The sequence below is a fragment of the Gossypium hirsutum genome, chromosome D05 (genome assembly GCF_007990345.1).
Source record: "Gossypium hirsutum isolate 1008001.06 chromosome D05, Gossypium_hirsutum_v2.1, whole genome shotgun sequence".
In the NCBI taxonomy this organism is placed as follows: domain Eukaryota; kingdom Viridiplantae; phylum Streptophyta; class Magnoliopsida; order Malvales; family Malvaceae; genus Gossypium; species Gossypium hirsutum.
In genome coordinates this window covers 22,999,553-23,143,731 of record NC_053441.1, presented here as the reverse complement: position 1 = coordinate 23,143,731, position 144,179 = coordinate 22,999,553, and the positions used below count along the sequence as shown (strand labels likewise).

The window sequence follows — 144,179 nt, the reverse complement described above, 5'->3', positions numbered from 1 at the left end:
TAATTTTTCAAGTTTCATAATTCCAAAGTATTATTTCATCAATATTTTCAAAATTTATATTCATAAATAAAAGGGAATTTGATTATCAATTTTAAATATTAGTGTGAGAAAAAATTATAAATATCAAAATAGATTTAATTGTGGAGTGAAAAACTTCAATAAAAATGTATCATTGTGAATTTAATATTAGGAAATGTGTGATTTTCTTTTTCTTAATAAAAAACAAAATATTGCAGAAAGAAGAAAGAAAATGGGATTGCTGGATTTCAATTTCAAAACAAATAGAGAAATCTGACATTAAAATATTAAAAACAGTAATTATAAGATAGTAATGAAAGACAAGGAGTAGTAGGTTTTTCAGGCTTTTAACAAAGTGAGCCCTGCCCCCTGTTTTCCTTTTCTTTCTTTACAAGACCTTACTTGTATCTTTATTTCTTTTAAAGCATTTTTTTAGAAATTTTGGTCTTCCTTTTATTTATTTAAGTAGCATTTCTAATTGGAAAAACATTACAAAATCACATTTATGATATAATCACTTTGTTTTAATAGCCCTATGAACAGTCAAATTTTTTACTATTATTAGCATTCATCTTTATCACAGAATGATGTTTCATCCATTGAAGAAGGAAAAACCTTATAATTATATTTCTGCCATTGGAACCCACAAATAAAGTTTAGGTATTCACAACTGGTTTCAATGGATCAACCAAAATACTAACAAGTTAGAACAAAGACAGCAAACAAGCTAATAACACAAGCTGCAAAAAAAAGAAAAGAAGAGAAAAAAAGGATGAAATCTAAGCTGGTGTTGTCTTCCTTGAAGAGGTTCACACTGTGGAAAATGTGAGCATCAAAATGGCCAAAACCAAAAGCCATTATAGCTAATATTTGAGTCCCATCAATCACTGATGTGTAATGCACTCCAGTACAATTTCTTCTTTATTAGTACCGGGATTTTGTTCATTTCTAACCATTTTCTCATCTTCTTTCTTCTTACCCCACAACACACTGTAAAGACCACCAACCAGTAGGACAACCCCGGCAACACTGCGATATTTTAATCATTTTATTTTGAAATGATGATTATGAAATATAAGTATCAAATGATTGGACCAAAAAAATTTCATGATCGAATGTTAATCTGCAGATAGGGAGAGTAATAGTAAGTACCTTCCCCAGTGAAGGGTTTCCTTCCACAAGAATGCAGAGAAGATTGCTGTTATGACTAGAGCTAATGGAGTGAAGATTGCTGTGAAAACTGGACCTTTCTTCTCTATAGTCCATACTTGAAGCCAGTATGTGATGCCAGCAACAATTACACCCTGCCAATATCATTTTACAGTCAGCTAAAGTGCCTAAAGGGGTTGTAGATATTGGGATTCTAACCATAAACCTGTTGGTTGTTGCTTCTTAAGAGTGATCATATGAACACCAATGCTAGGCTTCTTGTTCGAGGCCATTTACCTACTTAGATAAGCACTTAGTAATCTAGAATTTACTGTTGAACATGTGGTGCAAGTGGCACAATCACTAGAGTTGGTTTTGATAGGCTCAGAAATTAGAAGGATTTCCACAATCTAGTGCGATAAATTTGGCCTAATAGGTTAAAGGACTTCTTTTTCTACGACGTGCAATGAAAAGGGTAATATATGAACTTACTGGATGGTTCTCTCTTTGGGGTGCTGTAAAAAAGGTCCATAGTGATTGGTTTGATGACCTTCAAATTGAGGCCTTCATGATTGTTATGGAAAAAAATTTAATGGCTGTTTTAGGCAATAACATGTCTCTAAATATGTTAATTTGATGGATTGAATAAGTATTAACCATATGCAAACCAACTTATAATAGATGAGATGGTTAACTTACACAATAGATTACAGCTAGAAGATGAACATCCCATCCAAGTTTCCAGGCTGATGGATTTCTCTCTGCTGCAATTGCCCAAATTGCCGATTGAATGCAACTAAAGAAGCATTGTAGAGCAGTGAGGCGTAGTTTGGCCGGATATTGCTTCACTATGCGACCCTAAGATCGAAAACATGTCGTCAAAGGATAATTAAAGGGATCATGAATGAAAAGGAGAGCATGTTAATTCAGATCAAACCTGCAAAACAAGCCACATGGACCATGCTGTATTGGCTGAAAGCATGATAAGGCAACCTTTTATCCACACTCCAACAGGGTGATCCTTAGCAATGGAGTCTGCAGTTTGGTTTTGAGTTTCCGGATACCAGTTCATGAACTTTATAGTTGGCCCCTTAACAAAAGCAAACACCAAAGCTCCTGAAAGACTGATTACTGAACCTAACACCTTGGCTAGTCCTGGAAATTTTCGTACCGATATGCTTTCCATCCTGAAATATTCGAAGTTAGTCCTTTAGCTAGTTAAAGAGATATCGAATATATATTATCTTTTTCATATTTTTGAGGAATACCTTAAGCAAACAGCAATGATTAAGGTAAGAACAGGAATGGTGTTGGTTGTGGCAGCAGCAAATGTTGCAGTGGTGTATTTTATTGCAACAGAGTAGAGATTTAAACTCAAGGTGAGCCTGAATGAAGTAGTGTTAAAATCTGAATTATGGGTGGACATTGGATAATAACATCAAGTAAGATTCAGTTTGTACCCGCATAACGAAATCAAGAAGATCTTGATGATTAAATTGTATGATAGAGATGTCTGCTTACTGCAAATTACAAGTTTCCCAAACTAAAATGAGCAAAACTAGGACAGATTGAGGGTTTATGCAATCAAGAAATATATTATGTACAAGAGGAAACCTTTCAAGGAAGAAAGCGAATGGTGCTAACGTGATCGTGGCAAAGGCTTGCCGATACACCACAAACACATAAGGGTTCATTCCTTTGGAAATTGCTGCTTTTGAAAACAAGGCCATGCCTGCATATATAAACTGTACAAAGAGCATTGCAATGTAAGGCTTATGGTTTTCCATAAGCATTGCATATTTAAGTATGCTCTTCATGTTGTTATCCCTCTCAGTTTCCTTTTGTCAGTCTTCAATTGATAAGCTCTTCAATATATAGAGAAAAAAACAAAGCACTCAGTAGTCTCCTTTGGCACTTTTTTCAAAAATCTTTTTCTATATTTATTTCTTCCTACATGTCAATACTAAGTTAAAGTGGAATGTGTTTCTGCTTGATTGAGAAAAACACTTCAAAAACAGTCATCTGAGTCTTGTCATAGTGGCATGGTGGACCACTAGAAAAACACTTTTTCCTACTTTTCATGACTCAAAGCATGGGTTTAATGAATAGTAGAGTGAAAAATTTACTTTTACTAGATATCTGCCATAAGCAAATTCAGCATCTAATCCTTTTCAACCAACATGAAAGCTTGCTTAATAGCATGGTGGTGGAGGGATAGTTATCCAAAGGCAATGGCAAATATGGCTAAGAGCGTCCTCAAGTTTGCAAATTGAATACCAACTAAGAAGGATGGGGGGATATGCACTGAAGCAAAAATAGTACAACATCCAATTACACAAAATGGAGATGAAAGTCTACGTTGAGCTTAGTTCTTGGGCTAGGTTAGACCAGGCTAGTCTATGCTACGCTATGCTATCCGTAGTTGCTTATGGGATGCTACCCTGCAAGAACCCATTGTAATGCAGAGTGAAAAGAATCAGTTCCAATGGCTTTCAGGGACCCTGTAGTATGACAGATTGGGAAGCAAAGAACAAGGCTTTATGCATATGTGTTTTTTAAGACCAAGGCTGACAGACAACTTGTTAATAAAGTGTCCTCCCAAGTCCTAACACTATATTTCAGGCATATTTAACACATCAACCAACACCAAGGTTTCTTCTTGGGAATCTAGTTCAAAGTTTCACTTGCCATGTGAAAAACTCTTGAAAATTTTGTGACATATTTAACATATAGACCAACTAGTTGTTCAGAGTCTCACTTGAGTCAAACCATTACAACCTTGTCCGTTTTCACTACTTCCATGAACCGAAAATCTCAATAATGATGCACTATAAAAGGTACAGCAAGATAACAAGATAAACACATCTACAGGATCCAAAACTAGCAAATCTTGGTTGAAGTTGCCTGCTTGTCAGTAAAAAATTTCAGACACCATGATATGATCATCACAATCTTTGTCCCGGGGTTTCGATTTATCGTACGATACAAATTCGAGGTTTATGATCTTGCAAGTTGCACTTGTGTCTCCGTGTTGAGTATATCTTATATCCCAACATGAATCATTGCAGTATTTATAAAGTCAATACAAGAATCATGAACAAAGAAGCAAGCCTTTGTTTTTTTTTGTGGTGAGTTATGTAAGAAAATGAGCATGTGAGGTTATTGCAAAGCTGCTTACCTGTCTTTTTCTAGGAATTTAGACATGTTTTATTTTGATTTCACAAACAGTTGAAATTTAGAACCCACTGTTTGCAGACAATAATGGAAGCATTCCACCAGCCATGCTAGGGCACGTTCCTATTTATGATTCGTTTTTTGAAGGAAGACCTCTACGTAAACACATCCCTTCCAAACCACTCACTACAGCAAACAGATTTCTTCATCTCAATGTGTTTGATCTGTTCTTCATTAACAGTGTCATCCATTTCACCATTTCTAACCATATTTTCTTATGAAACCGAAACCAAAGAGAAATTAGGCACGGTTGCTAATATGATCATTGAAACTCAAATATCATATAGCTGAATTCCCACTTATCCTGATATGGTAATGAATGGCTAAAAGCAAGGAATCTTAAAATGGAAGACATACCTATAGCTGGTCTAATCAATAATCCCATACTTAAATCCAGGGCCAATTTTGGAGCTAGATTTTGGTCATTTTTAAATTAGTGCAAGTAATAAAAAGCTTGTCTGATATCACATAGACATATACACATGATATTTCAAAATATCAGTCTGTTTTTAGACTTGTTTGAGCTTATTGTGACAGGAGGTTAAATAAAGTAGTTCAAAAATAGAACTGTAAGGGTACAAAAGTTCCAACTAAAAGTATATAAAAATAGAAATGTAAGCTCTCCTCCTTCAATAATGCAACTTCATCATTTCAATCCTCTCCCCTTTTTTACTTTCTGATCCTCAAGTCTTTCAACGTGTTATGTTCTTTCCTTTCTGCTTCCATGACTTTCCTTTCAATGTAAGTCATCATCCCTTACCATCCCCTTTCTGAATGTTAGGTATCATATACGCTTTTTTTAATCACATCGTGTTTATCGTGGTTGCGAGCATAATGAATATTATCGTGACGAATTGCAGCAGCCATAACGTCGTGCTACATTCGTTGTTTAAATGTCGAAAAATGGAATCTTTGTAATGGCTTGAAATTTGCTTTTGACAACTGCACCTAATAAAGTAGTTTCTTACTTGTAGAGCAATTTAAACACAAGAGCTAATATCCCTAAAACCATTACCTGAAGAACCCAAATAAGCAAATAGGATCACATGTCTGGATCACCCACCATTGTCTGCCAAGCCAGATCTGCTGAGTCATATCAATGGACATGGATGTAGGGCAAAAAGCAGCTACACTAAAAATGAAGTCATTGATGAAGCAAGGCTTTGACATTGAATACATACAAACCAGGATTAAGATTGAATATGATGAAGAGGGAGTTTGAGGAAGCACAAGCTTGTGAAAGAATTGAGCACGTGTTCCTGTTTAGTCACTGTTGGTCGATAGCCAAATTGCAAGAGTGTTGAGTAGTGAGGCCTACCACTACATTTTTCCATGAAAATATGTTCTGCTTTCAGTGCCCATCTTGTGACAGGTTACACCATTTAGTCCCACTCATTTCCACTCTGTACATGCAACCGATATCTACTCTTCGTGAGATATGGAATAAATAAAGTTGTAGTCTTGTCAATAGAAGTTGAAACAGTTAAATCTTTTATTTATAGCCAATTCGATTCTATATAATCAAATTCAATATAACTACAGTGTAGGGATATCGAAGAAATATTAATTTCTGGCCATGGGCCAATGATAATCTTCATGGATTATAGAACATCACTTACGAAAGTGATGTCTGATTATCAAATTATGGGGCACACTCATACTTAATGTGTAGAGAAGTGGTTCAATCCTCTTAGAGTTGCTCCAGTACAGAATCACCTTCCTTTTTTTTGTAATCCAAAAGTCGAAGCTTTTCTGGAGTAATCTTATCCGTTCAATATTTGCTTGAATAAGTTGACTTGTATTTTTATTTCACGATAAAATCAATAAAGTTTTGAACCATTAAAAGCCATACCTATTCTAGAAAGATTCTTCAGTCAAATATTTTGATTTTTAGGATTTTTTAATTTATAAAGTTATTGATATCTATTTTTAGATTGTACTACATCTAAATTAAGAGCTACTAGTTGTGACTATTCTGTCTTATACCTTAGCAACACAAAGTGGCTATTATTATTACCTTCAATTGGCTTTAGAGATATTCTCTTAGAGATTTATGAGTGTAATGGAGACTGAAATCAGTTTTATCCAAATAGTTCCTCTAATCAACTTTGGGCAATAAGAATGGAAGCTTACCTTGAGGATTATAAAGTTCTTTCGCTGCCAAATAATCCAAATCAAAAGCTACAAAGAAAAAAAAACATACAAGTGCGGGACTATATCAAAGAAGAATACATGGGAGACAAAGCATAAAGGTGTCCATTTTATTAAGAGAATTATATTGTAAAGGATGAAAGAGTTTGAGACAACCTAAGAATTGCTAATTGGCATTGCCAACAAGGTAAGGTTGCCTGGAGCTCAATTTTTAGATTCTATAATTGTTGAGAAAATTCTTGCAATGGTTCCTAAAAGATATGAAGCTTCAATAACCTTCTTAGAAACACAAAGGATTTATCAAAAATTACTTTGGCATAGCTGTTAAATGCGTTTCAAGCTCAAGAGTAGCAGAGACATATTGTTGAAGAAGCTTTGCCAGACAAAAGTAGGAAAACATAAGAAGAAGATTGACAGAAAAACTGAGGTGACATTTGCTAAAAAATCCACAATCGGAGTAAGGGTAAGAATTCAAAGAAAAAAATACCCGCCTTATCAGTATTGTGGTAAAATAGGTCATCCACCGTACAAATGTAGCAAACGCAATCAATTTGACATGAAATTGTGATTTGCAAAAGCAACTTAAAGAAACATGAAGAAGCCCATGTAGCTTATTAAGAAGTGAGTTTGTTGCAACGTGTTTTTCAACTAAAAGTTGTATAGAAAGCTTGATTTTTAGTGGCATATCGTTAATTTAAAAATTTAGAGTAAAATTTATTAATAGTTTTGTTTTCCTGAAAATATCACCAACTAAAGGTGTTATGAGATTTCCAAAACGGAGGAAGTTAAATTCATGGTATGTTAAACCCTTCAAAGTCCTAAAAATGGTTAGAGAAATTGCATATAAGATAGTGTTACCACCTCAACTATTTGGTGTGCATTATGTGTTACATGTTTCTATGTAGGGGTTCAATTATTAACTGAACCAAATTACTATTAATCAGATTACTCGAAATGTTAAAATCTTTAAATTGAATCTAAATATTTCAGTTAATTTAGTTAGTTAACCAAAATTTATATATTTTTATCTTTTGGTTAAAATAAGTATAAAATATATTTAAAAAATACATTAGTTCATTTTTTTAATAGTTAAAAAATATATTATATATATTATTTATTTTGATTAATATAAAAAATAATAATTCAAAAATTACATTGCTAATATAAAAAATATTTTTTATATAATATATTATTTATTTTGATTAATTACCTGATTTTGAACTGAATTAACCAATAACCAGAATTGTAAAAAATTATTAATCGACTTATACATTGTTAAATAAAGCCTCGTGGAGTTCAAGCCTCTACAAGTTCAAGAGGATTTGACGAATCATGAAATTATTCATCGAAAAGGACGTAAAACTATTCCTTCCGTAAAAGTTCAGTGGAGCAATCATACGCCAAGAGAAGATACTTGGAAAAATGAAGAAAATATGAAGAAACATTATTCTTACTTATTTAAAAAGGATAATTTAAGTTAATACCCGTAAATTTTTATGATTTTATAATTATATTATTACCAATTTGAGTAACTCTCTTAAACTTTGTTTTTCTATTAATTATTAATTATAAGAGGTTAGAGGTGATTATAGAAAATCATTTTTTTTGGAAAAATAAAAGAGAAGGGAAATTTTGTTTTTGGTGCATATTGTTTAATAATAGCATCAATTTTTGCAATATATTTCCTAGGTAATGTGGACTCATTTACTTTAAAAAGTTTATAAATTTTAGATCCCTACATTTTAAATGATTCTTAGTTTCGTGTTCTATAACTCGAGCTATAGTCTTTTAAAATAAATATATATTTTTAGTTCACTTTTATAATTGATGTCTAAAAACATTGTTTAAATTATGCTAATTTATTTAATCTTGGATAAGTTTATGAACTTTTGGAGAAGAGCCAATGTTACAAAGGGAAAGAGGTATGTATAACATTATTGCTATATTTGATTGGCCATTTTTATGGAAGTAATATTCACCCAACTCTCTTTATAATTGTCACGGTCTATAATAACATTTTACTATAATAACTAAGTTTACAGTAGAATGGTTTTTTTTTATATTTTTTATTTTAACTCTCTATAATAGATTTTCACTTATAATAACAAATATAGTTATGAAGTACATTATTTATCAAATGAGTTCTCTGTAACAACATATTGTCTAAAATTTTAACTAAAATTATATTTATTTCATATAAACAAGCTTATTGATTATAATTTATTAAATAAAAATTATCTTAATTAAAATATTACTTCAATAAAATATTTAAATATCACATTAAAAATTCTATAATAGTCTTCAATTACAAATATCAAATTAATAAACTGTTAAGTTTCCTGATTAAATATTCTACTACGAATTTGGAACAATATAAACTTATAAATTGATTACTTGAATTTAATAACTTGTGATAAGTTAATTAATTTAATTTGATAACTCGTTAAACTTGTTAGAATTATGAACTTCATAATTAATCATGTGAAAGAATGTAAAACAAAATATGCATAAAAGCAACAATGCATTCACTTACTATATGTCTTTTAATTTTGTTGATTTGATTCTCACTTTCTTTTTTGAACATAATTCTCATTTTCTTTATTCAACAAAAATTCATCATATGAATTCTATGGTAAATTTACAACAAGTATCTCTCTATAACAGAATATCGTTATAGGTGTATAATAACCACATTTCTATAATAGATAAAATCTTGACAAACAAATCAGGTTGTTATAGAAAGGATTCACGGTAAATAAATGAGTTTAATGCCTTGTATTTGATTGACAAATGAGATCATCGACCCTACTAATGGGTTATAATAGTTAGTTTAGGCCTGGGAGCAAGTTATAATGGTTAGTACAGGCTCCACTAACAGGTGATAATAGTTAGCACATACCCTGCTAGCGGGTTACAATAGTTAGCATAGGCCCTACAACCAAGTTATTATAGTTAGTTTTGCTATTATGTTGAAATTTTACTTATACCTTTAATATAAATATATTGTTTTAGTGATATGTATAGATGAATAACTGAGTCGCCCTTTAATCTTAGGAGCATCTTTGATGTTGTCGTATTGAAAACATAAATGGTATCATGATTTATTATTTTATGTTTTTTTTTCTTTCTCAACTATCCTCATTTATATATGTTAATAGTAGAACGATACTTTTAACAACTTATGGTTATACTTACTGACCAATAGTCGTTAATTCTTTTATCCCCTTTTCCTTTTCAGATACATAATGGAGAAGTCTTAACATTTGGGAGCTAGAAGGTTTTCATGGCAGCCTACTTTAGCATTTTAATCACTCTTTTTTTTTAAAAAAAAACAACAAGACTCTTATTTTGTATAAGTGGTATTAAGTTCTTACTTTGTCTAACTTATCTTAAGATTACTTGTTTTCATAATCATGTTTTTCTTTATGTGAAATGTTTTTTTTTTATATCATCTTAAACAATACTTAAATTATTGAATATTGTACTAAGACGATATTGCTGTATCATGATCCATCTTTGGGGCGTGATGATTGTTGGAAACTATGTCTGTACAAGCCCAATTTTTAGCCCAAAACCCAATTAACCCTAAACTAAACAAAAACAATTATAACCCAGCAAACCTCAGCCCAATAACCTACCCAAACCCGAATAGCCCAATAACAAACCCAAAAATAAACCCAACAGCCTAACCCAATTACAAACCAAAGCCCAAAGCAGCAACCCAATACCCAACTAAACCAGACCCAACAACCCACTAACCCGAGGCCCAATGCCTAGGCCCAATAAAAAAATCTGCCTAGGGTTTCAAAAAGAAACCCTAGCGCCGCACCTAGGCACTGCCGCCCCTCTGACTTTTGGTCTTCTGCCACTGCCGCCATGTCACGTCGCCACCGCCCCGGTCACGTTGCCACCCCCACTTGCGCCATTACCTGCAAAGAAGAGAACAAGCAAACAAAGAACGCAGGCAGTAGAAAATCGGCTATAAAAGCCAACAAAAATGTAACTTTGTTTCTTCTTCTAGCGATTTTTGTAACACGAAATAGAGATTAGCTAAAAGAAAATAAAATACAAATCATTCAAGGTGATTTCACCATACTATTTCTCTGTTTCTTGTTCCTCTTTTCGCAAATTTTTTTTTATTTTATTTTGATTTTATTTTCGTAAGAAAATAAAAAAGGGGGAAGAAAACTTTACCTGTGCCGCGCCGGAGGAAGAGGAGACGAACGGTTCTCCTCGTTCTTCGGGTTTTAGGCTCGTTTTTCCGGGGATTTGGCCTTGGGTTCACGTCCTAGAGACGTTTGGCTTCAAAAAGGGGACCAAAAAGGTCTGATTTAGAACCTTCAGCCGCCACACACGGTGGCGCTATGGCGGAGGCTCGCCGGAATCCTTGGCCGGACCATGGTCGGAATTGGGGCTTGAAAGAGAGAAAAGAGAGAGTTTTCTCTCTATACTTTTTAAAAAAAATGATGAAACTGTTTTTTTTAGTTTATTTTTAATATTTATATTAAACATGAAACGGCGCCGTTTTGGTGAGGGGATCCGCGCGTCGACCCGACCCGCACCCAAGGATCCGCGCGTTTTCGTTTAAGGGTCTATTTTCGCAATTAGTCCCTTTGATTTTGTGGCACTTTCAGGACAATTTTTCGCATATTTGCAATTTCGGCCATAAGTTTCTCTTTTGTTTAAATTTGGTCCGTGACTATGAGTTTGGACTTCGCTTGAACGGCGTCGTTTGGTCAGTGTGGGATATTTCCTAATTGGCCCTTCTATTTTTCGCGCGCCTCACATTTTGATCCCTTACCCTATTTTATTTTTGATTTCAGCCCTGAGATTTCGCTTCAGTTTTGATTTAGTCCTATTATTATTATTATTATTACCTACTTATTTATATTTATTTTATTAAAATTTCGGTATATGTATAAATACGTGCATATATTTTTATGATATAATACATTATTTTTGTAACATATATGTATATATGTATATATATTTTTATATATATATATTTTACAACTTATATACATATCTATATATATATTTTCATTTTCATAAATATATACATATTTATTTTTTCTTTTATACATTTAAATATACTTTATATATTTTGTTAATTTATATATATACATATTTTAGTTTATGCCTATATATATCTTTTTATATTTAATTGTATTTGTTACTTATTTATTTCATTTTCGTTATTATTTTGAATGAATGTTTTAATTTATTTGTTTATATATATTGTTATTTTATATGATTGTAGGAATGACTTTTATTTATTTTATATTGTTGCTATTACTCGTATCATTTTTTATTTTTATGTGTATTATGATTTTACCACGTATAACAACAATGTAATTTGCTTTCACATTTTTTACTACAATTTTCGTGTTTTATTTTACGCGATATAACAAAATTTGTTTTTTAAAAAAATATTTCGTGTTTAGATTCGAAAGGATCATACCCTAACTTACTGGGTTTCGATTTTCATAATAAATCGAAATACACGAATCTTTTCAAACTCAAGTTTTTAAACGATCTCGGGAATTAAGAAAAGATCGTGCCCTAACTTACTGGGCCTGATTTATTTCTAAACCCGAGATAATAAAATATCTTTTAAATAAGCATTTTTCATCCGCGTATCGGGAATTCGAGACATTGTGTCCTAACTTACTGGATATGATTCTCTATCTCGAATAACGTGAAATATCCCATTTTTCCTGAAAATTTTCAACGTTTTAATACAAGGATCGTATTTTTAAAATTCTTCAAGGTTCTCAATTTTCAACATTAAGACATTAAGTAATCAACTAGGTACCAATTTTGGGCGTATCGAGGGTGCTAATCCTTCCTCGTGCGTAACCGACTCCCGAACCCGTTTTTCTGAATTTCATGGACCAAACTTGTTGTTTTAATAAAATCAAACCGTTTATTAAAAACAACCCCTTTTCGAGGTGATCCAATCACACCTCATAAAAAAAGAGGATTGGTAGTGACTCCCGTTTTTTTTGTTTTCGTCAAAACCCAAGTCGACCCCGTTTTCCATCCAAAAAATGGTGTCAACAGCTTGGCGACTCCGCTAGGGACTTTAAATAAGAGAGTCAAGCCACGAGTTGATTATTTCTTGTCTTTTTGTCGAAAGTTGAAAATTTGGTTTAAATATATGATCCTCTCATTGCGGTTTAAATTTATTTTGAGTTATAATCATGTTTTGTATTTTAAATTTTTATATATGTCTGCACATTGCATTGCATGACCGTTGGTTACACCTTTTAAGTGGGAGTGAGAAGCTACTCCTTCGTGAGGTTTTCACCTCCGTGCAGGATAGCTGATCGCTTTCGGGATACATTCGTACCTATGACTTCGTGAGATTTTCATCTCCGTGCAGCTATAGGGAAATGTATTCCCCTGAACCGAACTCGGTCTGTATGAGCCTATAATGGGTGAAGATCGAGGAATCTGCTGGTTCAGGTCCCTTATCTTTAGAACCAACCCTCATATAGTGGACTTAGGAACCTAACCTAGATAGAGCCACTCCAAACCTCTAGTAGTCACCCGACTAGGTGCTTTTTTTTCTTGTTTGTCTCTGTGTTGTACTAACATATCGTGTTTTGTTTTGATTATGATTGCATCGCATCTGCATCTGCATCTTAGGAAAGAGATATTGATTCAAGTCCGATTACTAAATTAGAAAGCTTGTCATGGAATACGGATTCCTTGATAAAGTGGAAAACAATACGACTTCCCAAATATATTTTGAGAAACACAAGAAGGGCGATGAAAGAGTTCGTGATCTTTACTTCGTGGCCTAAGGGTTCGAGACGATTATCCAAAAGCCTTCGACAAGCTGACGAGCCTTATGAAGATGGGCAGATAATGGATCGCGACCAAGATCAAGAAAATGAGCCAGCAATGGCATCTATTGGCAAGATTACCTCAAACATGCGGATGAAGAAAAAGACCGATGTTGTTTCTTAGAATATAAGGGTGAGGTCGTACATGTATCCATTTTATGTAAGGGAATTTGCTTTCTAGAAAAGTTTCCTAAATGTAATTGAATCAGAATCAACGTCTCTTTAGGCATTCATTTCATGCATTTGCATTACATTGATGCATTAAAATCCATTGAAAGAGTCTAAACGAGTAAATTTATTTCAGCTAACCTGGAAACCAACCTACCAAACCAACACCCTTGCACTACCGGAACAGGAACTAAAGAAATGGATCAAAGATTAGAGAAACTGGAGCAAATGCAGAAAGAAATGCAAGAACAGCTACAGGTGCAAATGAAAGAACATATGGAAAAGATCCAGAAAGACATGGTACAAAAGATGAAGGAGTCTCAAGATGACTTAATGACTAAATTGACGCAATTAATAACCAAGGGAGTGGATAAAAGGGAAAGGTCCTGTGATTTGCGATGAAGAAGAAAATAATGATGAACCACTTTTTCCTCCAGGTTTCATGCCTCCGCATGCGCAAGTTCAGACTGAACCACATCCACGAAGACCTTCTGTTTCGATTAGGCCTCAGCATTTTCAAGGTGATGCTTCAATGCCGAAGAACCTTCAGGTCAGATCTGGTTCTAGTCCTGACGATAATCTGGTTAATTTTGTTGTCCAGGATTTCGATGAAGTAGCTGAGAAAGACAAGGTGAAGGAAGAATTACCAAAGCAGTTTGAGGAGAAATAAAAATGGATTGAAGAGAAGTTTAGGGCGATAGAAAGTATCGACAACTATCATGGAATAGATGCGAAAGATATGAGCTTAGTTCCGGATTTGGTGCTTCCTTACAAATTTAATATGCCGGAATTCGAGAAATATAATGGGACCAGTTGCCCAGAAGCCCATATCACTATGTTCTGCAGGAGAATGACGGGGTATATTAATAATGATCAATTATTAATACACTGCTTTCAAGATAGCCTCACAGGGGCAGCATCTAAGTGGTATAATCAATTGACGCGTACCCAGATTAGTTCTTGGAGGGATTTAGCACAAGCCTTTATGAAACAATACAGTCATGTAGCTGATATGGTCCCTGACAGAATTACCCTGCAAAATATGGAGAAAAAGCCTAATGAAAGTTTTAGGCAATATGCACAAAGGTGGAGGGAGATTGCCATACAAGTTCAGCCACCACTCCTGGAAAAAGAGACAACAATGCTCTTCATCAATACGCTGAAGGCCCCGTTCATTATGCATATGTTAGGAAGTGCAACAAAAAGCTTTTCTGACATAGTTATGAATGGTGAAATGATTGAGAATGCTATAAGAGCCGGAAAAATTGAGGCGGAAGAGAGTGATAAGAGGTCAACCCCAAGGAAAAGAGAAAATGAGGTGAACAACACAGGTTACTCAAGGTCAGTAAGCCATCCAGGTAAAGGGGTCGCTAGTCAACAAGGTTCATCAAGACAAGAATCGTATGTGAAGCAAGGCACTGAGAACCTCCAGTTCACGCCAATTTCGATGTCGTATAAGGACCTGTATCAAAGCTTATTCAACGCACGTATTGTCGCCCTTCTCTACACGAAACCTCCACAGCCTTCGTACCCCAAATGGCACGATGCGAATGCACTATGCGAGTATCATGTAGGAAATACGGGGCATTCCATAGAAAACTGCATTGCCTTTAAAAAACTGATTGAAAGGCTTATTAGTATGGGCGTCGTTAAATTTGATGATTCCTCCACTACGAAAAATCCATTACCCAATCATAATTGACGAGTGGAGTGAATGTAATGCACAAGCAACTGGAGAAGAGATCTTATTAGATGTTCGTCCTTATAAACTTGGGAGTGTTCTAAAGAAACCTCTGTAGTATTTAGAGCTTACTCAGAGTAATATTCAAAACACTTGTTGCTTTTAGCCTAAAGGCAACAAGAAATCTTTTGTGAAATAGGCTCATGTCTGAACGTCATTATTTTAATTGAATGCATCTTTGCGATCTTTTGAACCAATATTCTTTCATTTCTTGAATGATTATTCTTTTATTCTTTTATCCAAATCATTTTTTTCATTCATAATCACACTGTGCAGATAATTATTCTTAAATTCATACATTCTTTGTATATTCTTTTGTACCTACAGTAGGGCCCTGGATATTAACGACATGAATGACACTACTACAGACTTAGAATCTCCTTTTGAGCGAGAAATGTGTTTAGAGGGATCTCACGACTTTGAAGATGACATAGATTGTAGCCTATCCCCGGACTTGTTGAGGATGGTAGAACAAGAGGATAAACAGATCCTACCTCTTAAGAAATCATTAGAAATTGTGAGCTTGATGAAGACTAGAATTGACCTGACCACAGAAACGAAGTAAGACCTTGTTGAGTTACCTCTAGAGTTCAAAGATGTCTTTGTATGATCATACCAGGGTATGCCTCGATTCTTAAAGCCTGTACAACAGCACGATGGTAGAAATTTACAGTGCGAATGATGCAATTCTTTGCCAGGGCAATGCCTCTCTCGTTGAGTCAGCATAGCTTTGCCCATTTGAAGTCGAGTTTTCATCCCTTCAAGATGTTGTTGGATTTTGTCCGGATTAAAGAGGAAGATCCAAAGTTTTCTGTCGTAGTTGCGTCCCAAAAGGGCTCTATGAAAGAAATTTGGTACCAAAGAAAGTTTTTCGCATACAAGATGAAAGTTAAAGATCTTATGTGGAAGACTTTAGAATAATATTGATTCTGGTCGAAAAACATGACCAGGACTTGCCTAACCTCATGAGTTTAGACTTAAAAAAATTCAAAAAAAAAATCAATAAAAAAAATCAAAAAATCAAAAAAAAAAAGAAAAAAGAAAAAGAAAAAAGAAGGAAAAAATAGGGAAAAAAGGAAAAAAAAAGAAAAAGGAGAGGTCAAGGCGAAAACCCGCAAAGGGCGCTGTGACTAAAGGTGGATCTGAGTTGAAAACCCGAAAAAGGGCGACTCAAATTTTGAGCAAAATGGGGCATGGACATCACCATTATCGAAGACTTCTAATGGGCATTGCTTCATGGATCAAGGTCATCCTATACTGATACAGAATTTCAGAGAGGATGGTATTGGAAAATGCATTGAACTTAAATGATAGCACGATAACTGATGTCTGAAATCAATTCAAAAGCGGACACCACGATTTGTCACTGAAGGTCCTAGAGTTGAACATCGAAAATTGAAGGAAAATGACTGAAACTTACAATGATTGACATGATAAATTACCATTTGCCCTCATTGTTTGTCGAACATTTGTACCGGGGCAATACCTTTCTCTTTGGTTTGCGGGGTTTAGGTAGTTTTACCTATTGAAATCCTTTTTCTCCGAGTATTAGTTGAGCTAGAATTGGATGAAGCAGAATGGATCCAATCGCGATGCGATCAGTTGAACCTAAGAAAAAGGTTAAAAGCTATTCTTCAGGGTCAGATGTACCGAAAACAAATGATAGGAGCCCATAATAAATAGGCTCGTCCTAGAGAATTCCACAAGAGGGCTGGATGTTGAAAGAAGATCCTTCTTCAACGAAAGGATTCTAGAGGGAAATGAATGCCAAATCAGGAATGTCTCTATGTTGTAAAGAAGACATTCTTCAGAAGAGCACTGATCCTGAGTGAGATTGCTAGTCCTATAAACTCGGATACGGTCAAGAAATACTTCGTTTAAAGAATGAGAGATGACCAAGAAGAAAACTCGCAAAGGGCACTTTGAGTAAAAAAGAAAAAAGAAAAAAGAAAAGAAAATGAAAATGAAAATGAAAATGAAAGAATGAAAAAATGAAAAATGAAAAAGGAAAAAGGAAAAATGGAGAGGCTAAGGGGAAAACCCGCAAAGGGCACCTTAGGCCAAAGGGGATTTGAGTTGAAAACCCGAAGGCCGGCTCAAATATTGATCAGAATGGGGCATGAAGTGATCAGATTGGAGCAGGTGGTGATCTTACTATACCTAAAAGGGTAAGGAGACATCTTGGGGCATCGACAGAGTCCTGTAGATCCCCTAAACACATGGTCTTCAGAAAGTTTGTACAGAGAAGTTCAAGCTGCGATATCTGGGGCACCTAGTCTTTATTCTATTGAATTTGTTCTTGAAATACTTTATTCTTTTTCAAGATACGTATTCCCAATTAATTTCTTTTTTTCCTTGATAATTTATTCATTTCGAGCTTGCTCTCAAATCAATTCTATTTTATCCATCGTTATATTCTTCTTGCAAGCATGTTGCATTAGAATAATGATACTTTCACAATGGAAGTTTTGCATATTACTCTAGAAGTTTCTAAATAATATAGGAACCCGAAATAGGACTATTGTTTAGAAAACACCAAGTTTAAAGGTTGAAATATCTAAGAAGGAAGAGTCTAAGTTAAAGCCTCTCTTTTCAGATTTTGTTGTCCAAACATTGACTGAACAAAACGACAAGATGTCGTGTTGGTAGCAAAGCTTCAATGAACCAACAAGTGATGTTCACCAGGCAAAAAGAAAAGGTCTTCTGGGAGAAGAAAATTTTGCAATTGTACATGAGCATTTGGTATGACACCTTGGGAATGGGGTAAAGGACCAAAGAGCTTTACATTCTGTATCCTTGAATTGCGATAGGAGAAGATTGAGAAAAGCCATACATTTCTACCCTTGGGTTACAGTGGGAGATTGATGGTGCAAATTTTATGTCCCAGTGGATTGAACTTTGACGTTCACAGTGGGGGGCAATCAGATTAAGTGTTTCTTTGGATATGCTAGCCGAGCAAGAAGGCGGTGTAGCACGTCAGTGATAAAGCCTTAATAAGCTTTTGTGTGATGATAACCTAAGCATTAAAGAATCATTTTCATGACATTTTGCATGTCATTCATACACATCTAGTTAGGAGCATTTGATTCGTTCTGATCATGTCATCCTCATCACTAGGCACAATTAGGTTCATAAAATAGAACATACAGGTCATGTTCCCCAGAGAACAGATCAATGAAGACATTAGATCTTGCTTTCTTGTACTGACTGCGAAGCAGATCAAAGACAACAGATCTTGCTTTCCTGCCTTGACAGTGAAGCAGATCGAAGATACAAGCTTTGTCTCCATCAGTTGCGGTGGAACTAGTTGATGATAGCAAGTCTGGCCTTCCTGCGTTAACAGTGAAGCAGATTGAAAACAAAGTATTGTCTCCATCGGTTGTAGTAGAGCTGATTGAAGATAGCAGATCTTGCCTTCCTGCGTTAACAACGAAGCAGATCGAAAACAAAGCATTGCCCCCATCGGTTGCAGTGAAGCTGATTGAAGAAATGATCTTATCTTTCTGAAGTTACAGTAGAGTAGATCGCACCAGGTCTTATTTCCCTGAGATTACGGTGGAACAGACCGAAGAATTGCAGATCTTATCTCTCTGAGATTACAGCGGAGCAGATTGAATATAGTAATCCTATCTCCCTGAGATTACAGTGGAGCGGATTAAAATAAAGGATCTTATCCCTCTGAAGTTACAGTAGAGTAGATCGCACCAGGTCTTATTTCCCTGAGATTACAGTGGAACAGACTGAAAAATTTCAGATCTTATCTCCCTGAGATTACAGCGGAGTAGATTGAAGCTAGTAATCCTATCTCTCTGAGATTACAGTGGAGCGGATTAAAACCAAGGATCTTATCTCTCTGAAGTTACAGTAGAGTAGATCGCACCAGGTCTTATTTCCCTGAGATTACAGTGAAACAGACCGAAGAATTTCAGGTCTTATCTCCCTGAGATTACAGCGGAGCAGATTGAAGCTAGTAATCCTATCTACCTGAGATTACAGTGGAGCGGATTAAAACAAATGATCTTATCTCACTGAAGTTACAGTAGAGTAGATCGCATCAGGTTTTACCTCCCTATGGTTACAGTGGAGTACATTGAAGCTAGTAATTCTATCTCCTTGACGTTGCGGAGTGGGTCGAAGCGCCAATGCCTATACCTCTGTAGTTGCAGTTGAAGTTACAAGTCTTATCTCCCTGACGTTGCAGTAGGACAGACTAAAACCACGAATCTCGTCCCTCTAAAGTTGCTGCAAAGAAAATTGAAGCTACAAGTCGGATCTTGTTGAAGTGCAGTGGAGTGGATTGAAGCGACAAGACACAGTGGATTGAAATAAAACTACTTGAAGTGAATCGTCAAGAGAGGTCAAGACTCGGCGAGACCGGGCAAAATTGGGCTTTCTTAGTCTTTGCTCTGTTATCGTTACACGACAACGAGCAAAGAGGGGCAGCTGTACAAGCCCAATTTTTAGCCCAAAACCCAATTAACCTTAAACTAAACAAAAACAATTATAACCCAGCAAACCTCAGCCCAATAACCTACCCAAACCCGAATAGCCCAATAACAAACCCAAAAATAAACCCAACAGCCTAACCCAATTACAAACCAAAGCCCAAAGCAGCAACCCAATACCCAACTAAACTAGACCCAACAACCCACTAACCCGAGGCCCAATGCCTAGGCCCAATAAATAAAAATCTGCCTAGGGTTTCAGAAAGAAACCCTAGCGCCGCACCTAGGCACTGCCGCCCCTCTGACTTTTGGTCTTCTGCCACTGCCGCCACGTCACGTCGCCACCGCCCCGGTCACGTCGCCACCCCCACTTGCGCCATTACCTACAAAGAAGAGAACAAGCAAACAAAGAACGCAGGCAGTAGAAAATCGGCTATAAAAGCCAACAAAAATGTAACTTTGTTTCTTCTTCTAGCGATTTTTGTAACACGAAATAGAGATTAGCTAAAAGAAAATAAAATACAAATCATTCAAGGTGATTTCACCATACTATTTCTCTGTTTCTTGTTCCCCTTTTCGCAAAGTTTTTTTTTAATTTTATTTTGATTTTATTTCCGTAAGAAAATAAAAAAAAGGGAAGAAAACTTTACCTGCGCCGTGCCGGAGGAAGAGGAGACGAACGGTTCTCCTCGTTCTTCGGGTTTTAGGCTCGTTTTCCGGGGATTTGGCCTTGGGTTCACGTCCTAGAGACGTTTGGCTTCAAAAAGGGGACCAAAAAGGTCTGATTTAGAACCTTCAGCCGCCACACACGGTGGCGCTACGGTGGAGGCTCGCCGGAATCCTTGGCCGGACCATGGCCGGAATTGGGGCTTGAAAGAGAGAAAAGAGAGAGTTTTCTCTCTATACTTTTTTAAAAAAAATGATGAAACTATTTTTTTTAGTTTATTTTTAATATTTATATTAAACATGAAACGGGGCGTTTTGGTGAGGGGATCCGCACGTCGACCCGACCCGCACCCAAGGATCCGCGCGTTTTCGTTTAAGGGTCTATTTTCGCAATTAGTCCCTTTGATTTTGTGGCACTTTCAGGACAGTTTTTCGCATATTTGCAATTTCGGCCATAAGTTTCTCTTTTGTTTAAATTTGGTCCATAGACTATGAGCTTGGACTTTGCTTGAACGGCGTCGTTTGGTCGGTGTGGGATATTTCCTAATTGGCCCTTCTATTTTTCGCGCGCCTAACATTTTGATCCCTTACCCTATTTTATTTTTGATTTCAGCCCTGAGATTTCGCTTCAGTTTTGATTTAGTCCTATTATTATTATTATTATTATTACCTACTTATTTATATTTATTTTATTAAAATTTCGGTATATGTATATATACGTGCATATATTTTTATGATATAATACATTATTTTTGTAACATATATGTATATATACTTATATTTTTTTTATATATATATATTTACAACTTATATACATATCTATATATATATTTTCATTTTCATAAATATATACATATTTATTTTTTCTTTTATACATTTAAATATACTTTATATATTTTGTTAATTTATATATATACATATTTTAGTTTATGTCTATATATATCTTTTTATATTTAATTATATTTGTTACTTATTTATTTCATTTTCGTTATTATTTTGAATGAATGTTTTAATTTATTTGTTTATATATATTGTTATTTTATATGATTGTAGGAATGACTTTTATTTATTTTATATTGTTGCTATTACTCGTATCATTTTTATTTTTATGTGTATTATGATTTTACCACGTATAACAATAATGTAATTTGCTTTCACATTTTTTACTACAATTTTCGTGTTTTATTTTACGCGATATAACAAAATTTGTTTTTAAAAAAAATATTTCGTGTTTAGATTCGAAAGGATCGTACCCTAATTTACTGGGTTTCGATTTTCATAATAAATCTAAATACACGAATCTTTTCAAACTCAAGTTTTTAAATGATCTCGGGAATTAAGAAAAGATCGTGCCTTAACTTACTGGGCCTGATTTATTTCTAAACCCGAGATAATAAAATATCTTTTAAATAAGCATTTTTCATTCACGTATCGGGAATTCGAGAAATTGTGTCTTAACTTACTGGATATGATTCTCTATCTCGAATAACGTGAAATATCCCATTTTTCCTGAAAATTTTCAACGTTTTAATACAAGGATCGTATTTTTAAAATTATTCAAGGTTCTCAATTTTCGACATTAAGACATTAAGTAATCAACTAGGTACCAATTTTGGGCGTATCGAGGGTGCTAATCCTTCCTCGTGCGTAACCGACTCCCGAACCCATTTTTCTGAATTTCATGGACCAAACTTGTTGTTTTAATAAAATCAAATCGTTTATTAAAAACAACCCCTTTTCGAGGTGATCCAATCACACCTCATAAAAAAAAAGAGGATTGGTGGTGACTCCCGTTTTTTTCGTTTTCGTCAAAACCCAAGTCGACCCCGTTTTCCATCCAAAAAATGGTGTCAATAATGTCCATATTGTAGTAAACATATAACTGTTTTCTATGTATTTGAACGATTAATAAATAGATAAAGTTAATTTCACATTTCACTATTATATCTTTTATGTTTTTGTCTTTCATGTTTTGCTTATATAGCGAAATTGTGACAATCAAATATTAGCTTATTGATTGTCTAAGTTCAAACTGATGATAAGTGGCACGGTAAGAATGTTTACATTGCGAGAAAGACAACTTACTTCAGTAGATAATTTAAACCAGTTCGTAATCTCGTAAAAGAATCAAAGCGAACATTTGGTTCAAATACTTAGAAGGATTATTATGTCGTCTACAATTCCAATTAGGGAGATGGCTAGCCATGGCTATTGGAGCAGTTAACTCTACAGATAGAGACATAGATGTACTCATTGGAAGAATGATACATTGGATTGGACCCAAGTTGAATTAATTCTGAATTCGTTTGTCAATTGATTCACTTGTAATGTTCATGATGTGACTTACTTAAATCCTGAGTTAGTCACTGACAATGCGTATGTAACTCATGTACTTTGATATAAGTGCAGGCTTATTCCTTAAAAATGATTGAGCTGATAGCTAGTAGGTTGGGTACATAACTTGTATATGGCATGGCTTTACTAGCAACAATAGAATTCATAGCTTGATTAAAGAGTTAATGATATCCTCTCATTAGCATTGTGTGGATTGATAACTATGGAACATGGCTATGAGTTGCTTATTTTTGAACGAGCAATTTATCACAGTCATTAGTTGACAGTGGTCATATTAATCATTAAAAAGACACAATGGTGTCAAAAAGATAAAATATGATTGTATTGAGTGAACAGATTTAACTTAAAGGAATTAAGGATATCGTATGAAGGTAACACACACATGAAGAAGACATTGGACAAAGCAGTTCAATGAATTATTTTCGTAAATAGTATACAATAAGGAGTTTTCAATAATGGCACTTCTTGTGAACTGACTCCATGATTAAGTAAATTTCGAATTATCAGAACGATTCTTCTTGACGTAATTGCAATTACTCGAGCCTAATTGTATATGTCTGATTGGTCATTTCACTAGCTCAACAAAAGCTCGGTCGAACTATATTTGAATCAGAAGAAAATTCTATGACTTTGAAAATAATTTAATTGAGTCGATTTATTCAATGATGAATTAAATTAGGCAATTGTGAGAATTTGTTCAACTAGAGAATTTGATTAAAAAATTATCTTGTTGAAAAATTAATTTTATTAAGTAAAATTAAATTAATAAAATTAATTAAAATAAATATTATATTTTTGAAAATTAATTTTCAAGTCAGACAATTGGCCCAATGGGTAATTGAACTTGAAACTTGGACCTGATATCAAAAATTGGACTTGAGAACTAAAAACCAAGACCAAGACCCAAAACTGGTTGAACCGAACCCGATATATGAAACTGGGCTGACAGTTCAACCGATGGTTGGACTGGGCTGGTCAGGTCGTCACTAGCCCGGACTGAACTAGTAGCAGTCGAAATGGTTGTCGCACCAACCAATCATGCAAATGCCTAGCTGATGGTGCCCCACCATGGTGGCAAGTTGTTCAAACAACCTGCTAGGGGTCTTAGCCAACCCCATTGGCAACATTAGGCTAGGCGTGCGGACGCTTAGCCGAGGGATGTTGCACCCCATGTTGTTGGTCGTGCGAACTACCAGCCTAGGCAGGCACCTGTCGATCGGGAAAAATGGGAGGTTGGGTGTAGGGTCAATCGTTCGAATGGCCAGCTCGCCCCAGCCATGACGTCGACAACCTCGCATGGAGGCGTCGAGCCAGCCAGGCCAATTTGGGAAAAATGAGATTCGGGGTGTCGAAGGGAAGTTGCCCCGACGATGAGATCACCGGGCACGATGGCTATGACGGTGGCAGCGGTTCTTCAGTGCTAGAGCAGTGGAAAATTTATTCTCTTAATAGAACTCTACCGAGTAACTTGACTTCAAATTAACTTTTCTAAAAATAATATTATTTTAATAAATTTATTATTTATCTTGATAGTATTTTATTAATTTAATATTAATGTGAAATATTAAATTTGATTTAATAATTATCTTGATAGTATTTTATCAATTTAGCATTAATGTGAGTAATTTCAATCCTAGTTGAACTCTCTCTAAACTCTCTCTATATAAAGAGAGCTTATGATACGGATGAGTGGAGAATGGGATCATAATTTTTCCAAGTCGCAGATTTGACTTAAGGCTCTAAACATTTGGAAAAAAACTTGGATTTTGACACAATGTAGTGTGTAGAATTCCTACGGAGCCTTAGGAACAAGAATAATCCACAACCCTTTTCAAGTGACTCTAATTTCCCTTCCAAGAAAGAAAACTTGATAAGAAAGTTTGAAAATGATTCCAATAATCTGAAAAAATGGTTAAAACTCTTCTAAAAGAAAACTCAAAAAAAAAATTGAAAAGAAAAACCTAAAGAGAATTTATTAACTAAAAAGAGAAGTTGTTGAATAATAATGAATTGATTAAATTGTGAATAATGAATTGATTAAATTATGTAAAATGTAAAGGCCTATATAGGCTAACTAAATAAATCTAAATAGAACTCTTAAGCATACCAAAACTCTAATTAATCTAAACAAGAAGTAGTTTTAAAATAAACCTTCTTGTTGACATAAAACTCTTAAATAACTTAAAATACTTAATAGTTATAAAAATTAGGAATAAATAATAATAAAATATTAAGATCTGAAAAATAAAATATTTGGCTCATATATAATAAAAATTAAGCCTAAAACTTAAACCCAATATGATTTAAACTCCAATTAAAAGCCTAAACTCGTAATTTCTGTAATAATCTCATCTAGAAATTTTGCTCGCACAGTCTTCACTAAAACGATTATAACTTGAGTTCCCGAACTCGAAATCAAGTGATTCAAAGTGCATTTCGAAGCTAAGAGATAGGTATTCGAATGCTATGAAGACATCCAAAAATGTTTGGGTCCCACCCAAAAATTTGCCGCAAGTTGAATAATCTTTTCAGCTTGAAAATTGATAGCTTAGTTGAATTGACTTTAATACATTTCACCCATTCCGTGCATGTATCATTTCTCGTTTTCTCGAAAAGATTCATTCTCGCATATTGGTTTTGATCGAATCTTAGTTTGATTTGTTTGACTTTTGACCTTATTGTTGGGTCCTGAGGTAGTGTAAGCCCACCACATCTATAGGCCTAAAATTGGGTCTTGAGACTTTTATCAACCTAGGTCATTATTCTCACACACTTTAATTTAAGAAAAGTTGTAGAGAAGAAAATCTTTGGAAAATTCGTTCCAGAAAATTGATAGAGATATTTTTTGTTATTTACAACTTGACCCTAGAAGTTTAGTGAAATTAAGAAATTGCTCCACTGGTAATTTTGTGAAATTTTTTTTTGATTCGGAGCAAATCCACACTCAGTAGATGTGAGCTTGAGGATAGTGGAGAAGATCACTCGGTTGAAACGTTCATCATAGAAAAATAAAAAATGTTCGAATTTTAATTAAGTGTTTATTAATTTAGACAACACAATCAAGTTCTTGTTTTGAACTTTTTTTAAAATTCCAGTTTTTCTTTAAACCTATTTTCCGCTGCATTTTTCAAACTTAACCTTCCAACAATTTCATTGTAATATTATACCTGAAATTAATGATTAAATAAGAAAAGAAAAAGGAATAAAAAAGGATTTCAATATAGAGATTTACATGAAAGTATGTTGCAAATATGTGGTTAAAAGTTGAAATTGGGCTTAACTTTTTAGAATTTGCTCATATAAGGATCAATTTTTTTAGAATAATCATAAAGAGCTTAACTTTTACAAAACTGCTCAAATGGAGATCAAAATTTTCAAAATGATCAAACAAAGCCAATTTTTTAAAAAAAATTATAAGGTTTCAAATTGTACCTTTATCATTATATTTTTTCAATATTTACTTAAATTTTACTACAAACTGAGTTAAAGTATGTGAAAAATCTATATTTAAGTACTTTTGTAAATATTAGACCCCTATGTAAATAACCCTAATTTAAGCATTTAACCCTTATATGATAATCATGTGATTTGATAATTAAAAATTATGCTCATGAATTGGTTTAAAAATTATGTTAATGACAAAATAAAGTTTATGAATCATAAAAAAAATAAAAAATAAACAATTATAAAAAAACTAAATAAACATTTTTTTAGTTTTAGATATAAAATATAAATAGTGAACAATAATTATACTAAAAGTAAACAAAATAAAACATATTTTAAATAATCAATTAAATTAGAGTTAAATGATTCATAAATGAATTTATCGAATCTTTAAAATATTATTCTTATTCGCTCAATTTAAATCAAATTGTTGATAAATTCTTTGTCGCCAGAAGTACTCAAGTTCAAACTAAAGCCTTTCACGGACGGGAGGCTGGTCCAAATTCTCATAATTTATTGGGCTAATGTTGCCTGAAAATGTGCAATGAGTTCTAAGCCTATTCCAGTTTCCTCTTTTCAATATTTAGTGAATAATTCTACTTAATTTTCTAAATTAATCCAAGATAATTATTTTATACACTTGCCAGTAAAAAGACTTCACAAGTAGGTTCTGGGACGTAGCTATGGACTGGCAGGGGCTTTAGTCTCCCTTAAAATGAAAAATTTTCTATTTAAACCTTTTAAAATTTTAAATTAGTTAAAGTAAAATTACACTTTGATCATCTTAAAAATAATAAAAATTAGATTTATCGGCTATTCAAACGGTGACCCTAGAAAAGAATTTCTGACTTCATCCCCGAGCGAGTTTAGGTTGATACCATCTATTTTTATAATATAATAAAATAATAATAACAAAAACACTTAATATTATCTTAATACCGTTTATGAAAGTTTTTTAATCCAAAAACACTGAAATTCTCAGGAGAAAAAGAAAAATTTCATAGTAGGTGTCACTCAATTTACATATTTGGATTGATAATGAAATAATGGAGGAAGATGGAATTATATAGAAATAATTATATAACCTAAAAGCTTAACAACGTAATAATATCTCATTAAAAACTCATAACACATCCTTAAATATCTTTAAAGTGGATATACAAATAACTTTACTTTTAATCCATTCCATTTTATATATTTTATATTTATATGGCTTTACTCCGACAGCTACGTTATAACTCCACCACTACCAGCCTGGACGCTTTCCTTATCCTCTTTTATTTTATTTTTTCTTATTATACTCACTTTGCTTTATTTTTCAACATTTTCTCAATACTGGATAATATATTTGTATTTTTTTAATTTTTTATGTACATGATGTACGAATTGATTAGATGTTTACCATTTGAATATTATTTATTCAAAATTATTTTTGAACAAAAAAATTTATGAAATGTTTGGTAAATAGAGTTTTGGACATAAATGAAGGATCTAATTGCAATGTTTGGTGAATAGAGGTTTGTAATAGCTTGTTGAGCTAAAACCTCTAAAACAAAAAACGCAATTGATTGAGGATGAGATATGTGGAATGACATATTTGACCATGTTTGATCAAAAATTACTCATTTTGCCACATGCCCTCAAACTTAATGAGATATGTGATGTATCTATATTTCTTGAATATTTGTGTACTCCGAATTAATTTTCAATTTACTTGTGTAAAATGATTTCTTATGCAACTTTATATTAATTGAAATATGCTAGTTGACAAATTTATTCAGAGTGTGACATAATTATCACTAATTTACATACTAAGAACATGACATAAGTATCACTAAGAATATAGTTTACAATTATATTGATACACTATTAATATTTATCAATTTTCACAAGGTTTATATTTGCAAATGAGGAAGTTAAGAAATATGTTTATTTAAATTTTAAAAAATATATTCTCTAATTAATTCCCATAATGGATGCTTTAATTCTTTGATAATTGCGTTTTATTTCAATAATTTCACCGCCATGTCATTATTTGTCATTTTACACATATCAGCTTTCAGCTATCTATTAAGTTTTACTAAACATTTTTAAATAAACAATTAATAGAATCGGTTGGTCAAACTAACTACTATAATCAACCATCAGCCAATTATGAAACAGCTTTAGAATAATAATAATAAAGTTAGAAATAGAAGCTTAAACTCAAATTTATGGTGGATGAATAAAATAGTGAGATAATTGAAAACAAGTAGCAACTGCCTTGCAGCCCTAGGTAATGTACAGCTCGGTTTCAACGTTGTAAATAAGCAATAATTGGAGTATAAACAACTTCAAAAATGTACTCTTTAACTATAGTTTATAATTTTATATACCAAATTATGTAATACAGGATGTGGAACCATGCAAAGCTTCTAATTAAAAAAGCTCTGACAGAGTACATCACCAGTAACAGTTTTTAAAGAAATATATTATTGTGGTGCTGCCATGATTCTTTGCTTAAGCGATAGCACAGAGAAATGATTGTTTGGGTGTTGTTTCTTTCTGAAAGTGAGAATAAATAATAGATTTCAGATGTATAAATTGATGGGTACTTTAAGTATTTAATATTAATTAATAATTAGCTTATTGGTAATAAATACCACAAATAAAATGATTGGAATCCTATGTTTAAAGAAACTAAGATCTAAATCCAAATACCTTCCTGCATTTGTTTACCACCCAATTTGCTCTTTTCTCTCTCTCACATGTATAAACCTTCTTAACCTGTTTAGGAGAAAAGCTTTTTTTCTTTTGTAGAATTACAAAACATATATTTATTGAGGTAGAATAATTAAATAACAATATTTCATTTTCTTTTCACTAATAATTTAAAACCATTTGAGTTTACAAATATCTTAACACTCATGTTCTGTTTCTATGAAACACTAAAACAAATTTTATTATTGTTATTTTTAATTCCACAAATATTCATAATTTCACCTTTTCTTTTTAATTCTATCAAGTGACTCAAAATATTCATAACATCGTATGTTGCGGGGCGTGCTCCGCATCTATTGAACAGTCTACAAACACTTAGAATGACATTTGACGATTTATCAAGAAGAGGTAAATCAGAAGCGACGTCACGAATTTTAGTATGATTAAACCTCTAATCTTAGTCTATTTAAAGGGCCTTTTGTCACCTTGATTTAGACACGCCAATTAGCAATGGCTTTTCTTAAGGTCTACAAAATGTAATCGCATATGAGTTTTAGTGAGACTCTTGTGGTAACTATGGAGAGAATTTTATTCCCGATTTAGGGTTTTATTTTTGTGGTTTGGGTTTGTACATTTGGTACTTTTAAATTTATTTCCTCCATATTGTATTCACGTTTGTTTACCTATTTAGTGAAAAGTCGATACTTTCTTTGTCTGTGATTTCTCCCTCTTTAAAGGTTTTTCCATGTAAAATATTTGTATTCTTTCTTTTCCACTTTTACCATTTCATTGTTTGTACGAGTCAATCCCCAACATATATATATAATATAAAAACCGTTCTAATTTTAATCTAAGCAGTAGTTTACATTTCTTACAAGAAATAAAACCATTAGTTTTGTACTGCCATGTGATGAATCACTACATCCAGAAAGTGAAAGGCACCTTATATATTAATGGTGGAAAAAGTGGGGAAGCTACCCATCTCTATTAATCTAGCTGCCATGGATACATACATAATATAGTTTGCCCAGAAATTCTTTTTAAAGGGTCGAAATTAAATTATAATTTTTACGATCGTAAAAATATAATTTCATTATTTGAATAGTTTATATTTTTATAATTTTTAAATGGTTAAATCAAAATTTTATCATTTTTAAGGGGTCAAAGTATAATTTTATCTTTATTAATTTAAAATTTTAAAAGACCTAATTAAAAAAATTTCTATTTTAGGGGGACCAGGCCCTATTAGCCCGCTACATAAGCCCTTGCATTTCTACAATAGCCTTATTATCTGTTAAATTTTTGGTGTTTTAAAGAGGTGATATTGTACACTTATAACGACATTAGATATTTAGATCATATTTGAATTTTTAAAAATTTTAAATTTAAAAAACTATAATATATTATTAATATTATTAATTAGTGAAATTTAGAATGCATCTTTAATCAAATTTAAAAATATGATTTCATTAAATAAAATTTAAACATTTTATTGAAATAATATCTTAATTTTTTTATTTCATTTGAAAATTGAATTAATTATACTAAAATTTAAAATAAAAGATCCTTGTAGAGAATTAATTTAGTAAAAATTATATTTTATACTTTGTACCTATTGTTGTAATAGAGGTAAAAATAAAACATAAAAAATTACGTCAGAGGGTAAAAAATGATTTATAAATTCTTTTGCGAGAGATAAAATACAATTTTAACTTTATATTATCATATAATATAATTTTACACAGTTTTAAGAATTTAAATAATAATTTTACCTTTTCTGAAGGACTGCCCTATTATAGAGGGAGATTAGGTGTACAAGTACACGAAAACATTACAATTATTAACATCAAAATTTATATAAACATATAGTATTTTTAATCATAATTCTAAAGAAAAAAATACAAAATAAATACGTAGCTAAATCGAGAAAAACGAGAGAAAGAAAGAAAGATAGATAAATGTGACAAGTATTGTTATAAATTAGTTACGTGCGCTTGACCCCCTCTCCATAATGGCAATGACAGAGCTGCCCCATTTCTCCTTGATGTTTACCTACCTTACTTCCTCCACTTAACCTCTTCTTCTTGTTCTTCTTCTTCTTCTTCTTTCCTTTCCAGTATTCGTATTTTTTTTACTGTACTCTTCCTTTTCCCTTAAATTTTGCTACCTTCAATTGTTCGTTATTATACTAACATTTAAAGTTGGGTTACTCTTATTATTGTTAGTTTTAATTAGGGTATTTACTATGAAATTAGAACAACTGGGGGATCAAGTAGATGACAAGTATTTTTCCTTGCGTGTATGTCTTACTTTTTTTTTTTGGGACAAAATTGCGTGTATATGTTAAATATATATTATATTAATCACCATGTATTATGGTTATAATGTCATGTTGATTATTATTGGGTCCCTCTTTCTTGCATTATATAAGAATAAGCCTGCACGCCTATTTCATTTTCTTAATTTCTTCCATCAATAATTGAGTAATTAAGTTGATACCATTATTATCCTTGGAGCAACTTTACGATTATTTAATTTCTTCTCTTAATAATATATATTTTGGAGAATACAATGAAATTCAACCAATTTCTGGGGTCGTTTATAGCTATGACAAAACGATATTAGTTCAAAAATAAAATTAAATCAGTTCACTTACATTTGCATTTTTTCGTAAATTTTTATACAAGGAATATTTCCACGGTTCAATCATCCTATTTCATATTCTATTCACTTAGACCATGAATGTCAAATTTGGCATAAATTTAAAATTTTTATCTATTTATTTTATGTAAAAAAACTTTCAGACGTTCAATAAATATTAATATATACATTGTTTTAAATCGATGTGATAGATATGTCGTTTGAAAATTTATATGCATGACAAATACAGTTATATTAATAAATTCAATCCTAGATCCACTTATATATACATGTATATATATGTATTTGTTATGCAAGGTGATAAAAAGATAATTTTTTAGATATAAAATATAAAAGAATAATTATATTTAAAAAGTGATAGTAATTTTTAAGGAAATGTTAAAAAGAGTAGATAACTATTTTTTAAAAAAATAATTACTATTACAAATATAGTACATTCATAAGTACAATACAAGATAAATATATACCTGATTAATTATAATGTAAAATCAAACAAATATAAAGCATAAGGGATGAAAAAGTGGACAAAATCTACATACAACATGCGCATATGTTAAACTCTCCATTGGTTGATCACTAACTTGTTTTTAATGTTGAGATGTTTCAAAAATGATAATAGGAAGTTTAATTAGGAGTTGGATTTTTTAGGTGGGGAGTTTAGTCAGATATGTGGGTAAATTTTTTTTAAAAAAAATTGTTATTTTATAAAAAGAAATATTAAAAGACATAGTTGTCCTATTTTATTTTATATTTAAATTTTGTTTTCATTTTCCTCACTTAAATCCTATTTGAGTGGAAAAAGAAGGCCATTAGACAATGCATTGGAGTAGGGTTTTTTTAATAACTTAAAGGGGTGATATGTATAACAAAAAATTACAATTCAATCCATTGAAATGATTATAAGTAAAAGTAAAATTATAATTACAAATAATGCAATTAGATTAGAAAAAGATAGAATCAGATTAATACACATTCGAATAATTATAATTATAATACAATAGATTAAAATTAAAATATATACGAATAAGGTTTAACACTTGGTAATAGTTTGTTTAAGATGGTAGGTAAGCTAAAATTTTGAAAATGTGGAAAATTAGAAGAAGAGAAAAATTTTCATTGGTGCATTTGGTGAGAATGATAGAAAAAATATTTTTTTTCCGTCATTTGTAAATATGAAAGGGAAAAAAAAACTTCTAATCTTGTAAAATACATACTTAACTCTTATGTATTTCTCAATTTCATAATTTCTTTTATCATTTTAATTTAGAATGATTTACTTTTATTCATTAGAATGAAAAATTGTTATTTTTCTGTTTTCTTTTCTTTCTTACTAAGTACATTTAAAATATACTTTTTTACTCTTTTATGGACCCTTTCCACTACATCATCCATGGTCATTTTTCCAATTATTTAATGATATGTCAACAATTTTTTTCATGTCTTTGACACATAATTCCGGTAATTTTTTTACCCTAAACCCTAACCTCGAATCCTAAACGGATTTGGGTTCGGGTTCGAGGTTGAAGTTTAGGGTTAGGGTTCATGGTTTGAAGTTCAGAGTTCAGGGTTCGAGTTCAGGATTCAGGGTCATGGTTCAAGGTAAAAAAATTACCAAAATTATGTGTCAATAACATGAAAAAAATTACTGAAATGTTATCAAATATTTGAAAAGAGACCATAGATAATGTGATGGGAAATGTCTGTAAAATAATTTACCATAATTGATTCATGAAGGTATCAACATGAAAAAAAAAATTTAAACATCATTTTTGACAAAAGTAATTTAAATACTAAAATAAAAAATATGTAAATACCAATTTGTCAATTCAGTTTTTAATTTATTGATAGAATTGCAGTCTTTTATAGATATTTTTTTATCAATAAAGATGTAGATTTAGATAAATAATTGATGAAAGTCAAAATTTCACACCAAAGTGTATTTATGATACATTTAGGGCTTAAGAAATTAGATTGGAAGATAAATTGCTAAGATATTCAGTAGTTACTTGAATTTGTTGGATAAGATAAATTACAAAAAAAAAAATTGATATTAAATTTAGAATTTAATCATTAAATTTTTATGTTTAATTATTTAATTCCTTTATTTTATATTTCAAAATTGAAATTTAATTGTTAACACTATTAAAATTATTTTATTAACTGCATGTTTATTAGGACTAAATCAAAATTTATGAAGAGTATAAAGACTTATGACATGTTTTAACTTTTTTAAAATTTAAATAAAAAAAAGTAAGGGGAATTGTGCATATTTTTCTAAAAAAGCTCTATTTTTATTTACCTAGCTTGAGAGGAAATTTGGATAAAAGAAATTTAAAAGAAAAAGTATTTAGTATATTATTGGTGGACTTTTTTAAATTCTACAAGCGTAGAGTGATAGATGACAAGTATTAAAATTTTAAAAATTAAATATATATATATATAAAGACACATAACAATTTTTTAAAATTACATTTAAAATAAAAAAAATACACAGAAGATTACACGTAGCATATGGAAATCAACCTTATAGATCCCCTAGCTAGTAAGGGGGACTCTTTGTCTGATATCTAATTTCTTCTCTCTCTTGATTCTCTTTGTAGCTCTTTATAGTACCTTCGCCAACTCCTCCATTCGTGTGAATCGTCGTCTCCACTGTTATCCGCATTTTACCCTAAACATTTGGTGCAACGAATCTGGACAGCCATTCTAACAAACTCAATCATTTCTTAAATAACCTAGAACCAGCCACAAACTGGTGCACGACAACCATTCCCTCAACCACAACCCATACAATCTGTATAACCCTCATTACCCATATTAAGGAAACTATTCTCAGTACCCCCACCTAGGTATTACACCAACACCCAAATCAAAAACCCTGCTTACACCATTCACGACGAGTAGGCTTCACAGAATCCTAACTCTAACTCGCAAAAATTACTTGTATTAGATAGGGCATATCTAATTTATTAATTCAATGAAAACCAAAATAATCATAAACATTATTTTCTCTTCATCAACATATATATGATATTTGTTAGCAGATTCAACAAAAATCTTATCAAATGTTATGATAATGTCAGAGATTACAAATTCAAATTTGATCGGATATACTAATATTTTTAAATTAAATAAACCATTTTTACTAATTAAATCCATCTTTTTATCCATAGAAAAATTCATAATTTTCAATGTTTCACTCAACTAATCCAATCAACCATTGCGATTAGAAATTTTTACCACCGCTCATATTATGTAATCCTCTCTTTCTTATAATTAAAAAAAAACAGCATAATAGTTTTTTAACCCTTTTAGCACTCCATTTAAATTTTCGTTTTTTTAGTCATTCAACTTAAATTTTTTGTCAAATCGCCCCAAAATGGATGAAAAAACTAATTATCGTTAACTTTGTTTATGTGGCATACACATGAATTGTCACGTGGATGATATGTTAACATTTAAATAATTTTTTAAAATTTTAAAAAATATAATATTAGTTTTAAATATTTTTATACTTTTTAATAACTTTAATGATTTTTTTAAAAAATATTTTTTTATTTTTTATTTTGAATTTTTAAAATTTTTAAAAATAATTAAATGCTGATGTGTCATTCACGTGGCAATCCATGTGTATGCCATGTAAGCAAAGCGAAAAAACGTTAACTTTTCTATTCATTTTGGAGTGATTTGATAAAAGAACACAAGTTTAAAAGCTAAAAAAAGTAAAAAAAATTAAATAGATGATTAAAATAACTATTTTGTAAAGTTGGGGGGTCAAATAAGTCATTATATCAAAAAAAATGTTTGCTCTTGCTTGTTAATTATCATCAATTATTTTCAATCAGAAAAAATATCATAATTATTAGTATTAAAAACCTAGTTTTTTAAAAGTGGTACAATTAGACTTGATAATTGGTCGGGTCAATGCAAAATTGTAGACCTATTTTCTAGATCCGAGCCTGGCCCAGATTAAAAGTGCTAAACCCGAGCCTGACTTGGCCCGCTCGTATTAATTTTTTAGATTATTTTTTATACAAAATAAATTTAAAAAATATAATACATGAAATACACTAAAAATATTAAAATAGATATTTCCTAGCAAATTGAAAAATACATTAAAAAAGTCTTTATACTTAAATAACACTAAGATAGTTACAACTTAGCAAACAAATGTATGTAAAATAGTAATAAAATTAACAATAAAACAATAATTATGTAATATCCAAACAATAACAACAAAATAGTAGTATAATAGCGAAACAACACATTTGGGTCAAGCCAGCCCAGGCAATAAACCCTACCTAAGGCCCAGTTTATCTAGAAAATGGGCTTTAGGCTTATATTTTTTTCTTCAAACTCTCTCACTTTTCATGTGGGCCTTCGAGCCTGGACGAGTGATCAGACCATGATCAATTCTACGTACAATATAGAGATTAAAGTCAACCATGAATATGATCTAAAATGAAATTTTAATTTTAAAATTAATTTAAAAAAGTTAAATTACGATCCGAGCCACCCGATCGCACTCAACCATTATGATATGTTATAAAAGCAATGTCCCTTTCCTATGGTTTAGAGAAAAAAATAGAGAGAGTATGTCATTGCCAACGAGATTTCTATAATTTTTATACCGGGAGGCTCAAGCCCAAACTATTTCAACTTCATAAATGCCTTTTGTCTTCAAATCCTTTATGACTTGGTTTTTAAATTCTATTTTCTATATATAATTCTCTAATTGTTTAATTAGTAAAATTAATTGGAGATGTTTAGGCTTGGACTAATAATAATAATAATAATAAAGAAATTTATGAGATTGAAAGGAACGAGCCATTGGTGTTAGTGGGGTGGACCGATAATTTAGGGGGGGTCTCAACATCAAATTAATTAATGAGATGGGAAAAAGAATGAAAATGAAGTGACATAGAAGGCGTGGTGGATCAATAATTTACTATTTTCTCCATATTAAAAATAAAAATAAACACAAAGAATATAAGGAGGGATATAGAACGTTTGAATTTAGGAGGTTCGTCAAGACTAGTAAAATGTATTGAGAAAGGTGCCGGTGCTCGCCTTAAAAGCTTCCTTGTGAATATGGAAATTGGATGTGGTTCAACACTTGCTTCAAATCTAAAACGGTATTATTTTTATGTATGATATAGAGATTGTAGTGTCAATTGTATCGATTAACACGTATCATTTCGATTTTAAATTAATATAAAGTGGTTTAAGTTATTGAACTTAATCGGTACCAGTTGTATGTAATAGTATTACAACACCACGTGGTAAATGATGGGTTCATCTTCCTCTAATGAGAGAAGATTCTACATGTCATAAACAGTTAATTAACATGCAAGATGAGCTGATAACGGTCCTAACAAATAAGAGAGAGACGTCACACCATTAAAATCAGTCAACTAATTGTTGAATCTGAGTAACTAATGAGCAATTTAATCCCTTTTAAAATAGAAATCACAATTTAGTCCTTATACTATTTTTTGTTTGAAAGAAAAATCCTTATACTGTTTGAAAGTGTGTAAAAGCCGATGTGGTAATATATATATAGTTGTGAAAAACATGGGTTGAATTCAAAATTTAAAAAAACTTAAAATTTTGTTTCGAAAAACATATAATATTTTAAAATTTTCAAAAAAAATTCATAAAAATTACAAAAATTTTCAAAATTATAAAAAATTAATATTTAAAATTTTTCATTAAAAATTCTTTTCTAAAATTTGGAGTTTTTTCATATTATATTTTTTGGAAATTTTTATTAATTTTAAAATTAATTACTATAATTGATTTTTTTTCCAAATTTTGTAACTTACTATTTGAATTTTAGAATATTTTTATAATCTTAATAATACATTTTTATGATTAAAGTTCAATTAATTGTGATTTGCATGTGATATTGTTTTTCACACCTACACTTAGTGAAGTCATTTTCAATTATGTTGATTTCCTCTTCGAATGCCATAGGGGTAAAATTGTCTTATTATTTTGAGAGAGACTAAACTGCTTTGTATCGTATATTAAAATAATGGTATTGGATTATCCTTTTCGTATATTATTCAAAGTCTAAATTGTAAAAGAAATAGAGGTAAAGGGGGGTAATAGTAATTTCAAACTTAGGTGTAGCAACGGCCACTGAAATCCAAAACGTCCCAAAAAGCAAAGCTGACCTACATGCCTTAGCACCCAACTTAATTTTCCCATCGTCGCTATCTGTAGCAGTAGCCATTGCTGCTGATAACTTTTATTGACATATTATCTATAATATTTTATAAATAATTATATTTCACCCTTTTTTTATTATTATTCATGATAATTCATCCAGCTTCTTCCACTTTTTTTTTTTTTTTTGTTTTCCCCAGCAAAAGAGAAAAACAACTGAAGATCCCTTACAGATTAAACAATATTAGAAAAGAAAGGGAAAAAAAAAGTTCTCGTTTGCAAATTGCTTTTTATTTTTTTATTTGAAGGGTTGAGATTGATAGGCAGATCCACACCCCAAAAATAAATAAATAAATTCACCATCCATCTTCTTACATAAAAAACCCTTTGATAATATTCACCTTTCACTTGTTATACTTAAAATTTTTTTCCTTCTTCTTCTTCTTCTTCTTCTTCATATTTTGGTGCTGTATGGAGTCAAGTATGGTAGAAGGGTCAGCGGAAGCGGCAACGACGGTGGCTGGAATCCATGAAGGAAGTGAAGGTGAAGAAGATAGAGGTAGGGTTGATGAAGGTGATCGGAGTTTTGGAGGAAATCGATGGCCTAGGCAAGAGACTTTGGCTTTATTGAAGATACGTTCCGACATGGATTCCCTTTTCCGGGATTCAACACTTAAAGGTCCATTGTGGGAAGAGGTTTCCAGGTGATGACCAAATACTTGAAATTCTTTTTCCTTTCTTTAGCAAATCTGTTCAGCTGATCACGCGTGCAGATCACTGGATTTTGATTTTCAAGCTGAATTTTGGTTTCTCTTTCAAAGATACATGAAGTTCATAGCTTCGTATATACTAATAATAATACTATTGATCATTTTTCTTGGAATCCGAGAAAGTGGAATTCAGTTTTTCAGTTTTCAGTTTCATGGGATTCAGTGTTAAACAAACTGGGAATTGAATTCAGCTTTTTTAATCTTCTCAAAGTCTATTTCTTTTCAAGCATTTAAAACTTAAAGGTTCCACAACCAGAAAGAAAACCCATATGCTGATAATGGTGGGTTTTTTTTCTGAGGGATGGTTTATTTTAGCTTTTGTCCATTTCAGTAAAGAGGTTAACAATAAGGCCTAATAAATGTCTACATGTACTTCCAACATGGCTTGTGAGTTTCCCATGTGACCTTAGTTTGCTTAGGTTTTTTCTTTTTTTACCTTTCCTTTGTTCCTTACTTTCTAAGTTGTTCTTGGTGTTTTAGTTTGAAGGTTTATTAATGTCGCAGAGTGCTTTTTAAACTATATTCTATTCCGTATTGCCGAATTTGAGATAGATTTTAAAATAGCAATAAAGTTGTTTTTATACCAGGAAACTAGCTGAGCTTGGTTATCATCGAAGTGCTAAGAAATGCAAAGAGAAATTCGAGAATGTTTACAAGTATCACAAGAGAACCAAAGATGGCAGAACCAGCAAAGCTGATGGCAAGACCAAGACTTATCGTTTCTTTGATGAATTAGAAGCCTTTCAAAACCTTCATTCACTTCATCCACTGTCACCTCCTAAACCTCAAACTCCAACCCCAACATCCGCTTCTGTCATGAACCCTACCAATGTACCTCAATCCCATGCCACTGTACCTTCCATCAACCCTACCTTGTCTACCCAACCGGTTCCTCCTCTCCATTCCATTAATCCTTGTTTCTTTAATATTTCATCCAATCTTTTCTCCACTTCCACCTCTTCTTCGACCACGTCCAATGATGATTCGTACCAAGGAAGCAGTGGGAAGAAGAGGAAATGGAAGGAGTTTTTCAGGAGGCTGACCAAGGAGGTGATTGAGAAACAAGAGGAGTTGCAGAACAAGTTCTTGCAAACCATAGAGAAATGCGAACAACAAAGGTTGGCTCGTGAAGAAGCTTGGAGGGTGCAAGAAATGGCAAGGATCAACAAAGAACATGAGCTTTTAGTCCAAGAAAGATCCAAGGCTGCTGCCAAAGATGCTGCGGTGTTTGCATTCTTGCAAAAGGTATCGGGACAACAACCCAACACGGTGCAAGACAATCCTCAGCCTCAGCCACAGCCACCTCCTCCGGCGCAGCCGATGTTAGCTCCGTTATCGACGCCTCCTCCTCCTCCTCCTGTGCAGGTGCAGCAGCCAAAGACACACCCGCCGCCAACTCAAGCTTTGAATTTTGATACCTCAGAAATGAGTAATGGAGGGAATAGTGCGGTTTCAGTTTCACTTTCACCGAGTCCTTCACGATGGCCAAAAGTTGAAGTTGAGGCTCTTATAAAGCTTAGAACTAATCTTGACATTAAGTATCAAGACAATGGACCAAAGGGTCCCCTGTGGGAAGAGATCTCAGCCGCCATGAGAAATCTGGGATATAATCGGAGCGCAAAGAGATGCAAAGAGAAATGGGAAAACATTAACAAATACTTCAAGAAAGTAAAAGAAAACAACAAGACACGGCCCGAAGATTCCAAGACATGCCCATATTTTCACCAGCTGGATGCCATCTACAAAGACAAAATAAGCAAAAACGGCAACTCCCTCGCCACTTCATCACCTTACGGTGTCAAGCCCGACAGCAGGTCCACGGTGCCACTAATGGTAAGGCCCGAACAACAATGGCCTCCACCGCAAGGAAACAACCACCAGGCCGAGACGGTGGCGATGATGGAAGAAGAAGCTGACAAAGGCAATGTGGGTCACAACAACAATCACACCCAAGAAGAAGAAGAAGAAGAAGAAGAAGAAGATGGGGATACTGAAGATGAATATGAAGGGAATGATTTCGAGTTAGTAGCAAAAACTGCTCCAATTGGCAGTGGCGGCGAGTGAGACAACAAAGGGAAGCTTCTAATCAAAGATGACATCAACTCGGACACTGACAAGGTGGTTTTACTACTATACTATATTTTTACTTTGGTAAAACAAAAAAAAAGAAGAAGAAAGGAAAACACACACATACACACACCATAGCTTATCCTCAAAAACATGAAATTTGTCTTTGACTGAGAAGTAACAAAATTTTGTTGGTCTGAAGAGGGGAAAAGTGAGTCAGATTCTGATGAATTCAGCAACAAGTAGTGGGGGTGACATGGATTAACAGCCATGCACATGGGGTGTAATTTTATTGTGGGGTTAAATGTTTTTTCTTTGTTATAATTTATTATTTGATTGCTAAATAAAAATGTTAAAAAGTGTGGAGTTTGCACAGTATCATTAAAAAATAAAATAAAATAAAAGCCAATTAGCTCTTTGTATGATTGTATTCTTGGGAATAGAATTTTTATTTTCTTTAATTTATTTCAAAAGAAATAAAATAATAAAAAGAAGTTAGTGCTGTATCTTTCTTTCCGTTATAATTGCTGCAAATGTGTAAATGGGAGACGTGGCTTTTAGTGTTTTGTTTTGGAGTGACAACTGAATAATTGCCACATTTCTGCTTAATTCTCCACTCATCTCCTTTGCTTCCACTCTTATCCTCCTCCACTACTACCAAAAAGGCTTAATTATTTTTTACTTTATTCACTTAATTAGTCTTATCAAAAGCTCAATTAAATATCTGCATTAGAGTGTATGCAACCATTTCTAACTTCTTTTCTAAAATAAAAAAATTAAAAAAAAGCCCTATTGCACTAATTGATACAAAATTGTAATTTTTAAAAACAATATACTTATTTTTATTTTATTCAACTCATATTTTAGGTTGAGAAATCAAAGTGGTGCAAAATTCAATGAGCCGGATAGGATTTATATTAAATATTAATTAATACCGATGATCGAATCGGTTAAATCATCGGTTCAATTGACTTGTTGGTTAAATGATAGGTAAATTAAAATTTTCAAACAAGTGTTGGACAATAAATGCTAGCACCCAATCTTTTTTTATTTTTAATTTCTGTAATTTTTTATTTTTTTCCTTTTTCATTTAAAATCAAGATTTTATCTTTATTATCGACTACCAATTTTTGGTATCGTGTTCATACTGTCGTATTGTATGATCCCGATTGCTTGCTTTCTGTTCATATAATGCATACGACTCTGGTTGTTGGTTGGGCCGATTCAATGGCTCTATACGAATTAGTCGTTTTTGATCCCTCCGCTCCCGTTCTTGATCCAATGTGGAGACAATGTATGTTCGTTATACCCTTCATGACTCGTTTAGGAATAACCAATTCATGGGGCGGTTGGAGTATTACAGGGGGGACTATAACAAATCTGGGTATTTGGAGTTACGAAAGTGTGGCCGGAGCACATATTGTGTTTTTTGGCTTGTGCTTCTTTGCAGCTATCTGGCACTAGATATATTGGAATCTAGAAATTTTTTGTGATGAGTGCACAAGAAAACCTTCTTTGGATTTGCCCAAGATTTTTGGAATTTATTTATTTCTCTCAGGAGTGGCTTGTTTTGGCCTCACGTGCGAAATTATAGAATATCCCTTTTAAGATCAAGCAATTCCATCGAATTGAGTATGACTGTATGTGTGATAGCATCTACTATACCAGGAATATCAATGAACCCGATTATTGCAATTGCTTAGGATACCCTTTTTTAGTTTAACTTCTAGAATCTATTTCTTAGTTCAAGGTCCTTCTTTATTAACGTATGCTTCTAGGATACATTCTCATTTTTAAGCATGAAACGCATGTTTGCATATTCGTCCATAGGTAAAATCGGATATGTAATTATTGGAATAATTGTTGGAGACTCAAATGGTGGATATGCGAGCATGATAACTTATATATTGTTCTATATCTCCATGAATCTAGGAACTTTTGCTTGCATTGTATTATTTGGTCTACGTACCGGAACTGATAACATTCGAGATTATGCAGGATTATACACAAAAGATCCTTTTTTGGCTCTCTCTTTGGCTCTATGTCTCTTATCTCTAGGAGGTCTTCCTCCACTAGTAGATTTTTTTCGGAAAACTCTATTTATTCTGGTGTGGATGGCAGGTAGGCCTATATTTCTTGGTTTCAATAGGACTCCTTACAAGCGTTGTTTCTATCTAGTATTATCTAAAAATAATCAAGTTATTAATGACTGAACGAAACCAAGAAATAACCCCTCACGTGCGAAATTATAGAAGATCCCCTCTAAGATCAAATAATTCCATCGAATTGAGTATGATTGTCTGTGTGATAGCATTTACTGCACCAAGAATATCAATGAACCCGATTATTGCAATTGCTCAGGATACCCTTTTTTAGTTTAGCTTCTAGTTAGCTTCTAGAATCTATTTCTTAGTTCAAGGTCCCTCTTTACTAACTAGAATCAAAGAATTAGTAGATCTATTCTGCCCAAAACGGGAATGGGCCAGGGTTATGAACTTATAATCTATAACCTGATGATAGAGTTGATTCCATGATTATAAGTTCATTCCATACCAGACCAGACCGAAATAGGGCTATATACGTTCTCATTATGAGAAGGGGTCATTGCGCGTATCTAAATAGATACTATGTTTATATATCGATCCCTACGTCCCATTTAGGATTAGGAATGGGCGTTCAGTTGGTCTGATTTGATTAAATAATTTATTAAAAAAACGATTCAGCGGTCTGTACCAGTTCAAATTAGTGTATCGACTGATTCTTTGTCCAATCAATCTAACCTACCAATGTAATTCGATTTCAATAACGTTGGAATACACGTCATATGTTCATCCAAAAAAATAGCAAAAAAATGAACTCTTTGAATGGAAAATAAAAATCAATAAAACAGTCATATAAATGCTATTTTTTTTTTCAAATCCATGCTCTATTTGTATTTAAAGTTGTGCAAAATATTTTATATCATTATTTAAATAAACAATAAAAAAGAGGGGTATTAGGCCTTTTATTTTAATGATATAGAGTAAATGATAAGCTAAGATTCAAAAACATTTTCATATAAGAATTGATAATATTTTAATTCTCATTATTCTCGTCACAAAAGTTTTCACGATAGTTGTCACCTTATAGATGTGGGTCATAACAAAAATATAACATTTTTTTTGTTTCAATTTTCAATTTTTACTAATTTATAAGTATTATGTCAGTTTTAATTTTATGCAACAGATGGAAGCAATCAAACCATCAAAGTTTGATTCCACTTATGGAATTAACCAAATTTTAAATTAGGATTAATTAAATGAAATAGCATAAACATCCACCTCATAAAAAATAATGAGATAAGTTATTAAGAGGCCTAGAGAAGTGAAATGGTTAATAGCCTTTGAAAGAGGGACCCTTCCCTAACATGAGTAAACCTAACCCTAATAGGGTCCTACAAGAGGAATCTTCTAAATCATCTTCAATAATACTAGTAATAATGTATGAGATAATTATTAATGCAAGCCTTTGTTGTTGACTTTCCTCATTGCCATTATCTTAATTTCTACTAACTATATTCATTTTCCACAAATTTAATCCATTGTCTCCTCATTTATTGTGCAAATCTAAATTTTCATCCTACATTTCATGAATTCCCACTCTTTAACTAATATTTGGGTCATGGTCCATTTTTCCTCTTTGCTTTTGCCCATTTTGTTGGCAATCCAAAATCTTGTATCCCTCATTAAAATTGGGGTGATTCATGCCCACAAATTTTGAGTGGTCATCCTCTTCTTTCAATTGGATATATCATGCATAGACATTCGCCTATACAATCTTTTTTCTTTTCTTTTTTCTACCCAACCTAAAATATAAAAAAATTGAAATTATCTAAATTAAAATTATAAAAGCTTGAAAACATATTTATGTTTTGCATGGAATAATATTTTTTAGAAAAAAAAACCTTAGCTTCTATCTAGCTGGCAACCATGAAAATGATTTTCTCAAGTCATTTTCATACTCTCTTTTTTTAATTAATTTTGGAAAGGCAAAAATAGTTTCCAATTAAAGCATCGTTTGAAAAAAAAAACCGAAAAAGTTAAATACAGAATTTTCGATATTGAATTTTATAAATATTGAGTTATAAGGTTTTGGAATTTGAGATTTTAATTTTAGATTGGTAGATTTGGTTTTATTTTATTAATAAAAATTAAAATATCGAATATACTTATATTGTTTGATGATAATTAATCTTAATTATTTTAAATAATTTATTTTGTTGTTTTGGACCAAAACTAAATATAATAATTTTGGATAAAATTAAACATAACAATTTGATTATTGTTATGAATATCTTATTAAGTGGATATCCATCATGATCAAGATAAAGTTTTGATGTATTTTAAATTCTAATAGTTATTAGAATTAGATCTCTACTTCTTTTATACTTCTTATGCCTATAAATAAAGACTCTGATGAAGCATTGTGATCATTCATTTGATTAATAAAGTACATTCTCTATTTCTTTCATATTTTATTTGTTCTTTATTCTCTCCATCTTTCTTTATTTTATAACTATTATTTTATTTTAAAATAAATATATTTATGTTTTTTTATGATAATAAATTTTTATTTTTGAAATAATTTTAATTTTAAGAAGAGCTATTATTTAAAACAAGTTATACCAACAAAAGATAACTATGTTGAGAACAACTCACATTTGGAACAAGTAAGAATAAATCTTTTTTCAGAACAACCAAAAGAAGAAGAATTCATTTCAAAAGATGTTTCACATAATACCGCTTCACCAAAGTAGAAGAAGTGAAAACAATCCCGAAATATGGTAGAGTTCTTGGGTTGTCTTCATTGTTGAAATGTTTCGGAGAGTTTGGTTTGGTTCATCAAATATAAAGGTACTTAAGAGGTTTACTCTTCACTTTTTCCTATAACATTGAATGCTTTTCCCTTTTTCTTGTAGAAACATAGTGAATTTTTATTCACTTTTCATCATTGTTAACAACTTAAACTCTTTATCATAAAAAAGAGCATTGATGTCTTTAAAACTGAAACTCTCTTATTATTTTTATTTAATGCCTATACCTTTGTAACTCATCTTCCTTACGCACCTACAAATATAAGTTCGTACAACTCATTTAAGGACTTTTTGGCATTTTGGACTCTCAAAGCTCTCTTTAAAATCCTCTCAATCTATTTCTTTATTGAACATGATCGTCAGTCATATTTTCCTTACCACCACTTGTCATTGCACTTAATATTACTGGAGTTGCTCCAGCCTTTCTCTCCATATTCTTTCAGTACATCTCATTCACTTGTTTGTAACGCTTCCTCTCTCCACTAAACAACTCTCTACACAGACTACTTCATGAGCATTAAGATGCCAAGTGACCCAATTCTTACAAAACATTAACCAATGAATTTTATGAAGATCAAGGACTAATGAAGCAATTTATTCAAATTTCTTTTTGTGTGTCAAAAACAAAATTACATTGAATTATGAAAGAAATTAATTAAATAAAAATTCTAAAATATCTTACTGAGAACTTAGAACTATTCCCATATTGAATCTAATTTTCAATCAAAACCAGCGGTTATTTGTATTTCTCAAAAACCCCCACCCACATCGCCATTCAAGATTTCTTGGCCCATTATTGGCCAAATCACTTGGGCGCTAGGTTCAATGTGAATAGGATCGCTGAGACATGCTTCTTAATTGAAAAAAAGGTGAACCGTGGAAATACATGCCGCTCAGCCAAAGAAAGATGATGGAGAGTTGGCCGAAATGGGCATTAAATATTTTGGGAGAAATCTCCTCCAAATTACTGGTATGACTATCGAAATCGTGAGCACCGGCATGTAGGTTACATATCCAAGTGGTAGTATCGGGTCTCTTTATAACTATTGTTGTTGCATATCCTTCTACTGGATTTGTAGCGAAGTTAACAAAAGGGCTCATGCTCTTATAAGGGTAACTTAAGTTGTTTAGTCCTTATTCTTTTAATTATTTTGAACCAAACAAAATCATGAAGATTGAAGGGAAACATAATGATGAATTATAAGTTTATAATATCATTTTTTTCAGAAAGGGGTTCCTAAGATTGCTTTAGTGCATCTCTAAAATCTCAGGTCTGTTCTTTCCCAAAGCATAAACCAAGAGAGGTAACCATGATTTTTGTTTTGCTACTAGCTTTTGGCTCTGACATCATGAATTTTTACTGAGCAACCAGAAAACCTGACACTAAGAAAAAAAATTTTTAAGTGAAAGAAGGTTAACTCTATTCTGTATAAAATAATGTCACAGGTCTCAAAAAAAGAAAAAGAAAACATTAGTAATTGATCAAGAATCTGGCGATGAAACTCAGACTGGTAATAAGTACTTAATCAATACTCAGAATTCTTTAGGTCTTTGGATTAACAAACTTAGAAGATTCCTTTTCAAGTGGAAAGAGGTCCCATGATGACTACATGTGAATTTCTGTCAAAAGACTGCAAAAATGGCTTTGATTCTGCCCCTTGTCTATGCTTATTTGTTCATTATTCAGACTCACCTCATCTTCTTCTCAGCAACACCACCATTTGCATTAAAACCCCACTTATATGGGCTTTTTTTCCCTCACATGAGGAGGAGCCTAAGCTAGCACAATGGGAGGTCTTTGGTCAATTGAGATGAGTGAAAAAGACAATAAAGAAACAAGAATATAACAAACATGCTAGAAATAATTACCATTTCTAACATTTACAACCACTATGGGCACAAAAACAAAAAATACAGCTCAGGTCTCTTTCGTTTTCCCTGTTTATTACTTGTTCTTATTATGCGGAATGAGATTTTGAACCTCTCTCTCTCTTCTCATCTACACCTCCTCTTAAACTTATTTTATCTAGCCCCCAAAAAATAAATATAATGAAAATGAACATATAAAATTCCACTGACCATATGCTACACCCCCACTAATATTGTGTGCTCACCTTTAAAAATTCAATTCAAATGCTTCCACTCCAACCCATCACTCACATGTGCCCATTGACACTGGTTTGCTGGCTACAATTTCATACTCACCCCTTTCATCTTCATCTTCATCTTCATACTCGTCATTGCCGTCTTCGTCCTGATGATTTTGATAGCTTTCTAAGTCTTCGGGGTCGCGGCGGTGTTGATGGTCGGGATCGGAAGGAGGAAGAGGGGGCCATTGCTGCTCTGGGCGTACCATTAATGGGACTGAGTTCTGGGGTTTGAATTGAGTGGAGGAGCTGTCATGTTTGTTCTTTTCTCTATATAAAGCATCAAGTTGGTGAAAGTAGGGACATGTTTTGGAATCCTCGGGCCTTTTCTTGTGGTTATCTTTTACCTTCTTGAAGTACTTGTTTATGTTCTCCCATTTCTCTTTGCATCTTTTAGCATTGCGATTGTAACCAAGCTTTTTCATTGCAGCTGATATCTCCTCCCACAATGGTCCTTTAGGACCATTATCATGGTATTTAGCGTCAAGCCTAGTCCTCAGCTCAATCAATGCTTGAACCTCAACTTTAGGCCATCTTGAAGAGCTTGGTGTGCAACTATGGTCGCCATTATCCGACTTTGACGCCACCTCTAAATTCAGCATTGGTTGCTGCGGTACTAGTGGTGGAGGCGGCTGTGGAGCAGGCACCGACAATGCTGCTGCTGGCGTCGCTGCTGCCGCCACTACTGACACAGGCGGTTGTGGTTGCTGCAGTGGATTACTTTGCGGCTGTCCTGGATTTTTCTGTTCAGATAATTTTTGCAGCAACGACATTAGTGCAGCATCCTTGGCAGCTGCTACTGATCTTTCTTGGGCTAATAATTCACGCTCTCTATTTATTCTTGCCATTTCTTGCATCCTCCAAGCTTCTTCACGGGCCATTCTTTCTTGCTCACGTTTCTCCAATGCTTCCAAGAATTTCTTCTGCATCTCCTCCTGCTCATGAACCACCTCCCTCATCAGCCTCTCGAAGAAACCCTTCCATTTCCGTTTCTTCTTCCTCCGACCTTCCAGTTCCAAATCCGATGAGGTCGATGAGGATGTCGAATTCGACATTTGATCTGCCGAAACATTAGGAAAAGAAGGGAGTGTGGGTGTAGGGTTTATATTTGTTGGTACAATGTTTTGAGGCAAACTGGGGAGGGCTGCTGCTGATGGAACAGTAACATTAGGGAGACTCGGAGCTGGCATTGTCGCCTGAGGCTGAGCTTGCTGCGGTGATGTGGGCGCCGCCACGGCTGCGGTTGCTGGGGGGGACTGAAAGGAAGGATGAGTTTCGAGGGCTAGTAGTTGATTGGAGAAACGATAAGTCTTGCCATCTGATTTACCCGTTCGGACATCTTTGGTTCTCTTGTGATACTTGAAAACGTTCTCGAATTTCTCCTTGCATTTCTTAGCACTTCGATGATACCCAAGCTCTGCTAGTTTCCTGATATCAACACAACAAGTCAGTAGATACAATAACTATATTTAACCTATCTTCAGTTCAGCAAACCCAAACGATGCTTTTCTCACATAAAATAAACTGAATTTCATATATTTTTCAGACAATGAAATTCTAATACAAGTAAAAATATGAGAAAGGTGAAGACAAAAAAGATGATAGAAATTGAAGACAAATATTAGAAATCGAATATGACGTGACTGAAATCGCAATTAAATTAAAGCTCAATGAGCAAAGGGAAAAGGGGAGAGAGAGACATGGAGTGAAAATTTATGAGCAAAATTCAGCTTAAGATTCCCTGTGAAAATATTGGGAAAAGCAAATGCCAGAAATGATAACAGCACCCAAAAGCCTCCAAATATCTTAATCATATGGACATTGAATTCTCCTTGAAAGATGCTGAAATTCTCTCTCAACTTCAAATTTTCATTTTCCAGCTATCCAATTTTCAAACAAAGATGAACTCACAGAATATATTTCTGGCACTCTAATTCCAAAGCACAGATCTCCATTCATTCAACTCAAATTTTCAAAAGGAAAAACAAGAATCATCACCTGGAAACCTCTTCCCACAATGGACCTTTCACGCTAGCGTCACGGAAAGTAACATCCATATCGGACCTTATCTTCAAGAGTGCCAAAGTCTCTTGCCTCGGCCATCGGTTGCCCCCGAAACAACGGTCACCTTCATCAACCCTAACTCTATCCTCATCACCCGAATTGTTATTATTATTCCCGTTGGAACCAAACATGTTGTTGGCTGCTACACCACCGCCTTCACTGCTTCCTCCATCACGAGCTCCGCCGCTTCTACCCATGGAAACGGCACCACCACCACCAGCAGTAGTAGTAACGTTCCCATCAGTGCCACCGCCGCCGCTTCCAAGAACACTAGCAGTTGTGTCACCACCACCACCCAGCATATATGATTTTGCAGATACGACAACTTCTTCTTTTTCTTTCTCCTTGTTTGGCCCCGCCTTCGCAAGAGCTTACAATTTACTTGCAGCTTTCAATGAAGAAAGGGGGAAAAAAGTTAAAAATTTAAATAAAATAAATCTGAAAAATACATATATATTTCAACTTTGTATGTTCTATCTATATCTATCTATGAACAGAATTTTTTCTTTTCAAAGAAGAGACGGGTTTGTATATATGGGTGAATTTATTAATTTATTTTGCTTTGTGGGATCTGCTTGTCAATATCAAGATTTTTTTTCCTTTTTTTTTCAATTAAAAGTTTTATTTTTTTTGTGGAATCTTAAATTGATATTTATTAAAAAAGGCAACCTGTAAATAAAAAAATGTTTGTGTTTTTTTAGAAATGAGGATCTGTATATATATAAAATTTCATAATATGATAAATTTATATGAAATTATTATCATTTTATTTCCATGTCTCATAATTAGAGAGATGGTATTATGTAATAATTAGAGAAATGAAAAAAATAAAAAAATTCCAAAGTTTTATCTAACAGCTGCACAAACAGACGATGGTGATAATTAGTTGGTTTTTGTCTGTCTTCCTTTATTTAGCTAAAAGCCGGCCGGTTTTCTTCAACCTTTTTTTTTTTTAAATAAATAAATAAATTTATTTAGCTTTAATTTCATTCATTTCCGCTTGGTTTGAATAAGGAAATCATTCAAATTGAAGTTTCCTGTTTTTGGGGATTTTCCATAATTTCAATGACGTTTGGCAACATTTTCACTTAAATCCCTAAAATACCCCTAACATGGATCCCAATAAATTTCATCCGTAACTTTAATCATTGAAGCCAAATATATATTATTATCATTACCAAATTTCTACTTGGGACTTGGGTGATTACTTTTCTTTACAATTAACTCTCTTCAACTTTTCAATCTTTTATTTTACTTTATTTTATTAACATTGTAGCTTTAAAACAACTACCTATTTTATAATCGATTTAATCAACACGTAGTTGAGGTTCGAGATTCGAGTTTTGATTTATTTTAACAAATGGGTTCTTCTTAAGGGTAAGCAGGAAAATTCGAAAAACCAAAAATTAACTTGAACTAATGTGTTTGGACGGTTTATGAAATGCTAGTTTTAAAATGTGAAACCCAAATCATTTCTATTTTTATTTATTATATAATTAATTTTAATATTTTATGATATAAAAATAAAATTATTATATTTACAGTAGTGAAAATAATTTAAAAGTTTTTGAAAGATTATTATTTTCTAGAAACATTTATGAAAATGTTTTTGAAATTTTGTCAAATAATATTCAAAAAGCCATAAGTAAAGCTCTTTTTGTTAAAATAAATCTAAAAGCTCAAAACAAAAATATTAAGTAATATAATAGACAGTTGAAAAAATTCAAAAGACTCAATTAAATCAAACCAATAGAACCCTAATTTTCCCCAAATTTATTATAAGTAATCAGTAATCGAGTTATTTTGCATTGAAGTTGATTTAAAAAAACTATGAAAATTTTAAAAAATAAAAAACTTTTTTAAAGAAACATAATACAATCTTAATTACAATACAAAATAATACACGTTAGAAGCATTAGCCTTTCAAATTTTCAAAAATACAAAATACATTCAAAATTATTAATAAATGGTCGGGTATTGCATTCCTAATGGAAAGACTCAAATTTAAACTTTAGAGACTACATTATTAAAAGAGAAAACCACAAACTCTAAAATAAAAAAATATATATAAAAAATACATTTAAAACTTAAACCGAAATAAATATTAACTAAAAATTCGCACATAAATGACATAGGATGAGACTCTAACATAAAATTTTAAAGATTTTTAAAACTTCAACCATACAAGATACTGTTTAATTTAAAGAATTTAAAAATAACAGTTGAAAGAAAAAGATTACATGTTTTTCCCATCCCGTCAAATCAAATTAACTTTTTTTCTATAATTTTATAGTAGTAGCATAATAAATGGATTTCATAAAACAATCAAATAAAGGGTTAAATTAATTAAACATGCCTAAAAAAAGTTAATTAGTAAAATAAATTAACTTTTTTTAAAAAAAATTAGGAAAATAGACATTCGGCTGAGCATATTTTTTGCATGGTTAGCAAAAAAGTACATCCAGTTAGACACGATTTCATACACTCTCTCTTCACAATCGACTTATTTTCTTAAATTTTTTTAAAAAATAACGTATTTCACCGATTAAAAAAGGAAACCGCATATTTAACCCAAAAAAGATTAAAAAGAAAAAAAAATTGTTATTCAGAATTTGAAATTGCTGGGTGGGACTGTGGTAAACAAATTAAAATCTTGAGAATAGAAATATATTGGTGTATAAAAGAGTTAAAAGATAATGTAACAAAAAGACATTTGCAAATTGCAGTGGGATCCATGGTTGAATTAAACTGGTTAGATGGTGTAGGGTCATGTTATTAGGGGCCAACCCATTTATGAAATGAAGTAAATTGGTGCCCATTTTTCTGTTAGGTTGCAACCTACCGTAATTATTATTATATTATAAACCATTTTCATGGCTACAATTCCATTTATCCCGTAAAATCAAATTTTAATTTTTATTGTGAAAATTGTGGGGGACCATTTCACTTGATTGGGTCAATTGGAGTGTTTCACTAACTTTGTCTTAACAGAGGTGACTTGTACCATACAATTAGTGTGGGACGTGACTCGCACGGCTACCTATCCATATCAACGTGTTTCAATTAACTTGTTTCTTTATCTATTATTCTCTTTTTTTTTTAATTATTTCTTATTTTTATAATATTTAAAATACCAGTAAATTGAATCCATTTTTATTTAACCAACATCAACACTTCTAAATTAACCCCTTATTTATTGCTTCTTATTTAAATTCTATCGCCCTTTTTATCATTGCACTTGGCATCTGGAGAATGAGTTGTTGACTGCTATTTTCTAATTTTATTTTAGGGTTAAGATTTCTCATTTTTTTTACTTAAGCTCTACAAGAAAAAAGAAGAAGATAGTTTTATGCCCAATAAAGCTTTAACATGATAAGATTGAAATATGGAGAATCCCATCCTACATAAATTATTTGTGAATTATTAGCTCATATATATTCTCATGGAAAAAAATATATTTATATTGTTGTTAGTGTAGGAGAACGTGGGTTCAAATGTATTGAAACGCATTATCCTCCTATTTAAGAGTTGAGGAGAAAAATATGAGTAATTTTAGGTATTGTATCAAAAAGAGCATACATGATAAGAACTTATAACCAAATTAATGGAGTGTTATCTAATCTCATTGAATTAGAGACCTTTATCAAAAGTGGCAATTGAAGTTTTATCAAATTTTTTTTGTTTTAATTTTAATAAATAGTCAATTTTGAGTTTAATTATTTTGGGTAACCAATGTAATTAGTGAATTTAATTGAATTGAGTGTAATTAAAGTACCTAATAGAAGTATTTATAAGCTAATTTGTGGCTTGATTTTTTAAAAAAAATTCAAGTGTGAGCTTGATCTCGGCTTGGTCTAGCGAATTTAGATGACCTATTTCACTATTTTAAAAAATAAAATATTAAAAATATATTTTATATTAAGATACATGTTTATAACTAAATTTAAATAAAAACATTTTAAATATCGTTAAGTACAGAAAATCATTGTTTAAACTTAACTTGAATCAGGTACGTACACTCTCTAAATCTAGTAGGAGTTGAAAACACGAAGAATTATAATTTTCAAGATGTATTCAGATGAAATTTTTAAAATGGATAAGATTCATTAAATTATAATTGTAATTGTTTTAGAATAAAAATTAGGTTACTAGAAATTCTTGAATTAAACAATAAATACAAAAGACAAGTAGTTGTTTTAAAAATAAAAACTATAAAATATGCAAAATGAAATATGAATATCATTAGATTTATAAAAATATACAAATATTTTAAATATATATTAGAATTAAATAAAATGATATTATGATGTTTAAGGTTTTTTTTCTTTTCTTTTTTTTTTTTTTTTGCAGTAGGGTGATGTGTATTAAATAAAAGTAAGATTATAAGAAATGCTGGTAAACTATCTTTTTAGATAGAATTTGAACAAGGAATTTGAGTTACTCAAAATTAGAATTTAATATTTAAAAACACATTTATAAAATTAGAATTTTTTTTGATAGATTTACTTGTAGAATATAAAAATAAAATGGAAAAGCATAAAACTTTTGGGTCAAATCTAAAAGGGGTTATAAGAAATGGGCAAGAAATGTTGGTGAAAAGATGAATATAAACCTTTAAAAAATGATAATTATTGTCAGTGAAACAGGTTTTAATGTTTTTAATTAGTTCAAAAAAACATTTTTTAAAATTACATAAACTATGCATTGCCATCAAATTCAGTAACTCAATTATTGGTAGAGGTTAAAAAGAGAATTAGGTTGGGGCCCATTCAATCAATACGGCATTCAATGCACGAATAATCAGAGTTTAACATTCACATGACGAAGTAAACACAAAAGGACTCTTTTGTAATTTAATATATTTAAGTAAACAATATTAATAAAATCTCTAATTAAGTTAAATGATTTAACACTACTTTGGTCTTTCCAATTAGCATAGATTTGAAGTTTGGATTCATACCAAAAAGCTTTATTTTAATTTTATTAATATATGTTATTTTTTAAAAATCTACGTTTAAACTTAAATTTTTAATTGTTTTCAAAGTTAATGAATACGTGTTTGTTTGTAGAATCTAAAATTTTCATTAATGGTAAATCACATCATTTTTCTTTTTCTTTCTAGGTAAACTAGATTTTGAAGTTAGGTTAACCAATTTCGCCAAAAAGGAAAATGTTAGTTTGACAATTACCATAAAAATTCAGCCTTTTTTTCTTTTTCTTTTTATTTATTACCAACAGAGGTTTACTTTATTTTTAAAGATTATATTTTGTACTAAAATTACGAGAATGTAAATAATAGTAAGTTAAAAGAAAAAATTTTCATCCTTCAATTAATTTTTATATTTTTTAAAAAATTAAATCATTTTTTATCATTTTAAAATTAAAATGTAATTTTACCACATATTAATTTAAAATTTTATAAGTTTTCAAAAAGCCAAAAGTAGGATTCTCGGTTAGTCAAGGCCCCTTCCAACATATTACATTGTCTTATTTATTTAATTTTGTTGGAATGTAAAATTCAAATGTAGAGGTCAAAGTGTTCATGGGTCGAGTTGTACTTAAAAGATGATATTAACAAATTTTATACTTGACCAAGTCCAGCCTGGTTCAAAATATAGGACTAAAATTTTGTCCAAACCCATCCATTTTTGTAAATGATAGTAAAATTTTATATAGACATCTTAACAATTTTTAATATTGATATTATAGTATTGTATATTACTATAGATCTTATTTTTGTACGGGTTATAAATTACATAATGTTATATATTAGAAACTAGAAGAGGAGCTCGGGCCAAGCATCAAGCTTGAGCTTTGAATGTTTGATCCCGATTTCGACCCCTATTTTAAACAGGTCTAATTTTTTGTCCAAACTCATTTATCTTATATTCGTTTATAGATGTACTCACTTGTGATGTTTATAATGTGACTTACCTTAATCCCAAGTAAGTAATTGACTATGTGTATGTAACTCATATACTTTGATATATTAAAAACTTGAGTTCAATTGATAATAGAGTCGAAAGCTGTTACGTTGAGTATACGATTTATATATGACATAGTTTTGCTTACAACAATGGAATTTATAACTCAATAAAGAATAAATGGTAGCCTCTCATTAGCATTGGATGGTTGATGGAAAAAATGACGAATGATTTTATTACTATTTGTTAGTAATAGACTTTTTTCATGAAAGAAGGATCCAAATGGTTACCATAAGATAAAATAAGATTATATTGGGTGAATAAATTTAACCCAAAAAGATAGAGAATATCTTATGAGAGTAACACACTAATGATAAGGCTACCGGACAAACATAACTATAAGTTATTTTTGTAATGATATATAATAAGAGAGAGTTCAACATGGTACTTTTAGTGGATTGACTCTATGATTAAATAATGTTGTAATTAATAGATAAAGAGCCAGAGCTTAATTATAAATTATTTAAGTTATAATTATATATGTCCAGTTAGGTCTCTTCACTAACTCAACACCGTCCTATACAAATTGCATTTGGACCTATACATTGAATAAATAAAAATGACGAATAGAGAAATAAATTGCATGAAGCAGCATTTTCTCGCATCAGAAAGAGATGACTTAATAATTCATTTAATTTAATTTAATTATTATTTAATTAATTATAATTAAATAACTGAAGTTCAAAATGAAAATTAAATTAATGAGTATTCTAGTATGGTAAAGTCGTCATGACTTTAATAAAATTAGAATTAAGTTGAGAAAATAATTTAATTGAATTAATTAATTTAATTAAGTAGGTAAATAATATGTGGGGAATAGAAAATTAATTATTGTGTTGAGTAAATTTATATGGGTTGGTTTAAAGACTAGATAATACATATAATTGTATTCAATATATGAATAAGCACAATGAGTCATTTAATACAAGATGGGTGGCATCCCTAGGTTCCCAAAGGGGTGTGCCACCCACCCTAGTCAGTCCAGTGGGATTGAGTATTTTTATTAAAATATTATTATTTTGTCTCCTCTTACACAAGTAGAACTCTTGTGATTTTTCCTTATAAGTAGGGACTATGCGTTAGGTCAAAATATATCATGTATTGAGCATAGTAACTCTACCTGAAATAGTGAGATTTATCATTCATAAATAAGTTATATTTTCGTGAGAACTTAAGTTAGGTTTTTAGCCCATAAAGAGATTTAAATTTCTCCACTAGAAAAATAGAAATTTTCATTGTGTGAATCGGTATGTGATATTAGAGTCCACTCCGTAAACAAATCGAGGGTTCGATAATAACTGATAAGATCATGTTGGTTGAAAATTGGGAAACGGCTAGGGCCGTTAAGTCGAAAACATAGGTAATAATTGTGTAAAGTTTATTGTTATAAAAAAACACAAAAACTCAATTTTAAAACCAATTTAAATTTGCATTGTGAAAAGAAGCGCGTATCTAAACTGATTTTTCTACATGCTGGACCCTTGTTATAGATACGTTCTGGTATGTCAATTTTTGTAGCATTGGTTTGAACTTATGTTAGTATGTTTTTGGAGTCGGCATGTTGCCTTTTTTGCCTAAAATTTGGATCTCATAGTAAGTATCAGTAAGTAGGAGTGACTCGTATTGATACATGGCTTAGAAAATATCAATATATATATTTATAAGTATTTGTCCATCAAAACAAGAAAATATTGAAGAAAACATTAATGTATATAATGGACTGCAAGTTCTAAAAGAATTATATCTTAAATTAATAATCTAATTATTTATTAAATTTTATTTATTTAAATTATTTTAAGAATAATTATTATATACTTATATTATCTAGAATAATGTTCTCCAATGTGTACAATTGAATATATTATAAAAACCATAATCTTGAATGGTTATTATAAATATTAGTTTTCTAATAATTAAAACAATCTATTTACATCATTATTTACATTTATCATCCAATAATTAAGTAATTAAAAATATATTCTAATTTAAAGTTAAAAATAAATAAATTTAAGGTCATCAACTTTTTGACTTATATCTCCTTATGAAAAGTTTTTTATAACAACTTTTATGCGTAAAAAAAAAAATCTAACCCAAATTTAGAACTTTAAAATTATAATTAAATATTTTCAAATTTCACCTAAGGAATTTTATAAAAAAATATAAAAAGTTAGTTATCAACAATTAAAAAATAAATCTTAAGAAAACAAATATAGTTTTTTAATTCAATAACTTTGTAAACCGTTTTAAGTAGAACTATTTTAATTTGTATTTTTTTTCTTTAGACGTGTTTTGTTTTAAATAAATATTAAACATAATTTTAATTTTAAAATTAAATTAAATTAAAATTTTAGAGTATCAAAAGTAGTGAGTTTAAACTATCTACATCAACATTAATCTTAGACCTTATAATATATATGATATAGAAACCTCTGACTTCCTTTGAAATTTTATTGTTTGTTTATATTTAAAGGTCAAACTATTTCAATGGGTCAAAGCTATTTTATTTTCTATTTTTGGAAATTAACAAACATGTTTTTTTATTTAATTTAATTTTTATTCATTTTGATAGGAGTAGGATGAATAAAAAGTTGTATTTTATGCTTTTATAGTTTTAGATATGAATATATATATATATATGGTTTAATTCAAAAATGCAACGTTCGCGTCAAAATATAAGTAACTATAATTTATTTTTATAGATAAACAATTTTACAATTTAATTACAATTAAACTACATTTTAATCTAAATATTTTCTGAATTTATGTATTGACAAAGTGATTTATTTTTATGAAAAAAATTAAAATATATTTCAGTACTATTTTAAAGTGTAAAATATTAATATTTATCCACTAATGACTAAATTAGAAGAAAGTGTCGAGTTGGGTTGGAAAGGGATAGTTTCGGGCAAATTACATATAAAAGCCCGTTTTTTAAAAAAATTATCGAAATGGGCCCGGTAAATCGGAATGGCCTTATTTCCCCGAAAGCGTGTCCACGTCAGCGCAATGTCGGGGGACGTGGCAGGAAAACGCATCCCTGAGGAAACGCTTAGCCTACGTGAACAGAAATTGCTCCCTTAAGGGCACACTTTATGTCCAAGTAGGCAAAACGCTTCCTCAAGGACGCGTTTTGCCAGTATCTCCTGCGATTAGGGTTTTGGGTTATTGGTTTAAGGTTAGGGTTAGGGTTTTGGTGTTTTTAAGTTTAGAGTTTTAGAGAAAAATTAAATAAATAAGGGATTAGGGTTTAAGGTTTGTCAATTAAATTAATTATAAATTTTTCAAAATTGGATTAGGTTTCGTGTTTATTGTTTTTTAAGAAAAAATCAATTAAATTAGGGTTTAAGGTTACTTAAGTAATTTAATTCATTTTTTAAAAAATCAAATTAGGGTTTATAGTTAAGGGTTTTTAAGGAAAAATCAAATAAATTAGGGTTCAGGGTTACTTGAGTAAATTAATTATAAATTTTTATAAAATTAGATTAGGGTTTAGTGTTTAGGATTTTTAAGTAAAAACTCAAATAAATCAGGATTTGGGGTTTAGGGTTACGTAATTAAATTATTTGTTAATTTAAAGAAGCTCCCACGTGGACGCACTTTTGCTACAGTAGCTCCTGAAAAAATAATTTCAGATTGCATAAGTTACAGCAAAAAAAATTTAGAGAGGCTAAGAAGGATAGAAAGTGAAGATGAGTGAACGTATTAGTGCTGTTATTTACTATGATGGTGAGGTTTGCCACACCGAGAACGGTGTTGTTTTTTTATCGGAGAATACAGTGCGATTGGTTTTTAACTAGAACATAGATTTGACAGATTTTCGTAAAAGAATTAGGCGTAAAATATTCGGAACGACGCCAATGAAAGTTCTGTCTATTACGTATCGATTTTGTGCTTCTGTTGATCCGGTGACATGACTCGTTTGACATAAAATGTGCTCGTAGCTTGGAGGCAATGGTGCAAACTCATCTCGCTAGTGGGGCCAGTCAACAGAAGTTGTGCGGATAGTGTAGGAACCCAGGCCATACAAGCCGATCATGCCCAAATCGCAATAGTTGAACGTTATTGTAAAAAACTTTGTATTATTTATATTTTTTAAATAAAAAATTGGTACAAATATTCAGAATATTGACTTATTTAAAAGAAAATCTGTTTTATTAAAAATATTAAAGTAAATTACAATTATTTTATTCAAAACAACGTTTTATTTTATTAAATGAAATAAAATAGAAATATTCAACATATTGTTTTATTTAAAAGAATTTCTATTTTATTACATCAAATAATATCAAAATATTCAAAATGTTTGTACAAATAAAAATCAATCTCCGTGCCCGCCGGATTCAGTACCATATGACGGTCGTCAACGGTTAAGTGCTGGATTCCTCCTTTGTCCAGCTTCCGACGAGGGTTGTGGTTGCTCCGGCGGGGATTCTGGTTCTTTCGGTAGGGGATCTGGTTGTTGGTGTTGGGACGATGAGCCACCTTGATAGAATAGTGACTGTGGAGATGTTTGCATCACCAACAGCGAAGCTGTTTGAAACCCATACGGTAATCGGGTTTGGTAAAAAGAAGAGCTCCCTGACGGCCTCTCTTGCGATCCTTCGTGCCACACTGGCCTATACATCGGCGGTCCACTCGGCGTAATCGAAAATGGAGATGAACCAGACCATTGACTCCAACCTGCCATAGGACTAGAAAAAGGAAACATATAAGAGTTAGGATACATAAAAGGGCTAGGATACGCACCTGGCATCATCTGAAAAGGCTGTGCTGTGGGTATCATCGGTTGAACTGCTGGGTCGGGTGAATGTCTGGGCCTCGTTGATGGGCTTGCGTTGTCGTCCTTTCTTCTTGGATTTAAAAGGCCACGTCGTTCCCTTTGGACACACAATTACCGCTGCCTCTTCTTTACCGACAGTAAATACGGCTTGTCATGGGTCCTAAACCATGGCTTGTATTCTGGCACGCACGCTAACTCAAGAGAGGTAGGTAATCGAGCATAACTTGCCGGATGGTTCCACCTAATTAAATAAATTTTTAGCATTCGATTATATTTTAAATCTACATAATAATTGTAAAATCTAATATAAAATTTACCTCGTTATGAGTGGGAATGTATACAGGTGGTCCACTTGAGGACGTAAAAATGGAAAGCGAAACCCTGCCCATGACTGCAGTAGTGACAGGCAACTTCTGATTTTCGCTTTATTCGGTCGCGTCGCCCCGCACATCTCCCGGTACAATGTTGCCAACACGGTAGACCCCCAACTAAATTCACCAGCTGCTCGAAAATCAACGAGTTTCAGCAGCCATCTTAGATGTACGAGGTTCCGTGACAAGTCCGGCATCAGATAACCTCCAATTATCTGAAGAATGTATGCTCAAGCATATTAGATTCTTTCTAGTTCGGTTGAATCATCATCCGGATCCGAGAATGTGTCTCGTAACCAGCCTATCTTGATCCGACCTCCGTTAATATTCTTCGGAATAACGCCCAAAAGCTCAAAGCATACTGCTCCTCAATCACCAGATTGAACAGACCCGGTGACTGCGTATCCGTCCACCGGCAATCCCAATTGCAAATTGACATCTTCCAAAGTGATAGTGCACTCTTCACATGGAAGATGGAATGTGTGCGTCTCGGCTCTCCACATCTCAACCAACGCACTGATAAGTTTCGGGTCCAACTTGCATCCCCAGCCTACCGTCGCCACGTGCCAAAAACCTGCCTCCCGCAGATCACCACGTGCCAAAAACCTGCCTCCCGCAGGTAATTCTCTACCAACGGTGATGGAGGACCATGCATATTACGGATATAGCATTGCAATATCCGATCTACAAACTTTTATAACAAATAATAAAATAATAATTTAAAATTGCATAAATAAAAAAAAACCTTAAATAATATTTAAAAATCAAATTTAACACTTACTATTTTCATTTGTTCGATGGATATGTGCTTGTCATCAAGACGAATCAATTCTTCGGCCATTGCTAAATTGGTACAAATTTTTACGATTTAAAAAAAATTCAAAAAATAAAATTTAAAACTTTTAAAAAATAATTAAAAAATTAAAGCTCTTTTAAATAGAAATTTGAGAGGAGTTTGAGAGAATATTAGAGAGAAATTGAGAGAAAGGATTTAGTTGTGAAAAAAAATGAAAGGGGGATTTATATATATATATTTTTACCGTTGTGGGGGTCACCAATGGTAAAAAAAGCAGCCATTGCTACTGTTCACGCGTGGGCAAAACGCGTCCCCAATGAGGCGCTTATGTGGCAGGAAAACGCATCCTTGAGGGAGTGATTTCTGTCCACGTAGGCAAAACCCTTCCTTAGGGATGCGTTTTCCTGCCACGTCCCCTGACATCGCGCTGACGTGGACGCGCTTTTGGGAAATTGGGCCATTCCGGTAATTTTTTCTAAAAAAGAGCTTTTATATGTAATTTGCCCGATAGTTTCTCCCCTACTGTTCATCAACCCACTTGCATTATTTACGGCTTGAGATGCTTCAAACTTCAATTTCTCTCTCGCCTTCTTTTATTTTTATTTATTACTAATACAATTTTTAATATAAAACTCAAAAAAAATCCTTAAAAAATTTCTAAATAAATTTAATAATAAAAAATACAGTGTGATTTTTTCTACTTTTGGGTTTATTTTTTTATTTTATTTGCAATGAAATAAAAAAAATTTTATCAACATTTTGAAATACATTTATTCAACAAAATGAATTTATAGATAATGTATAAGTAATTCATTTACGTTTATGAACAAACATAAAAGTAATTCCATAAACAAGTATATATATTTATGAACAAACATAAAAATAAGGTTGAAGCTTAAAATTTTGTATTAAAATTAAAATTTTCGGATCGCCAATAATTCATTTAATATTTATGAACAAATACAATGAAAAATAAATAAACAAATCCATTGAAGCTCGATTAATTTACTACTCTACTCATATTTGTATTAATTCTCTGTCCCAAATCTTTTGAATATGTATATATTTTCAGATAGAGGTTCGAAGTTGTAATTTGTTGGGATGAAGATCATTTTTATAAAAGAAAATGAAAAAGCATGTGTGTGGAGACATTAAATGAGGAAATAGTGAGGGTGACCAGCTGACTTTTGTTTATATCCATACATGCATACACACACATACATTATATGTATATATTGTGTATAGGGTGTAAATAAATACATATTTGGTGGACCATAAAGAAAAGTTACAATAAACATAGAGACAAAAAGGTTTTACTTTCACATGGGGATGATGGGGTGGGCATATCATGTGAATTATGTACACTTATATATATATGCTGTCTACCATGTGGTTTCATCTCTACATTTATCTCCCCACCAGCTCACCCCCAAACCCATCCACCTTCTTTGATTCTCATTTTTTTTCTCTCTCTTCTTTTTTACAAGTTGACAATTTTCGTCCTACATGTCTAATAATTTAATAGAAAATATAATAAAAATTGTTAAATTATATAAAAACTATAAATATAGATATAAAGGAACAAGGTATAAACATATCCACTTGCTACTAGTTGGCGACTGCTGTAAAAAGCAACCATCCAGTGCAATATGTATCTTTTAATCTTTCTTTCTTTCTTTCTTTTTAAATAAATAAAAAATAAAAGGTAATGAGGCAATCACTTGAATGTGACTCATCAGCATGGGCTAAAAATAAAATGCTTACAATGACTTTTCAAACAATTATGACAGCTACAATAGTTATCCTATTGCTTCTGTTGTTTTTTCTATTTATAATGTTTGTTTTGTCAAAAACACTCTTCTTATTTATTTATTTACTCTTAAAACTCTTCGTATTTATAGTCAATTAAATTTTAGTTCGATTAATATATATATTGTTGTCAATGTGAAAGGACGTAAATTCGAGTATGTTGAAGAGTATTATCCTCCTTTGTATGTATTGAGAAAAGAGCATTGGTAATTTTAAATATTGTGTCACCTATAATGAAATTATTAAAAAAAAAAAAGAAGAAGAAGAAGATTAAAATGGAAGCAATCACCAATTACAAAGCCATGTGCCCCAACTCACTTAAATTATTAGCGTAACATATGTATGGTTGCAGCAGCCGTTTATGTTCAGTTTTAAGTATAATTAGAACATGAAAGCATGTGTTTGAGGTATCAATGACCCTAATTTAAAAGCAAAATAATAATAATAATAATAATAAATATTAAAGCTAAATGGTAAATGATTATAAGGCTTTTTCGCCCTTTTCTTTTTTCTTTTGTAATGTGTTTGGAATATACCTTGGGCTTTATTTGCATCTAATTCTTTTGTTTTTTCTTCTAAAATACAAACCAACTAATGTTGGAAGTCGTGTTGGTAGCTTCAAGTTTAGGGCAATGTTGTTAGACATCAGTTTGGAGAAATTAAAAATTGAATTAGCTTAAGAGTAAATCACTTGGAATCACTAAAAAATGAAAAATGAAATAAAAAGTTGACCATATCAAACTAATTGAATCAGTTTATAATTTTTTTAGATTATATTTTAAATTCCTTATTTATTTAATTATTCTTTGATTTTAAAATATTGATTCAGATAATGTAAAGAAAAAACTACTAAAAAATCAAATCTATTAAATTAAAAATATAAAGATTATTATATCATTTTAAAATTTTATAAAATTCATTTATTTGTTTTTTTTTTAAAATTATTCACTCTCCTAGCCCAATTAAATTTCAAATTCTTAATTAGACTATATTTTAGAAAACTGAATTACCCACTATAATTTCTCACCGTTAAAAAAATTATTCACATTTTTTCCCAATTCCCACTCAATGTAATTATTTCTCAAGGAAATATTATACCGCACCTTTTAAAAAAACTATTCACTTCATGGTATAGATCCATGTTATCAATCTATTGTGCTAACCCTTTATTCTAATTACAATTATTCAAACATATATTATTCCTATTTATAGTTACTGTTGTACTTATTCTTATAACATAAAAAAGAAATTCTTAAATATAAATTTTATAAATTAATGGTTTCTCTAATCAATTAAAGAAGTGTATAAAATCAAACTAGATTAATTTACACACTTGATATAAACATATCTTTATAAAAAAATTATATAATTGTTTGAATTGATAAATTTGAAAATTTGAAAATAATTGTATTTTATGTTCAAGTCCCACAACGTATAGATATTTTTCTAGATTTTGAGTTTAAATATAGTAATAGATGCCAACAATCTCTTGGTACGATGACAAGAGCATTATGTTATAGATATGAGAGCTTGGATCCGATCCCAAAATGACCCCATCCCCTTCCCCAATTATACATTTAGAAATCAAAAAAATAAAAACATCGTGTCATAAAATTATGAGTAACAATAATTTAATTTTTTTAAAAGTAAAATTATATCTATTTGTTATCTCTTTTTTCTCTTTTCTAGAAATGGTAGATACATATTTTTTAATGCTCTTTACTTTGTATCTCACTTTCCTTTTTTATATTTATATAATATTAAAATTTTAATTCACATAATTGATGTACATGGTGTTAATTGTTAAATTACAAATAACATGTTTAATTTTTGTTTAAATTACAACCTAGCAAAACAGCACTCACCTCCGTCTATATATTTTAAATTATAAGAATTTTGTCTAGAGAACATATATTTTGACAAATCAGATGGCCCCAAAAGAGCCAATGAGAGCACTAAAAAAGCCCAAATTGAGCAAGAAAGAAAGAGCATTGGCCCCAGGTGTTTGATAGACATGTTACCATGAGGAAGAAATTAGGGAGACTACCAACAATAACATTTCTCCAGCTTTTTTTTAACTACTTTTTATTTATCAGCCTTTTGAAAAAATTAAATCACTTTTTTAAAAACAAAAATTATGACTAAAGCATTGCAATCAATGTGGTAGTACACGTGTATATTATGTTGACATGTCACTTTTTGTTTTATATGTTATGTCAACAAATGGTCTAAAAATTATTAAAAAAATAAAACAAAAATTCATAGAAAATAGCATGAAGTATAATTCACTAAAAAAAATTAATGTTTTAGTACGTATTTCTATTAAAAATAATTTGACTCTTTCTAAAAAATTGATAGTCAAATTCAAGTCATTTTAAAAGGTTGAGGGTCAAATTTAACTTAAAAAAAATATAAAGATCAAATTGATTAAAAAATATAAATACTAAGGACTCAAGTTGACATTGTACCTTTCTCTTGTTTGGATACGCTATGTAAAAATTTGCAGGATAGGAAAATAAGCAACATCTTGAGGGTAAAACAGAATAGGTATAGGGTTATCTTATCTATAAGGTGTGCTAATAATAATATGAACTCTTGCGTGACTCCTGTTACAACGATATGCATAGTTTTATTTATCATATCTTTTTTGAATAAAATTTAATTTTTATAAGTCAAATTTGATACAGATGGCCAGATATAAATTTAAATTTTATTCATTAAATCTAGTTTGTCTTACACCCTTTATAATTTCAAAATCATGCATATCCATTTGTCCCTGTTATTTGGTTATAATAATATATATGTTTGGGTTCTTTTTTATACATAGTCAATTATTTTCTTCCATTTTCATATATATCTTTAGATTTTTTTTTAGATCAATTACAAATTTTGATATTTAGCTAGAACCATTAGAGCTGTGTGATTTGAATCTCGACTTGAAAAGTTCGAGGTAAAACTGGGGATATGTGGGAGTGGAAGATCGAGAGTCGAACCTCTTGTATCGTTGTGTTTTCTACATTAGTGAATTTCTCCTCTTCTGCCCGTGGTTTTTCCCGATAAGAATTTTCCATGTAAAACTGTGCATTCTTGTTTTTCTTTTTTACTGCTTTGCGATCATTCCTACTTTCATTATCGACGTATAGTATGACGAGAACTATAATGAATTCATAATATATATTTATTTAATTTATTTAAATATAGAAAAGAAAAAGGTTTGGATTATGCATTTCTCTATATTACAATGCACGAGTCATATAAATGAAACTGATTTATGTATGTATACAACTTTTGATATATATTTTTAAATTGTAAAGCAGAATGATAAAACTATGCTTTTATCTTCATATATTTCAAAATAGAACTGTGCTCTTTTTAAACTGTGGATCATGAAAAGGAAATAAAGTGGTGAAAGTCGACAAATTCATGATTCAGATTTATTGTTCATGGTGCATTATTAGTCTCATCATTAATTTTGTTAAATCTAAAAGCAAAAAACAGTGTTTGAAAGATACCACCATAGCACTACTATACAATTATGAGCACTACCCCCAAAATTTCTTTTTTAAACTTTTCTTTTAAATTTTTTTATTTATATTTTCAATATATTTGAATAATTACAAATGAAAAAGTTGTAAGTACGTAACATTTGGTTATTAATCCAAAGTGATGAGTTATGTGTTTGTACAAAAAGTTATTATCTTATTCAAGTAATATCAAATGATTAATTATGTGATTGTAAATGGATGTGAATATCCAAATAAGCATCTATTGGTTAATTATGTCTCTATGAAAAGATACGGAAATTTCTATAAATAGAATACAAATTTTATTTGCATGACATACCACAAACGACTCCAAAGAATTCAAAAACAAAGTTCATTTTTTTTTCATTCTAATATTAGTAGATTATTCTATAAAGATATTGCTGTACACCATTTAGTGCTCATTGCAAAACACATTTAATCATTGTACTTTCATTGTATTCTCGAGGTTTATTTGATTTTAACTTTTTTGCACATTAAAATATAGGTGAGGCGAATAAAACTTAAAAAAAAAAAGAGAAATGATTACACACATTGAAACATTTATTAATTTCTCGTAAGTTTATTTTTTATTTCCACATACCAACAATTTTAAGGTTTGATTTTCATAAATTTCTCTTTTGTATTCACCACACATTTATGGACATTAAAAACCATTGCAATCAGGGGCGGAGCCAGAAATTTTTTTGAGGGGGGTCGAAATAAAGTTTATATTTTCATGATAGCAAAAGTTAAATTTCACCATTTTTATAATATTTTTATAATTTTTAAAAGATTAAATCAATTTTTTTTCATTCTTGGGAGGCCAAAGTGTAATTTTATCATATACTAATTTAAAATTTTTAAAATTATAAAAGGACTAAAGGTGAAAATTTTTATTTTTTTAGGGGGCTGCCAACCCCCTTTGGCTTCGCCCCTGATTGCAGTTATAACGTTAGAAATACATCAAATGGATATAAACCCAATTTTCCTAAATGGTAACCTTGATTAAGAGGTTTACATACAACAAATCCGACGTGTTTATTATAAAAGGAAAAAAAATAAGGTGTGTAAATTTATTAGGTCATTGTATAGCTTATAACATGATCAAGTCTAGAAAGAACATATTAATTAAAAAGTTTTGACATGAAAGACTTGGGTGTTGCAAATGCCAGATGTTGCACGTTTTGAAGATACTTGATGGACTTGTGTTGTCTCAATCTCATCATGTTGAAAAAACTTCTTCGAAATTTTTGTGAAGATCACAATAGTATTGCAAAATATTGATGGACTTAGTACATCTATCAAATAATAAAGGTGAAGAAATACACTAATTGCAATATTCTAGGAAGCTTAATGTGCACATTATGAATTGCACAACACTCTGAGTAAATTTACTAATAATTTCAGATAGAATCATAGAAAGAAATAAGAAGGGTACTCAAATATTTGAGGTACACGATAAATAATGAACTCTACTATACAAGATACCTTGCAGTATAAGAGCGCTAGAGTGATGTAAATTGAACATTCGATAGTAAAGATATAATATCCCCATGAGGATATGTTTTTACGTTTGCTAGAGCTATAGTGTATTGGGAATCCTCCAAGCAAACATGTATCACAAGATCCATGATGGAATCAGAGTTTATCGCTCTTGATTTTATATATACTAGTTTCTAATGTTAGATGCAATGCATGTTAATTTACGTGTTTATTTTTTAATTAATTTTTAAATAATATAAAAAATTGGAATTATATAATAAAGCAAACTATAGGTTTTTTTTTGAAAAAAATATAAGAAAAGGTAAAACAACATGTAGCAATTATAATAATAGTTAATGATAAATTTCAAAACAAACCCACAAAACATTTTTCACTTATGCAAGTAAATAAAAAGGGAAACGATTTTAAGATGACTTGTTTCATATAATATAAACATATATAGAAAAATTAAAAATTTTATTTAATTTTTATGTATGTACGTGTGTGTGAATTCATTAATCAGACCCTTAATTAATTTATTATATACATTCATGGTACGGCAAGAAATAAATTCCCAAAGACGTGGGGGATTTAGGATCACTGAAACCAAGTCAATGAGATCTCTCATTCAACATCCTATTGGCTATTACACATAATATGAGCCATTAATTAATGTGTAAACTTAGTGGGTAAACATAGATAGAGAGGTTGAATGAAAATGCAAGGCAATGTGAAAGTTTAAGCATGAAAAGACCATTTAACAACCGGGATGTAGTTTATAGCAAAACACAGAGTGGGGCAGAGGTGTTTGATGTGGGGATGGATAAGTTGAAAAAATAACAATTCTCCCATTTACATCTCTACTGCCATGGGATGGGCCACCATCATAGTGTTAAACTCCCACAGTTGTACGCTGCTCCACAATTAATTTCACCTAAAGTCAGGATCACACTGATAAACAATTAACATATATGTGTCATGTTGGACCATCTTTGTGGGGGGAACATTCCTAAATGCACCACAGTGGTGTGGGAGAGTGCATTCTTAAGGGGAATATTAAGCCCATTCAAAGCATGGAATTGGGGTAACCCCTAAAATTGCATAAACAGATGTGAGGATGAGAGGATTAGGCACGACTCAACCAAATTTTCATACACTGCCTCCTTCTAAAGTTTTTAGACCATATAGTAAAATTTTCATGTAACAATTTTAAATGCGATTTTAATTGAAATGTTTAAGTTGACAACATCAAATTTACTTAAGGACATTATTAATAGTTAAATATTTAATTTAGTGTCAGAAGTCAATCAAGCATTAATTCAATTAAAAGAATTGCAAAAATATCTTTCATATTTAAAATAAATTATATTATTACGATGATACTTTTGTCTTTTCATATTTTTGATAAAATCAATTGAATTTTTGGATATAGTGAAATTTAAAGTTTTAAATCAATGCCACTATCATTTATAATACCTCAACTTTATCACTTCAATCAAGTCTTTATTTTAATTTTTTTTTTTTACATTTTGATATCATTACACAAATTTTTTGATCCACATTATTTGTATTTGAACTTATGCCTGCTTATTTAAAGTGTTGTATCAAGTTGATGTCATAAGTCAACTCGAGACTAACTCAATTAAAAAATTACTTAAAAGCTATTTTTTAATAAAGAATTAATATCAATTTAATGGTGTCTTCATCTTTCACTATTTTATGAAATGTTTAAATAAAACAACTAAAAATACAATATTGTTTGAGGATTGAACTCAAACTTAAAACAATGTTTAATTATAAACACTTTACCATTTAACCTATAACTCAATTTTTTATTTTTTAAATATAATTTTAATATCATTTTTTTCACCCACATCATGGCTGTGACAAAATCTAATAATGATAATTTTGTTAATTGAGTTGGTATCACAAACCAATTCAACACTAACTCAATATAGATCTGAGTTTTAAAAAAAATTAATTACCACCTTACCTATGACTCAATGAGTCAATTGTCAAATAAATATTTTATAACTATATTTTTAAAGTTGATTTTTTTACCAACATTTTGACATTTCGATAAGTAATTTTTACCTAATATGACGCCATTTTAACGTGCTATAGAAAAATAACAATACGAGCTAAAAAGTAATTTGAGTGCATCTAATATTCTTAATCACAAGTATTTACACATTTAAACTTATTTTTACTCACAAATTAAATTAATTTTAAATATGTTAATTTTTTATGTTTTATATATATGTTGTTATTTCATATGCATTATTATTTATTGAATGTTATTTTTAAATGCATACTTATATTAAAAACCGTGATTTTCGGTGCAATTTTGTTACTAATGAATTATTATTAGTATAGAAATAGATTAATAGAGTTATTTAGTTAAATTTAATATCACGAGTGAAATGCGACTAAAACGATAACATTTTATAAATTTATATTATAATTTACCTTATATCAATCTATTAACTCATGTTCTTTTTTTCTTTCATTACGTGGTCAGTGTCTTTTAATTTTGAAATTGAGCAAATTAGTATTTCTTAAAAATTTTAAATCTTTTAATCTATGTCAATTTCTAAAGTGAGCATCAAGGACAATTAATCACATAGTTAATATCTTTCGTCAATTGCACATAATTTTGATTTATATAATAACAAATTTAACCTTCAATGTTTACATATTTTATTAATTTAGTCTTGATTCTAAAAATTCAAAAAATTCAGCCCTATCATTTATATATTTATAAAAATATTACGGGCTAAATTTGTTAAATCATGACTAAATTGAGAGAATTTGTAAATTATAAGAGCCAAATTTGTTATTTTATCAGTCAAATTTATGTAAAATTGATGAAAAGCAATAAGGTTACAATTATTATCCTTAGTTGCTAATTTTCAAAATTGATAGAGATTAAATTATTTCGATTTTTTATAAGGATAAATTTATTTAATATGAAAATTGAGAAAGACCGAAGAAGTGTTTTTACCATAATTGTATTAGTAGTATAATCAATCAGTTCTATTTTATTTCACTTGCAACCTAAAAGGCTTAAAATCCAATCCTTCACTGTTGAGACGGAAAGAACAAAGAGGGAGCGAAAAGAATGGCAAGCGAGGAAGAGAGCGCGGTGAAGGAGCCTTTGGATTTGATAAGGCTCAGCCTCGACGAGCGTATTTACGTCAAGCTCCGCTCTGACCGTGAGCTCCGTGGCAAGCTCCATGTTCGTTTCCTTTTTCCCCTTTTCTAGATACCTCTAACTCTAGGGTTCCCTTTTCCACCTCTTTTACTTTCAATGTTCCGTTTTCCAATTCCATTTTAGGGTTCCTTAATTTGGGTTTTTTCTTCTTCTTTTTTTCTTCCTTTTTTTTAGTTTAGGATATTCTACTTCAGATAGTATCAGCTAGCCCTTGATACACGTAATGCTATCAGTTCAATGAGTATGCTTAATTATGCCTAAACAGGATGAATCAAAATCTTGAGTGATTCCTTTCTAGGGCTCCCTTTCTTAGTTTGTTTTCATTTATTTATTTAGGGTATGCTAATTCAGATAGTATTGGCTAACCCTAGGATATTGCGACTTCTATGCTCATATGCGAAATGCTACCAATTGCATGAATATACTTAATATGCCTAAACTGGATGAATTGAAATCTTCGTTATCTTTCCCCCCAAATTGTACGACTTGTTGCCTGTTGTGCAATTGATGTGCTGCAATGATGCTACTTTTTGTTTGATTAGTAAAATTTCTAGATCATCCTTTCCTGTGAAGAGCTTGAGAGGGCATTATTAGTTTGTCTATTGGATGGTTCATCTACTCGATGACAATAATCTATGTTCTTAATTTCTAGATCCCTTTGATTCTTCGAGAAGAGTTTTTTCTTGCTTAATAATAGTAATTAGGAATTATATCCTTATTACTTGGAAATATAATTGGCCTTAACATTTAGAAGCTTGTAGCTCTTATTTTGATGCCTAGTTCTTCTCTAATGTGGCTTGCAGGCTTATGATCAGCATTTGAATATGATTCTAGGGGATGTTGAAGAGGTTGTTACAACGGTTGAAATAGATGATGAAACCTATGAAGAGATTGTTCGGGTAGGTTATCTTATTACTTGTCCCTTTCAATATGATTGTTATTTGTTCTGATAGCTAATGTTTGAACCAGAGGTAATAGGCAAGTTTAGTAGTAAGTTTTGGCTGTAATAGTCACAAGTAATTTACTCCCTTTATTTGCCATGAAGAACACATGCATTTTTTTTATTAGGTGTTAGCATTTTCAGAGTTGTTTTAACTTGTCATTTGAAGTTAGAAGAATGACTGCTTATTCACGACTCAAACCACAATCATACTGGCTTGTTATAATTGGTTTTTAGCTATGATTTCTTACTAATACAACCTTAAAGGTGTTTGTTTAGTGACGAACAGAATGAGCTCATTTTATCTTGGTAATGCAAGAATCTGGATATAGAGTGGAAGCAAACATGAACTTCTCCTATTAAGCTGGAAATTTTCTTTCTGATTTATGGTTATTGTTTCATGTTTTTGGATGATAACCCCATTTTCCTCGTTTCAGACTACAAAGCGCACGGTTCCATTTCTCTTTGTTAGGGGGGATGGAGTTATATTGGTTTCTCCACCTCTACGGACTGCTTGATTATGAGAACGAAGTTTCTAGTCGCTTTTTATGGGAATGAATCACACTATGAATCCTTTCATCAAATTTCCTACACTAAGCTGTTGGTTGATGCTGTAGTACGATTGATCCTCTAAAAGATAATTACTACATATTGATGGAATTTGCACATTTTTAGATCATTGATGGAATATTTTTGTATGATCTACTATTTCAGACAAAAGGGGGTAATGGAACACAACTCTTTTCATTGTCTGCTTAAGTTTCAAATGTGAACCATTTGGACATGAAATTCTTGGCTTTTATCTGGCAAGCTAACTTGCCATGAATGGTACTGGAGCTGAAAGAATGAAATGGTTTTGACCGTAGATTATACTTCATTTCATGTTTGATGATTGATCCGAGCTGTGCTGGTTGAATCATCCCATGGTTTTAACCGTTACTCAAATAATCGTCAACACCTTAATGTTTATATGTTTTTAAATAAATGGGAGAATGCAACGCCGCTATGGAGGCGGTACAAGGATTGCTCTATACTGCTTCGTCTTGCATTATTTTAAACACATATTATAAAATATAAATATGATTTATTAATAAGCATAGTTTAATATATATAACCCCTTTTTTTAGAAAAAGAATGCATAACTAATATATATAAATTATATGTAACATTAGTATATATCTAGTATGTAAGCTAAAAATAGATAGGGATATTAAAAATATTTTAGGTGTTAAAATAATGATTTTAAAAGCTAGTTAGCAAAATAAGCATTTATCCAAATCTTGCCTTCCGTTTCAGGTTAATATGTGAATCGGCATCCAAATTATACCCTTTCTAGTGATATTTGTAGGGCAAATTTATTATTAAATACTTTTCTTTTTTTAAAAAAAGAAACAATTAGTACAGTACTTTTTATCAAGTGAACCAAAGCGAAGAGCTTCAGAGGGGGACAAAATTGCAGTGGAAGAGAAAAAAAGAAAAGAAAAGAAGAGGTTGTAACATTTGCATGCTAATATGTTTCCCCACTAACAGCAAACGCAGACCTTGAATGCCGGGATTTTTTAGATAGTACTAAATTATTTTAAAAAATAACTTAGTTTTTACTGTGTCAAAGGGTGCCTCTACTTTCTACAGTGGCACCACCTCTAAAAACCGATCCAATCATTGCTTTATAATTATAGAAATAATGGGATAAAAAATCATTTGTTTTTTTGTGTCTCCACTTCCTAAGCGGCTCCCGTATAAATTTTTCATATTTTCCTATTTATTTTCAAAGTTAATAAAAAATAATATTTTTTTTTTATTTTTGGTGCCGCCTCATTTAATGGAGGCATCAAATTGAATTAAAAAAAACTTCTAGTGTCGCATTCTTCCATGAAGTGGCTAATATCTGTAAAAAAAATTTCCCTGATGATTACTTGAGATGTGGCGGCAACAATATTAATTTTAAAATTTTTTAATGTCGCCACTTTACATGGTATTTCTGAAGCAGTTTAAAATTATTTTTTTCGTGGTCCCTACTATACCCTCAACCTCAACACAAGATCCTAATTTTTTTTCTTGTTACGTTGAAAGAAAAAAAAATGTTAGGGGAGATATTTATTATTATATTCTTTAACGAAAAAATTGTTTCATTATGACTATTATATATATAACAACACGTAAAATATAATGTCGTTTTTAAGATAATAGTTAAGCGGTTAAGAGGTTTTATTCGTAGTGATTACGCAGTTAATAGTCCATATCGAAATATCCCATTTAAAACTAAGGGAGATGAGGGCTTATATCTCGAGTAGTCATTAGGGAAAAAGTTTTTCCTTTTTTACAGATATTGATCACTCCATGGAAGGAGACCAAAAAAAACTTTTAATTCAATTTGGTGCCTCCATTAAAAGAGGCGGCACCAGAAATAATAAAAAAAATTCAATTAACTCTGGAAGTACACGAAAAAATATAAAAATTTTATACAGGTGTCGCCTTGGGAAGTGGTAACAAAAAAATGACTTTTTTCATCCTATTATTTCTGTAATTATAAAGCAATGATTGAGTCACTTTTTGAGGTGGTGCCGCCATAGGAAGTGGAGGCAACCTTTAACACTGTAGAAATTAAGTCATTTTTCTAAATAATCTAGTACTAGGGTCATTTTCATAATTTTTTAATTTTTTTGGGTTAGTTATCTAAAAAACCCTTGAATGCCCATTTGATTGACGTAAGAGATGAGATCATCCTTTTTTTCCCTGAGTGTTTAACAATTAACACATGAAAATTGAAGTAGAATGTCAATGATTACAGGAAATACACAACAGAACCTGAAAAGACAGAAACCAGGAAAATAACTTACCTCCTTGTTTGCAATCAACCAGGTTTACCACTATCTTGCCACCTTTTCCGTTCCAGCGTGTTTCTCAGCAGCAGGAACACTACGGTAAGAATCCCTGAGACGATACATTCACACTATACTAGGAGGGTCCCCGATCCAATTACAAACAGCACGAGGCCAGCGTGTTCTAATGCAGTCTGCCAATGGTGCATGCTGGGGAGGTTGTTCTGGTTTAGCTACTTCTGCATCTTTCTGACTTGATTCACTCCCTGCATTACCAGGGGCAACCGCTGCATCAGCCATAAATTCCTCAGGGTCCACCTTGGGGTACTGAAACCCTCAATTTTGTAAGCCTGGGTCGTTGTACCGGAGTCTCACCTTCGGTTGTTGCTTGGCTGCCATTCAAATCTGATTTTGCAATCCCATTAAAATGGTAAAGATCAAATATCTTTCTACCCATCTGTCCAGTTGAATCCTTAAGACCTCCCAAGTTCTTGTCTAAATCCAAAATAACCTGCCAGAACTCACTCCATACTATGAAGCCTGAGTTGCAGAGGCTATCAAGTTTCTCAGATCGAAGTCGGATACTTGTCTCCCTCAGCACTTGATGGAAAGCTTCCACGCTAATAAACCCACCACCTCCACTCTGATCTTGGGCATCAAAAGCTTTCCGGATCTGTGATTCTCTTTCTTCCAATTCATTCTCATCTTGAACAGCTGTATCCAGAGCAAACAGGACAGTATAATGGGACTCACTTCCAACAACCCATATCGGCCATTTTGGGCATTTTAGATTTTGACCAACCTTACAGAAATTAAGGGATTCCAGAAGGGTGAGGAATCCAACCTCCACACTTGTAAATATACCCTTCAAAAACATGCCACCACCTAAATCCATCCTCCCATCAAATACATTTGGAACAGCTTGCCCGCAGAGCAATAAGTTCACAATTTCCTGAAATAATTTTGTATAAGGTGCAATTACAATGGAAGAATGCATCAAGGACAGCACTACCAATTTGGAGATATTAAAGCCCCATCCCTTCAATGGATATAGGCAAATTTACATACCTGAGAAGCATGGCCAAATGGTGCAGTTACTAGGGGTTGGCTGGGATCATCACGGTCAGCTTGAACACAGTCCTAAAGAAATAAGGAAGCACAGATAAAATTACATCCCCATGCAAACAAAATCTTAACTTTGGACATACAGGTATATGCTTCCTCTTGGGTTAAAGTACTTGGGGGAAGTCCCTGTATTATAGGGACTGGATTAAATTATTCCCTCTATTATTAAATGGTTCAATTTAGTCCCTATACAAATAAAAGGAATCAATCAAGTCCAAATTCTAACAGAGCTGACATTTACTCTGTAAAAGATGTCTTGAAAATTTTTTTCAATTGCAGTTTAGTTCAAAACAAAAGATTTCATTTACAGAACGATAAGAATTTTAAAAATATTAACTCTGTTGAACTTTAAACGATATTTCTTAAAGAGTAAATGTTAACTCTATTTCAATTTGGCCTTATATGAATCTTTTTAATAGTACAAGGACTAAATTGATCCATTTAATAGTAGAGGGACCTCTCAGGTACATTCACCCTTCTGAATTCCGAACTATCAGAAATATTGATGAAGATAAGGAGTTTTCAAGCCAACAAACTCACCAATCCTCGAGAAAGTAATGCCGAGATAAGGAATAGCAGCGCTCCCATGCGACTTTGAAAAATGGGAATCATTGCTTCAAGCCTCTTAAAGGCACTTGTAGGTGATGTGTATCTGTCTACTCTCAGAACTTTCTGCAAATCAGAAGCAGACTCAATTGAAAGACCTTCAAGTGCTTGTGCAATGATCTGACAAACACAAACAATTATCAGCATGCAATAATACAGAAAAGGGCATAGCGGCAATTTATTAAGAATTTAGGTCAACACAATTCCACTAACCACATCCTTTGAACTGCCTTCAGATCCTTCAATGCCGTGGGAAATAACACTTAAAGTTGCAATCACAGCCCTTTTGTTATTTCCACATAAAAATAACATCTCACTCATACTTTTAACCAGGGCTCTGTGTACAGAAACAAAAAATTCAATGAAATAGATAACTGGAAAAAGAAAAGGTTATGACTTATGAAACAGCTGCAAAACTTGAATAAGAAAGCAAATATTCCTTCCAAACTGATTATTACAGAAATAATAAAAAAAATATAGCACTAGCAGTCCACACAAACAACAATGCACCTCAGGAAAGACGCCTACAAATGAGAAATTGCACAATCCACCCAACTTCGCCTAACGAGAGCAGGCATTTTAACTTTTCCCAATTTCTTGACCAAACAACAATTTTAGCAGTACAGATTCTATCATTCATAAAAGCAATCATTAGAACGAACATTGAGACATGGGAGATAATTAGATGATTAATAAAACAAATACGAAGGCAACCATAGGCAGGAAAAGGAGTTACACTGTTGGATAAAATTGCAACTAAAAGTGCTCATGTGTTTAATCCTTTCATATCATGAACCATATGCTAGAAAACTTTGAAACACAAATGTGAGTTAAGAACACCTGTCCTTACGCAGTTTAGAAATAGATCATACAATTTAGCAGTAAAATTTAATTACCTTGCTTTTGCATCTTCAGTAAAAGCAGAAAAATTATTTGACGCAACATATTGACTTTTGGATCTCCTGGAATTCAAATTCTGTGGCATGTTTGCTGCGACTTTACCCAATTCATCAGGAAAGAAAAGAAGATGTTTAAGAACAAATGCCTGTACAGAGACGAAACATTGCCAGCAGAAGCGGCATTGAATGTTTATCAAGTGACAAACATCAAAACAGAAATCAAACTAGGTTAAATAAGGTGGCCATGCTAAAGAATGTAGTAATAAGGTCATCAATTCAGCATGTATCAATTGAAGTTCTCTTAAAAATGAACATCCAAAAAAGTTGCAGAAAATAAGTAAATAAGTACAGTGCATCACTGGTGGAAATAATATTTCTAAGGTATATTTTAAATAAGTGCATCATAGACAAAAATAATAAGTTTAAGCCATCACTGGTGAAAATAACAAGTTTAAGTCAATTTAACAGCTATGTTTTAAATGGATCCAATATTCCTCATATTTGAATATCCATTCAATAATATGATAATTCTATTCAATAACTAAAAATCAAGGAACAAGCAATCCAGAGAATAAAATTTTTCTAAGGTCAGTGCATAATATTAGCCCACTCAGAAAAAAAAAAAGGCAATTACATAAATTCTGGTTTTGCAAAATAAATCAAATAATTGTTGAAAGCATTAGGAACTCCAGATGGCACACCAATTGACAATTTACAAGCTGCCTGGTAGATGAAACTCACACACACTGAGAAATAAAGCAATTACTTGTATGGTTGCTAAGACACCACAGGGCCCACCTTCATGCTGCACTAGGCCCATAGATGTTTCTGGATCAGGGCTAAATCTGCATAATATTTAGGCATGTATTAGGCAATAAGCAAATATAAGAATCACCCGAAATTTCCAGGCCAGGTTCAGAACATGCAATCATAATACATTAAGATGAGGCAGTTTAGCACAAAGAATTGCAAATGATCATAGCCTGCTAGCATTCCGATAATAGGAAGATGCACATGTTGGATTTATAACTAGACAAACTTACTCACAATTGCCATCATCTCTAAGATCTTTCAGTTTAAGATTTACGATCCCTTTTCATGCCTTTTACCAGCTAGGCCACCAATCAAATTACCAGCATGTGAACATAGTGGATCCAGGATTAATGTTCATCAAGGTATGAACTACTGCAGTGTGGTTGGGCTTTTTAATGAGTTGATCGCTAGGTTGATTAGAATTTCAGGGGTTAATTTCTAGGATTATTAAAGGTAGAAGGAAAGGGAATTTATGTCAAGTATTCAACTTAAAATCAATTGACAATAGGTGATTCAACTTGAACATAGTCATAGCAAACCGAGACTTAACCATGTCATAACACAGTCCAAAGAAGGGTCTACTTCTGGATTTCATACTTGGATAACATACACTGTAAGAGGTCAAGATCCAAGATTTTGTACACTCTTAAGTCCAAGATGCTTAGTCACTTTTGGTTCAAGGCTTTCACTTAATAAATTAACATGTAAGAGGTAACTTCTTCCAATTAATATAGAACAAGTATGACAGATATTTAGCACCTTGAGCATGAAAGGCCTATGGAAACTTAAGAATCATGCTGAAAAAGTCTGTGTAAAGCCTGGATTCATCTTATTCTCTAATTTCCAGACTTTGATTGAACCCTTGTAGACTTGAACCTAACTGAAATGTGCTGACCATGAAACTCTACTCTTGAACTGCTAAACGTTGTTCACAACACTATTCATGGCTATTGTCCACAGTACCAGGATGGCTCCAATGTGGCTTTCTAAATCTCATATTTCTTCATCAATTCTTAACCCCATGCAACAACAAATTTTAATTATTAGTCAACTTCAACAGAGTTTTTCATTAAGAAACCCTAGTCGTTAACCTTAATCATCCTAACCATTTCTAATAAGTTTGCTGTGAGATAAACATGTGCATAGTAGCAAGTGTTGATTGTTCTAGCAATTCATTTGAAACGCATTACGGATTGTTTGCATATACCAATGAAGAAAACATTCAGACTCCTAATATTGGTTTTATTCCAGGTAAAAAGTGTTTACCTCATAAACTAAGACGAAACTTTCCACCAACTACAGTAAGCATACCAAAATGAAGTACAAAAATTAACCAAATAATTAAAAATTTCCATCGAAGTCTGATATGCAGAAAACCGTCCATAGCATGTCCTATTCCATTATATAGGAAAAGTAGTTTGATGCTAGTGTAACAAATTCAAATTGCAATTTAGGCCGCCAATTTATCTTGGGATCAAAATCTTTAACCACCATATTTAAGGAAAATTCAATTGAGCCATCAATTTTAAATCCTTAAGTAACTCCCAATCTACGAGCAGTGAACTTAATTAAAAAACAAATTAAAATTTTAAAGTATTAGTAAAATAATATACTTTACCTTATACCCTGATTGCTCCACTGAGCAAGTATATCCTTTGAAACGCCAGTTCCAAACACCATAGCAAATAACTGATGAGCTTCTTTATCTGACAATTCATTCCCTAAATTAACTTCTTTGGCTTTCTTTTCTGCCTCTTTCATTTCGAAATCTCCACTTCTTTCGTTTTTGGACTGAGAACTAGAAGGCGGAGCGGCTTTAGCCGCAGCCAGCATCCGTTTCTCAGCTGCGGCTGCCATGAGCTCGCGCTGCAACTGGCGGCTCTCCTCCGGCGTTTTCGCCGCCGGTAACATGGCAGTGTCTCTGGGCTTGCTCCGTTTAGGCTCTGGCGGCGAATTCTGCATGCTCATCCGTAGAGCCATTCTCAGGTCTTCTTCTTCTTGTTGATCCGCCATTTGATAACCAGCAACCAAATTTTAGCAATTCAAGGCTTCGAAACAGTTGAATTTATATAGGGATCAATCGAATTGAACAAAACATTTAACTTCCATATGTTTACGAATTTGATTTTGATTCAGATTCAATGACTGATAAATACTAAAATAAAAAATAGAAAACCCTGAAAAACAAGTTAGGGTTTCAGATTTCAGGCTGGCTTTAACGAGCTGTACATTAAATTGAAGCGAGTGGAAATTCCGTTTAAGAAAACAAGGACGACCGATTTGATTAAAATTTTCGGTAGGGTTAAAATAGGAAAAGTAAAGTCATGAGGAAAAAAACTGAAGGCGTACGGCATATTGAATGACCATTACGTCCCTGATGCGTTACACAGGGTTTTCCACGTGAATTTGGAGAAAAGGTTAGGGCATTTAGGGTGATAAAGTATTATGCTGTACTTTTAAGAAGAGGAAAGGTCGTGGAAACATTTTTCACCACTAGCAATTTACTTCCCCACATAGCATTCGTAACGAGAGAATTAGTCATTGATAATGACGATAGATATACTGATTTTGACCAAAAAAAAGAAAGAAGAGTGGTACCTTCCTTGGCTTGCATTCCATGGGGGTGCTTCTGTTGTTGAGGACTGTAAGCAGATACCATAATCTAGCAATATATCGTATTATTGTACTTAATTTTGCTTATATATTATATTGAATTTTTCATGTATTATCATTCGTGGTTAAATTATCAATTACTATTGAATGAATGGTAAGGAATATTGTACTCATAAGAAGAGAACTCATATTTGAATCTTGGGGATGACATTGTTGAGAGGGATAACTACGAAGCCTAAATATGAATAATAAAATAGAGGTAAAGATTATATCCAATTAAATTAACATGAATTAATTTAATTAAAAAAAGTTAAATTCTAATCTAAAAATTAAATACACATCACATTCTAAAAAACATCCACTCAATAATAAAATCTAAATCATGGTTATTTGAACCGGTTGAGTATAAGTTCGGAGAAAGGCTTTAGATAGGTTGAATCAAGAACTGATATCGATAGGTTCAACTACACTAAAAAATTGGTTGGATCGACTTTTAACATTTTTATTAATTTTTTAATAGTTTATTTAATCAAATTGTCCAAACCAATAAAATTAATTGAACCGATGACTTGATCAATTTAACCATAAATCTCATTCTGAAAAGCTTGATCTAGACTTAAAAATACTTTATTTTGAAAAACTTGAAAAAAAACAGTTAAATTAAAAGAAAATTACTTCTTTAGTTATTTAACTTCATGTTATCAAATAACTAGATTGTTACCATGCAACGTCAAAGTATTTTTTTTTTTTGGAATAAATGTCAAAGTTAATTTTATTTGTAATATTGATACATAAATTTTTACTTTTAATTAAAATGCTCTGAAATAAATTTTAAAATAATATTTTATATTTTAAAATTATTTTTTTATACTATGCCTATCTCTAAATATAACCAACGAAGCTAACATTATTAATTTTAATTAACAAAAGGTAATTATGGATATATTGTATTATAGTGGTGATATAATCGTAGCAGAGGCTTATAAACACCTCAATGAAAATGATTGGGGATTGAAAGAGGATAGATGGCGAGAAGTTTGGCATTACGAAAGACACAGAGAGAGGGAATTTTCTTTAGCTTGCAAGTGAGAGGTATCCGACAACTCATTATGTCATATTTGTGGTGAACCACAAGAGTCAATTCTCCATGTGCAACTTTTAAAAATAGTTTCTTTAATGCTTCTCTAACCTTGGGGCTTAAAAATAATTTGCAAATAATGACGTGTCGGGGATAAACTTGGTTTAAGCAACGAACAAATAAAATAATGAAGAAATTGAAAAAATTAAACATAAATATTTTACATAGAAAACCTCCTCCAAAGATGATAAAAACTACGAGCAAAAATAATTTCACTAAAACGGTAAAAACGAAAAGTACAAATATGGAGATAAAACTAAACCCCAAAACTTGAAATAAGAAACCTCAAAACGTAAACACAAAAATTCTCTGAAAGCTTGTAAAAGCTAATACCTAAATATGTAATGAATTATCTTTCTAGGGTGAAAAAATGATCTATTTATAGGCTAAATTTGCAGGCCAAATAATATTAAAATAACCTACACTAATCAAAGTTTAAGTGGGAAACTAACATTAAAATAACCTATACTAATCAGAGTTTAAGTGGGAAACTTAAAATAGAGTTTAACCGGGAGAAGAAAAGCCAAAAAAATATGAGGCATAACTCCACAAATCTCCACATTGACTCGTATTTCCACAACGCCTTCTTTGCCAAAGCATACCACGAGCTTATCTTGAACTATGCAGGATATTAACCGAGTCGAAGTTGTGCTTAGAAACTGGAAGACTTTTAGTCTTCGACTTGTGCACTGCCAAATCAAAACTGATCTGGGTCTGATTTCTACGAACGCAGTGCCCTATATTTTCAAAACTTGCACCCAAAAGAGAACATCTCTTATATGAAACAGTTATATATTTTTCTCTTCTATGACCAAGTTGTCTTAACTTCAAACGAGTTGACTTCGACTTCTTAACAAACGAGGGATATCCTTCCAAAACATAAAGACTGTCAATTCTTTTACCTTTTATCAAAATGAGAGCCCCACGAGATACCTTAATGTCACTTGACTTGATGTTAATTCTACAACCCTTCAAGTGCAAAATTTCTAAGTAGATGAGATTTTTCTTTAAGTCAAACACATGTCTGACATCTGATAGTGTCCTAATTGTCCCATCATGCATCCTAATCTAAACAATACCAATATTAATTACATTACTGGGTGAACCACTTCTCATGCGCACAACTCCACCTTCAACTGAACTATATATGGAGAACCAGTCATTGTTGGGACTCATGTGGAAAGAACACCCCAAATCCAAGACTCATTCAGACGTAAGCTTGGAGCTTTCACTTGTTGACACCAAAAAGAAATCATAACCCTTGTCATTGGTCAAATTAGCACTAACTAATTTTTCCTCGTTGCTCTCAACAATCCTTTTATTTCATAATTTGTAACAATCTGTCTTGACATGACCTAACTTTTTACAATAGTGACATCTCTTATCTCACTTCCTTAATGCTACCAAAACCGAGGCTTACCTATTTGACTTGCTATCTGAACCAAACTCATTGTCGAGCTTTTCTTTGCTCAACAGATGACCCTTTACATCCTCGAATCAGAGATTATCTTTGCCATAAATTATGGTATCTCTAAAATATTTGTATGAATGGGGCAAAGAGCATAATAATAGCATAACCTGATCTTCATCGTCAATATGAACCTCAACATTTTTTAAATCATTTAAAATAGTAATAAACTGACTGATGTGACCTATAAGGTGCACACTTTCGTCTATGCGGAACGTGTATAGAAGCTATTTTTAACACCAATCGATTAGCCAAAGACTTTGTCACGTAGAGGGTTTCTAACCTTTTCCACAAGGTGAATGTCATTTTCTCCATCAAAACCTCTTGTAACACATTATTTGTTAAACACAACTGAATCATGGATATAGCTTTTTTTATCTAACCTATCCCATTCTAATTTATCCATATCTGCAGGCTTCTTCTCTATAATGACATTCTTAATTTGCTCTCAATCAAAATTGTCGTCATCCGAACTTGCCACAGATTGAAATTTGTGATGCCATTGAATTTATCAATATCAAACATTGTTGCTGCTATCTCTAAACTGGTTGATTGTAGAAATCGAACTAGCTTTGATACCAGTTTGTTGGGAGATAAACCTGGTTTAAACAACAATTAAGTAAAATAACGAAAAAATTTAAAAGATTGAACATAAATATTTTACGTGAAAAACCCCATTCGAAAAGGATAAAAAATCCACAGATAAAAATAATTTCACTAAAATGGCAAAAATGAAGAGTACAAAAGATGGAGATAAAACTAAACCCTAAACCTCGAAATAAGAACCTTTAAAATGTAAACACAAAATTACCTGAAAACTTGTAAAAGCTAAGACCTAAATGTGTAATGAGTTATCTTTCTAGGGTAGAAAAAATGGTCTATTTATAGGCTAAATTTGTAGGTCAAATAATATTAAAATAACATACACTAATTAGAGTTTAAGTGAGAAACTAATATTAAAATAAATTACACTCATCAGAGTTTAAGTAGAAAACTAAAAACAGAGTTTAACTGGGAGAAGAAAAGCCGAAAAATACGAGGCATAGCTCCACATTATAAAACAATCAAGGGCATTGACTAGAGCTTGATCTTTGAGCTTGTCACCTAAAAAATCTGGGAACAGCTCACTAGTCTTTACTAGAGGAAGTTCTTGGTTAGACAAACTCATGCCCAATGTTTGAATTTTACCAGATATGTGGTCGTCATCGATGAGAAAATAAGAGATAAAACTCCCAGGATTGGAAAGCAAATTGATTGCAAGCTACCACCTAAAGAATGCTCAATATTAGGCCTGAAAATATCAAGAGGAGGTGAATTAGTATTTTAAAATTTTCTTAAAAACTATTCTAAATGATAATATCAAGGGAAAATAGTTTTCGGTATCAATTGTCTATCTCCACTATCTTAGTTGTTCACCACTAAAGATTTTTCAATTCACTACTAGAATTGATATCTTTCAAAGGAGAAAGTATAATAGAACCTTTTCCCCTAGCTTTTATGATTAAATTATGATCCTTCTTGATTTTTATGGTTCAACTAAAACTATCCCAATTTACAATTGGTGAAATGAAAAATGAACAATAACAACCTTTAGGAAGGTGGATGTTTCCAAGTTTAAATACAGAGATATGTTAATGGTAAAAGTTTTGACACCAATCTCTAAGAGAATATTTACAATAAAAATGAAAGAAGGAGATTTGAAAACTTTTCTCTTAATCTTTAATCTTGGATGTTGCTCTCATATATCTTTCAGTAGTCTTAAAGAATACTTTTACTAATGAATGATTTTGTGGACATTTATGGTTGTTAAGGTGACATAGAGTCATTAGAAGCACTAGTTTCAGGTTAAAAAAGTGTCCCTGCGACTTATGTCTCAAGACTTAAGAGTTTTGTGTCTTAAGAGTCTTGAGACTTAATTACTAAAACGCCTTAAAAACATTTTAAACACCTCAAACCACTTTAGTATAAACTCAAATACATTTGGATAAATTAAAAACATATTTCAAATATGTTTTTGAGTATATCGTAAGTATTTGAAAATGGTTGATAAAGTTTTCTACTATGTTTTCACCAAATGACTTAAGAAATAAATAATAAATATTTATCTTAAATATTTTTATGCCTTAACTCGCAAATTGATATTTAAACTATTCCTTTTCCCATCTTGATACCTAAACTTTTTTTTGGTCATAAGTAGTAGTAAACTTTTTTTTCCTAAGTTGATACATCCGTTAGTCAAACGCTAAATCTATTTAAAAAAGAAGTTTAACCCATAAATTGGCACCTAAACTATGCATTTTTCCCATTTTGATATCTAAATACTTTTTGGGTTACAAGTAAAACCTAAACTACTTTTTTTTCAAGTTGGTACCTCTGGTAGTTCAATCATTAGCTAAATTGTAAGTCTATTTTTAAAAAAATAATAAATTAAAAATTGACATGTGGTAAAAAAGATAAAATGTATTATTTTATCTTTTATATTCAATCAGCCCTCACTATAATAGCTACATAACAACATTTCACTATAACAGACAAGTTTCTAGAATAATCGATATTTTATATTTTATTTTAATCCTCTATAACAGTTTTCACTTATAACAACAATATTCATAGTTATGAAATACGTGCTTTATTAAATTAGTTCTCTACAACAATATGTGATCTAACTTTTTAAGTAAAATTATAGCTATTTCATATAAGTTAGCCTATTAATTATCATTTATTAATTGAAAATGATTTTAATTAAATATTATTTCAATAAAATAATTAAATTTCACGTGAAGAAATTTATTAATTATATTTTATTAAATAAAAATAATCTTCAATGAGTGGAATTAAAGATATCAATTCAATAAACTATTAAGTTCCCTAATTAAATATTCTACTATGAATTTGGAGTATCATAAATTTATAATTTGATTACTTGAATTTAGTAACTCATGATAAATTAATTTATTTATTTTGATTACTCATTGATTAATTGAACTTCTTAAATTTATGAACTTTATAATTAATCATGTGAAAGAATGCAGAATAAAATATGCATAAAAGCAATAATACATGCACATGTTACGTACGTCTTTTAATTTTAATGATTTGATTCTCACTTTCTTTATTTAATAGAAATTCATTATATAAATTCTATAGTAAGCTTACAACTATTATCTTTCTATAAGAGCATGATGTTATAGGTGTATAATAGTCAACTCTCTATAACAGGCAAAACCTGGATAGATAAACGGGGTTGTTATAGAGAGTGTTGATTGTATATTGTTTTTATTTCTTCTTTCTTTAGAATTGAACTGATGGTCTAACCAATCAGGCCACTAACTCTCAGTTTGATCAGTTCTTCTAATTCGATCAAATAAAGTATTAAATTTTCATGAAAAGGAAAAAAGAAAAATATTTAAAAATAGAGAAAATCGATTTAATTATTTTTTTTTAGATTGCTTCAATTGACCTGTATCGGTTTGTGAGTCAACCAGCTCAAGTCCAATCTCTGATTCGGTTCTAAAAACACTGGTTATGCTCAATGGAATAACTTTTTCGGTCTCGCCAGGTTGAGCAAGCGGGTGATGAAGATCGAAAACAGAATTAATTAGGAGCATATAGTATTGTCATACATTATAAAAGAAGAAAAAGAATAGAAAAAAAATAGAGAGAAATAATGTAAAAGAAAAAATAAAATAATTAAAAATATTTTTTAAGTTTATATGATGTGGCAAAATATTATTAGTTGGAATTTTTAATGGATATAACATATTTGTTTAAAATGGGTAGCAAAAGAATAGTTGAGGTACTATTTGTAACAAAAAAAAAGTTTACATATCAAAATAAGAAAAAAAATAAATAGTTTAAATATTAATTTATGAGTTAAGCCTTTTTTTTCTTAAATAAATTTAACAAAATTATCAATTTGGGAAAAAAATTTAGATATCATTTATAACAAAAATAAATAAATACTAAATTTAAAAAATAATATTATTTAAATATCAATTTATGAATTAACCCTATTTTTATATAAAAAATTATATATAAAACGTAACAAATAAAATTAAAGAGTGATGGATAATTTGAGAAGACAAGTAATAGAACTACAGCAAGGAGCCTGATTCGAAATTTTCATGGTGAGTATCTCCATTCTTGAAGAGCCAAGATTCAACCACTCCTATGCTGCTGGATAAGATCCTTACAAGTGATGCATGAAGGGTCACTTTTAGAATAAGTCATTGTAATAATTGCTAGAACTCTCTACACTTTCTTTTTTCTTCTTTTAAAAAAAAAAACACGACAAAGTTTGGGCGACACGTGGTAACAAAAAACTACACAGTATTGTTGAAAAGATAACCAACATCTTAATCCAATAGGGACACTTCAAGTTTTCACGTCGTGGGTGGGTGGGGGACCATGCAGTAATTACAAATATGTTTCCCTCAATCAATTTCAAACCCCCTTCTCATAATATTATTTTATAATCTCGCAGACTCCAAGGGCCAATAAAATCTCATGCAATAATATTTTTAAACAAATTAAAATTTTTAACAGCTGCTAACATAAAAATTAAATATTTTAAAATCATCGCATAACAACTTAACTTTTATAAAAAGTGTTTAAATGAGGTAAAAAATTTTAAAATCATCATATAATAACTAAACATTTTTTAAAGTGCTCGAATAATGATTTTTTTGAATGTTGTATATTAGGTTTTAAATTATATTTTCATTTTTTTCAAGTAATATATGATTTAATTGTTTTTTTTCTAAATATGTCAATATTCATCTCATTTTTTACTTAATACTTTTATACGTTATAAACTCTTTATATAAATAACCCTTAAAAGATTAGCCCTAATTTTACACATTTAACCTTTTACAATAATTTCTTTAAAGAAAACCACCATAAAAAATATCTTTTTTTTTAATTTTAAAATTGTGGTATAATTTCAAATATATATACCTCATGTTAACACATAGCACACCCACCATGTAACGATCTGGTTTTTAGTAATGTCGGAAAATGTGGTTTTGAGATCCCATTTTCATAAATTGAGTCTGTAAATATTTAATAAAGATATTTACGTAGTTATCATATTGACAATTTGAAATTTGGTTGAGTGATTTAACTGAAATTGTGAGTAATTATGGCTTAGAGACTAAATTGTAAAAATTTAACCGCTATAGATTTTCAATTAGATTAAGGCTTGAGGACTTAAATAACAATAAACCAAATGACTAAAATAAAAATAGATCTGTTTTAACTATATGTTAGTGGGTATGTTAATTAGTTCAAGTAATTAAGGTTTAAATTAACTAAAACATAATTAAATTAAACTAATTAACTTGTAATCAAGTATATATGTGTGTGTGTGTGAAATAGTGGAAGGAGAGATAATTTCATCTTCTCCAACCATCCAAAATTTCAAAGCAAAGGGAAGGACGCCATTGTAGGGTTTCCAAGCTTTTTACCTTAATTTCAAGTAAGCCCCTAGCTATTTTTATTTGATTTTTATGGAAATTGAATCAAGAGAGCTGGATTTAGCTAGCCCATGTACCAAATTGTAAAACTGTTAAAGTTTTAGAAAGATTTCATGGTTGAGAATTGAATGCTTTAGGAGTTATTTGCATTTATTATGGGCATATAAATATGTTTTATTATGGGCAAATAACATGAAAATAACATGAAAATGCAATCAATTAAACGACCTTAAATCATAATTGTACAAACTGAGATTTATTATGGGCATATAAGTATGTTTTAGCTTGAGTTGCATTATTGTTAATGCATGTTGTATATATATTGAATCATAAATGTACCATAGAGCCTTATTGCTCAACGTACGGTTGTTTTTCCGTGCACAAGTTTGTGTTCTTTTTGAAGCCCTAAGACTTGAAGTCAGCATCCAGATTATCGTTTCCGACCCAACAAAGTTTGTATAAAATAGCTCATTTTGGTATTTTGGCATGTACCTAGGGACTTTTGGCTAAATGTCTCAAAGGTTTATGTTGTATATAATATGATCTTTTGCTAATGACTTGAAATGGTGTTTGGTTAGTTTGGAGTATGTGGGATTGAAGTTGGTTTAGATAGTTAATAATTTTGGTATTTTATCACTTGAAATTATTGATAAGTTGTGTGTTGGTTGCTATACATAAACTTTTAGGTATTTTTTACCTTGAGGAGGCTAAATTTTGATAGAAACATTTGTCATGTTGTGACAAGGAACAAAGTAGGATTCTCGCGATGGCATTGTTACTTTGAGGTCACAACGAACCTTAATAGAGAGTCACGTCACAACAAGGAAACCCCGAAGTTGTGACGTTGACTCGAAAATTTTGTATTCTTTACATTTTGGTCCATATTGATCTCAGTTTAGCAAACAAACCTTCGTAAGCTTGTATAAGACTCGAAAATGATTATATATTGTATAATAATCATGATTTACTTGTAATTGAATGTGTATTAATAGCCAAATTGAAAGTTGTAATTTGTAGTTGCTCCGGCAACAAATGCTACACCTTGTAGTTCAGATCCGATGGGTCGGTATCAGGGTGTTACACACCATGCCTTTTTTCCGTTCTTTTTCAATTTTGGTCCTTCTAATATACTTAAAATTGAGATTTAATATTTATACTTTAATTTTTAACATAATTCAATCTTTATATTTTTAAAATGTTATTGATTAATTCAAATAGTTAATATAGTTAACTTTTCAATTAAAATGTTACATTTATATATAATTTGAAAGCGGATTTTTAAATCCAATAAGTAAAGGGATTAAACTATTGAAGGACTAAATTCCAAATGTACATAGTGTAAAAACTTAGAGTCATGGTTGTTTGAACCAAATCGAATTGACAGGGATATCGACCCGAAGAGAGGCATTAGATCAATTGAGCCGTGAATTGGTATGAATCGAATGAACCAGGCTAAAAATGGATTGAGCCGAGGTTTTTTTATGATTTTTAATGATTGATTTAATTACATCATACAAACTACTGGTATGACCAATTTGACCATCAGTCTAGTTCTGAAAACCTTATTTAGAGTATATTTTAATCTTCAAATTTTAACTCTACAATTTGACACCATAAATAATTAATCCAGTGCGAAGTATGGATAAACCATACTAGTTATAATTAAATAGTATCCATTATATTTAGAGTTATTTGAATAGTTATATAATAAATTAATTACATAATTCTAAAAATGTATTTGAAATTTTGAATTAATAATCAAAATAATTTAATTAGAACTTTAATATAATAAGTTCAAAATATGAAATTTCAAAATGCAAAAATACTTCTACTTTATCATTGAATAGAAATTTCATTACATAACATTATTATATTTTTAGGCATAATGATAAATTAAACTCTTAATGTTTACATATTTTGTTAATTTGATTCTTATTTTTTTTAGTGAAATTTAACTCTCAACCTTTTAAAAAGAGTTAAATTTGACCATTAATCTTTTAAAAAGAAATAAATTATTGGTTTTTTTTAACAGAAATGTTAATAAAACATTAATTTTTTAAACATGAAAGGTCACATGGCAATCCACGTGTTGTTTGTGCTAAAAATTTGAATATTTTAATAAAATTTAAATTATTTGTTGACATAACATATAAGACAAATGTGCCATATCAATATGAACCACACATGGGCCGTCATGCTAATATAATTAAAAATTAATATTTTAGTTGTTTGACTCATTTTAAAATATTAATGATCAATTTTAACGAAAAAAATATAAATATTAAAAATTAAATTTATCATTATACCATATTTTTATCATTGTATCTACATGTCACTTTTTTTACGTGGGTTATAAAAATGAATGAATCCCAATTTATAATATTTGTTTTAAAAGATGTTCCAAAAAAAATTGTTTTGAAAAATAACTTATTTAATTAGATTTCTGTCACTTTCACTCGTGACACTGATTAAGGGTGAGTTTGGATGAGCGGTGGGTTGCGGTGTGGTGTGTTTAATTTACTTTTTATCTCACACTACAGTATTTAATCTCCTCACAGGGGTGAAGCCAGAACAATTTTTTAGGGGGCGAATAAAATTTTAATTTTTTATAGTCTATATATTTATAAATTTTAAAGGATTAAATCAAATTTTTATAATTTTAAGGGGGCTAAAGTGCAATTTTATCTTTACTCATCACGACCATTATTTTTACACTAATCATAGATAAACACACGGCTCATCTAAACTCACCCTAAAATTATTTATAGTTTAGCTTTTACCTCTAGTGAGGTGCACTTAAAAGCCTAGCTGGTGCCAAACGTGCTTCAGCCGCTATTTTTTACTGGAAATAGTGCAGTGCATTAGAACTCATCACACCTCTTATTTTTTACTGGATCTTTTTGGTCTAGTGAAAACTTACAAAGCTAGTGAATTTTTAATTTTAGTCTATTATAAATCCAAATTTACTGTAATTGTTAGTTAATCTCACTGAAAATATAAATAAAATGTTTTAAAAGAATATTTGTGTTTATTAAAAAAACATGGCTTGTTTTATAAGGATGGAGGTGGTTTTATCGCAGTCTAACATAAGGTGTTGACTCGAGTGCAACGATGCCCTTAACAATTTATACTATTAGGAGATTATCTATTTCAATGCACACCTAATTGTGTTGCAGATTTTTGCAAATCTTACATGTTATCTTATCTTTAATTAATTCCTATATTCAAACTCAAATCATCATTGTAAAAAGGAAAAGCGTGTGAGTGGGGTGGGTCTATTCTTAAGCAGTTAAACCCACATGTTACACATATATTATCAATAGCACTAATTTTAGAGACACCTTAATCGTTGTAGTTTCTACAAATTATGGATTTAGTCTGATATTTTAATTTTTAAAATTACAGGGAAAAGGCCGGAAAAATAAGCATTGGAAAGTGAGACCAAGTAAAGTAACCAATGACAAGCAGCCGCCTATAAATAGAATCCCAACTGCGGTCGATCAAACCACCCCCTGTTTTCTCTCCATTTTCTCAGATCTACTACAATCACCTGCGGAAAGCATCATAGAGGAATTTTATTTTAAGGAAATAAAATTTCCTTCCCATTTCACAAACTTCACGCCATTCTTCCCTTTTCTAAGATCTAAAAAAATAAAATCATGGCTGGGGCCGTAGAGATCAAAACTGCTTCACCGAACGTTACCAGGAGGAACTTCGATCCCACTGCTGTAGTACCGGAACCGTTGCCTCCGGTTGTTACGGCCGCAAACGGTGAAGATGCAGGCGTGGATAAGCTGGATAAGAAGAGCAGGGAGATTGTGTTGGGGAAGAACGTACACACCACGTGCTTCGCTGTCACGGAACCGGAAGCGAACGATGAGTTTACCGGTGACAAGGAGGCTTACATGGCTGGTGTCTTGGCTCGATATCGCAAAAGCCTCATGGAGCGGACCAAACATCATTTAGGTAAAGAAATTAACGTCTTTAATATTAAAAGCAGGCTGTTAAATTTGAGTTCATTTTTGGTTCTGTTGAGAGATTATATATATATCCATCTAGCTCACAAAGAAAAGGGTAATCTGCATATTGTGCCTGGAATTTTTTTACATTTATGATGATGAGAGTTAATAGTAAAACAGAGTGCGTTATCTGGTGTCGTATTTGTTTCTTGAAGAACTTGTGAATTCAAAGGCCTTAATTTTACGTTTTCCTTTACATGCAATTTGGGTATTTGAAATGTCACTGCAAAGCGAAAGCATATAGACATGGTAGAAGTTAAGCTAAACTGAAATCAACTAAAAATTAAAGAAATGAATATAATGTAACATCGTCTTAACGTAATTGTTCTAAAAAAATGTAAAATCATGAAATGTTCATTTGCTTATGTATTCGAATGCAGTTTTGCTTTTGCTGATAACGATATGGCAGACTCAACTTTCCAATGAATTTTAATTCAATTGATCCTCGGTACACTTCTGTTAGGGCCATGAAATTTCTGGGCTATTAACTCAAGTGCAACCTTTCAGGCTACCCGTATAATCTGGACTTTGATTATGGTGCACTAGCCCAGTTACAGCATTTCTCAATCAACAATCTTGGAGATCCGTTTATCGAGAGCAACTACGGAGTTCATTCAAGGCAGTTTGAAGTTGGTGTGCTAGATTGGTTTGCCCGTTTGTGGGAAATAGAGAAGAATGATTACTGGGGTTACATTACAAACTGTGGCACAGAAGGCAATCTTCACGGCATTTTAGTTGGGTTAGTGGTTTTTTCTATTACATCGGAGTACTTATTTTTCAAGCATTGTAATCTTCTCGTAATTGAAATGTGGAAATAACTGATTAAGTTTGCAGGAGGGAAGTGTTTCCGGATGGAATTTTGTATGCATCACGGGAATCACATTACTCTGTCTTCAAAGCAGCACGAATGTATCGAATGGAGTGTGTGAAGGTGGATACTCTAATCTCGGGTGAGATTGATTGTGCTGATTTCAGAGCTAAGTTGCTTGCTAACAAGAGCAAGCCAGCTATAATCAACGTTAACATAGGTCTCTCTCTCTCTCTCCATATATATAACAAAAAGTCATGGGTTTTGTTAAAATGAGAGAAATAACCAGATAACATTGTTTACTGTAGGAACAACTGTCAAAGGTGCTGTAGATGACCTGGATCTTGTGATACAAACCCTTGAAGGATGTGGTTTTTCACGTGATAGGTTCTACATTCATTGTGATGGAGCTTTGTTTGGACTCATGATGCCTTTTGTCAAACGGGTAAGTTAATCGCGTGTATAGCTTTGTTTTAACGTGGATTTGAGGATGGCATAGCTGAGTTGTTCCCTAATCACATTCTCATAATCTGACTGTTGTCGATACATAATTTTTTCACTTGCAAGTGGCAGAATGTAAAATGGTATATGTTTCCTCTGGATTTATCAATGAAAAAATTGAATTAGCCTATAATTAGGGCTCAGAAAAACATCAGGCTGTACTTACTAGAAAAGGTCAGCAGGACAAATTATTTGATTTCTTTCCTGCTTTGAGCGAAACATCACAAACATTCTAAGTTTGTTTAAAAGAAACAAAAAGGAATAAATATGTTTATTAAGCTTTTTTATTGACTGGTCTGTGAGTCGATGATTTTTAGCATAATCTTAAATAAGTTTGTTTCTCAAACTTCTCATATTGTGTTACCTTTTTTTGTGGATGTTATCCCCTCTTACGCTTGATATCATTATTGGTTGTGAACAGGCACCGAAGGTTAGTTTTAAGAAGCCCATTGGAAGTGTGAGTGTTTCTGGGCACAAGTTTGTGGGTTGTCCAATGCCTTGTGGTGTGCAAATCACAAGGATGGAGCATGTCAATGCGCTCTCAAGCAATGTTGAATACCTTGCATCAAGAGATGCTACAATCATGGGAAGCCGGAATGGTCATGCTCCTATTTTCCTTTGGTATACTCTCAACAGAAAAGGTTACAATGGATTTGCAAAGGAAGTTCAGAAGTGCCTCCGAAATGCTCACTACTTGAAGGATCAGCTGCGTGCAGCTGGAATTGGTGCTATGCTAAATGAACTAAGCAGTACAGTTGTGTTTGAGCGGCCCAGGGATGAGGATTTTGTTCGTAGGTGGCAACTTGCGTGTGAAGGGAATATAGCACATGTGGTGGTGATGCCTAGTGTGAGCATCGAGAAGCTGGATGTCTTTCTGAATGAAATAGTTAAAAACCGATCTACTTGGTATCAAGAAAAACAACCTCCTTGTATTGCTGCAGATATAGGGAAAGAGAATTGCGCTTGTCCTCTGCACAAGTGACGGAATGATTTTTTATCATGATTTGGAATTATTCCTCTGTTTTCTTGTAGCATGACACTTGATTTTAGTGGTATCTAGATTTCATTTACAAGTTTTTCCTTCTACTATGATGATTTTTCTTTCTCATATCGTGTAAATGCAGCTGCTTGTACTTGACGCACTATAAAATAAGACAGCAAACAACCTGCCTGTGATCTGAGTAGTAGTAGTAGTACCATGAAGCTCGTGTTTGAGGACTGCCATGAAAAGAGCTACATTTTTTAAGCATTGCATCATCTTTGCTTATATGTGCAGATCATGGATGAAGATGCAGATTTCCCAGTTTCTCCAGGTTCATTCGAGGTCACATTCATGGTCGGCAGCTGAATCCCAGAAATGAAAATTCCACTGCTGTTTGCTTACATCAAATCTGGAAGGATCAACAAAAGTTGTGGGTCGGATTCCAGATTAACTAACCTATAAATGATGAAATTTCGGTCCATTTTTAAAGCTTCATGAGTCAAGTGAAAATTATCATGGTTAAGTTAAAGTTATTATGGGTAAAATGGTGATATAACATACTGCATCATAACTATTTTTAACTAGTTTAAATTGAATAAGAGATAAATAATAAATTTTTATATTAATCATAAATTAAATTAATTAAGTCATAAATTAAATAATTATTTTAATTTTAGTTAATTAAATTAACAAGAGATAAATAATATATAAAAGGGTTTAAATTTCGTGCATCACTCCAAGTAAAAAGTTTACATTTCATAAGAATTTTTTACTTGAGTGATTTACCAATGTTGTTAGACCTTGGACTATATTGACCGGTTAAACTTGTTGGATCAAAAATTGATCTAAGTATTGATTTAAAAAATAAATTTAAATCTATTAAACCGAGAATCGACTAAAAAATCGAAGTATTAAGTTGGTTTAAAGCTTATATAACTAAAAAGCTATAAGAGTAAGGTATTTTATTAAGCTTCAACTACGTAATATCACCTTAGACAGCATAGGTAAACAATACATTGAACTATTCCTTGCATGTTGGATTCACTTGAAGAGTTTGATGAGCCTATGTAAGAGCTGCAGTTGTGGTGTCATTACCTACAACTAGCAGTGTTTAAAATATAGTTGATTTGTTGATGGGTAGGTTTGTTTTCATCTTCTCTTATACATGTTCCACTGTTCCATTATCAGTTAAAATTCTTTCACGGCATTTGTTGATGTCTGCCCATGGTGACCCGAATAAGTTGCTAGAATGACACAGAAAAACTGGGATCCAAATTTTTTATAGCAAGGAACTCCAAAGAGGCAATGCTCTCGGGGCATGATAGCAAGTCTATCATTGACCTAGATTTTGCCTATGTTCCTCTAAAATTCCTTGATTTATTTCTATTTTTCTGTGATTCTTTTAATTTCTGTAAATTCCTTTGGTCCTTTATTGTTTTTTTTTTTACTTGATTCACTGGGGAGTTCTGGAAATCCTAGCCAAGTGTTAGATTGGTGTAAACTCGCTGTTGCAAGTCATGAGTAGTCCTTACAATATTATCCGCCGAAAAGGAGAAATGGCAGTATCATGGTTGCGTCGCCGCCGGAAGTGTTCGAAGAGGGAATTCAAATCTAGCAGTATTTTGTTGTTGCGCAATTTCTTGAACAAACCTCCTAATTTTAGTCTTGGGGGAAGTTGGGCAGTGTGCATCTAAAATCGATGGAACAAGCCGCACCTGGTCAAACTAGGCTTGCTTATGCCAAAGTCTGCGTCGAAGTTGAAGCTTCTAAGGTGATTCCATCTTCTATTGAAGCAGATTTACGATGGCACGTGCAATAAACAACACTTTTTATGAGTGCGATTAAAAAGTGTTTTTTTCACTCAAATTATTAAATTATTTAAATATTTCATGTATCATCATTATATTAAATTTTTCAATCTTATTTATTTATTTTATTTATTTTTTTAAATAATTAATTTTACAAAAAATTTATATTAATTACTTAAAATATATTTAAAATTTATATTTCATGTTTTAATATAATATAACTTAATTATTTTTTTACTTTTTACTATCATATTTAAAAATAACATTTTAATCTTTAATCACAATTTTTTTACAAATTGAGAACACTAAAAATTAAAAAATCAAAATTTTCACATCTTTTTACCAGGCGATTTAGAATTTTTTTTAAAAAAAATACTTTTCAACCACAACATCAATAAAGAACAAACCCTTTCATTGCTTAAACAGAAGAAAAGAGCTCGGATTGAAAAGGTGAAGAAAGGAGGTATGAGAGGAGGACTTGTCTCAAGCAGTCAACCTTTAATTTCCTCTTCTATTTTATTAGAAAGTAGAATGAAGCAAAGTAAAGCTCAAAAGTGGTATTTTGGTTATAATTTTCTACATAACTACAATAAGGTTGAAAATGGCAACATCTGGATTCTTTGAAGTGATAACTCAAAAATTCAGCTTGTTGAAGAGTTTGTTCAATGTATCACATGCAATTTTGAGTAGGGTTTTCTATCTGGATACTTCACTCTAGTTTAAGGCAAAAATGGGGGTAGAGAAAAAAGGTTGATGGAGCATTCAGTTGATATTCAAGTCAGAAGGGGTTGTAGGCGAAACTCTATGAATATTATAGATTTTATAGTTTTATAAAAAGTCTGCTTTATTTAAAATAAATGGTATGTATCTAAAACAATAAACTTACACCTATTGTACTAAATAGATAAATATGCTATATACAATAAATGTTGGATAAAAAAAAATAAATGAATGTTTCGGTAGAGGTGAGCGTTTGATTGAATCGAATTAAAAATTCCGAGTTAATTGAGTTGACAAGTCCTATTTTATCATTCTAACTCGATTTGAAATTTTTTCGAATCGAGTCGAGTCAAATGAAATCTGGGTCGAGTCGAATTGAGTGAAATCGTTCGATTTAAATTAAAATATTAAACATGTCAAATTAAAATCTTGTTACAATATAACTAATTTCATGTTAAAGCAAAATAATAATAATAATACTTTGGTATGATAAACTTGAATCATTAATTAACTTATTTAGGTCCTAAAATTGTTATTTTAAAAAAATTAATTTTTTTAACTTTCTTTATACATTTTTAGAATTTTTTTATAAATATAAATTTTGGAATTTTTATAAATATTTTAAAATTTAAAAATTATTTTGAATTTTCTTGTAATTCTTGTTGAGAGAGAGAACCAATTTGCTCATTTTCAAACTTGATAGTGATTAAAAGGGTATTTATATCAATATGTTATTTGAATTATAAAATTTAACTCGATTCAAACTCGAAACTCAAATTACTTATTTAAGTCTACTTGAATAATTTCATTAACTCAAAATTTAAATTTCTCCTTCCAAACACATCTATAAAAAAAAAAATTTTCATCTTCTAATTTTTTACCCCTTTCAATTTTTTAATTTTTTTCCACTCCGTCAAAGACTAAGGGTGCGTTTGGTTCGCTGTATTGGATTAAAGGTGTAATAGCAAATCAACTGTTTGGTTGAATGTAATGGAATAGAGGCGTAATAGTAATCTTGTGTTTGGTTGAATGGAATAGAGGTGTAATAGCATAATGGAAAAAACTAAAATGACTATAATACCCTTAGCATAAATTTGTTTTGGTAAATGATTATTGTTATTGTTATTTAAATTTTAATAAGATTATTATTATCAATAATAAATATTTTAATCATATTTAAACATAATTATTATTAAATATATTATAATTAAAATATATAATTTAATAAAATTCTTAATAATTAATATTCTTATATGAATTTACTCAAATCATAATATATGATACTGTAAAATATAAATTAACATAATTATTATTAAATATATTATAATTAAAATATATAATTTAATAAAATTCTTAATAATTAATATTCTTTTATGAATTTACTCAAATCATAATATATGATACTGTAAAATATAAATTAACATAATTATTATTAAATATATTATAATTAAACTATATAATTTAATAAAATTCTTAATAATTAATATTCTTATATGAATTTACTCAAATCATAATATATGATACTATAAATGAAAATTTGAAATAATTAATATTAAATATATTTTAATTAAAATATATTATTTAAAATAATTTAAAATAATTATAACTAATAAATTATATTTTATGAATTTGTATAATTTAAAATAATAATTATTACATATAATTTAATAATTAATATTAAATTTCATAAAATTCTTGATAATAAATTTTCTTATATGAATTTATACAATTTAAAATAATTAATATTAAATATAATTTAATAGTCATATATAATTTCATAAAATTCTTAATAATAAAATGTTCTTATATGAATTTACTAAAATCAATATATAACTTGAGAATTATATTCTGCATAAACATAATTAACTTATATTAAGAAAAAGTTAGATGAAAATGAAATTGTACATCATAATCCATATGTTATATAGTTTTACAACATCAAAAAGTTTGAACATTGATATTTAATGGTGAGAAAAAAATCTTCTGACCCATTCCAATCGGGCAACAGAAGGTAAACTAAAGAAAACGATCATTTGAGTTTGATGATCGGGAATTTTACTCAAAGCATCATACCGCTAATCGTCGGTTAAACCTTCAATTGACCATAAGGCTGAATATAAATTTGAAGCTTTCTCTTCCATCTTTTGATGTTCTTTTGACTTCTGCTGAACTACCACCTCGGAGGCAATACTCCTACTGATTTGATCGCCAACGGCCTGGATTTTTTCCCCCAACAAAGTGGCAGCCTCATCAAATGAAGAATACACATTATCATGAGCATCAGATTTCTTCTTTCTCTTGTTTGAAGATGAGGAACCCCTTGGTCTCTATCTCCTCGCGGATCTATACCAGAAACATCCATGTCGTCTAAAGAGACGTCAGCTTCGCAGTCATAGAATGTGTTTCTCTCTTCATTCATATCTGTAGTACGTTCATCCTCAGCATGTATTTCTTCAAGAACATCAGCAGTTGTTTGAGCGTCTTTCCCAGTCGCCCGATCTCTTGCATATATGGCAGTAAGCTGGTTGTAGTAAGGGAAAGAACGATGTCTGAACTGAGAGGCTTCTTTGTGACTCTAAAAAAAACGAGGAAATCATATTAGTTATAAGTTCTGTAAAAAAACAAATAAATACTTGAAATACATTTTACCTTAACATAGGATTCCCAAACTGCATCTTCAGCAACAACGAGCTACCTATGCTCGTCCCAACCAAAACCGCTGTTGTTTTGACCATTAAGCATGTCGTAGACGACTGACCATTCCCTTTTTAGGCACGTAATCCGAGATTCAATATTTGGTCTCGCCTTCAACATTGCTCTTGGTAAAGCCTTTTCTAGCATTTTCTCTAGCGCGTTCAAATAACCGGCTTTGAACCCGATATCAGCATTAAATGTTCCTACATTGTGCAAATCCACCATGTAAGAAACCAAGGCTGCATCCTCTTCTGGAACCCATTTTCTTTTGCTTCCTCGAGAAGCTTGAGAAGAAGCACCCGTTGGTGGAACACCTGACATATTGTTCTTAAGAAAAAAAAAACAAATTAACATTATTTACTATTTTGAATATCATGAATCAAAATGTGAACAGTTTATAATATTATATTGGTAGTTCAATACTAAATTTAAATTTATAACACATGCTGAATGAAAAGATAATTAAATTATAATTCAACAAAGTTTAGTACAATACAGAATTTTAATCAAAGACCACCAAAGTTTCATAAACTAGATACATAAAATAACATCAACAAATCAATTCAAACTCAATTTGTCCCTAAACCTAACTAATTTCTAGATGCTTGCCATTCATCGAACATTTGGTTGGCTAGTTCCATCCTCCAAGTTGCCCAAGCATCCGATGGATGAATATTTGTGATATTCGGTTCATCGTCATCCACCACATTAGTAGGTAATCCTTCTCTCACCTCCGCTTCAATGGGATCAATACTCATATGGGTTCGAATAAAATTATGGAGCAAACAACATGCAATAATAATTCTATTGTGCACCCTTACAGGATAAAACGATGGACTCCTAAGTATTCCCCATCTAAGTTTTAATAAGCCAAAACATTTTTCAATGACATTACGTGCTGAGGCATGTTTCATATTAAAAAACTCTTGCGGAGAACTTGGTTGATAACCCTGACGCCACTCGTTCAGATGATATCGCTGTCCTCTAAATGGTGCAAGAAATCCCTCACAATTTGTGTATCCAGCATCAACTAGATAATAACAACCTATAAAATAAAATTTTTAAAAAATGATTAATTCAGCAAACAAAGTTTGATCTTAATGAATAATTCAAATTCCTCTAACTATACACTGTACCATGAGGAACTTTTAGTCCATGTCTTCTACTAATGGCATCTCGAAGCACCCGTCCATCGGCAACTGAACCTTCCCAACCAGGAAGAACATAAACAAATTGTATCTCAGGTGTACAAACACCTAGCATATTTGTTGCTATGTCACCTTTTCGGGTTCGATATCTAGGTTTATCAACTGTTGGCACCCTAATCTTGATGTGGGTTCCATCAAGAGCACCTAAGCAATTCTATATCACATGATATAAAACCTTGAGTTAGAATACTAATTTAATTCTAAGTCAACTAAATGTTGTACAATCTGTATATAAAACTCAGTCTAATACCTTAAATCATTTCCACATTGTGTCAGAAGAATCGGCTGTAATTGGCTCCGGCTTTTTAAATAAGACATTTTGTAAGCGTATGACAGCATTTAAAACACTATGAAATGCTCTGCTTACAGTTTCCCCGGACCTTCTAAAGTGATGCTTGATAACTCGATTTTGAAGGTGATGGGAGATGATATGTAAAAACATTGCTACTTGCTCATCTACAAGCATGAACCTCGACGACTTCAATCCCCCTATCGATTCTAACATCTCACATAGTTTAAAAAAGGCAGTTCTATTCATCCTAACTTGTTCAATACAAGTCTCGTCACTAGCATATACAAGCCTCTTCACATAATCTCGTTGTGCATAAAAATCTACGGTATAGGACCTAATCCTTGGTCTATAAGTATGTAGGCTAAGGCTGGCACCCATTCTAAATAAGAACCAAATCGCGATTCTACAGATTTCCAACCAAATTGTCAATGCAGCACCGATTCTTTTACGCCTCACACTTTGTGCAATTAAGGGCAGACGAGCCATTACCGCACCATATTAAAATTAAAACTCAGTATCAATCCCCTCACACTTTAGAGATGCAAATTTATTAAAATAAATATCGTATAAGATATCTTTTTCAATTAATAAAATAGATAATTCATTCAATTTTTGTTGAGATATTGTTAATCTTCAGTAAGATTTTATCAATTTTAAATTTTAGAGCATTTTCTCCATTGATGCAACAAAAACATGAGTAATTAACATTATACGCATTTGAAAAAGGAATAAACTCTTTATGAATAATTATGTCAATTGAGTGTCATTTTATAATTTGATAATTTATTTGAAAATAATATTATAATCAATTTGAATTAAATAAGGAATTTGAATATTATTAATTTAATAACAATTATATAAGCATCGAAATTGGAACTTGATTGATTGTTTATATAAGTAACGAATTATATTTTAATTAAAATATGCAGATTTAATCTTAAATTTGGATATTATATAAGCATCGAAATTGGAACTTGATTGATTGTTTATATAAGTACCGAATTATATTTTAATTAAAATATGCCAAATATATATTATTATCATTACCAAATTTCTACTTGGGACTTGGGTGATTACTTTTCTTTACAATTAACTCTCTTCAACTTTTCAATCTTTTATTTTATTAACAATGTAGCCTTAAAACAACTACCTATTTTATAATCGATTTAATCAACGCGTAGTTGAGGTTCGGGATTCGAGTTTTGATTTATTTTAACACATGGGTTCTTCTTAAGGGTTAGCAGGAAAATTCGAAAAACCAAAAATTAACTTGAACTAATGTGTTTGGACGGTTTATGAAATGCTAGTTTTAAAATGTGAAACCCAAATCATTTCTATTTTTATTTATTATATAATTAATTTTAATATTTTATGATATAAAAATAAAATTATTATATTTACAGTAGTGAAAATAATTTAAAAGTTTTTGAAAGATTATTATTTTCTAGAAACATTTATGAAAATGTTTTTGAAATTTTGTCAAATAATATTCAAAAAGCCATAAATAAAGCTCTTTTTGTTAAAATAAATCTAAAAGCTCAAAACAAAAATATTATAAGTAATATAATAGACAGTTGAAAAAATTCAAAAGACTCAATTAAATCAAACCGATAGAACCCTAATTTTCCCAAAATTTATTATAAGTAATCAGTAATCGAGTTATTTTGCATTGAAGTTGATTTTAAAAAACTATGAAAATTTTAAAAAATAAAAACTTTTTAAAGAAACATAATACAATCTTAATTACAATACAAAATAATACACGTTAGAAGCATTAGCCTTTCAAATTTTCAAAAATACAGAATACATTCAAAATTATTAATAAATGGTCGAGTATTGCGTTCCTGATGGAAAGACTCAAATTTAAACTTTAGAGACGACATTATTAAAAGAGAAAACCACAAACTCTAAACATAAAAATATATATATAAAAAATACATTTAAAACTTAAACCAAAATAAATATTAACTAAAAATTCGCACATAAATGACATAGGATGAGACTCTAACATAAAATTTTAAAGATTTTTAAAACTTCAACCATACAAGATACTGTTTAATTTAAAGAATTTAAAAATAACAGTTGAAAGAAAAAGATTACATGTTTTTCCCATCCCGTCAAATCAAATTAACTTTTTTTCTATAATTTTATAGTAGTAGCATAATTTATTGAATCCACTCATGAACAAGCATGATAAAAGAATGCGAAAAATTCAGCAAAATCATGCAAATAACATCATTACGCAACTACCTTTAGATTCAAGTAGATTGGACATTCATGATGACTTGGATAATAAAATAACTATAATGAGAAAGGGCAATGCTCAGAAAGCCTTCAAAGTCGATATATATATGAGATGGAGAGTAGGTTAAAGAGTTACATGCAAATAAGACATTACCAGAATTATATTCTATCCAATAATTGAAGCGGAGTGGGTTGAAGGATGTTTTATTAGATGGGGCTATCAAAGTAGGCTTTCTTATTTCTTCTAAGGGAGCTTATAATGTTAGAACCATGGAAGAATGATTGAAATGACAATAGGTAATTATTTTGGTAACTTGGAGTGCTGCTGGTTTTATGTTCTGGTAATGTAATTTTTTATGGTAGAGTTAACAATCTTGCCAGTATCATATTAGAGAGAATTAAGTTAAAAGGCTCATAGTTCTTCAATACTAATCTCAATAACAGTAAAAAAATCAAATAATTTAATTGCAAAAAAACTTACAGTGACTCAGTGAATACAAGAGGCTTAGTTATGGGTGGAGCAAGCAAACCAAGGGACTAAGGGAGTAGTGCTAGTGGCCGGAGGCGAAGCAACCAAGGGAGGTTGGGACTGAGAGGTGAAAATAAAAATACAATTTCAATAATAAAAAAAGAAGAAGAAAAAGTAAAGCAATACATTTGAAGAAGTAAAACAACATGCCCATAACATAACGAATAAGAAACACATAAATAACATAACCCAACAAAGAAGAAAAAGCTAAATAGGAATATTTCATGATGTGTAATAGGAGATGACTAGCACTTCGAATTTAAAGGAATTTATGTTATTTGGTTTCATAGTTTAGGGATTCATCAGCTGACAGTTGGTCTAGATCATTGGTCCAGATACAACTTCACGAATGAGTTTCTATTTGGTTTCAATGATTTTTAACTTGTCTTCATTGTCTTGCTCTGCTTAGCTTTGTTACGGAAAAAAGGTTGCATTTAACTAGAAACTCATGGTGTCAGGGTTTATTCCAAGAAATCCACTAATTACTTCTTCAACTATGTTTAGAAAAAATTATAAATAAGGACATACATTCTTAGTCCAACAGCCCGCCCGAAATATGGGAGGATTTGGATAAAAATATAGGCCCGAAATATGGGATTGGGCAAAAAAATGAGGCCCGTTTAAAAAATGGGCCAGGCCTCGGGCACCAATTTTTGGCTCGGGCCCGGCCTGAATATAATAAATATATTTTTATTTTTTTAATTTTAAAATACTTTTAAAATAAATTTTTTTATTTTTAAAATAATTTTTTATGTTTATTTTAAAAATGGGCCGGGTCGGGCCAGATTCGGGCTTATGATATTTTTCCCGGGCCGGGCTTGGGTAAAATTTTAGGCCCATATTTCGGGCCGGGCCCGGGCCTAGGAGGTGAGTCAAAAAAATTTCCGGGCCGGGCGACAGGTCTAATCTTCATGTTATTGAGATACATTTTTGTTAATGATACATATCCAATATTTAAATGGTAATGAATAAATCAATTATTATATTTTAATTTTTAAAGCAAATTATTGATTATTTTTATTTATTTTATTACTATTAATACTGAAATATTTATAAATTAAATATTAATTATTTTTATATAAATAAACTGATACTAATAAATTTTGAATTATCCATTCACTACTTCTTTTATTTATTTTAATATATATGGTTATAAATGACAATAATAAGTATATTATTATTATATCTTGATTTATTCGAGTTAATGAAAAAGGTAAAAATATTTATTTTTAGCATTTTAAAATTTAATAATTTAATTCAAAAGAATAAAAATGCAAAACAAGTAAAAACAATAATTCAAAAAATCAGGGTTTATTCATGATTTGGTCTCTAAATCATACCTGCTTTTTCACTTTAGTACTTCAACTTTTTTTTTGTTCATTTTGATATCTAAACTATACTCGTTTTTCTTATTGAATTTTTTAGATAAAATATTATAATTTATGTTAGCAAAATAAAATATATGAAATATATTTAAAAAGAATACAAAGCCTTAACGGCTTAACCAATTTATATATTATAAATATAAATAAAGTTAAAATAAATTTAAAAATTAAATATTAAGTTAATCTATAAGTTTAATTAAAAAAATCAATAACTGACATAACTAAATCAATCAATTTAACCTCTAAAACCATTTAAATCAAAAAGGTTAATCTCCTGTATAGCTGATAGTTTAAGGCCCAATCTATTTAAATTTTATGGCTCACTTATTTCGTTCTTTATTCACTCATTTTGGCAGCCCACTTACAAATTTAACTTTAGCTAGGGTTGTCTTTTTCTCTTTGGTAAATTACATCAATAATCTTTTAAACTTTACTTAATATTACTTTCCCTCACTCAACTTTCAAAAATTACGTAACAGTTACTAACTTTATTGAATTGTTACAATTTGGTTGTTCATACATTAACTTCAGTTAAGAGGATAACGTGACCAGTTAATTCAAAGGGTTAATAATTAATTTGACCCTTAAATGTATTAAAGAGAAGGATAAATTACATTAGAAAATATTAAAAATCTAAATATATTATAAAAATGATAGACAATTGTAAACAATATCCAGATTAAAAAAAAATTCATGTTCCTTCTCTTCTTCCCTTCTCGCAACTGAACTAGCAAATGTTTGTATTCAGGCAAATCTAATAAGTAACACATCTGAAAAGCAGTAAAATAAACCCTTCTTTTTGTTCTTTGTCACAACCCAAGCTGTGACAATGGTGGCTAGACTCAATTGATTGGATTATGATAAGATTGAGTTGAATTAGATTTAAATTTGAATTAATTGGGTTAATTTATGGAGTTCAAGTTAGAATTAATAATTGGACCAATCATCGTCTTTCAAACAATTCCCTCGTATCATCGGTAGCCCATCCACATTTTTTGTAGAAAGCTCTTGAGTTTTTGAGAGTGTTCATAGGGCCGCTTAATGGTTATTGGACAACCGATTGTCATCCCCTCACTGGCACCACCCCTATTCTTGCCTCTTACACTGATAATCGATCCTTTTTCTGGCATGAAGAGGCTTGATTTGAAATAATAATTTCGCAAACTTGGGCTTGGCTTTTGCTTTTTCTTGATGGAATTTTGATGTGTGGTGTTGGCTGGCTTACTCTGACTTTGATTGATGTTTTCTAAGCTCTCTTCACATTTCTTGTTTCGGGTAAGTAGAAACGTTGGTTAAGGGAGCGAAAGCTTGGAAAAGGACTCGTTTACAATAAGACGATTATGCTCACTTTGATGGTATGTTCGTCAAGGTCACGTGCATGGCTTTTCGAATCCTAACGATGACATTATAAAAAAAGATAACCATAAATCTTGAAAAAATTATTTTTTATGAATTTGTGTTAATTTTAAAATAAAAACAAATCTTTTGATCATCGCGGTCTATAAACATAAAAATTATTTTTTACTGTTCCTTTCCTCTATCCACTCCTTTTTCAATCCATTAGTCATAGAAGTGTAATCATAATCAATGATTTTATTTTTAAATTGCTGAAGAAGAATAAAGTTATTTGGAATCAAATTTAAGCTTTCATGCCTACAATATAATGCTCTTGTCATTGGGTCAGGAGATTGTTGACATAATCAGCTATTTTTTTAGATCATAATTAGTGATGGGTCTAAAAATATACTGCAATGATAATGATTATTATATTAGTTATGTATTTGCAATAAAAATATTATTTGCTAGTTAAAATTATCACATTCTCATAAGTAATAGGTAAAAATATTATTTGCTAGTTAAAATTATCACATTCTCATAAGTAATAGGTAAAAATATATCAACAATCCCTATATTTTAACAAAGATTGAGATGTAATTTTTATGCTTAACACTTTATAAGTTTAAAATACTTCTTCAATTTTAAAATTTAATTCAATCATTCACGATATCTATAATTGAATTAAGATATTTAAAAAAAATTAAAATATTTAACTTTTTTAAGTCCAAAAACATCTCAAATTTTATTAAAATATGTCGATTAAGCTTTAAAATCAATTTACACGTTTGTTGCTGTAATAATTAGGAGTTGAATGTGTGTTTGAACTAGACCTGATCATGAGCCGGGTTACCCGTCTAAGCTCGCAAAAATATAAGCCTGAAAAATGGGCTTAGACAAAAAATAATACTCGTTTTCTAAACGGGCCGGGCCTTGAGTAATAATTTTTTAACTTGGGCTCGGCCCAACTCAGCCCAAATTGCCTAAATTTTTTCCATGTTGTTATTTGTTGTCGTTTGCTACCATTTTCTGGTTGTTTTATTGTCATTTTGCTATTATATTGCTACTATTTTGTTGTTATTGTTTGGATATTGTATAACTCTTGTTTTATTGTTAATTTTGTTACTATTTTAGAAGTATTTATTTGTTAAATGGCAACTATAGTAGTGTTATTAAGTATAAGACTTTTTGTAATGTATTTTCAATTTGTTGGGAAACATTTTTTTAATGCTTTTAGTGTATTGATGTATTATATTTTTTAAATTTGTTTTATATAAAAAAGTTTAATACGAGCAGGATGGGTTGAACTCGGGTTTAGCATTTTTTATTTGAATTGAGCTTGGATAAAATTTTAGGCCCATTTTTTGAGTCGGGTCCAACTTAGAAATTGAGTATAAAATTTGGCATTGGTCTGGCCCGACCCAACCCATGATTAAGTTTAGTTCGAACATGCTTAAGTGTATTTTTTTTGTTGACTTAAAGATTGAAGAAAAATTATAGGTAGAAGTAAGCATTGTATAAAAAAAATCACCAAAATACAAAGACTAATTTCAAGCTAAATAATGTTAGGGAGAATATTTGATGTATTGTCGGTGCATAACTCCCATGCACCATTGGTAAATAATAGAACATGACATCTCGTCATTAAATAATACAAAAAATAGTGGAGGGCTTATAAATAAATACAAACAACTTATTTAAATATAATTAAATAATAATTAATTATAAAAAAATACTAAAACCCGAAAATATAAACCCAAGACTCTAGACCCTTAAATCCAATATTCTAAATCCGAGAGTTATTAATATTTATTTATACTAGTTACGATTAATGTTTAAATAAAATTATTAGTATTTAATTACAAGTCATCCATATTTTATTTAATTTAATGATGATATGTTATGTTATTATTCACTGATAAATTTATACACGAACAGTGCATCAAATATTATTCCATTATGTTAATTATTAATTATTTATATTTAAATAATTTTTTATTTAATCTAATAATAAAATGTCATGTTACTATTGATTATTAATGTATAGAACTTATACATCAACAATACATCAAATATTTTTCAGCTACAATAATAGAAAATGTTGAATGTTTTATGATTTTTAAGTGGAATATTAATTTAAAAAGGAAAATCGGCTTTGGTTGGAAGTGAATTGATCCGCACCATTTTCCATAATTGGATTGTCCATTTCCATGGTCAGCCTCACACTTATGACTTATCCCACCACCATTTGTTCTTAGATTTTATCTCTAACACAAACAGGGCCTTAAATCAAGTATTTGCCAGAAAGGAAAGAAAAACCTTAAATATTAGAATTTAAAATTTAAGTTGATTGAATTTTTTATTGCATCACTAAATGTCAAATATCTTTTTTATGAATTATAAAAATAAAGTAAAACTTTAATAATAATATAATTAGTGCAACTTGAATGTAAGTCACATCAACATCTGGTTGCACAAATTGCACAGTATCATAAATAGCTACTACGGGTATTACCCATCCGCCAGAAGAGTTTATAAACAAATACAGATCTTTGGTATCAGTCTCTATATTGAGATATACCATAAGATCAATAAGTTAATTCGAGATCTCACTATCAACCTCTTGGTCTAAAAAAAGTAATCTTTCTCGATAAAGTTAGTTGATTAGAATAAAATTGTATCCCTTAATAGCTGTGCAGGCACCTTTTGATGCATACGGTTTAACAAAAATTGTAAAAAAAAATCAATATGTAGACTCCAGTCATCCTTCAATTTTTTTCACATTTTAGACGATAAAAATATTGATAATGAGACCAACATGGGGTTTGATGTGGAATGCGCAGTGGTGTTTTATTTGGATGGTGGAAAGAGGACAAGTATCTTGGCTTTGGATAAAGGATTGAATTTCTTGACTCCAATTATGTAGGGTACCTTTTTGACTCATCGATTTATTATTTGAATATTGGGACCAGATTTCATTTATAAAAGTTAATGAAATATACTATCCAACTGGGTTTTGTCCGGTCTGCTTTCAGCTTAAGTATCGCCATTCGGTCCATAAATACTTACAAGTAGAGGAAAATTATGTTATTTTAGTAAAGATTTAAGCTATGGTTTTAAATAGAGCTACAATTTTAAAAAGAAATTGATTGATGGATGATAAATAACTTTAAATTAAGTTTAATTAAAAATATAAAAATAATTTTATGATTATTATATATTCATACTTTATATATTATAAAGTTATATTGTTTATATGAATCTTTAAAAATGTATTTAAATATTATTATTTTAAGATATATTTTTATTTATAAGATATAAAAATAATAAATTTAAATTTCAAAAATTAAAATAATAATTTAGGAATAATTTTAATTTTTATATTTTTAAGTGTACCAATAAATATCCTAAAAATCAACTCAGAGTAAAAAAGTGGAAATCGTTTGAAATATATAATTTAAAAATAAAATATAATCCTATGCATAAAAATAACAAACTAAAAAAAATCAAAAATTCTATCATACGCCTATGAGCGTGAAAATCACGGATTTAAAACACAAATGTGTGTTAAAAAAAACATACAAAGATAATGAAACGTATGGTTTGAAAATTAATTAATCATAAAAACTCATGAAATTTGTATGGTATTAAAATAAAAAAAAAAAGATTAAATTACGAGTAAAACAAAATTTAAACCCATAACTACATCAGATAAACAATACTAAATGCACTACAATTATTTATCTTGATTTGTTAACAATTGTGAGTTAGTATCGAGTTGACTCATAACACCAGCTCGATTAACGATATTATTAATATATGCAACTAATGGAGATAATAATATATTGTGTATATTAAAATAAAAATGTATAAAATACATTAAGATGAAGTTTTGGTTGAGTGATAAATTTAATTGGTGCGGGTTCAAATCTCGTCATATATATATTAATTAATGATAGTCATATAATTTTTTAATCGATTTGGTGACTCAATTGAAGACGACACCAATGCAATAAAACACTTAATAAATAGTATAGATTCACAAAAACTATACCACTAGTCTGGTTACATACTTACATATGTTAAAATTTGACATGACAATAAATATAGGCTAGTTTATAAATACATATATAATTGCATTAAAATTTAAGCATAGCCCTTCAATTTTATAAAAAAGTCATTTTAAGTTTTCGTACTTTTTAGTTCTTAAACTTGTGTTTTTTGTCAAATCACCCCGAAATGAAGGAAAAGTTAGTGTTTTTAACTTTGCTGACGTGGCATATATGTGGATTATCACATAGATGACACATCAGTATTTAATTAACTTTTTAGAATTTTAAAAATTCAAAAAAATAAAGTTATTTTTAAAAATTAAAAATCATTAAAAATATAAAAAATAAAAAAAATATTTTTAAAATTTTAAAAATTAATTAAATGTTGATATTCCATCCACGTGGCTATCAACGTATATGTCATACTAGCAAAATTAACAAACATCAACTTTTTCATCCATTTTGAGGTGATTTGACAAGACTAAAAGAAAAAAAAATTAAATAGAGGACTAATATGACTTTTTATAAAGTTGGAGGGTAAAAAAGTCATTATCCCTAAAATTTATAACCTACAAATTGAAAACTAAGACAAAAAAAAATCTAAAAAGATGATTGGTGAAAATGTTCAACGCCACAAGACCAGAGTCGTTGAAGAAGAAAATGGTCTTTGGCTTTGGCTTTTCTTTTTCTTTTGTGGTTTCTCTTATTGGTTGTTACTTTTTGTTAAATATGTTAATTGGGTCATTTTTATTAGAACGGAAAAGCGAAAGCAACCTATGAAATGATACTAGCAAAAGCAAACACAATATTTTACCTATAAATTATCTTTCTTTTCTTTTCTTTTTTTTTTGTTGTTTTTCTAAAGGTTTTTTTTTAATAATCAAGTTTTTTCTAAAGGTATGATACGTCTCTTTCTTTAAAAAAAAAGTTTAAAACAATATTTTATTTATATTTACATATTATTTTACAAAGTACTTCATTCTTTATTGCAATCATATCTTTCTTCCTTTTTTCAATATAAACATTACTAAATATGTAAAATAATTTAGGTAGGTTCATAACTTTAAAGATTTTATAAATAGTATAAATTATGTGATAAACACATATAAATACAATATCTATGATTATTTTTTAAACTCATGGATTTTTTTAATATTTAATTTTATTGAGATTTTAAATTTATGTCAATTAAATTATACATAATATATGCATACTCAATAGGGTTCCTCAAACTGAATTAATGTTATTTTATAATTTACACATGATAATTAAACTCAATATTAATAGTAAAAATTAGGGATGGTTTCGATAGATTTTGAATTAATCCGCTTCTAATGAAGTAATTTTATTTTTTTTAAAAAGTGAATTAATGGAGCAATTTTTTTGAATAGGACAGATAGTAAAATGACGATAGATTTAACAACACAATTAGTGTTGTTAATTTGGGTGATCAATTATTTGAAAATTAGTAGAAAAAACCTAATCATCATTATAATAAATTCAAACGCATCCATGTCTCAAAGTTGGATCAATGATTAACGGGTTCCATACATGAATAATAGTGCAAGGTAAAAAAACTTAAGGTGATAATATTGGATAAAAAATTTATTACAACGAATAAATTAATTTCGAATATAAATTATTTAATATTACAAAAAAATATTGCTATCAAAGTATAAATTCGAAAGATCTAATATTATGTGAAATTGAAAAAAACCAATCATAAAAAAAAAATTGGAACTTTCGTTATTATATTTAAATAGAGACAAACGTAAAGGCAAATGAGTTATGAGAGTAGCTGCTTTCGCCCGACTAGAGACCAGTGAACAAAAGGAAACAGAGGCGTATACGTAAAATGTGTGCAAGAAGCAAAAGAGGGCAATTATTAAACCCAAAAATAATAATATTATGGGAGCATAAATGAGATGAAAAGCCATTGTCTCTTCCCTTTAGAGCTCCATCATACAACATGTATGGTTGGTCTGACCGATATGATGATATTATAGTGTTTTAGTGGAAAGTTGAAAAAAAAGGCATTAAAGAAACAACAACAATGTATCTATCTCACCATTTTCTTATGAAAGCTTTTATGCAGTCCCAAATAATATTTGGTTACACTACAACAATCTCTTAATCTAATCACAAGAGTAGAGTATTTGTATTGTGACATGAGAGTTTAGGTTTAATGATCACATTCTAACCCTAATTAATAAAAGACACACTATAAATATATGAATCTTCAAAATTTATATAATATAAATTTAGATTCACTTAAATAAAAACATTTTAAATATAATCATAATAAAATAAAGTATAAAATCTTGATTTGTAAGTTGTTTATTTTTACGATAACTTAAATGCATTTTCATTATTTTAATAGTTTATAGCTTTATAATTTTTTTAAAAGACTAAATAAAAATTTACTTTTTAAGAAAAAATATAATTTTATTGTGTACTAACTTAAAAATTTATAAATTCTAAAAGGTTAAAAGTTAAAATTTCTATCTTAAAGGAGTGATCGAAGCTCTTATCATACATCTGTTTAATACAAAATCAAAACTTATCGTAACATTCTTTGAACATTAAATAAAATGAAAAGAAAATATATATAAAAAAGTAATGGGGAGGTTGGTGGTAGTCGCGTGGATAGCACACTCCTCTTGGTTTATTTAATATTATCTGATCCCCAGCATTCAGTGCTCTCTCATTCAGCAATCCATTTATTTTGGGTTCTCTTTTCAGTGGGTTCTAAGCATATTAAATAGTTTGGTAATTACTCTGATGTTTTAAGTCCCACCATATAAATATGAATGTAATCATAAGTCTTGTAAATTTAAAGCCTAAACCTATGTATGACTTTATTGTCTAATTGGATATTGCCAAAAGACAGTCCCCTCAAAAAAGGGTATATTACGTACATAAGCAAAGTGGTATTGTAATAGGAGCTTTGGTTAGATTGATAATTCTATGGCCATGAGCTTAATCTTTTCTTGAAAGGAATTGGACTTTGAAAAGCGGATGTTTTCTTTTCATGCCATTTGGGAAATATATTTTCCCAAGTTTTTATTCCATTAATAATATATAAATCTATAATGGGTAAAAATGAAAAATGGATAACCGAAGAAATGGAAAGATTTGAAACGCTTAGCACTTCCTTTTTGTCTTGTTAAAAAGTCATGCTTTAGTCATGAATTTGTGTTCTGGTGTAACTGCATTTCTTGAATTACATTGCTTCTGGGATATGATGTCATATCTCCTTGATTTACTAAAGGACAAACATCAATATCTAAAATCACTTGTTGGGTTTAATTTTTTATACTGCATGACTTGATTTCGTTATTCAAATATTTGATAATGAAAGTAAGTTGCTACTAAAAACATTATGATAAAAAATGCAGGGTTTCCATCAGTATAGATGTAACGAATACGACCCAAATATAGACTGCCACGGCCCCAGACCCTAAATTCCCTACTTCTATTTTCCCCATCTAGAATTTGCCAGCAAAGTGGAGCACTTTTACCAAATGTGGCCATACAAATTTGAAGTGTGGAGTCAAGGCTGGTAGAAGCGATTCACTGAGCAACAAAGCTTGTTTTTTTGGTTAAGAAATCATCTTGGTAGGCTTTCTTTAAATATTTCCCAACACCATGCATGATGATAATAGGAATGGGTTACTTAGCAGCAATATGGCCATGATACCCTTGGACTTCCATATCATAAATTTTCCTCTTTGCCCTAAAATTTACAACTTTAAATTAATTATTTTTATATAAAGTTCCATTAATTCTCATTCTCAGGTATATCAGTCACTTTTGCCTTGTGTTATTTGAACTTTGCTCTTTTTCTTCATTAGCTCCTTAATTTATAGTATAAAGGATATCCAAGAATCTAAGCTTAATATATATGAATATATAATCTCGCAGGAGAGTTCTTTTGTTTCTTTGATATTAAACGTGTAAACTATACACTCCATTGCCGGACGACAAAACTTTTTAGGCACGCATCTAGTAGGAAAGATATTGTTATGAAGTTTTATATGTAAATTTTTATTTCATTCTTGGTGAAACATTAGTAGTTACTTTTGTTGATGAGTGCTTAGTATACCCCACATTTGCCTCCTCCACAGTGAACGTCTCCCTCAATAAATACCCTGGTAGAGGGGCGTGTGTCCTCCAGACTTCTCCATCTTTCCTTCACTCATTTCCTTTTCATTCTCTAATTAATTTAACATATTTCTCTTTGCCATTTTCCATTCATGGAGACAACCAATGGGACATCCATCAATAACCACAAGTTCACCATCCCTGCTGTGAACGATGTCGAGCAACAACAAGCAAGCATGGAACTCGAACCCACCGACGATTTCAACTACTCGAAACGATCACAATGGCTACGAGCCGCGGTCCTAGGTGCCAACGATGGGCTCGTCTCCACCGCAGCCCTGATGATGGGTGTTGGTGCAGTAAAACAAGACATTAAAGCCATGATATTAACTGGTTTTGCTGGTCTAGTTGCAGGGGCTTGCAGCATGGCAATAGGTGAGTTCGTTTCGGTGTATTCACAGTTAGATATAGAGGTGGCCCAGCTTAAGAGAGACAAGCTAAGAGACGAAAATACAGAAACAACAGATGAAGAAGAAGAAGAAAAAGGAAGTAAAGGAGAAAAAGAGTCATTGCCAAACCCTTTACAAGCATCAGCGGCTTCAGCCCTTTCGTTCTCAGTGGGGGCAATGGTCCCATTGCTAGCTGCATCGTTTATAAAGGAGTATAAGGTGAGATTAGGTGTAGTGGTCGGTGCAGTGAGCTTGGCTTTGGCGGTGTTCGGATGGTTGGGAGCTGTGTTAGGGAGAGCACCAAGGGTGAGGTCTGCAGTTAGGGTCTTGGTTGGTGGGTGGCTAGCCATGGCTATAACTTTTGGGTTAACCAAGTTGATTGGATCAAGTGGGCTCTGAAAGTCTCTGAACTTCCCTAGCCTTTTTGGCTAATGTGAATCATGGAACTGTAACCTGGTTGGTTTTGTCTGATATGTATATTATTTTCTGCTCTTTCCCTGGACGCAATACTTGTAAACGTCGCTTTATGAAAAAACATATATATACATAAATAGTTTTGTTTATGCAATATATTATATCTCCGTCTAACTTTGATATATATTAATTTCTTTCGTATTGAAGAGGGCATGGTTGAAGACAATGGAAATGGGTGTTGATATAAATTTAACCTTCATTGTCAAGCTTAATAGTTCTCAATACTTTTTTCTTTTTTCGATAATTAAGGTTATCAAAGTTGGAAACTTAAAAGATAATTAGAATATAAAGTCCAATCCTTTTATAACTCACATGAATAATGCTAATTGTTTTCGATATTGTTTTTTTTAAAAATAATATACCTAAAAAAATTGAGTGATTAATGTTACACGTTTGTGGTGGATGAAGGCGATAAGATGTGAATCAAGCTTGAAAGACATGAAAACTTGTTGTCAAGTCAAAGTGTTAAATTTAGATAGAACAATAGAGTGGTAACGTAGATGAATAAAGAAAAAGGAAAGTAAATGGTCTCACAGAGACACGAAATTCGCAAGAGACAATAGTAGTAAAGGGGAAGACGATGCTTTTATCTTGGTGGATTCTCACACACGATACGATACCATTTTTAAAGGAAAGCTTATCTATAGTGTGTTTTTTTATATGTATATGGGGCCTTTTATGTGTTAGTGGATACTCCAGTAATGAGCCTATAATTGAGGTTATTCTTTCAGACTGCAATCTAAAATTCAGATAAATTTTCTAATATTAACTACTAATTAGTTCATAATAGAGATGCCAATAGATTAATTAGTATTTCCTTTCTCCTTCTCTCACTACACCAAAACAGGCTTTTAGCGGCGTTTGAACAAAAAACGCCGGTAAAAATAGAGCATTAGCGGCGCTTAATGAAAATCGCCACTAAAGATTGAGCATTAGCGGCGTTTCTCAAAAAACGCCGCTAAAAATGAGCATTAGCGGCGTTTTTTGAAAAAACGCCACAAAAAACCTAAGCCCAACTCTTTTTCTGACATTTTCGAGCTTTAGCGGCGTTATTAAAAAAGCGCCGCTAATGCTCGGGTCTTTAGCGGCGTTTTTGAACAGCGTCGCTAATGCTCGGGTCTTTAGCGGCATTTTTGAAAAAGCGACGCTAATGCTCAGGGCTTTAGCGGCATTTTTGAAAAAGCTCGCTAAAAGCATTTTATCTTAATTGGTTTATTTATATTAATTAAATAAAATTTAATTTATTTCTAATTGAATATTTAAAATCTTCAAAAAAAATGACACGTAAAAATAATTTGAAATAAAACACATGAAAAAATTAAAATACTATTATTTAAAATAAATTTAAAGTTTTTTGGGTACATGATTACTGATTGTTTTTTAGTTTATATATTAAAAAATTTATTATATAATCGTAAAAGAGATAGTATTAATTTTAAAATATTGAATTAATTATCACTATAGTTTAGGGTTTTTGGTTTAGGGGTATATGATTTATTTAAGATTTAAGGCCGGTTTAAGAGTTACTATTTTAAGGTTTAAGGAGTATGGATTTAGGGATTATGGTTTAAGGGTTGGGATTTAATGTTTAGGAGTTAGGGGTTTATGGGTTAGACGTTAGGGGTTAAAAGTTAGGGATTGAGGGTTTAGGTTTCAGGGGTCGGGTTAGGGTTTTGGATTTAGATTAATTATTTTTTAATTTATATTTTAAATATGTTCTTATGTAAAAGAGATAATAATAAATTTGTTTAGAGTTTTTAGTTTAGGGTGTATGATTAATTTAAGAATTAAGGTCGGTTTAAGAGTTCATATTTTAAGGTTTAGAGAGTATGGATTTAGGGATTTTGGATTACGGATTATAGTTTAAGGGTTGGGCTTTAAGGTTTAGGGTTTAAGGGTTTAGGGGTTAAACGTTAGGGGTTAAGAGTTAGGGATTTAAGGTATAGGGATTCAGGGGTCGAGTTAGGATTTTGGGTTTAGATTAATTATTTTTTTAATTTATATTTTAAATATGTTCTTATATATATTGAAATTATGAGTATAGTTTAAATTATTTAAGAGATATATAATAGATAGACTTTATATGTATTGAATGGTTAATTTAGGGTTTAAGGTTAAGGTTTACTTCAGATTTGTTAAATGATAAAATTTTATACAATTAATTAATGTTTTTATATTTAAAAAAATTTAATCTAAACCATTTGATATATTTAAATATTAGTTTAAATAGAATTAATAAATAAGTTTAAATAAAATATATTTAAATATTAGTTTAAATAGAATTAATAGATATATATTTAAATATTAGTTTAAATAAAATAATTTTTGTTCAAAAGGAAATGATTTTTTTGCGGCGTTTTTATGAAAAACGTCGCTATTGCTCACTTTTTGCGGCGTTTTTATAAAAAACGGCACAAAATTATTTGACTTTAAAAAATGGTGCCATTTTACCCAAAATGATTTTTTGTGGGTAAACAATAGCGGCGTTTTTATAAAAAACGCCACAAAAATCATTTGACTTTAAAAAATGGCGCCATTTTACCCTAAAATTTCCACCCTGAAATCCCTAATTTCCCATGGCCGACAACATGTTCTCAGTTGCCACTCTCCAACAAACACTCTGCACTCCCATGGCTAATGAGACCCCAAAGGCCACTCCACAGCCTCTCACTCCCTTCTCCGCTGTGAATTAACTAATATTTAATTTGGTACAAAAATCAAGTATCACTCCCTTCTCACTCCCTTATGATTATTTGTAATAATACACTCTGCTCTTGCACCTTTTTTACAGCTGAGCTTCTTATGTTTGAAACGCGGGAGACGGAAAGAAAAATATCTTCGTTGCCTTTTGGCCTTACTTGATCTGATTTTTTGATTCCTTTGCAAATCAAATTTCTAAGCTTTTGATCTCTGCTTCAAACAGGTATAAATGAAAAAAAAAAACTTTTTTTCTTCAGTTTTCTCATTGTTTTATGTGTTTAGTGGGTTTTAACTTTTTGCTTGCTTTTGAGTCTTAGATCTGCTATATTTTTTCAGTGTTTGATCATTTTGTTCCTTGTTTTCACTTTAAAATCCCTTTATTCATGATTTATGCTAACCTATTTCTTTGATTCTCTGTTTCCAAAGTTAATGGAATCTCTTAACTTTAACTATTAGTTCAAAAGTTAATCTTTTTCTACGCAAAAAACAAGCATGGGGATTTCTTTAAATTGATTTCCTTGATTTTTTTCATTTTTTCTTACATTTGAAACATTTTTATCAATACCCATTAGTTTGGATTATTGCAGTTCTTAGCAAAAAGTAGGGTATATAGGATCACATGGTGTACAAGCTTTGAAAAGATACAAATATAGCGGTGTGGATCACTCTTACCTTCCTAAATATGTATTACAACCCTTTTGGAGCCGTTTTGTTAACTTCTTCCCTCTTTGGATGCCGTAAGTTCTTTGGATTTTTTTTATTATTTTAGTGCTTTGAATAATCATAGTTTTCATTTTGTTAGTGTTGTTTATCTGTTTTGAAGCACTGGTTCCTATATACACTTGTTTTGACTGTTGCTAGTTGATTGTGATATTGATAGAGAGCTGAACCTTGAGGAAGGGGGGTTGAAAGTAATATTATATTTAAATAGGGTTTAAATTGAATATTTTATAACTGGAAGGGACTAAAGTTGGTATTAGTCCATTTAATCAAGGGGAGCCAAGGCCCCCTTTGTGTGAAAGTAATTTTGTCATCTCTATTTATGCTTTGAATAACCATAGTTTTATTTGCTGCTTCATTTTGTTAGTGTTGTTTACTTGTTTTGAAACACTGGTTCCTATCCATACCTGTTTGAGTGTTGCTAGTGGATTGTGATATTTGATACAGAGCTGAACTTAGAAGAAGGGAATGGAATTATCAATGTGAAAGCAGAGACGAAGCTAGAAATTCGGTTTTGGGGGGTCAAAATAAAATTTTAAAAGTTTGGGGGTTGAAAGTAAACATTATATTTGAATAGGGTTTAAATTGAATATTTTATAACTGGATGGGACTAAAGTTGCTATTAGTTACGCCCTTGTGTGAAAGTACAAGTTTTAAACGCTATATCATGCTTCATTTGAGCTTTAAGTATTTGCCTGTTTTTCAATGATATTTGCCGGCACTAACATATTTATGTTTCTATATGTGTTTGCTACTCGGCTGGTTGTTCTTTTTTCCAGACCAAACATGGTATGTAATGCTTACTACTTCTGAATTGTGATTTTCTATTAACATAAAAACTCGGACATGCTTATACATGTATATGCATGTTTACTATTACACCTGATTTATTTGATTACTAAATTGGTATGCTTTTGTTTCTTAAGATAACACTTACAGGATTTATGTTCTTGGTTACCTCAGCAGTGCTTGGCTATGTGAGTGACGAGCTCTCTTTCTATCCTTCTCTCCGCAGTTTCTTCATTGTTGTATTTATTTGATTTTAATTAAAAAATATTAACCTTCTTATGAAAATGTTCTATATATATATTCAAAAAAATTCAACTAGTACACATTTCTTCTTTGAGCTATCTGATTTTACATTATGATTACTCAAACATATATTTATACTTGTATTTAAAATAATAAAACTTAAAAAAGTTTAAAACAAATTAAAAATACATAAATTTTATAAAAGAAATAAAATATATAAAAATTATAAAATAATAAAAAACTTGAAAGTTCTAAAGATTTCAAAATATTATATATTTTTTTAATTTTTGAGTTGTTGGTTGTTTTGGAAGGAGTAGTATTGCATGAAATACTTAGTGATATTGGTGTTGCTAAAAAAAATAAATAGTTAATCATGTGTTCTGCAAGAACAAACCACTGAACACCGAACATACTTGTTTTTCATTGAAATCGACAAAGAATTTGAGATCTTGTTTGGATGGATGAAGCAATAGGATTTGGCATTGGAATCATTTTGGAGGATTCTCATAAATTCACCAAATAAATCCATGTTGCTCCATGAACTTAACCATCAAACTCAACAACTCCAATAACCAACCATGAATAAAATTCGATATAATTACTTTTAATAAATCTCTCCCACACACTCAACTAACCCATGGAAAACAAATAGAGATTTCTCCTCCCACAAAATGGTTTAACTTACAATATTACTTACGCTAGATAAGTAATTGGTATGTCAAATTTATCGGTAGATAACATTACAGTTATTGGCTTTTTAACCCTTAAATGGTGCTGAGTTTGTTCTATTTCTTTGTGAAGGTGTGCTGGTGAACTAGCTTCTTCCATGTCTTTATTAATAAAAGACGTGGCAGAAACCCATTGCTCCTTCCAAATTTCTTGGGTCAATCTTGTGGCTATCCTCAATTCTAAGCTGGCTCTAGTTTAACTACTCTGAAAACACGGAGAGGAGCAACAGCAACAGAACCAAGTAGATATTTCTTTCAATGGCTGGAATTGCTACTACTTGTTATTATTTGACCCTCTCTTCTACAAGGTAAACTTCTTTTCTTCTCAAATTTGCTTAATTTCGAAACCTGATATTTGGGTCTACTGTTTGGTTTCTGAGAAAATTAGAATGCTCCAATATTGAGCTTTATTTTGAGTTTGGATATGCTTTATTTTTGGTTTCTGATATTTGAGTTTGCTTTATTTTGGGTCCGAATCTAAATTGTTACTCGTATGTCAAGAGGGGCTGAGGTTAGTTCTTACCATGCTCTGGATATGCTTGATTTGCGATCTGATTTATTAGTATACATCGGAATCCGGTTCATTCTAGATCTGATTAAAGGCTATTCTGCATTCAATATACTCAACTGATGAATGGTCTGAATTTATTTCGATGCCCTTATCTTCATTTTAGCCTCAATGTGAGTAATCATTGATGGAACTGAACTTTTTAAAATGTGAAGGTCTACCGCTGCTGCCAATAAATTGGAGCAAGCTGGTTTCCAGAATATAGCTGGTGAACTAGCTTCTTCCATGTCTTTATTAATTCTTGGTTTTGTTGATTTCATTTTTACATTAGTGGTGTTTTTCGAGATCTGGGTTAAATTGTTAAGTTCTAAATTGTTTAACAATAGGTTCTTTGTTTTCTTAAGTAGGGATGATGAAGATGATTCTGTTGCCAAGATGAAGGCAGCTGAGGAAGCCTTGGAAGCAAAACAAAAAGTAACAAATAGCTTGTCTGCTACCTGTTTTTTTTTTTATTATCATGTTTTATAATTTTGTGACAAATTGTTCTTGGTACTCTGAAGATATTTATGCAAAATTACCCTATGATTCTATTGTATTGATACTGCATGGCTGCACCATGTATTTCTTAACTAGTTTGATAAATTTTTTGTGTAGTGTTTAATTTTTCGTTATTGTCTGTGTAACTTGCAGCAAAAACCTACATTTGACCTATCTTTATATTATTTATTTTAGTTTTGATTCTAAATTTTTATTTTTACTTTAATATTACAACAACTTGAGTTCTAACTTTTGGATTTTAATTGTGTTATTAATTTATTATTTTAAATTCTAAAACTAAATTCATTAATTTTTATATTTAGTTTTAAAGTTAAAATTTTTATAGAAAATTTAATTTAAATAATATTTTTATTTATCCTTAAAAAGTATATTTAAAGTTTAAATTTAAAAAATAAAACATAATATAATATTTATCATAAAATAATATTATTTGATTAAAATAATTTTTTTTAAAGACTATGTTTTTAGTGGTGTTTTTGCTAGAAGCGCCGCTAAAGGTTTGTTCTTTAGCGGCGTTTGTGATAAAAGCGCCACTAAAGGTCATGGTCTATAGCGGCGTTAGTGGGAAAAGCGCCGCTAAAGGTCATGGTCTTTAGCGGCGTTAGTGAGAAAAGCGCCGCTAAAGGTCATGGTCTTTAGCGGCGTTTGTGGTAAAAACACCGCTGAAGGTCTTGGTCTTTAGCGGCGTTTGTGGTAAAAGCGCCGCTAAAGGTCTTGGTCTTTAGCAGCGTTTTTTCTAAAAACGCCGCTAAAGTTAGCGACGCGTTCTTTAGCAGCGTTTTTTCCGGCGCTTCTCAAAGCGCCACAAATACTTTTAGTGGCGCTAAAAAGCACCGCTAAAGGCCTAAAAAAGCGCCGCTAAAAGCTTATTTTGGTGTAGTGTCTAATATCTAAATTCACATATGCTTAATTTATTAAAGTCTAAAAAATATTTAAATTTATTAAGACAAATTGTAAAATTAAATAATAACAAAATTTGCGAATCGATTCATATATTTAAATTCGTTATTTATATAATTAATGAAGTATGTTGTGATTGAGGTTCGAGACTTGTTGCACTAATTATATGTCTTCCAAAATTGAATAAGGTTTCTTACAAAGAGTTAAGAGTTCAATTTCACTTAGTTCATCCACTTATATCTCATCAAATCATTTACCTTGAGCGTAAAAAGTATTGGGATAAATCTTCACAAACTCTACCCACATCTCCTCGTATTCATATCTAAATGTATAAGAAAAGTGCAGCTACAATAGAAGGCAATAAGAGTTCACTTCAGATTAGCTCAAAATAAAGATTATCCATATTTGACTTTATCAAGACCGGACAAAGCCTTTTGGATAAGAATTTAAAATGGAGGTTTCTCGATTAAAAGCGCTTATCAAATGCTAAAAGAAGATATATGGAATGCACAAGACAATAAGTGGAGGACCATATGGAAATATCAAGGACCACACCGTATACCATTTTTTTTGTGGCTTATTTATAGGCAACAGTTGCTTACCAACCTTGAGCGCTTGTGAAGGGGAATTGGCCAGAATGCTACTTATCTAGTGTGCCATCATAATACAAAAGATATATTGCATGTTCTTAGGGATTGTCAAATTGCTAAAGAAGTTTGGCTGAGTATAGTACCCAAAAATCGTCAATCACACTTCTTCTTAGGCAATCTCTTGGAGTGGGTTGGGCAAAATTTAAAAAAACCAAGAACGGGAGCCAAGAGCAGAGGTCCCTTGGACCACCCTCTTTGGCTTGATAGCATGGCGCCTATGGAAAAACAGGAATTTATTTGTTTTCCGAGGAATTTCATGGAGTGGTATGGAAACCATTAAGATATTAGTTAGTTGGATAAAGCAGTATATTGACACTAAAAAATGGGACCCATCTAAGATTGAAATTTAGATTTTGTAGGAACCATAGGAGAAGTATTGGCTTATTAAGGTCACAAATAGTCTATTTTAAAGAATTTTGTAATGAATTTTTTTATCACAAAAACAAAATTTTCTTGTTAATAAAACTCTATTTCAATTTATTATACAAAATCTCCATAAAATCTTGCCAAAAATGCCAACAAAAAGTAAATGCAAAATACGCACCACAAGTAGCTTGCACTAACAATCTCCCTTCTAATATTTTTGACCAAACCTATAGCAAATACTTCAAGCACAAAGATAAGAAAACTAGAATAGAATGTTACTCATTAACACAACCATCAACCAAAAAAAGCAATTCATAAAATGCAAACAACAATATCTAGAAACAATAAAAGTTTCAAAACAATCTAGCAAGTGAAAATAAAAGCTTCAGCTTCCCCTTACTTTTATCCTCCCATTTACGAAAAATGAAAGAATATCATATTAATAACAAACCACTTTAGTTCATCAAACAAATATTCATGGAGTCTATTATACTCTACCAGAGTCATGGTTTTGGCTGAGGTTGTAATGAAAAAACAATTCCATTAAAACTTTCTTGTAACACCTTACACCCAATTCAGATGGTGGTCGAATATAAAATTTTATATTCTTTTGTTAAAGTAACTCAAACAAACAATTTAAAGTCAAAACACATAATTTCGAGATTATAACATGTTATATAGTGTTTTGGATAATTCCAAATCAATACATGTAAAACTGAATTCAATGAGTTACGTCTTAGTTCAGAAACGTTACTTGATGTTGTCAAATTTGATATTGTCTTTGCACTTAGGATTTTCATAGACAAGTTATATTCTACTAGATCTACTACAAAGATCATGAACTTTCGGTGTTCATTACATGCTCAGTGGAAATGTGATAAGAGCATGTGTGGCTATTTGTGTAACACCCCGAACCCGAGACCGACACCGGAGTCGGACACGAGATGTTAACAAACATTGAAAAATTTTTTTTTTCAGACACTGCCCAGTCTGAGTACTAGTCGCTTCAAAAATCATATCTTGAGTTTCACAACTCAAAAATCAGTTTTGTGATTTTTCCCTGAAACTAGACTCATGTCCCCACCTATGGATTTTTTTCTAGAATTTTTGGTCGGGCCAATTAGTACAGTTTATTAGTCAAAGTCTCCCATGTTACAGGGGTCGACTACACTGACCTTTTCCCATTACGACTGGGATATCTCTCTGCACAGAGCTTCAATACTGATGCCGTTTGTTTCTATGGAAACTAGACTCAGAGAGGAATCCATACATATATGGTATGACCCCTAATTATCTCTGGTCAATTTATAGTGAATTTCCAAAGGCGGAACAGTGAATCCAGAAACTGTTCTGGCCCTGTTCCACAAGAACCCGAATATCTCTTTCTGTACTGTTCCTATAATTGTTCCATATGAAAGTAGATTCATCAAGGTTCGATTACATAATTTATTCACTATTTAATTCCACTCCTACGAATTCTTGTGATTTTTCCAATCCACACCACTGCTGCTATCAGCTTCTGTTTTCAAAGTGAACCTTACCTAATTTGGGGTTTCATGGACCAACTAGGGCCTTGTCATACATAAGCCCACATATGATCATACTTAGCCATTCTAGTGGCTGATCATTTGCTCAACACTTCCATTCCAACATAGTTACATCATGAAACCATCTATACATTCATAAATACGAATGGTCTAATGCCATACTCCACTTCTACAAGCCATTTTCGCATGGCTGTACACTTATACATTTCATAAAGTACTCGAAAGACAACAATGGGTAGTCCTATACATGCCATAACAAAATTCAACCAAAATAGTGCCCAAAAGAGCCTTTGATAGTGTGGGCGACTTCGACTTCAAGATCCCGAGTCCGATAGCTGGAGAACCAAAAATCTATAAAACAGAGGAGCAATGTAACGAGTAAGCAATTTATGCTTAGTAAGTTTGAGCAAGGAATTCCAGCATAAACAAAGAATATCACACATTTAGCTAAACGGAATATTTCATAATACGCAATTTATCGATATTAAACTTGCTTCACAACATTAACAACCCTTATGCACATACACAATAGACTAACTTAGCCGAAGGCCGATAGCTCGTTTATCAACTGAGCGAACATTTATTTGTAAGGGCTTGATTTAATTCAACACATACGTAACATATCCCATATTGGGATGTTTTTCGAGTATTCGCTGGAATTTTACAGCAAGCTCATTCATTACCAAATCACGTACCTTCGGGATTTAACCGGATATAGCTCCTCGTTCAAATGCCTTCGGGACATAGCCCGGTTTTAGTAACTCACACCATGCCTTCGGGACGTAACCCGGATTTAACAACTCACACGAATGCTTCGGACTTAACCCGGCTTTAATAACTCGCACGAATGCCTCGGACTTAACCCGGATTTAGTATCTCGCACAAAGGCCTTCGGATCTTAGTCCGGATATATTCGCTTAGCACAAAGCCTTCGGGACTTAGCCCGGACAGCATTCAATTAATCATGCACATCTAACAATAATTCATGGTACATTCATATTTCATTTTCGTTTACGAAACTCAAACACAAGGCACATATTGTCCTTGCACATTCGGCTTAATAGCCACACATAGAGCATGATTTAATCACATCGAAATTTAAGCTCTCTTACTCAAGAACTTACCTCGGGTGTTGTCGAACGATTCCGCTAGCTATTCAACCACTTTTTCCTTCCCTTTATCGGTTTTATTTCCCCTTTGCTCTTGAGCTTAATCAAACAAATAAATTGATTTCATCATTTAGGCATCAAAAGATGAACACAAGGCACTTAGCCCATATTTATACATTAGACATTAAAGTCTCATACATGCAAAAATCATGCATCAACACAACATATTAGCTAATTTCTTTGCCCTTGGCCGAATATGCATGTCCATTTTTGGGGTCGATTTCAACACTTAATACACACATATACACACTAGTAAAGCATCCTCCCCCTTTTCATCAATTTAACACATGCATTGCTCATTAACATGCAAAGTTACATTCGGCCTTAGCACACATCTTGCTAGCCGATTCTTCTCCATTTAGCAACCAATGCACATATGTGCTCACACAAAAAAATGCTAAAAAGGAGGTTCAAGAATCATCAAGCCATCATCACATGCATCATTAACAAGCTTCATATTTTGCATGCAATGGCATTAACACAACCTCCACCTAGGCCGAATCTTAACTCATCCTCATGCCTCATCACCACAACATCAAACATCAACCAAGAATGATTCATCCATGGTCAAGTGCCATTTCCATCACATAGCAAGATTTAGACCATGGGTTAGGTAGAACTCAAGCTAACAACTAAAACATGCATGCCTCTCATGGAACATCATCAAACATACCTTAGCCTAGCTACATGCATGGCCGAATCTCTTCACCTTTCTTCTTCTTTCCTCCTTAAAATTTTTGGCCAAGGATGAACCAAAGGATGAGAAAATTTTTCTTTGTTTTTCTTTCTAGTTTTTGGCAAGCATGAAGATGAGAAAAGGATGAACAAAATTCCCCCCTTTCTCTTCTTTAGCTCAAGGCAATGGGGGGACAAACACTACACACACATTTTTTTTCTTTTGTTTTCCATTTCTTTATTACCCATACTCCTTATTTTATTCTTCCACTAACAAAACATGTTTCATGACATGTTTTGCCCATCCTTCCTTGTCATGGCCGGCCACTACTCATTAGGGGGGAATTTGACATGCAAGTCCCCCCTTTGTCCACATGCACTAATAGGTCCTCACACATTGACCTATCACATTTTAGAATTTTCTCACATAAGTCCTATTGACTAAATTCACATGAAATCAACCAAATTGATGCTTGAAATTTTCACACATTCATAATTACATATTCTACACAATAAGTATCACATTCAAACATTTCGGTGACTCGGTTTAGCGGTCCCGAAACCACTTCCCGACTAGGGTCAACTTTGGGCTGTCACAATTTGCGACAGAGCATATTTTTTTTATATCAAATATATTTCTACCATTCTTGATGGGTTAACACCAAAATATGAGTCTATAGTTGCAATTATTACAAATAGTAGACAAGATGTGATATCAACTTCTATAGTTTACGGAATTTAGTTACAAAATTTTTTTTTGTCAATTTATCAATAAAAGCTTAATTTTTTATAAATTTACCGAAATGGACCCGGTATTTTATTATTTACTAGAATGGGTCATTTTCTAAAAAACCGCGTCTACGTCAACGCGATGTCAGGGGAAGTGCCAAAAAATCGCGTCCACGTCAGAGCGCTTTGCTGACGTGGCAACAAATCGCATCCACGAGGGGGTGATTTGTTGCCACGTCACGATTTCCTGACGTAGCGCGTTACGGGGGACGCGATTTTAGGGTTTAAAGTTTAAGGTTTTTAAGGTTTTTAGGGTTTGTAGAAAAAAGTAAACAAATAAGTCGCGCCCACGTTTACGCACTTTTGCTACAGTAGGTCCTAAAAAAATAATTTCGAGTTGACGTTTCTGAGCAAATAATATAAAATCGCTTCTAGCAGGATGCTATTTGAGAAGAATTTGTGAAATCGCGCCCTGTGGACGCGCTTTTGCTACAGTAGGTCTTGGAAATTGAGAGGAAATTTGAGAGATGATTAGTTTGTGGAAAAAAAAGGGTGGGAGTATTTATAGTTTTTTTTTACCGTGGGGGGGCAACAGTCAAATTTTTTACCGTTGCACTGTTCACGCGCGAGGCAAGTCGCGGCCACATCAGCGCGCTTTGCTGACTTGGCAACAAATCGCCCCCTCGTGGACGCGATTTGTTGTCACGTCAGCAAAGCGCGCTGACGTGGCCGCGATTTTCTGGCCGTCCCCTGACATCGCGCTGACGTGGACGTTTGCCGGAAAAGGCCCATTCCGGTAAATAATAAAATACCGTGCCCATTTCGGTAATTTTAAAAAAAATAGGCTTTTTTTGGTAAATTGCCCTTTTTTTACCATACTAAAATCGGGTCTTATATAGCAATTAAATTTAAAATTTATTAAATAGCATTTAAAAAATGGAGATTATATATTAATTAGCACACATTTATTTAGTTTACAGTACAGATTTTACTAAATTTGTTTTAAACTTGCCGTATTCACTTCCCCTCATCATTGTTTAATATGAAAATTTCACATTATAATTATTAATTTTATTTTAATTTTACTTTATACTATTTTTCTAGTTAGTATTATAATTATAATTATAATTATAATTTTATACAAATATTCAACTTGTTATTATTTAAGTAATTTTGCAACTCCAAATCAATTTATTGCATCAAAAGTTCAATGTTGATCGAAAACGATGGTGATGATGATAGCTTGAAGAAGAAGATCAAGATGGAAGATGATAATGAGATTGATGAATCGAATTTGAAATAGAAGATTAAGATAGAAAATTTAAATATATTTGTAATATTGTTAGTATTTGTTTTGAAAGTAGATTTTATTTTAGCTTTAATGCAATTAGATGATCTAATTTCAATAATTGTTTCATTTACGAAAACAAGCTATTAGAAAATTAGAAATTATATTATGATTAATGGAGTTTACTTTGATTATATTTGATACAATTTGAATTTACCTTTTTAATTAATAAAATTATTGTTTGGTTTTAAATTAGAAAAAAAATGTAAAATGCTAAAATAATTTTCAATACTAGAATTAAAAAAATAAATTGAACTTAATGTTTTAAAATTAATTTTATCTATTATGAGTGTACACATACAAATTAAATCTCAATCTCAATTCTCAAAATGCTTTTTACCTTTTTAAAATTAATCTTTAAAATATTCACGTGAATTTTCAAGATAGACTTGTTCTTTTACCTTTATTCAAACTCATGAGTGTTGAAATAATCTATCTTTAATTACATCTTGAGTATAATTTAAACTATTCAATCTAATCAATAAGCAATATCTTATTATTTCATTTAATTACATCGATTTTGTAAAAATTAAAAGTATGTTCATCTTTTAAATATTGCACATACATACTTCTTTAATATTGTATACAAATATAAAAAGTATATATATTCACATGCAAAGCATGTGATATTGAAGACTACTTTTTTAAACCAGACATATTAATTATATATCCATTTTATTTCGTGGTGTTGTTTGTTTTTTTTTTTTGAGCCATTTTATTTTTCTATATAATATTTTTGTTGTATCACAATCTATCATATGTTTTGTAAAAATTATCATAATTATTGGAATTTAATTTTAAATTTATTTTAAAATATTAAAATATTTATTATTAATAAGTAATATAATAAAAATTAAGTTTTTTTTTTAATACTTGGTTTGAAATAGATCTGTCAAAGAGCTAGATTATTCACCTTAGCTTGAAGGTGCACTCAAAATATTGAAGGGCTTGAAAATGTAAAAAATAAATAAAAAAAACCCTGAAAAATGAGCGCGGATCAAAGTAAGTCCGTTTTCTATTCGGGCCAGGCCTGACTAATATATATTATCGTAATAAAATGCTTATCCAAACCCAAATATTATTTATCCCAAAGCACAGGCCCATCTTTAATAAATAAAACTCAAGCCCATAACCAAAGTAACCCCTACCAATCAGTCTCATTTGTTGTTGCTGCTTTCCATTGCTAAATTTGAAATACGTTCACATCCTTTCAGGCTTTCAGCATTGTTTTTCTAATTTTAAATCTTGATTGTCGAAACTATTTTTTAGAAAAAGGGCGTCGACTTTGGTTTTAAAAAACGAAAATGGAGTCGCCACCAATCATTTTTATTTTGGTGTGATTGGATCACCTAAAACAATAATTTTTGTCTACAAAATCCAAGAAAAAAATTCGGGAGTCGGTTACGCACGAGGAAGGGTTACCACCCTCGATGCGCCGAAAATTAGTACCTACTTGATTGCTTAATGTCTTAATGTCGAAAGTTGAAAATTTGAAAAGAAATTTAAAATATGATCCTTTGTTTGTTAATGTTATTAAACAATTCTTGAATAAATCAAAAAGGAAGTTAAGGACCTACTCGTCTCGAAGTAACGAAATGTCACATCCCGTAAGTTAGGACACGATATTTGGAACCTTTGAGAATAAGCTTGCCTTTGATTTTTATTGAAATTTCATATATTTTGAAATTTAAAAGGATATTTTGCTATTTAGGTTTAACGAGAAGATTGAAACCCCATAAGTTAGGGTACAATTTTTCGAATCTCAAAAACGCGAAATATTGCCTTATTTTAAAACTTTTCCCTTTTTTTTCGAATAATGGCGAGTACAATCCTTGAACGAGGTGCATTTGTTTCATTTAGGATAAAATACAACGGTTTATCGGGGTATATACAAATTGAACACAACTTTCAAAGTGATGAAATGAAATGAGATGATAATATAGAGCATAAAATAACAATTTATGAATAAAATGTTGCATCAATGAATGACAATAATATGGAAATACGAACAAACTAGTTATAGTTCACATGATGGCAATAATCACACAATATACATCATTTTTAATACTAATTAATAATTAAAGACAAACGATATAAAATAATATACAAGAACAATTTAAAGTACATAAAATAAAAAATTTAAAATAAAAAATATAAAAAAGAGGTCTCAAAATAAACAATGTAAAAAATTTGACATAAATAAAATATCAAAACAGTTTGGAATAAATAATTTAAAGCAATTTAAAATAAACAATGCATAAGACAATTTAAAAGAATAATATATGAAAAATCTAATATAAATAATTTATAAGACAGTTTAAGATAAAATAACATATATGGCCATTCATAATAAATAACATATGAAATAATTTAAAATACATAATATCTAAAATAATATAAAACAATCTAATATAAATAATATATAAAATTTAAAATAAATAAAAATATAAAACTGCTAAAAATGAGAATATATGAAGAAAAATATTAAGGGTTAAAATTAGGCAGGTTAGGGATTAAATCGTAATAAAATGAAATTTAAAAGTAAAATTATAACAAAATAAACAAATGAAGACTAAAGACAAAAAAATGCGAAAAGGTCGAGGACCAAATGGGCAAAAAATCCAAATTCAGACACGTGTCCATTTTCCAGCGCGTCAGTGGGTCAGGGACTCGATTGAAAACCAAACAAAAATCTGGGGCCAAATTTTAAACAAATAAAAATAAAACAAAAGGAGTAAATTAAAAAAAGCATAAACGTGGAAGGACCAGGGTGGTAAATAACCCATTTAACGAAAACGCGCGGATCCCCTTTGGAGTAGGTCGGGTCACGCGTGGCTGGCCTTATACGGCGCTATTTTGAGGCCACTGAAACAGGCCCTAAACGACGCCTTTTCGTGTCCTTTATAAAAGTAATTTTTTTTTTGAATTTCATTCTGCTATTCTATTTTAAAAAAAAACTCTCATATCCTCTCAACTCTCAACCCCTCTCCCTTGACCAGCGTGGGTCCTTTCGACGGTCTACCGCGCCACCACTGTGGCCAGTGGCTGGCGATGGGAGAAATGGGCCTTTTAGCCCTCGCTGTACGTCGTCCTTGAGAGCCAAGCCCTTTCAACCCATAAAAATAAAAAAAGGAGGACTCTCGACCCTTTTGGACTCAGTTCCAGTGACGGAGAAAAGCCCTCCAATAGTGTGGTCACAGACATCTCCGGTGAGCCTCCCTTTCCCTTTTTATTTTATTTTTATTATAGTATGTAAAAAATGAAAATAAAATTAAAAAAATCAAACAAGAAAGTAAAAAAAAATCACCTCTGAAATCTGTTTTCTGTTTTCGTTTTTTTTTATTAATGTTCGTAGAAGAAACCAATACAAAGAGGACATTTTGGCTTTTATAGCCAAGTTACAACCTCTTCATTTCTATTTTTTTTCCTTCTAGTTGTTTCTTCTGTGGTCTTGCATTGATTTCTCTCTGCAGGTGTCAGAGGCGTGCGACGCGCGTGGAGGTGGCTGGCGTGCGGTGACTAGGAGCAGGCCTAAGGGAAGACCTAGGTGCGGCGCACCTAGGGTAAAATTTGTTTTTTCTATTTTTGGGTATTGGGCTGATTGGGCTACTAGGGTTAGGTTTAGGTTGGGTTTGAGTTTATAATTTTTTTGGATTGTTTATTTTTTTATTTTGGGTTTTGTTTATTTAGTTTTGGGCCCGGGCAAAAATGGGTCATTACATTGATGTTTTTCAAAACTCATGGATTGATACATGCAATTTTAGTTGGCTTTTTGTGAATTGTCTTTCAAATCTAAAGTGGTTAAATTATTTTTCCTAATGCCAGTATCTTTGGTTGGTTGGGCTCAAATTACCTTATTATAGGGTTGAACTTAAACAAAATATAAAGCTTATATTTTTGGATAGGTTGGATTTAAGCAAAGATAATCTCTAAAATTTTTTATTTAGACTTCGCTTAAACAGACTCAATCAGGTATATGAACACCTCTAGTGAGTATACTTCAAAAGCATAACTAAATGGATCCCACCCATTCCTAAAATGCCACGTGTCTTCGTTTACTTTTTTGTACATGATTGAATTGAGGTATTTTTGTTAAATCATTGAAAATTAATGGTTTAACTTTTTACACGTGATAATCCAAAATTGAAACAAATTGGTAGAATTTTTTTTACAAAAAAGTGTGGAAAATAATATATAGATAAGAGTTACTTATCACTTGATGGTAATATTTTTAATAAATAGATAAGAGTTACAGAATTAAGATGACCCTTCTCCTGTTCTCACGAGGGAAGGCTTATGAAAAATATGGTGGCACTGCTTTCGCTCAAAGCGGAAGGCTTACGATAGATCTTGCTCCTAGATGCATGGGGAGGCTTACAATAAGGACTCACTAGTCAATCGCACTATAGTTGGCCCTTACAGTCCGAAATTACGTGCAGAGTATCGTCCTACCGCGTTGAATCACTACCATTGGCCAAGAGTACTCGGCCCAAATTTACATGATGAATGTAGAATTACAGATACAACATGTAAAATTATAGATATGATAGAAATGTAGATGATGAATGTAACCATCTGAGACTCTCGTGGGTTCCTTTTGTTTAACAATATAAATTATATAAGTGTGTATATAAATGGTATAACCCTTCGCTGGAACCCCTGTTGTCATATGCCTACCAATTTGGACCCGGTTGGGCCCTTACCTCTCTATAAATACCCCAAGATACCATTTAGTAAAGGAACTCCTTTCCACTCGAAACCCTAATACGTTAAGCATTAATCTTAAGTCCCTCTACTTGTCCAGCACTCAACCCTAAAATGAGTAAATTGGCCTCCTTTGACACCGTTCCTTTCCTTCTTCTCCATCTCCGTTGATACTATGTATCAACACTTCTAACTTTAAATGATAAACCTAATTGTTAATTTGAGATTTACTTTTTTCCATATATAATGGAACCATGTTTGAACCCTTCATATTTTCAGCTTAGCAATTTACACGGTATTATCTAGCTAAAACAATGTAAACTCAATTTTAAATAATAGCAAAAAAAAAAGAGGACAGAATTATTAATGGTAGTATTTTTATCTTCATTCTTATTCAACCTATAAATACAATCCCTACAACCATCAAAAGCAAATAAATAGATTTCAAATTTTTTTAAGTTTTGAATTCTCTTAAAAAGTTAATTTTGAGTGTTATTTTAATACTTTTTTCGAGATAATATATAATACGTATATAAGTCTTATATACCATCATTGTATCATAAGTTGCCACATCAGTAATAAACAAAATATTTAAAAAATTAAAAGACTTTCTAATAAATATTTAAAATTTTATTTAAAATGTAATTAAAATTAATTATAAATTATTATCTTCATCTTTTAATAACAATATTGAAGGTTCTAAAAAAACTTGAAAAAAACTTTTATATCGAACGAAGACGGTTCTTTTTTTTTTTTTGTTCTTTGTTACTACTGGTGCAATTCAATTTTATTAGCAGAATAAATTTAAAGGTAAAATTTTATTACACTGTTTAAACTTAGTTTATATGATTATGGATTTCGAGAAATTTGAGAATTGTTTTAAACTCTTTTATTCAGATGATTGAACAAGTAATATTTTAAAACATATGACTAATTGTTATTCATTGAAAGTATTAAATTTGACGGGACAATAACTTTTAAAAGATATTTTAATATTCATATTATTAATGAGAAAATGTTGACTTTAGACAAAAAATAGTTCAAGATAATTACCTCTTATATGAAATTCCAATAAAGGTTTCACGATTTTAGTTAATTCTTCCTTTCAATTCAATTTTAACTCTAAACCCAAACCTTAATCAAACAAATTTCAATAAAATTTTTAAGATTTAATGAATCCTAAAGTATTTTCCATTTTATATTAATACATAAGAAAATTATAAAAGGAGAATTATAATTAATTATAATTAAGTATTTATTAAAAAGTCTTTCAATTTTTTAATATTTTATCCATCCAAATTATGTACTAATAATGCATAGAACTCATGCATAACAATCCATTAAATATTACTTGTTTTTTTTCCAATATTTATTTCGCATCTTTTGCTATTCACACAATGCTTATGTTTTAATTTATTTTTTGCAAGCATTATCACTTATTCCATATTAATTTTATTTTTATTGTTGAGGCTGTCAGTGGTTTCACCATCATACTTCAAATTTCTCAAATCTTATTTATGTCTGTATATGGATATTACTTAATTTCTCTTCTCCTTCACAGGAAAGTTCTGTGTGAATCTATAATTTTTGAAAACATCACTACAATAAGAGAAATGTAGGAGCTTTTGTCCACCTAATCGTCCATGGCCATTTAAAATTTGGTACAATTTTACATTTATTAATTTAAAATTTTAAAAAATTTAAAGAATTTAAATGAAAAAATTTCACATCTAAACCTCAATACATTAAAATATGCGTTCAATGACAACTAATACAAATTTTATTTCTTATTTTTACTAACTAAAATATTTATATTAACTAAAAATCCTATCCCGAAAACAACGTATCTAAAACATTAAAAATAACAAATAATAAATAATAAAACTTAAAATTTAAAATTAATAATAACATCCCAATAAATAAATAAAAATCCAAGTAATTTATATTTTATACCAACAATTTGTTGAGTAAACAAGTGCAATGAGCGATTACTTATTAGATTTTAGTTTAATTCTTACTTTTCTTATAACGTAAAATTAAAACATTCCTGACACAATGTTTTAAGAACAAGTTAATATGTAAATTTAAAATAATTACTTTTTATTACATTATTGATCGCCCTATTCATTCTTTAAATCAAAATCAAATTATGAAGAAAGTATTATATACATTTTATTTCTCTTTATTTTTAATATTAAAAATCAACATGATCTGCCAATTTTTATACCTTATTAATAATACTTTTCGCACATAATATATATACTCTAAAGCATTCTAAATTGAAAATTAATACCACCAATTTTTTTTTGTTATAAAATTCAAAAAACTTTTTATCAAAATTAGGCAAAATCATAGTGCAATGTAAAATGTCAATTCCATCTTCAATTTTAATTTATGAACACTATTGTATAATATTTTATTGGGTAAAACACAAAAATATTCGTTAAATTATAAATTTTATTTTATTTTTGTCGCTCAATTATTACTTTTTTAAATTTAATTATTAAATTTTTTGAAATCAAATATTTTAATCACTTTCGATTAAATTTTTTAGTGCATTTTTACCGGTTACACTATTGAAAATACGTCTATCTATTTGGTGATATATATAAATATATTTTAATTATTCTGCATTTTTGAGGTAAGATATTTTAATTAATAAAATCGATATTTAAATAATAGTAATCTTAACTATTTCACTTTTTTGTCTGCTTACCAAATTGGCATTTCCGTCATTTCGTTGAATCTGTCGCCGTAATTCTCTTTCTTATCTAAGGGTGTTTACGTAACTTGTGAAACATATTTTAGTACCAAAAAACCGGCCAATCCTATTCCCTTCAATACTCTTTTTCCAAAAGGACGAAGCCTCTCCCAATAGTCAATGCCTCCTTTCTCAAGCCTGAACATTCGCTTCCCCTGTTTTTACTTTCTCCCAACTCTAACCTAAAATTCCGAATTTATCCTCCAGTTTCTCTCAAAACAACCATCCTCTCCCTCCATTCTTGTCCTCCCAGATTCCATTATCGGTCAAAGATCCCCTTTACTTTGATCAGCAACAAAGAAACAACAAGTTTCACCTCATGCGATGCTCAAATAGAAGGAAAGAAGAAAAAGAGAGGAGGAGGAAGAAGAAGAAGAAGAAGAAGAAGCAATAGGTTTCATTGTTGATGGATTTAACTGAAGGAGTTGGAGAGAGTTCATCGCCGCCGAGAAGCTTCGGTAACTTTAACAACTACGATATCAGAACTGACGTTTTCAATCGCTTAGTTGAAATCGGCTACGAAGAAGCTATTTCGAACTCTGACTTTCGCGACAACTTGGATGCTCACTTCAATCGCTTGCCTGCTAGGTGAGAATTAGTTATTATACAAATGATTTGTACGTATGTGTGAATCTGTTTTATACGTATTTTTATGAAGGATTTAGAAATTTTAAAGTAGGATAGGTTAAAGCTAAGGGAGCTGTTTTTTTGGTATTCAGTTATGCACTTGATGTTAATGTGGAGAGAGTGGAGGATGTCTTGTTACATCAGAAGCTACTTGAAGCTGCGAAAGATCCGGAGAAGCGGCCGGTTTATCATATCCGCTTCTTGGAGGTACTACTTCTTTGCTTTTTTGTTTTAATAGCAAGTGTTTAGGGTTTAAGAAGAACACAACCCGGTTTAGTACCTTTTTGCTATATTAATGGCATGGCTATCAAAACAGGGCAAAATGGAAATATCATCTTTTATTTCAACTACTGGTTCATATGTACAGCGGTAGAAATTTGGACTATTGGCCTTAGTGTTCTAATTCAAGCAAAGCGGTAGAAACTGAGATTCGTGGAGTAGTGAGATTTAGTTTTTCTTTTAAAGAAAAAGTAGATGTCACAAGAAATATATATTATTCGTTTTAATACGTTACTGATCCATGATAATTAAAAAAAAAAAAAACAGTGTGTTAGGAACCAGAGTGTTGAAGAATTGGGCATAGATACAGGGTTTGTGGAACAGTTTTAGCCTTTAGGAACATATGAATGTTGTGCAGAGGGACATCGGTGCTTGGAAGTTGGAACAATCCCTTTTACTGTAATTTCTGGTGTGCAATTGACCCTTATGTCCGTGAGAGAGCTTTAAACAATTACTTATCATAGAGTATTATTATTCAGTAGTAAATTCGTTAAGTCGAAACAATTAGTCTTATTTGATCAAGCTTCATTAATTGCATCATGTTGAAACCTAATGCCGTTCTGAAATGAAGGTTATAGGTACACTTTTCCAATTCACTTCTGTCAAAAAGGTTTATCAATTTACAAAGGGAAACAAGTTTTTAAAAAATTGTTTGAAGAAATTTTACTTGGAGAATATAAATATATATTTTTGTTATTGTGCCCCAAGTTTGAGATACCGTGACCCTACTGTTCTTTTTCCCCTCCCATATCCATACTAGCTGGAGTGAATGAAGGGCGAACACTGGTACTCGAGAAATAATTTATAAAGTTGCATGCATTAATGTTTAATTTAGTAGAGAAATGAAAGACTAGATGTCGTAATTTTTGAACCACAAAAGCAAGTAGCTCATTGGGTCGCCAAGCCATCCTCATCAAATTGTATGTCTTAAAATAAAATGAGCTAAGGCATAAGCAACGGGGTTCAGATCTTGCCTAATTGACAGAGACATACAGTAGTGTTTTTGGGTTTTAGCCTTGTCATGTCCCATTGTCACCCATTCATATCGACGGTATGTTCTAGCAGGGAGCAAGCTATGATGCTAAAGAGTTTGGCATCTACAACAGCAAGACAAATCAGGATTCAAAGCTAATTGCTGCTGATGAAATAACTTGGAAAACTGGCTATTTCATCTGAAGAATGTGTAATTGATGCTGGTACTAACTCCAGTGTTCGCCCTTTAGTCTAAGGTACCATTGTTGCTGATAGGATGGAATGTGCCCCAAGAATGTCTTGGATGGGTAATGGGTGTAATTAATTAAAAGACTAGAGACGGAGTTTGTTCTTGTCCAACATTACTTGCTTCAGCCTTGGCGGTTGTTGCACTTGCATAATAATCTATTGTTCGAATATTTACAGGTTTAGAGACACAGCTATCTGAGTATCCAAAGTCATAAAATCAATCATCATTGGGTAAAATCCCGTATTGGGTCTTTCTTTTTACAGAATGTGAAATATAATAAAGCCTATAGGTGGAAAAAAGGGATCTGGAATTTGAAATACCCTAAAAAAAATTTCTATGTTGTTTAATTTCACTTGAATAGTGCCGATTTTATACTCCAGTACCAGAAGAAGAATTTAAAATAAATGAATTTTTAGAATCAGGTTAGCAAGAGGTCACTCATGGACCATGATTGCCCTACATGCAGAGAGAGTAGTGAGAAATATGACAATGTGGAAAATGCATAGGAGAAAGTCCTCACATAAAAAGTGCCTTGAAGAAGTGCGTTCAAAAAGTTTGGTTTAGGATTTAAGTGTTTTAATATTGCTATCCAAAAGTGCTTTTGAGAAATTAAATGCTCATTTTAGACATAATGGTGTAAAGTAAAAAATATAAGAAAATAATATTATTAATGTTTTAATATATGAAATATAAATTTTAAATTTTTTATGCAATTAATATGAATTGTTTGTAAAACTTAATTTGAATATATAAACTATATTTTAAATATTAGAAGATAATTATTACTCATTCAAATATATAATTTCATATATTTGAAATAAATTTCAATAGGAAAATAATAGTATACTCAATGTAAATATTGTATAATACATTGGATTTTAAAAGAGGGTTAAATGTCATATGACTCCATAAGTGTTTTTTAAATGCAAAAGCTAAAAGTTTTAGCTTTTGTGTTTGGGATCAAAAACACATTTGACTTCAAAAGCGCATTGTTCTTTATTGCTTATGGTGCTGAAAGTGCTTTTAGCTCCAAAAGGACTTTTCTAGCTCAATGAATAACCTCCACCAATAGGCTTTGTTTTTGTGAAGTAGGGAGTTAATGGTGTTCATACTGTTCATGGCTTACCTGGAAATTATATGTCGCTCCTCATATGTCTTATACAACTCCATACAATATGCATAGTCATGCATCTCGGTGAATGTGTAAGTGTTTGTTGCTTATATTTTGTAAATTGCCTTGAGTCAGCCTTACATTTTGTTAAAAATATATAATATGATTCCTATGGTTACACAACACCTCTGACTTCCTGCTACTTGTGATATCTCACTTTTAAGTATATATTTTGACATTACTGCAAATGTAATTATATAATTTCTTCTCCTTTTGCAGACTACTTTTTTTTCGCTGAAAGTCCGTTACTAACAATATAAAAGGAAGGGGGTTATATAAGTTGTTTTGTGGATTTTGGAAAGTAAAAGTAGATGAATAAACTAAACTGCAATAGTATAGTCAAATTACTGTTTCAAGCTAATAATAACAACCCTTAAAGAATTGTATCCTCTTAAAACATTTTATACTTTTGCTCCCATTATGGTATTACTTCTAGATTATTCTTGATATTTTCTTCATGTGATGTATGATTGTGTTGCTCTCTTTTTTGCATGTTTTCTACCTCTTATGCCATGTAGAACCTTTGCACCAGAGAAGATAATAATGATGATCAGCAAGATATAAATTCTTTGTCTGGACAAGGGCCTTTTGGTGATGGAGATGGTGAAAATGTTGTACCATCATATAAAAGGTATTTATGTATAAGATTATTAGTTCTTTGTCCCTTTCCCTTTTCTCTGTTTGATCCTAAACGGTTTTTATTTCATTAATAACATTTTGATGTCTTTTGAATTGCATCTTTTATTAATAATTTTATTAATTAATGCTTTGTCACTTTCTGTAAATAGAAGCAGGGATCATCCAGTTGACTTTGAAGCTTGCCCTAAGCTTGAGGACCTAAATTTGGATGTCAGAAAGAATTCCAAGTGTGTATATGATAGATATCTCACTCAGAACTTTTCAAAAAGGTACTCTGTTGAAGATTTGTTACACCAGTCCTTTCTTTGAAATTTCTGCAAATCTTTTCCTATTTATTAACTTTACTATGTATGAGGAGATTTTCCTACTTTCAGGAATGAGAACCTCTGTTATTTTGGGGGTTTGTGCTTGTTGATGTGTGCTCATTTGGATCTTCTTCATAGAGATCTACTTCCAACTGAAATAAAAAAGCTAAATCAGAACATTAACAACATTATATGCTAAATAGCCAATTCTTGGTGCTTGTATCATTCAGTTTAGTACCTGCAACATTTTTGAAACAATTTGTTTTCAATTCCTTTCCCAGATCTGTATGATTTTTGGTAATTTATTTCTTGTTTTTTTAGGTAATTTCTTTTTTCATTGTACAGTGAACGGTTAGATAGTTGTCATTGGTATTACGAAACTTGGTTGCAGGTGTTTACTGTACTGAAGCTTTTGTCTTAAGGGTTTTATCATTCTTAGGTATTTTAGTAGTTGCTTTCTAACAATCTAGATGGTTAGAAGATCTCCTAACATTACTTTGGAAAAGGTTCATTCAGAAGCATTTTGTTCTTTCTGTATGTGCTTATTCTCTCAATCTCTCTCTTTCCCTCCCCGCACTGACAATTGAAGCAGAATTTTGTATAACAATGTATGTATGTGTATGTCCACATGTTTAGCATACTTATATGCCCAACGCATGTATATTAGACTTAGGCTTATAAATGCTGCTTTCTTATATCAGTCTTGTATTTTTCATATTTATGTGTGGGTGGTGAGTTGGCCTTTGGTAAATGTTATGCAGGCAAGAGATTGTACAACTTCCAATTCATGAAGTGATATTTTCTACCACTGACAGGCCGAAGCTGCTTAGCCAGGTATGTTTGACAACAATGTAATCTGTTGTTTTTCAAATTTTCAGATAACACCTTTAGATTTTTCTATCAGCACTGAACACCCTGTGGTTTCTATATCATAGGGTTAGAGCATAAACTATTTTCAACAAAATCATAAAAGTCTCCTCATATTAATAATTAGATGATAACCACCTATGGTAACATGAGAAAATTGTGGGGTACTACATGTTAAAGGAAAAAGCTGCGAAGTGTTGTTCAAAAAACTGTTAACCAGAAGGGTACAAATCTAGTAGAATACTGACCAGCTGTCGTTTCTTTCTAGCTTTCTGCATTGCTTTCAGATATAGAGCTTAATATTCGTGAAGCACATGTATTCTCTACAACGGATGGCTACTCTTTGGATGTGTTTGTGGTGGATGGATGGCCTGTTGAGGTATACATTACTTCATTAGATGTTTTCTTGTTAGTGTTCTCGTATATTTATTTTTTCTGGTGAGTGTTAAGATGTATAACTAACAAAGAATCTTGCTTTACATGAGATACTGTATTCTCTGCTGTTGACATTGGCAGAGTTATAGGCAGTTCCTTTTTTTCTTTTGTGTCAAAGTCTGTAATATGACTTGAACATTTGACCATAAATCCAAAATTCACAACTTTGATGCTTCTTTTATATTAAAATTTATCAAGTAGTATATTATTCAAAATATAGTTTATCCCCAAAGCGTAGCCTTGTAATGTATTAAAGAGCATTGTGATTGTATTTCTTTTATGGCAGGGATCTCTGCTGAGTCCAATTGTTGCTGACTTTGCAATGTTGTGGCCAGGATACAGATGGTTTATATAAAGCTATGGAAGAAGCGGTTAGTAGAAGCAAGGTAAACCTTGTCCATGTGAATTCCATTTATGGCCTTT

The 144,179-nt window shown here is 31.2% G+C and overlaps 8 protein-coding genes and 1 long non-coding RNA gene across 12 annotated transcripts in view; 6 read left to right on the top strand and 3 right to left on the bottom strand.

Annotated features, from left to right (window-relative positions):
• Positions 1–617: 617 nt before the first annotated feature.
• On the bottom strand, positions 618–3,075 carry LOC107914108 (WAT1-related protein At1g43650). Its single transcript, XM_016842863.2, has 7 exons — positions 2,782–3,075; positions 2,628–2,687; positions 2,436–2,552; positions 2,105–2,354; positions 1,867–2,025; positions 1,171–1,322; positions 618–1,047 (listed from the first exon to the last, which is right to left on the bottom strand). Exons 1-7 carry the CDS (start codon positions 2,982–2,984, stop codon positions 903–905), a joined length of 1,086 nt encoding a protein of 361 aa, XP_016698352.1. The 5' UTR covers positions 2,985–3,075; the 3' UTR covers positions 618–902.
• Positions 3,076–37,781: 34,706 nt separating this feature from the next.
• On the top strand, positions 37,782–40,681 carry LOC107914109 (trihelix transcription factor DF1). Its single transcript, XM_016842864.2, has 2 exons — positions 37,782–38,458; positions 39,112–40,681. The coding sequence occupies exons 1-2, from the start codon at positions 38,226–38,228 to the stop codon at positions 40,586–40,588; spliced, it is 1,710 nt and encodes a 569-aa protein (XP_016698353.2). The 5' UTR covers positions 37,782–38,225; the 3' UTR covers positions 40,589–40,681.
• Positions 40,682–47,287: 6,606 nt separating this feature from the next.
• LOC107914110 (trihelix transcription factor DF1) lies at positions 47,288–50,340 on the bottom strand. The gene is made up of 2 exons (XM_016842865.2): positions 49,589–50,340; positions 47,288–49,018 (listed from the first exon to the last, which is right to left on the bottom strand). Exons 1-2 carry the CDS (start codon positions 49,954–49,956, stop codon positions 47,596–47,598), a joined length of 1,791 nt encoding a protein of 596 aa, XP_016698354.2. The 5' UTR covers positions 49,957–50,340; the 3' UTR covers positions 47,288–47,595.
• A 20,980-nt stretch (positions 50,341–71,320) lies between these two features.
• Positions 71,321–73,306, top strand: LOC121217861 (sm-like protein LSM3B). Its single transcript, XM_041094358.1, has 3 exons — positions 71,321–71,638; positions 72,418–72,513; positions 72,992–73,306. The coding sequence occupies exons 1-3, from the start codon at positions 71,522–71,524 to the stop codon at positions 73,070–73,072; spliced, it is 294 nt and encodes a 97-aa protein (XP_040950292.1). The 5' UTR covers positions 71,321–71,521; the 3' UTR covers positions 73,073–73,306.
• Positions 73,307–75,231: 1,925 nt separating this feature from the next.
• LOC107914112 (ubiquitin carboxyl-terminal hydrolase MINDY-3) lies at positions 75,232–81,463 on the bottom strand. Its single transcript, XM_016842867.2, is given in 8 exon segments — positions 75,232–75,701; positions 75,703–76,328; positions 76,445–76,516; positions 77,042–77,227; positions 77,321–77,444; positions 78,004–78,152; positions 78,773–78,851; positions 80,438–81,463. Coding segments are annotated over 8 exon segments (1,830 nt in total). The 5' UTR covers positions 80,833–81,463; the 3' UTR covers positions 75,232–75,502.
• Positions 81,464–92,932: 11,469 nt separating this feature from the next.
• On the top strand, positions 92,933–95,926 carry LOC107914114 (serine decarboxylase). Its single transcript, XM_016842870.2, has 5 exons — positions 92,933–93,478; positions 94,039–94,270; positions 94,366–94,559; positions 94,648–94,784; positions 95,262–95,926. The coding sequence occupies exons 1-5, from the start codon at positions 93,172–93,174 to the stop codon at positions 95,820–95,822; spliced, it is 1,431 nt and encodes a 476-aa protein (XP_016698359.2). The 5' UTR covers positions 92,933–93,171; the 3' UTR covers positions 95,823–95,926.
• A 20,159-nt stretch (positions 95,927–116,085) lies between these two features.
• LOC121217860 (vacuolar iron transporter homolog 4) lies at positions 116,086–117,212 on the top strand. The gene has a single exon (XM_041094357.1). The coding sequence runs from the start codon at positions 116,346–116,348 to the stop codon at positions 117,039–117,041; it is 696 nt and encodes a 231-aa protein (XP_040950291.1). The 5' UTR covers positions 116,086–116,345; the 3' UTR covers positions 117,042–117,212.
• A 2,452-nt stretch (positions 117,213–119,664) lies between these two features.
• LOC107914164 (uncharacterized) lies at positions 119,665–123,433 on the top strand. 3 transcript variants are annotated; one of them, XR_001688720.2, is made up of 8 exons: positions 119,665–119,824; positions 119,908–120,039; positions 120,404–120,553; positions 121,316–121,325; positions 121,463–121,513; positions 122,370–122,604; positions 123,020–123,072; positions 123,212–123,433. It is a non-coding gene; the product is annotated as an uncharacterized lncRNA (long non-coding RNA). The 3 variants fall into 3 exon arrangements; XR_001688717.2 differs by having other exon boundaries at positions 122,370–122,933; XR_005914070.1 differs by having other exon boundaries at positions 120,389–120,553.
• A 14,853-nt stretch (positions 123,434–138,286) lies between these two features.
• The window catches only part of LOC107914115 (serine/threonine-protein kinase STY8), a 12,230-nt gene continuing 6,337 nt past the window's right edge, over positions 138,287–144,179 (top strand). The window contains exons 1-7 of one of the 2 annotated variants that reach the window (XM_016842871.2): positions 138,287–138,799; positions 138,931–139,045; positions 142,029–142,141; positions 142,299–142,418; positions 143,216–143,288; positions 143,590–143,700; positions 144,092–144,142. In XM_016842871.2, coding sequence (XP_016698360.1) covers positions 138,618–138,799; positions 138,931–139,045; positions 142,029–142,141; positions 142,299–142,418; positions 143,216–143,288; positions 143,590–143,700; positions 144,092–144,142 — 765 coding nt within the window. In that variant the 5' untranslated portion in view covers positions 138,287–138,617. The remainder of the gene's footprint in view (positions 138,800–138,930; positions 139,046–142,028; positions 142,142–142,298; positions 142,419–143,215; positions 143,289–143,589; positions 143,701–144,091; positions 144,143–144,179) is intronic. The other variant, XM_016842873.2, reaches the window with a different exon arrangement.

Coding starts and splice junctions, on each gene's coding strand:
- LOC107914114 (XM_016842870.2), top strand. CDS start 93,172: ATGGCTGGGGCCGTAGAGATCAAAACTGCTTCACCGAACGTTACCAGG. Junction 93,479..94,038: donor GCGGACCAAACATCATTTAG/GTAAAGAAATTA, acceptor GCAACCTTTCAG/GCTACCCGTATAATCTGGAC. Junction 94,560..94,647: donor TATAATCAACGTTAACATAG/GTCTCTCTCTCT, acceptor TGTTTACTGTAG/GAACAACTGTCAAAGGTGCT.
- LOC121217861 (XM_041094358.1), top strand. CDS start 71,522: ATGGCAAGCGAGGAAGAGAGCGCGGTGAAGGAGCCTTTGGATTTGATA. Junction 71,639..72,417: donor AGCTCCGTGGCAAGCTCCAT/GTTCGTTTCCTT, acceptor TGTGGCTTGCAG/GCTTATGATCAGCATTTGAA. Junction 72,514..72,991: donor CCTATGAAGAGATTGTTCGG/GTAGGTTATCTT, acceptor TCCTCGTTTCAG/ACTACAAAGCGCACGGTTCC.
- LOC121217860 (XM_041094357.1), top strand. CDS start 116,346: ATGGAGACAACCAATGGGACATCCATCAATAACCACAAGTTCACCATC.
- LOC107914110 (XM_016842865.2), bottom strand. CDS start 49,956: ATGCTGGGTGGTGGTGGTGACACAACTGCTAGTGTTCTTGGAAGCGGC. Junction 49,019..49,588: donor TTGTGGGAAGAGGTTTCCAG/GTGATGATTCTT, acceptor TGTTGATATCAG/GAAACTAGCAGAGCTTGGGT.
- LOC107914108 (XM_016842863.2), bottom strand. CDS start 2,984: ATGAAGAGCATACTTAAATATGCAATGCTTATGGAAAACCATAAGCCT. Junction 1,323..1,866: donor TTCTAGCTGTAATCTATTGT/GTAAGTTAACCA, acceptor TGATATTGGCAG/GGTGTAATTGTTGCTGGCAT. Junction 1,048..1,170: donor GAAACCCTTCACTGGGGAAG/GTACTTACTATT, acceptor AAAATATCGCAG/TGTTGCCGGGGTTGTCCTAC.
- LOC107914109 (XM_016842864.2), top strand. CDS start 38,226: ATGGAGTCAAGTATGGTAGAAGGGTCAGCGGAAGCGGCAACGACGGTG. Junction 38,459..39,111: donor TTGTGGGAAGAGGTTTCCAG/GTGATGACCAAA, acceptor TTTTTATACCAG/GAAACTAGCTGAGCTTGGTT.